Source organism: Bubalus kerabau, unplaced genomic scaffold (assembly GCF_029407905.1).
Source record: "Bubalus kerabau isolate K-KA32 ecotype Philippines breed swamp buffalo unplaced genomic scaffold, PCC_UOA_SB_1v2 scaffold_76, whole genome shotgun sequence".
Lineage (NCBI taxonomy): Eukaryota > Metazoa > Chordata > Mammalia > Artiodactyla > Bovidae > Bubalus > Bubalus kerabau.
In genome coordinates this window covers 625,324-753,908 of record NW_026577930.1, presented here as the reverse complement: position 1 = coordinate 753,908, position 128,585 = coordinate 625,324, and the positions used below count along the sequence as shown (strand labels likewise).

Here is a 128,585-nt window from a genome sequence, read left to right as displayed (position 1 = left end):
TAAGTACCAACAAAAAAACCTAGAACTTGCCTAGAATTTGCCCAATTACACACAAGATAAAATAATCGAATACCTTCTTAATGGAGAGGTCTCAGGCTCCCTCAACCCAGGGTAAAGGTCACCAGTCCGGGAGACTTTGAACTCTCTGAGGCCCTCCATCTGAGGATCTGGCCGAGCTCACCACTCCCACTGTCTCTCTAGCCCATGGCTACTTCACTTAAAATGACCTCTCACTGATGGCTTTGCATTTTTCTAAGGCTCCAAACCTAGACAGTGTATTAAAAACAGAGACATCACTTTGCCAACAAAGGTCACTATAGTCAAAGGTATGGTTTTTCCAGTAGTCATGTACGGATTTGAGAGTTGGACCATAAAGAAGGCTGAGTGCCAAGTAATTGATGCTTTCTAACTGTGGTCTAAAAAGCCTCTTGATGAAAGTGAAAGAGGAGAGTGAAAAAGTTGGCTTAAAGCTCAACATTCAGAAAACCAAGATCATAGCATCTGGTCCCATCACTTCATGGGAAATAGATGGGGAAACAGTGGAAACAGTGTCAAACTTTATTTTGGGGGGGCTCCAAAATCACTGCAGATGGTGATTGCAGCCATGAAATTAAAAGACACTTACTCCTTGGAAGGAAAGTTATGACCAACCTAGATAGCATATTCAAAACAGAGACATTACTTTGCCAACAAATGTCCGTCTAGTCAAGACTATGGTTTTTCCAGTAGTCATGTATGGATGTGAGAGGTGGACTGTGAAGAAAGCTGAGCACCAAAGAATTGATGCTTTTGAACAGTGGTGTTGGAGAAGACTCTTGAGAGTCCCTTGGACTGCAAGGAGATCCAACATTCTGAAGGAGATCAGCCCTGGGTGTCCTTTGGAAGGAATGATGCTAAAGCTGAAATTCCAGTACTTTGGCCACCTCATGTGAAGAGTTGACTCATTGGAAGAGACTCTGATGTTGGGAGGGATTGGGGGCAGGAGAAGAAGGGGACGACAGACGATGAGATGGCTAGATGGCATCACCGACTCGATGGACGTGAGTTGGAGTGAACTCTGGGAGTTGGTGATGGACAGGGAGGCCTGGCTTGCTGCAATTCATGGGTCGCAAAGAGTCGGACACGACTGAGAGACTTAATTGAACTGAAGTGTGGTCTTGCAGAAGACTTGAGAGTCTCTTGGACAGCAAGGAGATCAAGCCAGTCCATCCTAAAGGAAATCAACCCCGAATATTAATTTAAAGGACTGATGCTGAAGCTGAAGACCCAATACTTTGACCACTTGATGCAAAGAGCTGACTCATTGGAAAACACCCTGATGCTAGGAAGGAAAGATTGAGGGCAGGAGAAGAAGGGAGTGTAGAGTTTGAGAGAACTCTTGGATATAGTGAAGGGCAGGGGGGGCCTGGTGAGCTGCAGTCCATGGGGTCACAAAGAGTGGGACATGACTTAATGACTGAACAACATCAAGGCTCCAAACTGCCTCACCACAGGCCATTTACACTTGCTTTCAAATCCAACTGTCTGCCTACCTTATCCCTGCTTTTGACTTGTTCTTTCAGCAGTCCCCAACCTTTTTGGCACCAGGGACTGGTTTCGTAGAAGACAATTTTTCCACAGACTGGGAGTGGGGGATAGTTTTGGGATAATTCAAACACATTACATTTATTATGAACTTTATTTCTAATCTAAATGCCCCTACTGCTGTCACAGGAGGTACTGGTCCAAAGCGTGGATGGTGGGAATCCCTGCTTGTGATCTATATTTACAATATATGCTTACAACATGTCCATTACCTCCAAAGTTTCCTTCTACCCTCATTATTTATTTACTCATTTATTTTTTTGGAGGTGGGGAGGAACAAGAACAATTAATGTAACATCCACCCTTTCAGAAAATCTTTAAGTATCCAATATAGAATTGTTAAATATAAGCTCTATGCTACACATTACATTTGTAGAAATTATTCATCTTATATTACTGAAAATCTGTGTCCTTTGGCAATCACTTCCTCATTACACCTCCTCCCAGGCCCTGGCAATCACCATCCTACCCTGCTTCTATCAGTTTGCCTGTTTTAGATTCCTCATTTAAGTGGTATCATGTATTTGTCATTCTGTGTCTGGCTTATTTCACTTAACATAATGTGATCTAGGCATCTCTATTACTGCAAATGACAAAGTTTCCTTCTTTTTAAGGCTGAATAATACTCCATTATGGGCTTCCCAGGTAGCTCAGTGGTAAATAATCCACCTGCCAATGCAGGACACACAGGAGACTTGGGTTTGATCCCTGGATTGGAAAGATCCCCTGGAGGAGGAAATGGCAACCCACTTGTAGGAGGTAATCCATTGGAGAAGGAAATGGCATCCTCCCGTGGAGCAGGAAACAGCAACCCCCTCTAGTATTCTTGCCTGGAGAATCCCATGGACAGAGGAGCTTGGATTCCATGGGGTCAGAAAAGAGTTGGACACAACTGAGCAACTGAGGACACACACTCTAACTACACAACACTCCATGATATGTATGCACCATATATTTATCCGTTGATTCATCAAAGGACATTTAGGCTGCTTCCCTGTCTTGATTATTGTGAATAATGCTGCAACAAATATGGGAATGCTGATATCTCTTGGAGAGTGTAATTTTAACTCCTTTGGATAGATACCCAGAAGTGGGTTTGATGAATCATATGGTAATTCAATTTTTAATTTTTTGAGGAACCTCAATACTGTTTCCAACAGTGGCTTCACCCACTGACATTCTCACTCTCTAACGGTATAAAAGAGTTTTCCTAATGCTTTCACTTACTCTCTATTGGAGAGAGAGCAAGACAATCAACTTTTCAAATTAGTGTGCGGTAAAAACACTTAACATCAGATCTACTCACTTAAATATTTAGGCACACAATACTGTAATGTTAAATATAGGCATAATGTTGCACAGCAGATCTCTGGAATTTATTCATCTTGCATAACTGAAACAATATACCAAGTGAAAAGCAATTGCCCATTTCTCCCTGCCCTGGGCCTTCTGTGTTTCTATGTGTTTAAAGACTTTAGATACCTCATATAAGTGGAACCATGCAGCATTTGTCCTTCTGTGACTGGCTTATTTCATGTAGAATAATGTCCCTGTGGTTTCTCCATGTTGCCTCATATAACAGGATTTCTTTCATTTTTAAGGTGAAATTATATCCCATTGTCTGTGTCTACCACATTTTTTTATCCATATTTCTGTTGGTAGAGATTTGGGTTGTTACCATATCTTGGCTATTGTAAATAATGGTGCAATGAACACAGGAGTGAAGATGTCTCTTTGAGATACTGACTTCACTTCCTTAGGATGTACAATTGACCCTTGAGCCATGTGGAGGGAGGTTAGAGGCACCAATCCCCCATGCAGTCAAAAATAACTGTATACTTTTCACTCTGCCCAAACTTAACTACTAATAACCTACTGTTGACTGGAAGCCGTACATATTTTGTGTGTATAAGTATTTTCTACTGTAATCTTACAATAAAGTAAGGTAGAGAAACTAAAATTTTCTTAAGAAAATCGTAAGAGAAAATATATTCACAGTACTGTATTTAGCAATACTGTAAGTTTACAGCATCCATTTATAATAATTGTCTGTCAGTACCTGCTGCTGCTGCTAAGTTGCTTCAGTCGTGTCCGACTCTGTGCGACCCCTTTTAGATGGCAGCCCACCAGGCTCCCCCGTCCCTGGGATTCTCCAGGCAAGAACACTGGAGTGGGTTGCCATTTCCTTCTCCAATGCATGAAAGTGAAAAGCGAAAGTGAAGTCGCTCAGTCATGTCCGACTCTTCGTGACCCCATGGACTGCAGCCTACCAGGCTCCTCCATCCATGGGATTTTCCAGGCAAGAGTACTGGAGTGGGGTGCCATTTCCTTCTCCAGGGAATCTTCCCAACTCAGGGATCGAACCTGGGTCTCCCACATTCCAGGCAGATGCTTTAACCTCTGAGCCACCCACAAAAGACTATAGATACAAAAAACTAAATATCAAAAATAAAAATATAATGTGAAAAGAAATTCATATTTAGTTACAGGTATAATGAATGATTCAAGCTTTGATAATGAAGCAGCAGCAATATGACTGCTCTATAGTAGCCTAGTGTAATCGATAGGATTGCTTCATGGTTGCCAAGCATATACAGTAATGAATGAATCACTAAAAATTTTTATAGCATTCACTATTATGGTAGTACTTATAATACAGTACTGAAAACATTGTTACTTTCAGAGAAAACACTTACCTGTGATGACAGGCTGATGTGAAGTTTATCCATTGACAAAAGAGAGGTAGGACACTGTGTAGTAATATAATTCTTTGAAAGTAAAGCTATAAAACAGTAAGAAAATGAATACATTATTAGTTTTATATTAAATATCTTCACCTTCTGCCTATGTAACGGTAGACTATGCACTTCAATACAAGTCTTGTACGTGATGTTCGACATGACAAATACTTAGCTGGTGGTGATGAGGAAGGTGATGACACAGAAACATCTCATACAGTCCTTGCCTACAGTTATTAGCTCTTAGCACAAAGAGACTCACATACTTACTCAAGAGATGTTTATTACCTGTATGGCATGACGATTATTTACTGCTCATTGAGTGGAAGTGGGTCATCGTGAAGGTCGTCATTCCCATCACCATCACACTGAGTAGGCTGAGGAGGAGGAGGATAAAGAGGAGAGGTTGAGCTTGATGAATGGCAGAGATGGAAGAGTGGAGGGGATGGAAGGGGAGGCAGAAGAAGCAGGCACACTCAGTGTACCTTTATGGAAATACATTGTAATTTCTGCTAAAAATGTTTCTGTGTTATCAGTCCTCCATCCACCATTTGCTTTCATTTCAGTGCCTTTATCATAGAAGGGTCCATGCCATACAAGAGTCAAAGCAGTCGTGAGTACTCTGAACACTTCTGCCAGATTGTCTAATGTCAATTTGTTTTCTGGCACTGCTTCTTCTATGTTTTATTCTTCATCATCCAGCTCTGGTTTGGAACCAATCATGTCCATCAAGTTGTATTCTGTTAATTTCTCTGCTGTAATGACTGTTAGCCCTTGGATTGTTCCAGGATCCATATTTTGAGACTCTTCACCCCCTCCCACCTTTTCATGCTATATCCACAGTCTCTTTCATGATTTCCTTGACTGACTCTGTCACAAACCCTGTGAAGGAATACACAACACCTGGACAGTTTTCTTTAGCAGGAATTTATTGTTTGGGCTTTCATGGGCTTTTGTGTGTGTGTGTGTGTGTGTGTGACAACAATCGCATCTTCAGTCGTGTAATCCTTCCAGACTTCATGATGTTCCATCAGGGTTCTCTTCCATAGCATTGACAATCATTTCCATAGAGTACCGTGTGTAATGACCCTTAAAGGTCCCTTTGACCCTCTGACCTATAGGCTGACTTAGAGATGTGTTTAGGGGAAAGGAGACACTGACACCTTCAGTGTTGGACTCATGGGGTTCTGGGTGGCCAAGGCATTGTCCAATATCAAAAGAATTTTAAAAGGCAATCAGTAACCAGCAAGGTACTTCCTGAATTCACGGATGAAGCACTGATGACACCAATCCCCCCAAAGGTTCCTGCTGTCTGGCTTTCTCGTTGTACAGCCAAAAGACTGACAGATGGTGTTTATCGTTTCCCTTGAAGGCTCAGGGTTAGTAGCTCTATAGGTTAGGGGAGTCCTGATCATTTGCACAAAAACCTGATGCCATTTGCACAAAATCATAGAACTAACCTATCTCATTCTGTCTCAAATCCTGGAGTTCACTTCCCTTTCTTACCAATGCATGTACTTTGTGGCATTTCCCCCAGAATAGGGCACTTTCATCTGCATTAAAACCTGTCCAGACAGATCTGTTTTCTCAGTGATTTTCTTTTTTAAAATTTTCTTGGAGTACAGTTGATTTACAATGTTGTGTTAGTTGCAGGTGTACTGCAAAGTGATTCAGTGATATATATACGTATATCCATTCTTTTAAAGAATCTTTTGTCATATAAATTATCATAGAATATTGAGTTTCCTGCTCTATACAGTAGATCCTTGTTGGTTATCTACCTTAAATACAGTAGTATGTATATGTTCATCCCAAGCTCTTGATTTATCCCTCACTACCATGTTTCCTCTTTGGTAACCATAAGTTAATTTTTGAGATCTGTTCAGTCTGTTTCTATTTTGTAAATAAGTTCCTTTGTATCAATTTTTTAAAATTATATTTCCACATATGAGTGATGTGATATCTGTCTTTGACTTCACTTAATATGAGAATCTCAAGGATGTGCATTGTCTCCACTTTTATTCAACGTGATTTCAGAAGTCCTAGCTGTGGCAATCAGAGAAGAGAAGAAATAAAAGGAATCCAAGTTGGAAAAGAAGTGAAACTGGCACTGTTTGCAGATGGCATGATACCAGACATAGAAAAGCCTAAAGATGCTACCAGCAAACTACTAGAGCTCATCAATGAATTGGTAAATTTGCAGGATACAAGATTAATACCCAGTGATTTTCTTAATGGCATCTGGGAATGCATCTGTTGCCTCTTGATTTCTCAAAAGCTGCTTCTACTATTATTTTGATATTTTAAGTCAAACCTCTTTCTAAAATTATCAGACCATCCTTTACTGGGATAAAATTCTCTAGCTTTAGATCCTTTACCACCCTTTTGCTTTAGGTTGTCATAATGACTTTGATTTTTCTTCAATCATATTAGAGTCTATAGATATGCCTTGCTTATAGCAATCCTGCACCCACATACAAGCTATATTTTCAATACAAGATAAAAAGGTATTTCACAAAAAGCACAAGGTTTTCACACCTGCTGGTGTAGCTGCAGTGATGGCTTCATAAATTTCCTTTTCTTTTTCTTACAGTGGTCCTTATGCTGGATTCATTCATCTTGAAATGGTGGCAACCATGACTGCAGACCCAAACTGTGGTACATAACAAGCAATTCAACTTTTTGTGTAAAGTCATGACTTCTCTCTGTTTCTTGTGAGCACTTCCAGCACCACTAGGGGCACTTCATTTGAGTCCTATGGTGTTATTCAAGGTTATGGTATTGTACTAAACACAATGAGAAATACCCATGGACCATCAGTGATCACTTTGAGATCACAGTTTACTATAGAAATTGCTCATCAGGGATGAACAGTGCTATTCATGTTCCATAAGTGTATGGGTACATAACTTTTGATAAATTTAATCCTTTTATATTTGTGTATATTTTATGGTAGTGATAAAATAGACTAGTATCTATATAAATTTTATGCATTCATGACACCTTTTTCTCAATTTTTTATATTTCTAGGCTATGCGAGTCCCCTGTGAGTTTTTTCAAGTCATCTCAAATCTCTGAATAGCTTTCCCATGTATTTATTGAAAAAAATTCATCTATAAGTGGACCTGCACAATTCAATCTTGTGTTGTTCAAGGGTCAACTGCATACTCAGACGTGGAAATGCTGAGTCGTAAGACAGTTACAGTTGTGATTTTCTGAGGAACCTCCACACTGTTTTCCATAGTGACTGTGCCAATTTATTTTCCCAGCAACTGTGTTCAAAGGTTCCCTTTTCTCAACACCCTTGCCAACACTTCTTATCACTTGGCTTTTTGATAATAGCTCTCCCAACAGGTATGAGGTGATCTCTTATTGTGGTGTGGATTATCATCTCCCTGATGAATAGTGATGCTGAGTCCTTTTTCACATAGCTGTTGCCATTTGTATGTCTTCTTTGGAAAATATTTAGGTTCTTTGCTCATTTTTAAGTTATTTTTAATTAATTATTCTGTTATTGAGTTGTATGACTTCATGATTTAGGCTTGAAAATATTTTCTCCTATTTCACCTTTTCATTTTGTTGATTGTATCCATTGCTATACAGAATCTTTTAACTTGATGTAATCCAACTTTTTTTTGTTTTTCTTCCTAGGGTTTCTGCTGTCAAATTAAAAACAAATGAACAACAACAACAAAAACAAAAACAAAAACAAAAAACCACCCAGAACTTTGCCAAGACCAATGACAAGGAGCTTTCCCCCATGTTTTCTTCTAAGAGTTTTATGGTTTCTGGTCTCATTTTTAAGTCTTGAATCCATTTTGCATTTTTAAAAAAATATGATGTAAGATAAGACTCCAGTTTTACTCTTTTCATGCAGATATCCACATTTCTCAGCACTCTTGGTTGAGGATGTATATTTTTTCCGTTATGTATTCTTAGTGCCTTTGTCAAGGATTACATGCCTATATATGCATATGTTTATTTCTAGGCTCTCTTCTGTTCCGTTGGTCTGTGTGTCTATGTTTATGCTGGTATCACACTGTCTTGTACTGTAGTTCAAGTCAAGACGTACCATGCTTCCATATTTGCTCCTCTTTGTCAAGATTACTTGGTCTATTCAAGGTCTTCTGTGGTTTCATATGAATTTTAGCATTTCTATTTCTCTGGAAAATTCCGCTGGAATTATGACACACATTACATTAAATCTGCAGATCACTTTGGGTAGTATGAATATTTTAACAGTGTGAATTTTTCTAGTCCATATACTTGGGACATCTTTTTATTTGTGTCTTTTCCACTTTCTTCCATCAATGTCTTGTTGCTTCTAGTGTATAGCTCTTTCACTTCCTTCGTTAAATTTATTTCTAAGTATTTTACTCTTTTTGACGTTTTTTGAAATAGAACTGTTTTCTTAATTTCTTTTTCAGATAGTTTGTTGTTAGTGTTTACAAACACAACTATTTTTGTGTGTTATTTTGTGTCCTGCAGCTTTCTTGAATTCATTTCTTAGTTCTAACATTTTCCTGGACACTCAAAACATTCACCCCACTCTCACTTTCCCCCACCAAGAAAGGTCACAATCTCTCTTGTTACTAAGCTCTGCCATCCTGAGACAGGGCCTGATGCCAATAATCAAATTGCTGTTCTTACCCATTTGAAGTGCAGCTGATCTAAGTTATATGCTTACCTGTGGTACTGCAATTTCTTAATTGCATTCTGGACCTTCTATAAAGGTATTTGGTTACTTGTACAATTTTAAAATCTGGGTTGCTGTAGGTAAAGGGGCTGGGAATTCCTGTTTCACTGTATTGCAGATGCCACTCAGTCAAGATCCTTTTATTTTCTGATGCCAACTATTTTACTCGGTGTTCTTTCACATTGGCAAGAAAATCCCAACTCTCTTGACATGTCTTGTTTTAACCACAAAAGGAGATCCAAGGATTTCTGATTCATTATACAAAATACCAAAACCTTTATACCTATACTGAAATACAGCAATAAATGGGATATACTTTGTTCATAAACACAGATATGGATGTCAAATAAACCTTCAATTATAAGGAATAGTATTTTAAGAGTATCAGAAAGAAAGCCCTAAACAGAAAAAGATACATCTCCCAGTTAATGAGGTCAAGCAAGAACAAAAAAAGACATAGAATGTGTTCCCTTCAGCTCCACCTTGGCACTCAGCTACTTGGAATACTTACTTCTCTTTTCAACCACAAGATGAAGGATCTTCCCTGCATGTCACTATGTGGGAGGAGCTGGAGGACTTGGTTCTGGAATGTGTTCTACCCATGGCAGTAGCACTCTGTCTTTCTCAGCTCTCAAGGCCTCTATCTTCCTCATCCTATGATGGAATTCAGGACCTCCAAGGGCTGATATCAGGAACTGGATGCTACAGAACCCCAGTGGTTCTGGGTGGCTATTTCTTTCACTTCCTTTCAAGGGGCTTCACATATACATCTGACAATTCCTTCTGTGACCTGAGATTGCCCTCCTTAGACCTAAGGTCTCAAACCCTGACAACTATACTGTGACAACACAGCAAGGAGATGTTCAGCTTGAGAGCTCTGCCTGAAGCCTCTTACACCTAGTATTCTGGGGTGTTGCATTCCTCGGTCCAGGTGCATGGTGTCCTCCTATAGGCCCTTGCCCCTTAGATTAGAGGCTTCTTGAGAAATGCCGCATCCCTGAAAAGCCCTGATCAGCTTCCCTACCCCAAACCTTGCAGGGGAGTCCCTGTCCTACGAGTGATGAGAGATGGGAAAATCCATGGCATAAGTAAGGGGGTCCAGATAGAGACCTGTGAGGGAAACAAAACGTGGTAACCTGTCCCTTCTCTCTTTCGGCCAGACTTCTCAGGGAACCTCTGTTCTAATAAACTTTATATTTTAGATCTAATAGATATGTCTTTATACAAAGAAATGGCTTGTGAGCTTATCTGAATCTTTAAAGCTTTCAGATCTTTTAAGCTTATCTGAGGCCTAATATGGGCTTCCCTGGTAGCTCAGATGGTAAAGCGTCTGCCTGCAATGCGGGAGAGGCCTAATATGTATGGATAGATGATCAGCGAATAATATCTCTTTTTTTCCTCTCTTCATATGTCACATATATTTTTCTTTTATTATTGCTCTGGCTATGTATTACAATATAAGAGTTGGACATGAGAGTCCCTCTTCTTATTGCTTCAGATACATTTCGCAGTAATGAGAATAAAAAGGGAATTAAGGGCATAAGGTCAGCTCAGGCTTGCAGGAGTGAGAGGGTGAGCTTTAGACTAACTCAAATCAAGGACCTATGACCATCACTGTCACTTACCAGCCATGGGAAGTTTGTCACGTTATTAAACTGAGAGTGCCTCAGCTTTTTAACTGTGAATTGACTGTGCTAAGCCTGGTCTGGAAGGACTGGTGGCCTTGGTGCTAACTGTAAATAAAGTATCTGCCACAGTGCCTAGCAGGCACCATATCCCTCCCTTTTCATGACGGGTGGCTGCACTTTCCAACAAAGATCTGACCTTCCTTATGCCTGATACAGGGCTTCCCTAGTGGCTCAATGGTAGAGTATCCACCCGTGGTACAGGAACGGCAGGAGACATAGATTTGATCCCTGGGTTGGGAAGATCCCCTGGGGGAGGAAATGGCAACCCACTTCAGAATTCTTCCCTGGAAAATCTCATGGACAGAGGGGCCTCGTGGGCTACAGTCCATGGTGTCACAAAAATGTCAGACATGACTTAGCAATTCAATAATAACAAAAAGGCGTGATATAAAGAAGTTAGGGAGAGTGCTGACAGCCATGCCCTAATCTTCTAGAACTGACTTCAAAGGGCAGGTCATGACTCTCTTTTGTCCCTTCTATTCAAGGATGGGTAGTCTCCACTCGGGCTCCACAATTTGAATTCTGGTGGGGCCTGGGGAATCCCCTCCTTCTTGACCTCCTCATAGTAAGACCAATACCTCCCTGTGAGCCTGAAAGAAATAAGGGTGGCCTTCACTAGCCATGCCTGCCAATAGTCTCACAAGGATGAAAGCTCTGGAAGCTGCTTGAGGACGACAGATGGTTCCCCTCCGGGTCCCATATTTGACTCTCAGCAAAGCCCAAGATTCCCTCTTGTTAACATGGGTCACCACCATCAGATCAAAACCCTAACTTTCCTGCTACTCCTCGGTCAGAACTGAAGGGCCCCTTGGCCTGATAACTCTGCCTGGGGCCTTGTAACTGACAGTAGGGAGGATTCTGTGTGGACATCCTGGTATGTGTGTTCCCACATTCTTTATCATCCTCAATTTGACTTGGAAATAACCTGGAAATATTCCCTGAATTGCCTTAACGCTTCTCCAATCAGGCCCACAATTCCCTGAGACTCTCAAGGTAGAAGTGCAATTTGCCTCATGGGCCACTCAGCCCATGGTCTACCAAGGCTAACAGGAGTAGAAGGAATATGTTCTGCCCCCACTGTTTTGAGGCAGGTAGTCTTTTCAGTCTTCAGGGTCCTTACCTTGACTTCTGGCACAACCTGGAAATCATCCTTCTACTGAGCTTCAGCTGCTCCCTTTGATCAGGATGAGGTTCCTTACCTCCATGTGATCCTCTGGGAGGAAGTGAGTAGTACTCACCATGTCAGCAGGCCTAAGTGGCATAGTCTCAGGCCTGACAACAGGGACAGTGCCCTCTGTAGCCCCCTTCTTTCTTCGAGGGATCCTTCGCTGTCGGTCAGCATCATCAGTTGACTCCTGTTAGGAACGGGGTACCCTTCCTCAGCTGATAGAGGCTCCCTCCATTAGCCCAAGGAGTTTAAGGCACTGAAGCCATTCATCTCCAGAAAATAAGGGATAAACCTAGTCTGAAAGCCCTAGCTGAAAAGCTTGTTCCCTCCCAGGGCCCATTATATTTGTAGGACTTTCTAAGAATTTATCTTTAATGGGGTAGTTGGCTGACACACTCCTCATACAGGACTGTGCAAATGTCATGCCTGGGATTTCCACTCTCTGATGAAGAGCCAGCCTATAAATCAACATCCACATCTCCTTGACACCCTCCAGGCAGAAGTCAGGGGGTCCTTGAGCTGGCCAGCACTTATGCCTCCCAGGGCTAACTGGAGAGTGGGGACTAAGTGTAGCCCGGTTGGCTGGGGATGAGGGGCTTCCATATCCACACCCTGGGTCTTCAATTTGCACTCTTCCTGGGGCTCTATTCTCCGCTGATCTGAGGCTGAGGACTCTGCTGATTCCCAATGTCCCCACCTTCCCGGGACCTGGACTGAAGGCATTAACCACAGCAGCCTGGATTTTTCTGGACTTTATGGGATTGCCAATGAGGACAGGTCTTTACAGGTTGCTACCGTTGTGGCTGGGTCTTTCTATCACCCTCATTCACGTTAATCACCATCAATTCTGAGAGATTGATCCTCACTCCTATCCAACCTCAGAACTCTGCCCCAACACCAAGTTGCTTAGGTCTCTGAGAAGCCTGAAGAATAAGAGAGGCTCTGCTTTGCCTAACAGTTCTGAGATCTTCTGTGTCTGAGTGCAGTCAGGAATGCTGTTCCAGTGAGCACTCCCTTCTTTTCTGGTGTGTTGCTCTCCTTAATCCTCCTACATGGGGTCCTCATCTTGCTTGCTGTGTCTTGGATTAAAGGCCTCTGGGGCAATTATACATCTCTGCAAACTCTTGAGCTGTGTTTGCTCTGCAGTGCTACAGAGAATGGGTCCCTGTCCTAGGAGTGATGGGAGATGGAGAAGCTATAGCCCAAGGCAGGAGTTCCAGGACAGGTGGTCACCCATCAGGGAAAAAAGTACATTAATCTATCTCCTCATCAGACAGGTGAAGATTCTCATGCTATTTCTGATAGATATACTTTCTACCCGGAGAAGGCAATGGCACCCCACTCCAGTACTCCTGCCTGGAAAATCCCATGGACGGAGGAGCCTGGTGGGCTGCAGTCCATGGGGTCGCTGAGGGTCGGACACGACTGAGCGACTTCACTTTCACTTTTCACTTTCATGCACTGGAGAGGGAAATGGCAACCCACTCCAGTGTTCTTGCCTGGAGAATCCCAGGGATGGGGGAGCCTGGTGGGCTGCCGTCTATGGGGTCACACAGAGTCGGACACAACTGAAGTGACTTAGCAGTAACAGCGGTATACTTTCTACCGCAAGAGACTGTAATCATGATATGGAGAACCCTTGGTCTTCAGAGGTTATCTAATATGGTCAATGTACATGCTTATGCTGGCACCAAACACTGTGTCATTAATCTGTGAATAATGAATAATGGGTATGTATTTTTTGTTAAATATATTTGGTATTCTTACTGCTCTGGCTACACATTCTGATCCGGTAGCTTGAGCACAAGGGCATTCCTTTTATCACCTAGAACAAATTTTGAAGTGCTGAGAAAAACCCTGAAATAAAAGATACAGGGTGGGGACTTTTCTGGTGGTCCAGGGGCTAGGACTCCAAGCTCCCAACGCAGGGGACCCAGGTTCAATCCCTGGTCAGGGAAGTAGACCCCATGTGCCATGCCACAACTAAGAGTCAGTACAGCCAAATAAATAAGAAAAAGGAAATGAAATATCAAATGTTAAAAGTACTTTTTTTAAAAAAAGACAAGGGTATGTCTTGGGGTCGGGGGTGAAAATAGTATGAGTGCTACAGTAGATTATAGAGCAAGAGTCTAGCCCCAGCTCTGTCATTTACCACCCTGAAGTATTTCAGCAAAAATCAAACACTGTCTCTATGCGCCTCGGGCTCTCCAGCATGAACTGTGTTTGATAGGCCCTGTCCTATTCGACTGGTGGAATATATGTTTTTACAGAAAGCATCTGTCATGGTGCTTGACTCTACTGAGACATTAGGGGCAATGGCAGTTATTACTATGATTATCTTGACCCCAGATAATCAGCTGGGACTACATCAGCTGGTATTCTTTTTTTTTTTTTTTTTTTTGCATCTAAGAGATATCAGTTACTATGCAGCATTCTAACTGAAGGGGGAAAAAAAAATATCCAACCTCCTGAATCTAGCAAAAATTCTGCCTAGCAATGAAAATGAAGTAATGTGCTGTTTCCAACCACACTTTACCCTTTTTTCTTTTTCTTCTTGAGGTAGAGAGCATCTCAGCCTCTTCCATAGAATGACAGCTTCTCTGAGAGACTATAATTGAATGGGAAGAGGCTGGGACATTTTTGACTAAATATCACCAGTATAAGAATGAAGACTTCTTAAGAGCAGATGCTCAATTAATGTTTGTGTAAAAGAAGAACCACGAATAAATCATTTGTGATAATTTATATTCTCAAACATTCTTGAAAAACATAAGCAGATTCAGATATATAACTTTTACCTTTAAAAAAGGGAGACTAAACAGAGAGGAAAGTAAACCAAAAACTGACTAGCTTTCAGCTATATCTCTATTTATGTATCAATGTTCTGAGCCTCTCTTAGTGTGGTGTCTTTCACATTTCTAAGCATATTCTTTTTTTTTTTTTTTTATCCAGGATTCAGAAAGCTGTAGTGGATCAGATGGGCAGTCTAAGCATATTCTTATCCTAAAGTGATGTTATTCTCATCCTGGATCACAAGTGGTTTAAGGATTTCCAATATGTATTTCAAAAAACAAAACTCTTACTCCTAAATCTAACAAACAGCAAACAATGTGTCCCCAGGTAAATAATATACTTCTATCATTAAACTAAATAAAGTTTCTGTTGAGAAAAGTAATACTGAAAATTTGGGGGGGAAGTCAACAAGTTATTGATGCATATTAGGAACACAGGTTCACAGGCTTTTCCAACCACAAAGTGAAGAACGGGCTTCAGACCACACTAGGGGCGAGATGACCGGCTGGATGGGGAATGGAGTGGGCACTGGCCGAGGCAGAAGTGCTAGCACTGGCTGAGACAGTAGGACCAGGCTAGGCCAAAGCAGAAATGCCACACTGGGCCATGGCTGACATGTCAGACCTGGCTGAGTTCAAACTGCCAACCCTTGCTGCAGCAGAAGTGCCAGGTCTGGCCAAGGTAGAAGAGTCAGCACTGACTGAGGCAGAAGGGCCAGTACTGGCCAAGGCTTAAATACAAGCCATAGCTGCAGCAGAAGTGCCAGGTCTGGCCAAGGCAGAAGGGCTGGCACTGGCGGAGGCAGAAGGTCTGGCACTGGCTGAGGCAGAAGGGCCGGCACTGGCTGAGGCAGAAGGGCCAGGCCTGGTCCATGCATACATGTCAGCCCTGGCTGGAGCAGAAGTGCCAGGTCTGGCCAAGGTAGAAGGGTCAGAACTGGCTGAGGCAGAAGGCCCAGTCCTGGCTGGAGCAGAAGTGCCAGGTCTGGCCAAGGCAGAAGGGCCAGCACTGGCCAAGGTAGAGGGGCCAGTACTGGCCGAGGCAGAAGGGCCAGAACTGGCCCTGGTAGACATGTCAGCCCTGGCTGGAACAGAAGAGCCAGGTCTGGCCAAGGTAGAAGGGTCACCACTGGCCAAGGCAGAAGTGCAAGCCGTCGCTGCAGCACAAGTGTCAGGTCGGGCCAAGGCAGAAGGGCCAGCACTGTCCAAGGCAGAAGGGTCAGCCCTGGCAGAGGCAAAAGGGCAAGCCCTCGCTGCAGCAGAAGTGCCAGGTCTGGCCAAGGCAGAAGGGCCAGCACTGTCCAAGGCAGAAGGGTCAGCCCTGGCAGAGGCAAAAGGGCAAGCCCTCGCTGCAGCAGAAGTGCCAGGTCTGGCCAAGGCAGAAGGGCCAGCACTGTCCAAGGCAGAAGGGTCAGCCCTGGAAGAGGCAAAAGGGCAAGCCCTCGCTGCAGCAGAAGTGCCAGGTCTGGCCAAGGCAGAAGGGCCAGCACTGGACGAGGCAAAAGGGCAAGCCCTAGCTGCAGCAGAAGTGCCAGGTCTGGCCGAGGCAGAAGGGCCAGCATGGGCTGAGGCAGAAGGGCCAGCACTGGCCGAGGCCTAATTGCAAGCCCTGGCTGCAGCAGAAGTGCCTGGTCTGGCTAAGGTAGAAGGGTCAGAACTGGCTGAGGCAGAAGGGCCAGCACTGGCCGAGGCCTAATTGCAAGCCCTGGCTGCAGCAGAAGTGCCTGGTCTGGCTAAGGTAGAAGGGTCAGAACTGGCCAAGGCATAAGGGCCAGCACTGGCCAATGCAGAAGGGCCAGTACTGGCCGAGGCAGAAGGGCCAGGTCTGGCCCTGGCAGACATGTCAGCCTGCGTCATCGCAGAAGGGCCGGCACTGGCTGAGGCAGAAGGGCCAGGCCTGGTTCTGGCATACATGTCAGCCCTGGTTGGAGCAGAAGTGCCAGGTCTGGCCAAGGTAGAAGGGTCAGCACTGGCAGAGGCAGAAGGACCAGCCCTGGCTGGAATAGTAGTGCCAGGTCTGACCAAGGCACAGGAGCCAGCATTGGCCGAGGCAGAAGAGCCAGCACTGGCTGCAACAGAAGTGCCAGTTCTGGCCAAGGCAGAGGGGCCAGCACTGGCCGAGGCACAAGGGCCAGTACTGGCTGAGGCAGAAGTGCCAGGCCTGGCCCTGGCAGACATGTTAGCCCTGGCTGGAGCAGAAGTGCCAGGTCTGGCCAAGGCAAAAGGGCCGGCACTGGCTGAGGCAGAAGGGCCAGGTCTGGCCCTGGCAGACATATCAGCCCTGGTCAAGGCAGAAGGGCTGGCACTGGCTGAGGCAGAAGGGCCAGGCCTGATCCTGGCATACATGTCAGCCCTGGCTGGAGCAGAAGTGCCAGGTCTGGCCAAGGCAGAAGAGCCAGCACTGGCTAAGGCAGAAGGGCCAGCAGTGGCTGAGGCAGAAGGGCGAAGCCTGGCCCTGGTAGACATGTTAGCCATGGCCAAGGCCGAAGTGCCAGCCCTGGCTGCAGCAGAAGTGCCAGGTCTGGCCAAGGCAGAAGGGCCAGCACTGGCCCTGGCAGACATGTCACCCTGGCTGGAACAGAAGAGCCAGGTCTGGCCAAGGCAGAAGGATCAGCACTGCAGAGGCAGAAGGGCCAGCCCAGGCTGCAGCAGAAGTGCCAGGTCTGGCTAAGGCAGAGGGGCCAGCACTGACCAAGGCAGAAGGGCCAGTACTGGCCGAAGCAGAAGGGTCAGAACTGGCTGAGGCAGAAGGGCCAGGCCTGGCCTTGGCAGACGTGTCAGCACTGGCTGAGGCCTAAGTGCCAGCCCTGGCTGCAGCAGAGTGCCAGCTCTGGCCAAGGCAGAGGGGCCAGCACAGGCTGATGCAGAAAGGCCATCACTGGCTGAGGCAGAAGGGCGAGGCCTGGCCCTGGCAGACATGTTAGCCCTGGTCGAGGCAGAAGGGACGGCACTGGCTGAGGCAGAAGGTCCAGGCCTGGCCCTGGCATACATGTCAGCCCTGGCTAGATCAGAAGTGCCAGGTCTGGCCAAGGCAGAAGAGCCAGCACTGACCTAGGCCGAACTGCCAGCCCAGGCTACAACAGAAGTGCCAGGCCTGGCCTTGGCAGACATGTCAGCACTGGCCGAGGCCAAAGTGCCAGCCCTGGCTGCAGCAGAAGGGCCAGGTCTGGCCAAGGCAGAAGGGCTAGCACTGGCCAAGGCAGAAGGGCCAGGTCTGGCCAAGGCAAAAAGGCCAGCAATGGCCAAGGCAGAAGGGCTGGCGCTGGCTGAGACAGAAGGGCCAAGCCTGGCCCTGGCAGACATGTCAGCCCTGGATGCAGCAGAAGTGCCAAGTCTGGCAAGGCAGAAGGGCCAGCACTGGCCGAGGCAAAAGGGCCAAGCCTGGCCCTGGCAGACATGTCAGCCCTGGCTGTGGCCGAAGTGCCAGCCCTGGCTGCAGCAGAAGTGGGAGGCCTGGCCTTGGCAGACATGTCAGCACTGGCCGAGGCCAAAGTGCCAGCCCTGGCTGCAGCAGAAGTGCCTGGTCTGGCCAAGGCAGAGGGGCCAGCACTGGCTGAGGCAGAAGGGCCAGGCGTTGCCATGGAAGACATGTCAGCCCTGGCTGCAGCAGAATTGCCATTCTGGCCGTGGCAGAAGGGCCAGCACTGGCTGAGGCAGAAGGGCCAGGCCTGGCCCTGGCAGACATGTCAGCACTGGCCGAGGCCAAAGTGCTAGCCCTGGCTGCACCATATGTACCAGGTCTGGCCAAGGCAGAAGGGCCAGCCCTGGCTGAGGCAAAAGTGCCAGGTCTGGCCAAGGCAGAAGGGCCAGCCATGTCTGCAGCAGAAGTGCCAAGTCTGGCCAAGGCCGAAGGGCCAGCACTGACCAAGGCAAAAGGGCCAGGCCTGGCCCTGGCAGACATGTCAGCCCTGGCCGAGGCCGAAGTGCCAGCCCTGGCTGTAGCATGAGTGCCAGGTCTGGCCAAGGCAGAAGGGCCAACACTGGCCGAGGCAAAAGTGCCAGGCCTGGCCTTGGCAGACATGTCAGCCCTGGCCGAGGCTGAAGTGCCAGCCCTGGCTGCAGCAGAAGTGCCATGTCTGGCCAAAGCAGAAGAGCCAGCCCTGGCTGGGCTGAAGTGCCAGCCCTGGCTGCAGCAGAAGTGCCAGGCCTGGCTTTGGCAGACATGTCAGCACTGGCCGAGGCCAAAGTGCCATCCCCGGTTGCAGCAGCAGTACCAGGTCTGGACAAGGCGGGGGCCATCACTGGCTGAGGAAGAAGGGCCAGGCCTGGCCCTGGCAGACATGTCAGCACTGGCCGAGACCAAAGTGCCAGCCCTGGCTGCACCAGAAGTGCCAGGTCTGGCCAAGGCAGAAGGTCCAGCACTGGCCGAGGCAGAAGGGCCAGAACTGGCCCTTGCAGACATGTCAGCCCTGGCCGAGGCTGATGTGCCAGGTCTGGCTGAGGCAGGATGGCCAGCACTGTCCTAGGTAGGAGGGCCGGGCCGGGCATGGCAGACATATCAGCCCTAGCTGCAGCAGAAGTGCCAGGTCTGGCCGAGTCAGAAAGTCCAGCACTGGCCAAGTGAGGGCCAGTGCTGACTGAGGCAGAAGGGCCAGTCCCGGCTGCAGCTTTGGCTCCAGAGCTCTCTACCTCCTCTCTCCAAGAGTCCTCATAATGTGGCAGTAAGGTGTCGGGGACTGAATCATTGACCTTCGTCAAAATCTGCAGGACTTTTGTCTTGCTGTTTTCTATGAGGGCTTTAGGACCCCACAGGAATTCATAGCGAGGGGGATCACTGCCAGGCACCTGGCGGTACTCCAGGTACTCTTCCAGCACCAGATCTTCTGTGATGAGCTTCCTGGGATCTCCAAAGATGAAGTGCCTTCTTCCATCATAGATGCTCAACAAATTCAGGAACTTCCAGATCTCCTCCTCAGAGGCGTGGTGACCATTCAGGTAGATGACACCCAGCAGGGGCATCAGAAGACCATTCTTTGGCAGCCCCCAGTCACCTCTCATAGACTCACTGTCGCTGAGATCTAGGTTGCTCACCAGGGTATAGCAGTGACTGTTGGGCCTGACTTCCTTCAGCACCAGGCCAAACACCAGCTCCATGTGCTCAGAGGCCCTGCTGAGGATCTCAGGGAATTGCTCCCTGTAACTTCTGTAGATAACCTTCAGCATGTCTGACCTCTTAATGAGCTCCCTCATCTTATACTTAAACAGCATGTACCGCACCAAACTCTCTGACTCCCTGGTCAGAAGATCTGTGTGACAGCTCTCAGCAGCAGCTGAGGCCTGGGAGGAATTTTCACCTTCCTGAACTTGGCCCTCAGCACCTACACCAGATCTTGAGCGTGCTGCACTACCTATACCATATCTTGAGTGTGCTGCGCCACCGACACCAGATCTTGAGCGTGCTGCGCCACCGACACCAGATCTCGAGCGTGCTGCGCCACCGACACCAGATCTTTTGCGTATAGCACCTGCAGCAGCACTGGTGGTGCTTTGGGCTCCCTGAGGCCCCTTCGGGGTGCCAGCAACAGACGAGCTTGAGGGAGCGCTCTCTGAATCAGGAGGGGAGGAGGAGGCGGTCTCTTCTCCCCGAGATGTGGTAGCCTGATCATGAAGACCCTGGGTCTTAGCCTGGTCCTGGTGACGTTTCTCACAAGCACAGTGCTTACTCTTCTGCCCACGAGGCATGATGGCTGTGGTCAGGGACCGCAGGCAGGGGTCTGGGCCAATAGACAGGAGATTGGGGCACCTGGAGGATGGAGAATGGGGTGACATGAGCACCTTAAAACAGGGAGATTCTACCTTGGCTTAATCAAAGGCCGCCTCTGCAGGTGTCCTTGAGGACACTGCCCTAGGAACCCACAAGCCTCCTGTTTTCCTGCTCAGCCTGTCCCCTGAGAATCCCAGAGGAAGAACAGAGGCCTTACTTTTCCTCTGCGTCCTCTCAGCCCTGCTTTGGATTTACTGAGGTGACAGCAGGGGCTGGCAGTGGGGTCCTCTCAGCTCATCTTCAGTATTATCACATCAAGTCCTAGTGGAGCCTGGGCACCCTTCTCTCTGCTACTCTGATGCAGACACTTCAGACCTCCACATGATCCAGAAGCAAGTGAAGGGATGCCTCAGTCTACCTCCCTCCCAGGAGATACCCAGTGCTGAGAGCTCAGTAAGGTCTTTTCTACCCTGAGTTCACTGGGATCATCATTCCTGGTCCTTACCTTGGCTCCTTAAAACGCTGGGCACTATTCTCCACTTGCTGATTGGTGGCTGCACCTTCAGACTAGACATTTCCCCTCCCCTAGACTTGGTATAAAACAGTAAAGCAGATGTTCAACCTCACAGCACATCCCTGAGATTTCCTGGGCTGAAATCCAAGGGTTGGGACGCATGCTCTGAGTCTTCACTCAGGTTCCTCAACTGAGCTCCTGGCAGAGAACCTCCTCTTTCTCCTGAACTGATACCTATGTGATAGTAAAAGCCAATCACCCTGTGTCCCAACAGGAGGAAGAGAAGATGGCCTCATCTTCCCAAACAGGGTCTCCTAAGAATGGAAGCTGTTGCAGGCAGCTTGATGTTCCTGTGGTCCCATCCAAGATCCCAATTCAAAGTTAAAATTTTTTTTGCTCCTCTTTTCTTCTATATGTCTTTTTTAAAACAAATTTATTTATTTTTAACGGAAGGATAATATCTTTACAATATTGTGTTATCTTCTGCCCCACATCAATATGAATCAGCCATAGGTATACTGTATATCCCCCCCCTCTCAAAACTCTCTCCCACCTCCCACCCCATCCCAACCCTCTTAAGCTGTCAGAGAACTGGCTTTGAGCTCCCTGAGTCACAAAACTAATTCCCACTGGTTATTTATTTTACATATGGTAATGTGTACATTTTCAATGTTACTCTCTCAATCTGCCCCTCCCACTCCTTCCCCCACTGTGTCCATGAGTGTGTTCTCTATGTCTGCATCTCCAGGCTGCCCTGCAAAGAGGTTCATCAGTATCATCTTTCTGGATTCAATATAAATGCATTAATATATGATATTGGCTTTCCTCTTTCTGACTTAATTCACTCTGCATAAAAAACTAGGAATAAAACTACCACATGAGCCAACAATCCCACTACTGGGCATATACCCCAAGGAAAGGGTAATGGAAAAAGACACTTGTACTCAAATGTTCACTGCAGCACTATTTACAATAGCCAGGGCATGGAAGTAACCAAGGTCTACATTTGACTCATGACAGGGTCTAAGAGTTCTCCCTCTGCTGAACACTCCCTTCGCTGACCACTCCTTAGCCCAAACTGGGGACCGAAAGGATGACGACAGGGAGGATTTGGTCCGAATGATGTGGTGTGGAACATCCCCATAGCCCCCGAGGTTCTCACCATGACCCTTCCAAATCTGAAAGCCTCCCTTGCCAACCTGAGGCTGCCTCCTTTGACCTGGTCGCTCACTTCCCTGAGATGTCCGGGCAAGGGTCATGTCAAAACGCCCAATTCTCCCAGGCCTGAAAACAGGGCTGGCATTTTATGCAGCCCCGTTTCTTATGGAAGTGGCAGCCATCCTTACTCAGCGTCACAACCATGAATCATGTTGGGGACTAGCTCCCTTTGTTGAACTGGTTTTATTCTGTTAGAGCAAGGCTGTCACTTCACTAAAACCACCTCCAGTGGACACCAGGGGGCACCACAGTTAGCCAGTTTACCCGAGGCCTCCTAGAGCCCAGTATAGGGGACTCGCTCAGTGTGGCCCCCTTGCAGTGTCGAACCCTGCTCCTCAGCCCTCAGGGCCATTATCTAGGTCCTAGACCACCTCCGGGGGTAGAATCTGGGCCTACCCCCACAGACCAACGCCTTAGCCTGAGACACTCTAGACCACATCCAGCCTATAGCTCAGAGGGGCCCACAAGAGCCATATCACAGGGGTGGGATGTGGATGGGTCACTTTTATTACTGGGAGGGTTGGGAAAGTCCCTTCAGCCACATTCAGGTCCTCACCTTGGTTCCAGAGGAGTCCTGGACCCTAAGTCTCTGCCATAGGGTCGCTGCAGCTACCGGTCGAGCTCCTTGCCTTCGAAGCGGAAGTGGAGGGAGCTGCGTACGGTCCTACGTGAGGTCGCCTGGGGTCGACGGCAAGGGCGGTGTGCCACGGGAACCCCGGTAGCTCAATATTCATCCATCCCTGGATTTTCTCTCAGGGTCCTCCGTGTGCAGTTTATCAGAGCCCCAAACGCCTCCATCTATGAACACAAGTCCTACAGCCCTCAAACAAAGCCCTTGCCTTCCCAAGTCTCTGCTACTGCTGCTGCTATGTCTCTTCAGTCATGTCCAACTCTGTACGACTCCATAGATGTAAGCCCACCAGGCTACCCCATCCCTGGGATTCTCCAGGCAAGAACACTGGAGTGGGTTGCCGTTTCCTTCTCCAACCTAAGTCCCTAGTGGAAGGTATCAGGGCACTGCTCTGAGAATCTCTGCTTGTCAGGAGGGGCACCACTCTGTAAGCCTCCCTCTCTGGGGAGAGATCCTCTCATTAGCACTGATCGTCCTCACTTTAAGTCCAGTTATGGTCAAGATGACATCCCTCTGCAGATCTGGGGCCCTATCCTGCTAGAGAAGGCCTTGCCCTCCCTGAGTTCACACAGGTGGAATGAGGGGACCACTCAGAAGTAGCTCTTCTTTCAGAGCTAAGAATTTACAGAATGCTGTTTGGCTCCCTCTCCAGGGGTCCCCCACATCATTGTCATCTGAGGTCCTGCTTGGGCTCAGATTCGTCCACCCACGAAACTAGGCTGATCCTATTAGACAGAGGCCTCACCTCACTGAGAATTTCCAGACTGAAATCAACCTGACATCTGTGCCCTGAGCTTCTCGGGGAGCACAGCGACAGAGATTTTCCAGGGCCTCCTTCGATGCAGTGTGTGCTACTGTGAGTGCACTTTCACATCCTCACATTGATACGTGATGAAACCTGTAAATCTACTCTCTGCTTTATGAAGCTGCTTGTCTTACATCAAGGTCCTAGTCTCTTCGAGAATTCCAAGTTGGAAGTCAGGGTGACCCTCATGTGATTGTAGTCCATAAGGGCCTCCTAAAATTGGCAGCGGGGATGCAACTTGAGTCCTTCTGTATTCCTCTTGCTCAGCATCCTCACTACATCCACCACAGCCTGGGACCGCTCCTTCTACTAATGTAAGATACCTCTTTGGGTGACCACTATAATCAGGAGTCATTGTCTCCACAGTCCTCTTTTATGGAGTTCTGATATCAGCTTCTGTCGCTTGATTAAAGGCTTCCTGCGAAATGCATATTCCTACAACACTTGAGCAGATACCCTCTAGCAAATCTTGGAGAAAACGAGTCTCAGTCCCAAAAGTGATGTAAGATTAGGAAAATGCAGCAGAAATCAAGGAACTCAGGACAGATGTTATGCTGTCAGAGAAAAAGAGCTGATATATTCCTTCTCTTCAGCCAGATTTTGGGTGTCTGCTTAGTTCCTCAGTCATGTCCTACTCTTTGCAACCCCATGGACTGTAGCCTGCCAGGCTCCTCTGTCCATGGGGATTCTCCAGGCAAGAATCCTGGAGTGAGTTGCTCTCCTCCAGGGGATGTACTAAACCCAGGAATCAAACCCAGGACTCCCACATTGCAGGTGGATCCTTACTTTCCGAGCCACCAGATTTAGGGTGGTTCTAAAATCTTTACTTTCAGGACCCTCCTGTTGGTCCAGTGGTTAAGACTCTGTACTCCCAATGCAGGGGGCCCAGGTTTGATCCCTGGTCAGGTAATTGGATCCCACATACCAGAACTAAGAGTTCATGTGCCACAACTAAAACTTTCACATGCCACAACTAAAGAGCCTGCATGTGGCAACAAAGATCTTGAGTGTCACAGCTAAGACTCAGAGCAGCCAAAAATAAATGTTTAATTAAAAAAATTAAGTATTTACTTTCTACATAGAAGCATATCACCTGATACTCTTGTAAGCCCTTGATGACTTGAGGGTGTCTGAATTTGCACATGCAGATAATCATATGGTTACTGAGCATTATCTCTTTCTCTCCGGTATCTCGCTTAATTATTTTGGTTATGTGCTATGTGGCAATATTGATGGTAGGAGAGTTTAGGGGAGAGTGGATACATGTATGTGTATGGGTGAGTCCCTTCACTGTTCATCTGAAACTGTCACAATATGGTTAATCAGCTATCCCAAAGCAAAAAATAAAAGTTCAAATTATGAAAAACAAAACTGTGCTTCCAGTGCAAGGGATATGAGTTCAAACCCTGGTTGTGGAATTAAGATCCCATGTTTCAAGGGGCGGTCCTAAGTTGGCAGAAGAATAGGATGGGGAGACCAATTTCTCCCCCACAAATTCATCGAAAGAAAATTTGAATGTTGAGAAAATTCCAAAAAAACACTTCTGAATGATGGCAGAGGACATCAGACACCTAGAAAGGCAGCCTATTGTCTTCGAAAGGAGGTAGGACAAAATATAAAAGATCAAAAGAGAAAAAAAAGAGGTAGGGATGGAGATCCGTCCCAGGAAGGGAGTCTTAAAAAAGAGAGAAGATTCCAAACACAAGGAAACACTCTCACTGGCAGGTCTGTTGCGAGCCTTGGAATCTCAGAGGGCAACATAACTGGGAGAAAAATTAAATAAATAAATACATAAATAATTAAACCCACAGATTACATGCATAATGGCAACTCCCAGCAGAACAGCAGCCCAGACACTCGCATCTGCCACTAGCAAGCGGGGGGCTGGACAGGGAGGGGTGGGCTGCATTGCTTAGGGTAAGGACCCCGGGCCTGAATACCCCAAGGGCAACTGAGGGAACTAAATTGAGACAGCAACCCAGACTGTGGGATAGCTATCCTGCAAAAAGCCATAACCTAAGACACTGCCAGTCCTGCTCACAGAGCAAAGGACTGAGCAGAGCAGTCCGGCTGTGGATTGGCCCATCCCCCACTGGAGACAGGCAGGCGAGGGCAGCCAGAGCCAGAAGGGGGCAATTGCAGCTCCAGAGAGGCATCCTCTACCAAACTGTAAGCAGGCTTCATTGCTAACCAAGACTTCTTGGGATTCTGGATGGTTGACATCCACCAGGAGGGTCACAGCCAGACATCAGCTCCCCAGAAGAGACACATGGCACACCTGAGAAGACGTGCCCATTGTACACCCAGAAAACTGAGCAGCTGGGACAGGGGAAGCGATATGATGCAGCCTCCAACTGGGGGCAACTGTGCTTGCCAGTACCTGGTCACCTGAGCTGCTCGGACCTGGGACGGGCACAAAACGCTGGCCCAACCAAGTCTGGGCCTTTGTCGAGTACCCGAGAACCTGAACCTGAGAGGCTTAGACCGGGGAAGTGCATGCAACCCAGGCCCCGCCTCAGATAGTTCCCGGCAGAGCAAACTAGAGCCTGAGCAGTGTAGACTGGGAAAGCACACACACCGCGAGCGTGGGCAAACCCAGTGTGGCTGAGACACTACGATCACTCCCCGCAAACATTTGCTTGCAGTGTTCCTCCCTCCCCACAGAACGACTGAACAAGGGAGCCTAAAAAAAGTGACCACCACCACCCCCTTGTGTCAGGGTGGAAATTAGACAGTGAAGAGACCAGCAAACAGAATAAGCTAAAATAAACAGAGGGAACTGCTCTGGAAGTGACAGGTGCAACAGATTAAAATCCTGTAGTTAGCGACGACTACATAGGAAGAGGTCTTTAGATCTTGAGAAGTATAAGCTGGATCAAGGAATTATCTGAAAATGAACTGAACCAACACTGTCCACAAAAGCTCCAGAGAAAGTCCTAGATATATTTTTACTATTATAATTTTTTAATTAAATTAAAAAAATTTTTAACTCCTCTATTCCTCCATTAATTTTCATTTTAATAACCTACTATTACCTTGCAAAAAAAAGACCCTCTTTTTAAAGCAAACTTCATATATATATATATATATATATTTATAATTTTTGTGACTTTGTTTTTTTAATATTGTATTTTTGAGACCCTAACCTCTACTCTAGATTTTTAATCTTTGGTTTTTGGTATTTGTTATCAATTTTGTACCTTTAAGAACCCAATCTTCAGTACCCATTTTTACTTGGGAGCGAGATTATTGGCTTGACTGCTCTCTCCCTGTTAGGACTCTCCTTTTTCTCCACCAGGTCGCCTCTATCTCCCCCCTCCCCCTTTTCTTCTCTACCCAACTAGGTGAATCTCTTTGTGTGTCCCAGGCTGTGGAGAACACTTAGGGAACTGATTACGGGCTGGATCTGTCTCTCTCCTTTTGATACCCCCTTTTATCCTCCTGGTCACCTCTGTCTCCATCGTCCCTCTTCTCTTCTCTGTGTAACTCCATGAACCTCTCTGAGTGTTGCAGACTTTGGAGAGCACATAGGGACATAATTACTGGCTAGCTTGCTCTTGCTGCTTTTGATTCCCCCTTTTCTCCTTGTGGTCACCTTCATATCACTCCTCCCTTTACTCTTTTCCATGTAACTCTGTGTATGTCTCCGGGTGCCCCTCACTGTGGAGAAACTTTTCATCATTAACCTAGATGTTTTATCATCAGTGCTATACAAATGGAGAACTCTTGAGGCTACTGTAAGAATAAGACTGAAAACCAGAGGCAGGAGGCTTAAATCCAAAACCTGAGAACACCAGAGAACTCCTGACTCCAGGGAACATTAATCGATAGGAGCTCATCAAAAGCCTCCATACCTACACTGAAGCCAAGCACCACCCAAAGGCCAACGAGTTCCAGAGCAAGACATACCATGCTAATTCTCTAGCAACACAGGAACATAGCCCTGAGCTTCAATAGACAGGCTGCCCAAAGTCATACTAAACCCATAGATATCTCAAAACTCACTACTAGACACTTCATTGCACTCCAGAGAGAAGAAATCCAGCTCCACCCACAAGAACACCAATACAAGCTTCCCTAACCAGGAAACCTTGACAAGCTACCCGTCCAACCCCACCTGCAGAGAGGAACCTCCACAATAAAGAGAAACCACAAACTGCCAGAATACAGAAAGGCCACCCCAAACACAGCAATATAAACAAGATGAAAAGGCAGAGAAATACTCAGCAGGTTAAGGAACAGGATGAATTCCCACCAAACCAAACCAAAGATGAAGAGATAAAGAATCTACCTGATAAAGAATTCTGAATAATGATAGTGAAAATGACCCAAAATCTTGAAAACAAAATGGAGTTTCAGATAAATAGCCTGGAGACAAGGATTGAGAAGATGCAAAAAAATGTTTAACAAGGACATAGAAGAAATAAAAAAGAGTCAATATATAATGAATAATGCAATAAATGAGACAAAAAACACTCTGGAGGGAACCAACAGTAGAATAACAGAGACAGAAGATAGGATAAGTGAGGTAGAGGATAGAATGGTAGAAATAAATGAAACAGAGAGGAAAAAAGAAAAAAGAATGAAAAGAAATGAGGACAACCTCAGAGACCTCTGGGACAATGTTAAACACCCCAACATTCGAATCATAGGCGTCCCACAAGAAGAAGACAAAAAGAAAGACCATGAGAAAATACTTGAGGAGAAAATAGCTGAAAACTTCCCTAAAATGGGGAAGGAAATAGTCACCCAAGTCCAAGAAACCCAGAGAGTCCCAAACAGGATAAACCCAAGGCAAAACACCCCAAGACATATTTATCACACTAACAAAGATCAAACGCAAAGAACAAATAATAAAAGCAGCAAGGGAAAAGCAACAAATAACACACAAGGGGATTCCCATAAGGATAACAGCTGATCTTTCAATAGAAACTCTTCAGGCCAGAAGGGAAAGGCAGGACATATTTAAAGTGATGAAAGTGAAAAACCTACAGCCCGGATTATTGTACCCAGCAAGGATCTCATTCAAATATGAAGGAGAAATCACAAGCTTTACAGACAAGCAAAAGCTGAGAAAATTCAGCACCACCAAACCAGCTCTCCAACAACTGCTAAAGGAGATTCTCTAGACAGGAAACACAGAACAGGTGTATAAACTTGAACCCAAAACAACAAAGTAAATGGCAATGGGATCATACTTATCAATGATTACCTTAAATATAAATGGGTTGAATGCCCCAACCAAAAGACAAAGATTGGCTGAATGGATACAAAAACAAGACCCCTATATATGTTGTCTACAAGAGGCCCACCTCGAAACAAGGGACACATACAAACTGAAAGAGAAGGGCTGGAAAAAGATATTCCACACAAATAGAGACCAAAAGAAAGCAGGAGTAGCAATACTCATATCAGATAAAATAGACTTTAAAATAAAGGCTGTGAAAAGAGACAAAGAAGGACACTACATAATGACCAAAGGATCAATCCAAGGAGAAGATATAACAATTATAAATATATATGCACCCAATGTAAGAGCACTGCAATATGTAAGACAAATGCTAACACGTATGAAAGGGGAAATTAACAATAACACAACAATAGTGGGAGACTTTAATACCTCACTAACACCTATGGATAGATCAACTAAACAGAAAATTAACAAGGAAACACAAACTTGAAATGATACAATAGACCAGTTAGACCTAATTGATATCTATAGGACATTTCACCCCAAAACAATGAATTTCACCTTTTTCTCAAGGGCACATGGAACCTTCTCCAGGATAGATCACATCCTGGGCCATAAATCTACCCTTGGTAAATTCAAAAAAACTGAAATCAGTCCAAGCATCTTTTCTGACCACAATGCAGTAAGATTAGATGTCAATCACAGGAGAAAAACTATTAAAACTTCCAACATATGGAGGCTGAACAACACGCTGCTGAGTAACCAAAAAATCACAGAAGAAATCAAAAAAGAAATCAAAATATGCATAGAAATGAATGAAAATGAAAACACAGCAATGCAAAACCTATGGGACACTGTAAAAGCAGTGCTAAGGGGAAGGTGCATAGCAATACAGGCTTACCTCAAGAAACAAGAAAAAAGTCAAATAACCTAACTCTACAACTAAAGCAACTAGAAAAGGAAGAAATGTAGAACCCCGGAGTTAATAGAAGGGAAGAAATCTTAAAAATTAGGGCAGAAATAAATGCAAAAGAAACCAAGAGACCATAACCAAAATCAACATAGCCAAAAGCTCGTTCTTTGAGAAGATAAATAAAAGTGACAAACCATTAGCCAGACTCATCAAGAAACAAAGGGAGAAGAATCAAATCAACAAAACTAGAAATGAAAATGGAGAGATCACAACAGACAACACAGAAATACAAAGGATCATAAGAGACGACTATCAGCAACTATATGCCAATAAAGTGGACAACTTGGAAGAAATGGACACATTCTTAGAAAAGTACAACTTTCCAAAACTGAACCAGGAAGAAATAGAAAATCTTAATAGACCCATCACAAGCCTGGAAATTGAAACTGTAATCAGAAATCTTCCAGCAAACAAAAGCCCAGGACCAGACGGCTTCACAGCTGAATTCTACCAAAAATTTATAGAAGAGTTAACACCTATACTACTCAAACTCTTCCAGAAAATTGCAGAGGAAGGTAAACTTCCAAACTCATTCTATGAGGCCACCATCACCCTAATACCAAAACCAGACAAAGATGCCACAAAATAAACGAAACTACAGGCCAATATCACTGATGAACATAGGTGCAAAAATCCTTAACAAAATTCTAGCAAACAGAATCCAACAACATATTAAAAAGATCATATATCATGACCAAGTGGGCTTTATCCCAGGGATGCAAGGATTCTTCAATATCGGCAAATCAATCAATGTAATATACCACTTTAACAAATTGAAAGATAAAAACCATATGATTATCTCAATAGATGCAGAGAAAGCCTTTGACAAAATTCAACATCCATTTATGATACAAAAAAAGGACTAGAAGGAACATACCTCAACATAATAAAAGCTATATATGACAAACCTACAGTAAACATTATCCTCAACGGTGAAAAATTGCAAGCATTTCCCCTAAAGTCATGAAGACAAGGGTGGCCACTCTCACCACTACTATTCAACATAGTTTTAGGAAGTTTTGGCCACAGAAATCAGAGCAAAGAAAGAAATAAAAGAAATCCAGATTGGAAAAGAAGAAGTAAAACTCTCACTGTCTGCAGATGACATGATCCTCTCCATAGATAACCCTAAAGATGCCACCAGAAAATTACTAGAGCTAATCAATGAATATAGTAAAGTTGCAGGATATAGAACTAACACATAGAAATCCCTTGCATTCCTAGACACTAACAATGAGAAAACAGAAAGAGAAATTAAGGGAACAATTCCATTCACCATTGCAATGAAAAGAATAAAATACTTAGGAGTATATCTACCCAAAGAAACAAAAGACCTATAGATGGAACACTATAAAATACTAGTGAAAGAAGTCAAACAGGACACGCACAGATGGAGAAATATACCATGTTCATGGATTGGAAGAATCAATATGGTGAAAATGATTATACTACCCAAAACAATCTATAGATTCAATGAAATCCCTATCAAGTTACCAACAGTATTTTCCCAAAACTAGAACAAAGAATTTCACAATTTGTATGGAAATACAAAAAACCTCGAATAGCCAAAGCGATCTTGAGAAAAAAGAATGGAACTGGAGGAATCAACCTGCCTGACTTCAGGCTCTACTACAAAGCCACAGTCATCAAGACAGTATGGTACTGGCACAAAGACAGAAATATAGATCAATGAAACAAAATAGGAAGCCCAGAGATAAATCCATGCACCTATGGACACCTTATCTTTGACAAAGGAGGCAAGAATATACAGTGGAGAAAAGGCAATCTCTTTAACAATTGGTGCTGGGAAAACTGCTCAACCACTTGTAAAAGAATGAAACTAGAACACTTTCTAACACCATACACAAAAATAAACTCAAAATGGATTAAAGATCTAAATGTAAGACCAGAAACTATAAAACTCCTAGAGGAAAACATAGGCAAAACACTCTCCAACATAAATCACAGCAGGATCCTCTATGACCCACCTCCCAGAGTATTGGAAATAAAAGCAAAAATAAACAAATGGGACCTAATTAAAACTTAAAAGCTTTTGCACAACAAAGGAAATTTTAAGCAAGGTCAAAAGACAGCCTTCACAATGGGAGAAAATAATAGCAAACGAAGCCACTGACAAAGAATTAATCTCAAAAATATACAAGCAACTCCTGCAGCAGCTCAATTCCAGAAAAACAAATGACCCAATCAAAAAATGGGCCAAAGAACTAAACAGACATTTCTCCAAAGAAGATATACAGATGGCTAACAAACACATGACAAGATGCTCAACATCCCTCATTATCAGAGAAATGCAAATCAAAACCCCAATGAGGTACCATGTCACACCAGTCAGAATGGCTGCTATCCAAAAGTCTACAAGCAGTAAATGTTGGAGAGGGTGTGGAGAAAAGGGAACCCTCTTACACTGTTCGTGAGAATGCAAACTAGTACAGCCACTATGGAAAACAGTGTGGAGATTCCTTAAAAAACTGGAAATAGAACTGCCATATGACCCAGCAATCCCACTGCTGTGCATACACATCGAGGAAACAAGAATTGAAAGAGACATGTGTACCGCAATGCTCATTGCAGCACTGTTTACAATAGCCAGGACATGGAAGCAACCTAGATGTCCATCAGCAGATGAATGGATAAGAAAGCTGTGGTACATATACACAATGGAATGTGACTCAGCCATTAAAAAGAATACATTTGAATCAGTTCTAATGAGGTGGATGAAACTGGAGCCTATTATACAGAGTGAAGTAAGCCAGAAAGAAATACACCAATACGGTATGCTGCTACTGCTGCTAAGTCGCTTCAGTCATGTCCGAATCTGTGCCACCCCATGGCAGCCCAGCAGGCTCCCCTGTCCCTGGGATTCTCCAGGCAAGAACACTGGAGTGGGTTGCCATTTCCTTCTCCAGTGCATGAAAGTGAAAAGTGAAAGTGAAGTCGAGTCCAACTCTTAGCGACCCCATGGACTGCAGCCTACTAGGCTCCTCCATCCATGGGATTTTCCAGGCAAGAGTACTGGAGTGGGGCGCCATTGCCTTCACCAATACAGTATACTAATGCATATATATGGAATTTAGAAAGATGGTAATGATAACCCTATATGTGGGACAGCAAATGAGACACAGATGTATAGAAGAGTCTTTTGGACCCTGTGGGAGAGGGCGAGGGTGGGATTATTTGGGAGAATGGAATTGAAACATGTATATTATCATATGTGAAACAGATCGCCAGTACAGGTTAGATGGATGGGACAGGGTGCTCAGGACTGGTGCACTGGGATGACCCAGAGGGATGGGATGGGGAGGGAGGTGAGAGGGGGTCTCAGGATGGGGAACACATGTATACCCGTGGCTTATTCATGTCAATGTATGGCAAAACCACTACAATATTGTAAAGTAATTAGCCTCCAATTAAAATAAATAAATTTATATTAAAAAATGTTTCACATAGCAATCAATCAATCAACAAAACACCATCATAGGAAACAGTGATGGGGATCCATGAAAAAAATAATTGATGAGCTAGATTTCACTCCCTTTAAACATCTGCTCTGTGAAAATATACCATTAAGAGAACAAGAAGATGAGCCATAGTCTGGGAGAAAATATTAGCAAAAGACATATCTGATGAAGACTCTAACCTAAAATATACAAAGAGCTCTTAAAATTAGTAAGAAGAAAACTAACACCTAATAAAATATGGACAAAAGATACGACTAGATACCTCCCCAAAGAAGATACACAGAAGACAACAAGCATATGAAAAGATGTTCCACATCATATACCATTAGTTCAGTTCAGTTCATTCACTCAGTTGTGTCCGACTATTTGCAACCCCATGAATCACAGCATGCCAGGCCTCCCTGTTCATCACCAACTCCTGGAGTTCACCCAGACTCACGTCCATTGAGTCAGTGATGCCATCCAGCCATCTCATCCTCTATCGTCCCCTTCTCCTCCTGCCCCCAATCCCTCCCAGCATCAGAGTCTTTTCCAGTGAGTCAACTCTTTGCATGAAGTGGCCAAAGTACTGGAGTTTCAGCTTTAGCATCATTCCTTCCAAAGAAATTCCAGGGCTGATCTCCTTCAGAATGGACTGGTTGGATCTCCTTGCAGTCCAAGGGACTCTCAAGGGTCTTCTCCAACACCACAGTTCAAAAGCTCAGCCTTCTTCACAGTCCAACTCTCACATCCATACATGACCACTGGAAAAACCATAGCCTTGACTAGACGAATCTTTGTTGGCAAAGTAATGTCTCTGCTTTTGAATATGCTATCTAGGTTGGTCATAACTTTCCTTCCAAGGAGTAAGCGTCTTTTAATTTCATGGCTGCAGTCACCATCTGTAGTGATTTTGGAGCCCTCCAAAAATAAAGTCTGACACTGTTTCCACTATTTCCCCATCTATTTCCCATGAAGTGATGGGACTGGATGCCATGATATTCGTTTTCTGAATGTTGAGCTTTAAGCCAACTTTTAGAAGCAGAAGATATTAAGAAGAGGTGGCAAGAATACACAGAAGAACTATACAAAAAAGATCTTCATATCCCAGATAATCATGATGGTGTGATAACTGACCTAGAGCCAGACATCCTGGAATGTGAAGTCAAGTGGGCCTTAGAAAGCATCACTACGAACAAAGCTAGTGGAGGTGATGAAATTCTAGTCGAGCTATTTCAAATCCTCAAAGATGATGTTGTGAAAGTGTTGCACTCAATATGCCAGCAAATTTGGAAAACTCAGCAGTGGCCACAGGACTGGAAAAGGTCAGTTTTCATTCCAATCCCAAAGAAAGGCAATGCCAAAGAATGCTCAAACTACTGCACAATTGCACTCATCTCACACTAGTAAAGTAATGCTTAAAATTCTCCAAGCCAAGCTTCAGCAATATGTGAACTGTGAACTTCCTGATGTTCAAACTGGTTTTAGAAAAAGCAGAGGAACCAGAGATCAAATTGCCAACATCCGCTGGATCATGGAAAAAACAAGAGAGTTCCAGAAAAACATCTATTTCTGCTTTATTGACTATGCCAAAGCCTTTGACTGTGTGGATCACAATAAACTGTGGAAAATTCTGAAAGAGATGGGAATACCAGACCACCTGATCTGCCTCTTGAGAAATTTGTATGCAGGTCAGGAAGTAACAGTTAGAACTGGACCTGGAACAACAGACTGGTTCCAAATAGGAAAAGCAGTACGTCAAGGCTGTATATTGTCACCCTGCTTATTTAACTTATATGCAGAGTACATCATGAGAAACGCTGGAGTGGGAGAAGCACAAGTTGGAATCAAGATTGCCAGGAGAAATATCAATAATCTCATATACCATTAGGGAACTGCAAATTAAAAAAAAAGAACAAAACAAGCGGATATCACAACATGCCTTTTAGAATGGCCAGCATTCAAAGGACTGACAACTCCAAATGCTGGTAAGGATATGAGTCAACAAGAATTCTCATTCCTTGGTGCTGGTGATGCAAAATGGTAACCACTTTGGAAGACAGTCTGCAAGTTTCTTAGTAAACTATACATATTCAACACTGCTGGTAGGAATGTAAATTGGTACACCCACTATGGAAAACAGCATTGAGGTTCCTCAAAAAATCAAAAATATCACATAATATTCTCTGCAATTCCACTACTATCCAAAGGAATTGAAATCAGAACACTGAAGAGAACTCTGCACTCCCATGTTCATTGCAGCATCCAGTTCATTCACATATTCACATATCACAATAGCCAAGAAAGGGAAGTAGCCTAAGTGTCCAGTGACAGATGAATAGATAAAGAAGATGTAAAATATACATACAATGGAATATCATTCAGCCTTAAAAAGAAGCTAACCTCTCCAGTTATGACAGCATGAATATAACTAGAGGACTTTATGCTACAGTGAAATAAGCCAGACACAGAAGGACAAATACTACATGACATTTATATGAGCAATCTAAATTGGTCAAAGTCAAAGAAGCAGAGAATAGAGTGGTGGTTGCTGGAGGCTATGGGAGGGTGGATGGGAAGGAACTGTAGACTTAAAAAAACATTCACAACCTAATAGTTGACAGTTATGTTCTATTTGGTAGAAACGTTTAGGACTTCTACCCAGGAGGCAGCATCTCGAGTAACCCTGAGAGTTCAAACTGCTCCGGCCAGGGCGGGAGGGGAGGAGCCAGGTCATATAGAAGTTTTGCAACAAAGGGTGGGTAGTCTGAATATCAAAAGATTATCATAAATGAAGGAAAACCAGATAACCCAAGTTAAGGACTTTAGTGCTTTTCCTTGTATGGGAAGATGCAAGAATCTGGGCTCACTGAAATCATTCCTTTGATATGCACATCACCTATCTGTATCCTGTAGTTTTACATCTTGTGTTCCCTCAAGGCTCACCATCTGTGGGGCTGCAACTGTTGATAACTGACAATGTTTATTCACTGATATGGCAGGCAGTATTCCAATTCTCAGTATTAATCAAAAGTCACAAAGTTTAATTATACAAAATGAATAAGTTCTAGGAAACTACTATATAATATAGAGCTTACAGTTAAGAATACTATATTGTATACTCTCTAAGAGGGCAAATACTATGGCAAGTGTTCTTATCACACACAGAAAACATAAAGGGTGACAAAGCAACTCTTAGAATGGCCATGATCAAAAAAGCTACAAACAATAAATGCTGGAGAGTGTGTACAGAAAAGGGAACATTCTTGTATTGTTGGTGGGAATGTAAATTGATACAGCCACTATGGAGAACAGTATAGAAATTCCTCAAAATTAGGAATAAAACTGCCACATGATCTAACAATCCCACTATTGGGCATATACCCTTAAGAAGCCATAACTGAATAAGACACATCTACTCAAAATAACTATAGATGGTGACAGCAGCCATGAAATTAAAAGACGCTTACTCCTTGAAAGAAAAGTTTTGACCAACCTAGATAGCATATTGAAAAGCAGAGACATTACTTTGCCAACAAAGGTCCATCTAGTCAAGGCTATGGTTTTTCCAGTGATCATGTATGGATGTGAGAGCTGGATTCTGAAGAAGGCTGAGCGCCAAAGAATTGATGCTTTTGAACTGTGGTGTTGGAGAAGACTCTTGAGAGTCCCTTGGACTGTAAGGAGATCCAACCAGTCCATTTTGAAGGTGATCAGCCCTGGGATTTCTTTGGAATGAATGATGCTAAAGCTGAAACTTCAGTACTTTGACCACCTCATGTGAAGAGTTGACTCATTGGAAAAGTCTGATGATGGGAGGGATTGAGGGCAGGAGGAGAAGGGGACGACAGAGGATGAGATGGCTGAATGGCATCACTGACTCGTTGGACGTGAGTCTAGGGGAACTCTGGGAGTTGGTGATGGACAGGGAGGCCTGGCGTGCTGTGATTCATTGGGTTGCAAAGTGTCGGAAACGACTCAGCAACTGAACTGAACTCCAATGTTAATTGCAGCACTATTTACAATAGGTAGAACATGGAAGCCACTTAGATGTCCATTGATAGACGAATGGATAAAGAAGCTGTGGTACATATATATATACAACAGAAAACTACTAAGCAATAAAAAGGAACACATTTGACTCAGTTCTAATGTGCTGGATGAACCTTGAGCCAATTGTACAGAGTGAAGTAAGTCAGAAGGAGAAATATAAATATGGTATACTGATGCATACATATGGAATCTTGAGATATGGTACTGATGAATGTATTTGCAGGTCAGGAATGGAGACGCAGATGTAGGGCTCAAACCACTGCTCTGTGATAACCAAGAGGGGTGGGAAGGAGTGGGAGGTGGGAGGGAGGTTCAAGAAGAAGGGGAAATATGAATACCTATGTTTGATTCATGTTCATGTATGGCAGAAACCAACACAATATTGTAAAGCAACTATACTCCAATTAAAAATAAACTTTAAAAAGAGTGAGAGGGAAATTTTGGAGGTAATGGATATGTTTATGGCATAAACTGCATTGGTAGTTTCACAGTAGACTTAACTCCAAACTCATCAATCTGTATACATTAAATATGTACAGGTTATTGTATGTCAATCATACCTTAATAAATTGCCTTTTTTTTTTTTAACAAACTGAACATATTCTTGGGCTTCCAAGGTGGCTCAATGGTAAAGAATCTATCTGCATTGCAGGAGACATGGGTTCAATCCCTGAGTTGGGAAGATTCCCTGGAAAAGGAAATGGTAACCCACTCCAGTATTCGTGCCTGGGAAATCCCATGGATAGAAGAGCCTGGTGGGCTATAGTCCATGAGGTTGCAAAGAGTTGGACATGACTGAGTGACTAAACAACAAACATACTCTTACCCTACGATCTAGTGGTCATGCTCCTTGGTGTTTAGTCAGACGAGCTGGAAACTTACATCCACACAAAACCTGTATGCAGTTCTTTATAGCAGCTTAACTCATATTTTCCAAAACTTAAAAAAAGCAACAATGGGGTCCTTTATCAGGTAACAGGATAAGTAATGGAATATTGTTCAGTGCGAAAAATGAGTAAGTTTCCAAACCCTGAAGAGACACGGAGGAAACTTAGATGTGTATTACTAAGTGAAAGAAACTAATGTGAAAAGGCTCCACACTGCATGATTCCAACTACATGACTCCTGGAAAAAAGCAGAACTATAGAAACAGTAAAAAGACCAATGGTTGCCTGGGACTGGGTGTGGATGGGCAGAGGGAGGGATGAACAAAGCACAGAGAGGTTTTACTGTTGTAAAACTGCTTTGTATGACCCTATAGGGGTGCATGCTGTTGTTTAGTCACTCAGTCATGTGCGCTTCTTTGCGACCTCACAGATTGTAGCCTGCCAGGCTCCTCTGTTTATGGGATTTCTCAGGCAAGAACACTGGGGTGAGTTGCCTCTGTCTTCTCCAGGATATCTTCCCATCCAGGGATTGAATCTGTGTCTCCTGCATGGGCAGGTGGATTCTTTACTGACTCACTAGGGAAGCCCATAAGGCTGGATACAAGTCATCATCCATTTGTCTATATTCACAGTGAGTACAATACTAAGAATGAAGGTAACGCAAGTAAGCAAGTAAGTGTGCTAGGTCAGGACTGTTTGCTAAAGTAGCTTCCTGCTGCTGCTGCTAAGTCACTTCAGTCGTGTCCGGCTCTGTGCGACCCCATAGACGGCAGCCTACCAGGCTCTCCCCTCCCTGGGATTCTCCAGGCAAGAACACTGGAGTGGGTTGCCATTTCCTTCTCCTACGCATGAAAGTGAAAAGTGAAAGTGAAGTCGCTCAGTCGTGTCCGACCCTCAGCAACCCCGTGGACTGCAGCCTACCAGGCTCCTCTGTCCATGGGATTTTCCAGGCAAGAGTACTGGAGTGGGGTGCCATTGCCTTCTCCGAAAGTAGCTTCCTAGATTGTAGCAAACAGCCCACTCTACTGGGGGACACTGACAGTGGGGGAGGCTGTACACGTGTCCAGGAAGAACACATATGGGAACTCTCTGTACTTTCTGCTCCATTTTGCTGTCAATCTAAAACTGCTTTAAAAAAGGAAACTTAAAAAAATCTTTGGGGCCTGGGGTGGTGGCTCAGTCCCACACCCTTCTCTCAGGATCTCAGTCTTGAGTGCAGGGCCAGGCCCTCTTACCCTTCTATCCAAAAGTGGGTGGGCCCCTCAATCCTCAGTTAGCTTGATTTGGATGCAGGCAGGACCTGAGGCTCCCCTCTTTGTGGATCTGAGAACATTTCTGCAGAGAAAGGCTCTCACTTCCTGAGATCCAAAAGGATGTGAGGGTGGCTTGCTTGACCACACCTGTCATGCCATGAGTGACAACTGCATCAGGCAGGTTGGGAACGCATATGATGGTGATCCCACTGGGGGTGCTGACTCCATACCCTAAATCTGACTCAGGTGAAGGCCTAAGAGTTCCCCCTCTGCTGACCTGAGACCTCTGCCTTAAATCAAGCTCATCACTTTTCTGTTACCCCTGAGAAGGATATAAGGCCATCTCCGTCTGACATTTACAAGGATCTGCCATGCCAACAGGGAGGATTCCGTGAGGTCTCTGCTGATATGGGCTTGGCAGGGCTGCTCTCCTTCCTCCTGGCACACCTTAGAAATATTTCTCTCTACTGACCTGAGCCGGCCAACCTCAGATAAAGGTCTGCTGACCTGGGCACCCTCCTAGGGTGGAGTCACAAGTCCCTGAGAACCCTGAACGTTAAGTGAGTGATTGTTCAGGCTGAGAACTTTGCCTGGGGCATGTTACCCTCCCCAGCCCACCTGTAAGGGCCTCTTCCTCCTGGCTCCTATTTCTTTATTAAAAGTCTTCCTGGGCAAGGACACATCATGGCAACCTTTTGATCCGTTTCCCTATTGAAAACCCTTCAGAGACCAGGTTCCCGTCCCAGGAGTGCTGCGAAATAGGGAAGTTGTAAGGCAAGGCAGGATGGATGTGTTGACAAAGGATAAAACACTTTCATCTACCCCTTCTCTTTAGGAGCCACACTTCACCTTTTGTGTAACTTCTCTTTGAACAGTTGTAACTTCCATATGCAAGGGGCTGTCCAGCATGATTTTCTGGGCCCCTGATCATTTGGGTTCTCTGACTTTGGATATATAGATGATTATATTGTTACTAAATATTACCTTTCTCTGCTTTATTCAGACTTCTCAGTTATTTTGATATGCTTATTGCTGTGGTTACATATTTCCATGCAGTGTTTTGAGCACAGAGTTTTTTTTATCACCTGACACACATGCTGGACCAGTCGATCAGAAGGAAGGCAAATGAAGGAACACAAAGTTGGCCTCAGGCGAGGAGGAATGGCTAAGTGTGGGCATCAGACTTATTTAGGCCAGGAGTCTACTTCCAACCCTGTCATTTAAGAACTGTGTAAAACTGAATACCTTACCAAACTCTGCGAGCCTCAATTTCTTCATCTGTGAAATGGGTTTCAGAAGGTCTGTCTTGGGGACTGAGAATAATGCCTGTAAAATGCCTGGCCTGTTGCCTGGCCTGTCTTGAGACTGTCAAGGATGCCAGTCCTTAGTGTGATCAATTTGTCCCCAGAGATTCAACCCAATACACTGTGATTCAATTTTCAACCCAGGAGATGTCAAAGAATAAGCAGGGGTCAAGGGCAAAGGACCCTCTATCAGAAAAATCCTGGTTAGCAAGGAAAACTAGCATATCCCAGTTAAGAGTATGCCACTGAAAGTCACTATGAGGTAGGTATCCTCAGTGGATGTAACACAAAGCTCCAAAATGTTTCAGGGGCCCCAAACTTACCTATCTCTAACTTGTCCTTTTTCAAAAACCACTCCTACTTTCATTCATTTAACCACCCACAAGTGTCTATTCCTTCCCTATTGTTTGCCAAATTACAGTCAAGATAACTTGATTTCAATTATCATTATTTTTTTTAGTGGTGGGGGTTCTGGCTCCCCAACCGAGGGCAGAGTGCACCAGTCCATCGGCTTCAAGGCATCATCCCACCTCAGGGGAGTGCCACCCTTATTTCTGGGAAACTCCATAGACAGAAGACAACATGAATAGAGCATCTAATCTCCACAGTGTTTCCCTGTACTGGAATAAGAGCACAGGACACATTCCATGGCAGCTTCACATGATTGCTCTCTGATTTACTCACAATCCCAAAGCACAGGCAGACTCAGAAAATACTGCAAGTTTGGTTTCCAACCCCCAAAGGAAAGTCAGTATCACAACTGAGTCACAAGAAATTTTTGGTTTCCCAGTGTTTTCATAAAATTTATGTTTATACTATACTATAGGTTATTAAGTGGGCATAGCATTATTCCTCAGAACAATATAGATGTCTTAATTAAAAACACCTGTTTGCTAAAAGAAAAATCCTAATCATTATCTGAGCCTTCAGTAAGTCCATCATTTTTGCTGCTGAGGGTGTGAACATTGCAAGAGGTATCAAAACGTGACACACAGACATGAAGTGAGCAAACGGTGATGGAAACATGGAGCCGAAAGACTTGCTGGAAGCAAGGTTGACTAACACAAACTTTCAATTTGTTGAAGAAAAAGAACAAAGAAAAGAAAAGCAGTACCTGTGAAATACAATAAAGCAAAGTACAACAGAGTGAAGTGTGCCTATATAACTGTTAAGGGCAGTTTCCCATCCCAGGCTTTGTCTTTAAACTATGCAGCCCACCATGTGAGAACCTGGTCCCTGGTCCGATTACCATAGCCTCATCCAGCCCGCCATGCACTCAACTTATAATTACTTCCCACTGAAGGACTTATATTTTCCCAAGTCCCACCACTACCTTGCATCAGGGAATTCACATTTGACTGCTGTCATGTCACCATTTCCTTTACATGACAGCTGCTTCTCGACTCTATAATTTTATGGTCAGTGCCTAGATCTTTTTCTCAGCTCTCCAAGTACTAGCATGGAGCCTACTATGAGCAGAGGCTCAGTTCATGTTTGGGGAATAAATGAGCCTGTGAGCATGAGGTTGAAATTATTAGAATTTATTTCAACATTTTGAATTAACCAGGCATATACTGTTGCTTATAATTTTGTAAAACACAGAGTACAAGGGATGAGGGAACCAAATACTGACTATCTTCCTTTTCCTCTATTTCTTGATCCCACATATTTTACTGTTTTGTATTTTCAAGGAAATAACATATTGCAATGCCATGTTATCTTTCACTGGCTTACTAAATAAGATGAAGCTTCCCCTTTTGCTTTTACACAACAGAAAAACTCTTATCCTTAGGACCAACAAAAAATGGTTAAGTGTGACTGATTAATTTGTACACATATATGCTAGATAAGCTTTCATTTAGGAGCAACATTTGAAAAGTACCAAGAACATAAAAACACAGGTTTATCTATCAATTCCCCATACAGAACAGGAACACCAAGGTATTTTACACTAAGAACCCTTGGTGAGGTCCAGTCCTATACTACTTGGAACACTGACTACTCTCTTGAGCCTCAAAGTGCAGAATTTGCCTCAGCTTCACTAGATGTGGAAGGAACTGCTGGGGGAACACTGGGACATCCGCTAGCTTGGGCCCTCTCTTCCTCATCTTTCAAAGCCTCTTCATACCAAAAGTGGAAGGCACTGGGATCCAAACGGTTAATCCTGGCCAGGAACTCCAGGACTCTCATCTTGCTTGTTTCAGCATGCGCTCTGGGACCCCACAGGAGCTCATAGCATGCTGGATCACTGCCAGGCACTTGCCGATATTCCAAATACTTCAGCTGCACCAAATCTTGGGTGATGAGCTTCTTGGGCTCCCCAAATAAGAAATGCCTCTTCCCAGCATAGATCTTCATCTTACCCAGGAAATCCCAGATGTCTTCCTCTGTGGCACAGTTGCCCTTCATGAAGATCACACCCAGGAGATTCATCAGGAGACCGGTCTTGGGAAAACCCCTGCCACGGTGCACAATCCCATTGCGGGGGAGATTCATCTTGCTGACAAGGACATAAGAATGCTTGGCAGTGTTGTCTTTCTTCACGTCAACACCAAATACCACCTCCATGCTGTCAGAAGCTCTTTTGAGGATCCTGAGGAATCGATTGTGGTACTTTTTATCGATAATCTTCAGCATATTCGCTTTCCTAATGGGCTTTTTTGTCTTATACATGCATAACAGGAACTGCACCAACAGATTTGTCGGCCTGGTTAGTGAGTGTTTTCCAGACCGCACATTGGAGAGAGGGGCCTGAGAGGAATTATGTGTTTTCCCAAATTTCCCAAGGGCTCTTTTGGATGATCTTGTGGGAGAAACACCTGCAGGCACAGTGGTGGTGGCCAGGGCCCCCCGAGGACGCTTGAGATGGTTACCAGACCTAGCACCGGACTTTCCCTTAGCATCAACCCCAGGACCAGGATTGGAAGAAGATGAGAGTGCTTCCATCGTGGTGGCAGTGACCTGAGTGCCCCTCAGATCCTGGGTGCCATGCTGAGCCTGGCGGCGTTTCTCACAGGTGTGGAGCTTAGCCTTCTTACCCCGAGGCATGGTGACTGTGGTCAGGACAACAGGCAGGAGTGCAGGTAGAACAGCACGTGATCTGGGCAGAGAAGAGAGAGGATGAGAGGGTGTGAGTGCCCGTGGCAGGGAGGCACCACTCGGCTTTTAAGAAGGCTCACTCTGCAGGTTGCCACACGGGCACTGCTCTGCGAACCCAAAGGACTCCCGTTCTGATCGCTCTGTCCTCTGAAAACTCTGTCAAAATAATTAAGGTGAGTCTCAGGCTGCAGCCTGCCAGCCCTGCCAGCTGCTTCCTGAGGCTGAGGAACAGTGGGCCAGTCTAGTCCTTCTGGACACCCCCCTCCATTCTGGAGGGTGGGGGTCCTCTCGGTTCATATTCAGGACAATCGTATCAACTTTTGGCAGGTGCAGGGCCCCCTCCTCTGTGTGACTCTAAGCTTATACCCCAAAGCCTGGTCCTCATCTTCCTGTGATACCTGAAGAAATGAAGAGGTACCTCAGCCCAGTGTCCCTGGCAGGGGGCACCCACAGCATTCAGCTCTAGGGAACTCTGTCCTGGGCTCACTGAGGTTTTCTTTCCTCTTTCAGGGTCTTTTCTTGGCTCTAGGTAGAGCCTGGGACACCTGTGTCTGCTGCCCTGGTGTACCTCCTGTCAGACAAAGGCTCTCACCAAATCCCATACCATCAGAAAGAAAGGAGGGTTCACATACACCTGACTTCCATGCATGGGCTTCTCAGTGCTATGTGGCAGGTGAGGGTGGTATAGAGGGTACTCTTTAGTGATTCCCCTGTTGGTGGGTGAGTGCAATCATCAGTTCTTTCAGGGTCCTCACCCTGACTCCTCTGAAGCCCTGGGACTCCTACCTTGGCATAATTGAGGTCATTCACTTAGTCCACCATCCTCACTTCTCTGAACTCTCCAGACAGAAGTGAGAAGACCGCTCATCTTCACAGATACTCTAGGTTTCTACATAGAAAAGGGCCAGAATTTATGAGAACTTAAGTTTAGAGTCAGTGTCCTCCTTAGTCCTTGCTCAGGTGTGGGTAGAACTCAGGACTCCTCCCACCAATAACCTGGGTAGTTCAGCCTCAGAGCAAAGTCCTGAATACCATGAGTACCTGGAGGGGCAAAGTCAGGGTACCACATACATGAATACTCCCTCGCCGGAGCCTCCCAGATACATAGGCACTCTGCTTCGTGATACCACCCCTAAATGGGGAGGGGCCCCCAATCAGTACATACAGCATTCACTTCACTGCAGTCAGGACCGAGATATTCTCCATCTGCAAGCAGGGGCTACTCCTGAGACCAAAGCCCTCCCATCCCTGAGACTTCCAGGGCCGAATTCAATTTAATGGCTCTGCTGGGGCTTCCCAGGGCTTACAGCAGCAGTGAGACTTGGTGCGGCCCTCTTTGTTATGGGCTGAGTGGCCCCTGCCTCAGTCCGAGTTCAGCCTTAACCTAGACTCTGGACCAGTGCTGGGAATCCACCCTCCACCCGCCATAGGCCAGGCCCTCAAACTTAAGTCCTTACTTCCTGGAAACTGTAGATCAGAAGTGAGGATGACTCATATCCGGCCATGATGCTCAGGGTCTCAGATAGCTGATAGCAGGGGAGGTGTGTAAAGGCCGAGGGGTGGGGGTGGGGAGGTGTGTTTCTATGGTCCTCATTCAGAGTCCCCTTCTTCATCTATCAGACCTGACACTCCTCTTTTACCTAAACTGTGTCCATAAGCCTCCAAACAAAGCTTCACCTCCTAGAGTTTGACAGGGGAGAAGTCCAGGAATTGAGCACATCAGTAGCGCTTTGTGTCACCATCTTAACTACCCAGTGCCCTGTTAGTACCTGGGGCTCTCCCAGTGACTGGAGTTAGGGCCTAGGTTTCTTTCATTTCCAGAATCAAGTAATCTCTTAAATCTTAAAGAATCTCTTAGATCAAAATTTACCAAAGAAGTAAGCCTAACAGCATTGTAGGAACTGTCCCCTGCTGACCACAGAGGCGAGACTTTGTGGGTTTTGCTTTGTTACAGGAGGGGCAATGGTCCCTTGACTCCACATTCAGGTCCTCACTTTGCCTTCAGGTCAGTCCTGGGAATCCACTCTCGTCCAAATGAATGCCCTGAACAGTAGTCCGAGCTCCCCACCACCAGCACGGATTGTGGGGGGAGCCACTTCCAGCTCAGGCTGCCCTGTGCAGGATCTCTAAGGGATGATGGCAGGGGCAGGGCTCTGTGGGGACACCATCGTTCAGTGTTCAGCTGTCTGTGGGTCATCCCTTAGGGTCCTCCCTGTACCATCAATCAGAGCCCAGGAACCCTTGCTCTATGGACTTGAGTCCTCCTGCCCCCAAAGCCCTAGTCTCCCCAAATCCCTAGTGGGGAGTCAGGGTGCGTCTCTGAGCATCTCTCCCTGACAGGAGGGGAGCCACTCTGTGAGCCTTCCTCCTTGGTGGGAGAGACCCTCTCATTAGCACCGATGGTCCTCACCTTCACTGTGATGATGGACAAGATGCCCCCCTCTGCAGAACTGGAGTTTGATCCTGACAGACAAGCCCTTCCCTCCCTGAGACCAGACAGAAATGAAGAGGCTTCCCATCCCTATAACTCTGCCTGGAGCCTCTGGGGTCAGAAATAGGGGCAGGGGTCTGTAAAGCCTCCTCATTTGTGGGTCTAGTGATACTTCTTTCTTCACTCAGGGACCTCACCATGGTCCTGGCCAGTCCTGGGACCTGACCCTCCAACCTGAGATTCTCCCTCTACTGAACTGAGGCCATTCTTCTTAGACTGAGACTTGGACCTCACAGAGAACTACAAGGCTTATAAGAGGGAATGTCCTGTCTGGGCAATCTAGGCCTGAGAGCAAGTTTGGGCAGGTCTCTGAATGACCTGTATTTTAGGGTTGTTGTCTCTCCAGTCCTCACTCATGGAGGCCCTCATTTTGTCTATCTCTTGGATTAAATAATTCTTGGGGAACACCACATTCCGGCAAACTCTTGAGCAGTGTCCCTAATGCAAACTTTACAGTTTCATGTCCCAGACTTGACCTGAGATGGGGAAAATAACACAGGAGGCAGGGGGCAGAATGGGGTGTGTTCCCAGAGAAAAATGCTGCTCCATCCTTTTCAAAAGCCAGAGTCAGTCTCTTTTGTGACTTCTTTTAATTGATTTACAGGCATACCTTTAAAACACTGTACTTCACTTAATCATGCTTCATGGTATTGTGCTTCATTACAAACTTAAAATTTGCATAACCCTGCACTGAACATATCTGTGGCACCATTTTTCCAAAACCGAGTGTTCACTTGGGGTCCCTGTTCCACATATTGTTAATTCTTTAAATATTTTAAACTCTTTCCTTATTTTATTTCTTATGGTGCTCTGATAACTTTTCTTTCTTACTAAGTAACTCCCTTATATATGTAAATTAAGCTATGTACATTTTTTAGAGATTTTCTAGTAAGTGTATACAATAGGATTAACAACGTTTATAAGCATGGGAATCCCCCAAATTCCTGTGACTTACTTTATGGCAATATTCACTTTATTGCAGTGATCTATAACCCAACCCACCATATCTGGGATATGCACACACTTTTAAAGGAAAGGAGCCGTCCAAGATGGCTTTGTGCTCTTCTAATTGAGGTTATCTGACACTGCATAGAGATACAATCTGATTGTCACTATCATCTGTTTCTCCTCCTCATTGCTGTCATTTACTGAGGTAGCCTTCAAGGCTTTCTGCCTAAAGAAGTGTATTGGAATATATTCAGAGTCCTTACTTTTATCCCAAGATACATTTGAATGTTAAGGAACACAAGCTCTGCTTTAGGTCAAGAGGAGTCTAACAGTGTGGAATCTAGAGGAATTCAGAGAGGAGTCTAATTCCAGGCCTATTAGTTACTAGTGTTCCCCAGCAAGGGCTCGCTGGTGATGCACATAGACGCCAATACTATGGAACAGGCTTTTGAGAGAAAAATTTTATTCCAAGGTGGAGTGGCAAGAAGACAACGAGGCAGGGCTCTCAAATCTGTCTCCTCAATCCAGAGTTTGAGGTAAAATGAAAGGGTTTAGGGGAACTGCAAACCTGGAAGCTAATTGGCTAGTCTTGAATTAGTTCATGTAAGCTATTCATGCTGCTAGAAGCCAGATTTTCCATATTGAAGGACTTCATACAGTTCTCCCATGGCAACATTCCTACTCTGAGAGTTCCACAGGCTGAACCCTCTTGGTTCGGGGGTCATCCTGGAAACAGGGGCTCCTTTTTGCACATGCATGGTGCTGTCTCTAAAAATAACTCAAGGTTTCATTAACCAACAACCTGTTTTAAGGAAGCAAAACAAGTTTAAATTGGTCGATGTTTTATGTTTCAATCCCCCCCATCTCTCTTTGTACATTCTTCAATCTTGTGGGAAATCATCCTCAATTTGGTTAATGATTCTCAAATTTTGTACAAAATGATAATCCCAGGTCTCAAATCTTTGTACCAACCAGACTGGAGTGTTATATAAGCATTGGCAAGGTTGGACTAATTGGTATTTAAGAAAGGTAAGTATGAGAGATTTAACTTCCTTCACATGTCTCTTTATATGCTATTAAGTTTGGAGTTTGGGTGCCTGGATGGACTTTTATTACCATTGGGTTAGCTGTCCTGGCTCTTCCTGGCCACTCATTAGCCCAAACTGAACTCTGCAGTTGAATGACCAATTTCTTCCAATGTTCAGTTCAGTTCAGTTCAGTCACTCAGTTATGTTCGACTCTTTGGAACCCCATGGACTGCACTTCCACTGTAGTGCTCAAAATAGTTTCCCTTTTGGCCAGAAAACAGAGCCTGGACCAATTGCCTTTAACCAATGCTTGCTGCCTCTTCCCAGCCTTCATGGATTGCAGTCGACATCAACCAGCACTCTTATCAAGAACTTGAGGTCTCTGGATGAGGCAGAAATGCTGGCTTCTTCCTGGAAAACCCCTGCATTCATGGGAGCTGTAAGAAAGCTTTCAGGGCTTGTCTATCTGTGGCTCAGAGCACTTTGTTCCTTTCTAGGAAGAAAATGGGCAAACTAGAGGCATCACCCCTTAATTTAGGACCCAATTCCATCTCCTAGTTTGGTTTCTTGGAAGAGCTGGCTGTATGAATTCCTTGGAGAAACCACTGAGAAGAATGGACAGTCTCAAGGTGACCAGCTTGGATCTGAGGGTTCACTTAAAAAACCCCGAAAAGTTTTCCATTATTATATGTGGTTATCAAACTGTAGCTTGAAAGGCACGTGTGCTACCCAGCTTCCAAGGAATCTATCCCACCAGTTCCAAGATGAGCCCATTTGGTCAGAGGCTCCTAATATTTCCACCCTGCCAAGTGCTGAGGGCATGCTTGTCTACTGAAGAGGGCCATATAGAAGCTTAGACTCTGTCTCACTCTCTACCTTGAAAAACTTACCTAGTGAGGCAGAGGGTGAATGAGTGATTGCATCATGTTGAAGAAAGTGAAAGAGGAAGCTGTCTTAAACTCAGCCAGAGCTGAGATTGAGAGAACAATTCAGGAGCACACATGTTTAAACACTGATTTCCTCACTTTCTTCTGAGCATGCTGGGATTTAATCTTTCTGGTAGATGACCAAAACATTTTACCACTCCAGCAGAGATCACACACAAACAAGCAAATCTACATGTCTGGGCAATTTCCAGGGGAAATACATTCAACCCAAGGCATCTATGTAGTCCATTACCTTTAAGACCACAACCAATGGTTATTTCTCCTGGTAAAATTTCATTTTTAACATCACGCACACACATTTATAAGCAGTTCAATGCTACCTCCCTGCTATTCTGGCTCATACAGAAGAGGACTAGACTTTTTAGTAAGGAAATGCAAGAATGTGTCCAATTGTATGAAATTCCTTTAACCAGGGCTCAGGGTACCTTCTTATGGCAGGGGGGCCAGATTTTCCTGCTTTACACTCCCTCATTTTACCTCTATGCTCTCACCACACCAAGGTAATCAGGGTTGATTTCATTAGGAATGCACTCATGTGAAATTCAAAGGATCATAAGAGACTACTACAGACAACTATATGCAAATAAAATGGATAACCTAGAAGAAATAGACAGATTCTTAGAGAGGTACAACCTTCCAAGACTGAACAAGGAAGAAATACAGAATGTAAGTAGACCAATCACAATAACTGAAATTGAAACAGTGATTAAACGATTTCCAATATCCAAAAGCCCAGGACCAGATGGTTTCACATGTGAATTCTATCAAACAGAGAAGAGTTATTACCTATCAATCTCAAACTCGTCCAAAAAATTGCAGAGGAAGGAACACTCCCAAGCTTGTTCTATGAGGCCACCATCACCCAGATAGCAAAATCAGACAAAGATTCACTAAAAAAGGAAATTACAGGCCAATGTCACTGAAGAACATAGATGTAAAAATCCTGAACAGAATACTCGCAAACCAAAAATAACAGTCTCTTCAGAAAGTGCTGCTGTGAAAATTGGACAGCTACATGGAAAATAATGAAGGGTAGTTCATTCAGTGTAGTTTTCCATTCCAGGCTTAAGTCTCTCAACTTTGAGACCCCGCCATCTGAGGGTCTGACCCCTATTCAGTGTTTCCACAGCCTCCCTGGTGGGCTCGCCCTGTAGCCTAACTTAAAACTACCTTCCGCTGCCAGACTTTTATTGTCCTAAAGTCTCCAAGTGCCTTGCCTCAGTGTATTTACACTAGACTCCTCATGAGGAAGCCCTCAATCCCCTCACCTCCTTACACCTCATTTTTATTGGGCCCCTAAATCTCAGTTCACCAGCTACTTTATATGAATGCTGCTCTTAGACTCTAGAATTCTATAAGAAGGGGTTGAGTTTATTTTTCTTAGCATCCCCAAAACCACCCAGAAGCCTTCCAAAGAGCAGATGCTAAATTGATATTTGAACAACTATAGTGCAAGTGTACAAGAAAGCAATGTTACTGGGATTTCACTTCTCCCACATTCTTAAATAAGCGAAGCCAATCCAGGTAATAAACTTCAATTTTACAAAGAAAGACTAAAACAAAACAAACGAAGAAGTGAATACCTCTTAAGATTTTTTTCTGTATCTGATAATCACACAGACTTCACTGTGGAAAAATTTCCATTTTCACAAAAAAATCCATATTCCAATATCATGTTATCTTGTTCTGAATGTCAAGAAATGATTCAAGGATTTCAGTCTGTTTTATGTAATATGAAAATTCTTATTTTTCAACTTGATAATCTGCAGTACATGTGGGAGCTGTGCCATTAGTATACTTGGACTCTGAAGCTAAACACATCTTTAATTAAAAGGAACAACAGTTAAAAACAGAAAAAAGAAAAACCTCCAATTTGTGCATATTGTATAGGAACACAAATATGTTATATGCTGAATTTCCATGAGCCCCACCGTGGCCCTCTGCTAGAGATTGTCTGCTTTCTTGAAAAGCAATGTGAAGTATCTGCTCAGACTTCACTAGGGGTAAGAGGAAATTTGGACATGCTCCGGAAAGTGCACTGGCCTTGGCACCATAGGAGCCCTGGCTACAGCTCTCACTCTGGCTCTCTCTTCTTCAGCTCTCAAAGCCTCTTCATACCAGAACGGGAAGGCACTGGACTTGGTATCATCGACATTAGCCCCAAACTCCCACATTCGTTTATATATCTATATCTATCACGGAAGCACTCCATATTAGTTTACAAAATTGTACTCATTCCTTTTTATAGCTTCGTAGTACTCCACTCTGTGGATATATCATGTTCCCTCAATTAACATGGGCATAGGAATTTACATATTTTCATATGGTTGTGGATGTCTCTTCAGTGTTTATTTCTGAAAACACTGAATTACTGGCTCAAATGTAAAACCACATTTAATTTTCTGACATTACCAAATTGTATTTACGCTCTAATCTCATTCTTTGACATGTAGCTCTCAAAGAATGAGATCAGTATAGTCTCTAACACAATATACAAAAGTAAACTGAAAAGGGATTAAAGACCTAGCTATAAGAGTGGAAACCATAAAACTCTTAGAAGATTATATGAGCAGAACACTCTTTGACATAAATCATAACAATAGTTTTTTGGATCTGTCTCCTAAAGCTAGGGAAATAAAAGCAAAAAAAAAAAATGTGTTGTAACTAAAGTTAAAAGCTTTTGCACAGCAAAGGAAACCATCAACAATATGAAAAGCCAACCTACTATATGGGAGAAAATATTTGCCAATGATATAACCAATAAGTGGTTAATATCCAAAATATAGAAACAGTTTATATAACAGTTTAAAAAAAACAATCAAGAAAAAGATGGGCAGAAGACTTAAATACACATTTTTCCAAGGAAGACATACAGCTGGCTAAGAGGCACATGAAAAGATGTTCAACATCATTAATCATCATATGAATGCAAGTTAAACCCACAATGAGGTATTATCAGAAGGGCTATCATCCAAAAGGAACAGAAGTAACAAATGCTGGTGAGCATGTGGACAAGATCTGTACACTGTTGGTGGGAATGTCATTTGGTGCAGCCACCATGGATAACAGTAAGGAGGGTCCTCAAAATCTAAAAAGAGAACTACCAAATGACCCAGCAATCCCACTCCCGGGTGTATATCTGAAAAAAAAAAATAAAAAAATAACCCACTAATTTGGATGGTCTCCATCAGGTACTCGATGCTTGTCTGAGTCTAAGGGTTTCCACTGCTCGTCTCCCCTTCCCCTCCAGCCTCATCTATTCTCTGCCAGTGACCCCACCCCAGTCCAACCTCCCTGTTTATTAAGAAGGCACCTGTGTCTGCAGAGCCAGCGTGAGATGAAGAGATAGTCCTTCCCAGCCACCAGATAATCAAGAGTTTTGGCCAGACCTTTGAGCACACACTGAGACAGTGAGGAGTCAGACAAAAAGCACAGACTGTGGCACTGAAATGGATTAATAAGGAACCTAGTGATGTGGCCAGTGACCCTCCATCACAATATTCTGCAGGTACAGTTGGGGATGATACATTTCATTGGCAAACCACAATTATGAAAAAGAACAGCAGCCCATATTGAGGCAGTGTATTCTCTCTGACAATTCATTTCCCTAAAAACTACCCATTCACACTACCTAAGGGTGCATTTGCAACAGAATTTCTCCTCCAGACATGAACACTAATGGCAGCACTCGGTTCGCTACTCTAAGATCACTGTAGTCTCTTGCTTTCATGATTTCTACATTTCCGGTATCCATTTGTTCACTGCTATGTGATCAGAACCCAGATGATAGCCTCCCCAGTGCCAGAGGTTGCACAAATCTATAAAATAGAAATAAGTACAAAAGAGTTTTTCAGGAATGTACTCAGAAGTATGCCATGTGATGCTACCTTAAAGTCAGAATAACCTGCATTAAAGCTTGAATAAACTTTCAGTTCATTTCAGTTCACTCAGTCGTGTCCGACTGTTTGCAACCCCATGAATCACAGCACGCCAGGCCTCCCTGTCCATCACCAACTCCCGCAGTTCACTCACGTCCATCGAGTCGATGATGCCATCCAGCCATCTCATCCTCTGTCATCCCCTTCTCCTCCTGCCCCTAATCCCTCCCAGCATCAGAGTCTTTTCCAATGAGTCAACTCTTCACATGAGGTGGTCAAAGTACTGGAGTTTCAGCTTTAGCATCACTCCTTCCAAAGAAATCCCAGGACTGATCTCCTTTAGAATGGACTGGTTGGATCTCCTTGCAGTCAAAGGGACTCTCAAGAGTCTTCTCCAACACCACAGTTCAAAAGCATTAATTCTTTGGCGCTCAACTTAAATTATTGCTAAAAATGAAAAAAAAAAAACCAACCACTAATTCTAAAAGATACACACACACAATGGAATATTACTCAATCATAAAAAAGAATGAACTTTTGCCATTTTCAAGAACATGGATTGGTTGGAAGGTATTATGTTAACTAAAATATGTGAGAGAGAGGAAGACAAATGCTGTATAATACCATTTATATGGAGAAATTTTTTATTTTATTTTATTTTTAAACTTTACAAATTGTATTAGTTTTGCCAAATATCAAAATGAATCCGCCACAGGTATACATGTGTTCCCCATCCTGAACCCTCCTCCGTCCCCATAAAACTCCTAGAGAAGAACATAGGCAAAACACTCTCTGACATACATCACAGCAGGATCCTCTATGACCCACCATCCAGAATATTGGAAATAAAAGCAAAAATTGTTAAACAAATGGGACCTAATTAAACTTAAAAGCTTCTGCACATCAAAGGAAACTATTAGCAAGGTGAAAAGGCAGCCTTCACAATGGGAGAAAATAATAGCAAATGAAGCAATTGACAAACAACTAATCTCAAAAATATACAAGCAACTCCTACAGCTCAATTCCAGAAAAATAAATGACCCAATCAAAAAATGGGCCAAAGAACTAAATAGACATTTCTCCAAAGAAGACATACAGATGGTTAATAAACACATGAAAAGATGCTCAACATCACTCATTATCAGAGAAATGCAAATCAAAACCACTACGAGGTACCATTTCACACCAGTCAGAATGGCTGCTATCCAAAAGTCTACAAGCAATAAATGCTGGAGAGGGTGTGGAGAAAAGGGAACCCTCTTACACTGTTGGTGGGAATGCAAACTAGTACAGCCACTATGGAGAACAGTGTGGAGATTCCTTAAAAAACTGGAAATAGAACTGCCTTATGATCCAACAATCCCACTGCTGGGCATACACACTGGAGAAACCAGAAGGGAAAGAGACACGTATACACCAAAGGTCATCGCAGCACTGTTTATAATAGCCAGGACATGGAAGCAACCTAGATGTCCATCAGCAGATGAATGGATAAGAAAGCTATGGTACATATACACAATGGAGTATTACTCAGCCATTAAAAAGAATACATTTGAATCAGTCTAATGAGGTGGATGAAACTGGAGCCTATTATACAGAGTGAAGTAAGCCACAAAGAAAAACACCAATATAGTATACTAACGCATATATATGGAATTTAGAAAGATGGTAACAATAACCCTGTGTACAAGACAGCAAAAGAGACACTGATGTATAGAACAGTCTTATGGACTCTGTTGCAGAGGGAAAGGGTGGGAAGATTTGGGAGAATGGCATTGAAACATGTATAATATCAGGTATGAAACGAGTTGCCAGTCCAGGTTCGATGCAGGATATATGGAGAATTAATCAATAAAACAGACTAGGGAGATGAAGCAGACTCACAGATAGAGAGAACAAGCTAGAGGTGGTTACCAATGGAGAGCAGCAAGGGGGAGGGTAAGGGCAGGGATAGAAGATTAAGCGGTGCAAACTCATATGTATAAAATAAGTAAGCTACAAGAATATACTGCAAAACAAAGGGGATATACCGATATTTTATAATAACTATAAATGGAACATAACATTTACAAACTGTGAATCACTTTGTTGTGTCCCTGAAACATAAAATATTGTACATCAACTATGAAAATGAAGTGAAAGTGTTGGTTTCTCAGTCTTGTGCAACTCTTTTTGACCCTAAGGACGGTAGCCCGCCAGACTCCTCTATCGATGGAATTCTCCAAGTAAGAATTACCCACTGGAGTGGGTAACCATTCCCTTCGACAGGGGATCTTTCTGACTAAGTGATCAAACCCAGGTCTCCTACATTGCAGGCAGATTCTTTGCCATCTGAGCCACCAGGGAAGCCCACAACAACTATAGCTCGCTTTAAAAATATATATATTCTCTTAGGAACTTTCACATATACAATACAGTATTATTAACTATGGGCTTCCCTGGTGGCTCAGTGGTAAAGAATCTGCCTGTTGATGCAGGAGATGTGGGTTCAATTCCTGGGTCGGGAAGATGCCCTGGAGGAGGACACGGCAACCCAATCCAGTACTCTTGCATGGAAAATTCCAAAGACAGAGGAGGCTGGCAAGCTACAATCCATGGGGTTGCAGAGAGTAGGAAACCCCTTGGCGACTTAACAACAACGATTAACTACAGTCACCATGCTGTACATTATATCCCTGCTGCTGCTGCTACATCGCTTCAGTCGTGTCGGACTCTGTGCGACCCCATAGACGGCAGCCCCACCAGGCTCCCCTGTCCCAGGGATTCTCCAGGCAAGAACACTAGGGCTTCTTTATTTTGTAAGTGAAAGTTGTGAATGTTTATGCCATTTGGACACTTACACCCATTTCATCCATCCTCCAACCCCCTCTTGCGGCAACCGCCAATCTGCAACAGGATGGACCTAGAGATCATCATACTGACTGAAGTGAGTCAGACAGAGAAGGAGAAATATTATATGACATATCTTAGATGTATAATTTAAGAAGAGATGATACAAATGAATTTAACTACAAAATAGAAAGACTTACAGTCTCAGAGAACAAATTTATGGTTGCCGCTGGGGAAGGATGTGGGACAGGGATAGTTAGGGGATTTGGGATTGACATGTACACACTGCTATATTTAAAATGGATAAGCAACAAGGATGTACTGTATAACACAGAGAACTCTGCTTAATATTATGTGGCAGTACTGATGGAGGTTTGGGGGAGAGTGGATACATGTATATGTACGGCTGAGTCCCTTCACTGTTCACCTGAAAACTGTCACAATATTGTTAATTTGCTATACCCCAACACAAAATAAAAAAGCTGCTGCTGCTGCTGCTAAGTCACATTAGTCATGTCCAACTCTGTGCGACCCCATAGACGGAAGCCCACCAGGCTCCGCCGTCCCTGTGGTTCTCCAAGTAAGAATACTGGAGTGGGTTGCCATTTCCTTCTCCAATGCAGGAAAGTCAAAAGTGAAAGTGAAGTCGTGCAGTCGTGTCTAACTCTTAGCAACCCCATGGACTGTAGCCTACCAGGCTCCTCCATCCATGGGATTTCCCAGGCAAGAGTGCTGGAGTGGGATGCCATTGCCTTCTCCAATAAAAAAAGCTAAAATTTTACAAAAACTGTGCCTCCAGTGCAAGGGGTGAGAGTTCAAACCCTGGTTGGGGACTTAAGATCTCATGTGCCACATAGAAAACCAATCAACAAAATATCATCACAGAAAAAAGTGATGGGGATCCATGAAAGAAATAATTGATAAGTTACATTTCATTCCCCTTAAACTTCTGCTCCATTAAAATACACCAAGAGAACAAGAAGATGAGCCATAGTCTGGGAGAAAATATTTGCAAAAGACATATCTGATGAAGGCTCTAATCTAAAATATACAAAGAACTCTTAATATTAATAAGAAGAAAACTAACATCTAATAAAAAATGGACAAAAGATAGGAATAGATACCTCCCCAAGGAAGATACACAGATGGCAACAAGCATATGGAAAGATGCTCCACATCATATACCATTAGGGAACTGCAAATTAAAAAGCAAGCAGATACCACGACATGCCTTTCAGAATGGCCAGCATTCAAAGGACTGACAACACCAAATGCTGGTAAGGATGTGAATCAACAAGAACTCTCATTCCTCGGTGGTGGTGATACAAAATGGTAGAGCCACTATGGAAGACAGTTTGCAAGTTTCTTAGTAAACTATACATATTCAACACTGCTGGTAGGAATATAAATTGGTACAGCCAATTTACAGGGAAAACAGTGTAGCAGTTCCTCAAAAAATCAAAAATAACACATAATACTTTCTGCAATTCCACTACTATCCAAAGGAACTGAAATCAGGACCTCGAGGAGAGCTCTGCACTCCCATGTTCATTGCAGCACTACTCACAATGGCCAAGAAAGGGAAGCAGCCTAGGTGTGCAGTGACAGATGAATGGATAAAGAAGATGCAAAATACACATATAATGGAGCACCATTCAGCCTTAAAAAGAAGCTAACCCCTCCAGTTATGACAGCGTGGATAAACCCAGAGGACCTTCTGCTACAGTGAAATAAGCCAGACACAGAAGGACAAATACTGCATGCCATTTAGATGAAGAATCTAAAATGGTCAAAGTCAAAAAAACAGAGAGCAGAGTGGTGGTTACCATGGTCTATGGGAGGGTGAATGAGAAGGAATTGTAGACTTAAAAAACATTCACAGTCTATGCATGAGACAGGGTGCTCAGGGCTGGTGCACTGGGATGACCCTGAGAGATGGGATGGGGAGGCAGGTGGGAGGGGGGGTCAGGAAAGAGAACAATGTACACCCATGGCTGATTCATGTCAATGTATGGCAAAAGCCACTACAATACTGTAAAGTAATTAGCCACCAATTAAAATAAATAAATTAAAAGAAAAACAAAACAAAACAAAACAAATCATTCACAGCCTAAAAGCGGACAGTTATGTTCTCTTTGGTACAAACGTTTAGGACTTCAACCCAGGAGGCAGCGTCTCGAGTAACCCTGGGAGAACTGCTCCAAAGAAGGGAGGGGAGGAGCCAGGTTACATAGAAGTTTTGCAACAAAGGGCAGGTAGTCTGAATATCAAAAGATTATGATAAATGAAGGAAAACCAGATAACCCTGGTTAAGGAATTTAGCCCTTTTCCATATATGGAAAGATGCAAGAATCGGGGCTCACTGAAATCATTCCTTTGATATGAACTTCACATATCTGGGGCCCGTATCCTGTATTTTTACATCCTGTGTTCCCTCAGGGTTCACCATCCGTGGTGGCTGCAACTGTCGATAACTGACAGTGTTTATTCACTGATACAGCAGGCAGTATTCCAATTCTCAGTATTAATCAAAAGTTACAAAGTTTAATTATACAAAATGAATAAGTTCTAGGGATCTACTCTATAACATAGAGCTTATAGATAAAATACTATATTGTACACTCTCTAAGAGGTCAAATCTTACGGTAAGTGTTCTTATCACAAATACAAAACATAAAGGGTGAGAAGGCATCTGTCAAAATGGCCATCATCAAAAAGTCTATAAACAATAAATGCTGGAGAGGGTGTGGAGAAAAGGGAACTCTCTTGCATTGTTGGTGGGAATGTAAATTGATACAGCCTCTATGGGCTTCCCTGGTGGCTCAGAGGGTGAAGCATCTGCCTGCAACGCAGGAGACCTTGGTTCGATCCCTGTGTCAGGATGATCCCCTGAAGAAGGAAATGGAAACCCACTCCAGTACTCTTGCCTGGAAAATCCCATTGACAAAGAAGCCTGGTAGACTACAGTCTATGGGATCGCAAAGAGTCGGACACGACTGAACGAGTTCACTGTCTTTCTATGGAGAAGAGCATGAAGTTTCTTTAAAAATTAGGAATAAAACTACCACATGACCCAACCATCCCACTATTGGGCATAAACCCTTAGGAAACCATAAATGAATAAGACACATGTACTCCAATGTTCATTGCAGCACTATTTACAACATATAGGACACAGAAGCAACCTAGATGTCCATCGACGAATGGATAAAGCAGCTTTGGTACATGTATACAATGAAATACTACTCAGACATAAAAAAGACCATATTTGAGTGAGTTTCAATGTAGTGGGTGAACCTAGGGCCTATTATACAGAGTGAAGAAAGTCAGAAAGAGAAATTTAAACATCATATCCTGACACATAACACACTGAATCCTGGAGACAGCACTGATGTATGTATTTGCAGGGCAGGATGGAGACGCAGACATAGAGGACAGACTTGGTGACACAGGGGTAGAGGAGAGGAAGGGACAAGCCAAGAGTAATACTGAAATATACACATTACCATATGGAACATCGACAGCCAATGAGGATTTGCTGTGTGATGCAGGGAGCTCAAACTGGTGCTCTGTGATAACCTAGACAGGTGGGAAGGAGTGGGAGTGGAGGGATGTTCAAGGGGGAGGGGACATATGTATACCTATGGCCGATTCATGTTGATGTATGGCAGAAACCAACACAATATTGTAAAGCAACTAAACTCCGATTAAAAATAAACTTAAAAAAGGAAGAGGGGGAAATTTTGGAGGTAATGGATATGCTTATGGCATAAACTGTGGTGGTCATTTCACAGTAGACTTATCTCCAAATTCATCAATAAATTAAGTATGTATAGGTTTTTGTATGTCAATCATACATCAATAAATTGTCTTTTTTTAAAAACCAACTAAATAGATGAGGAAGCAATGGAAACAGTGACAGACTTCATTTTGGGGGGCTCCAAAATCACTGCAGATGGTGACCACAGTCACAAAATTAAAAGACGCTTGCTCCTTGGAAGAAAAGTTACGATCAACCTAGACAGCATATTAAAAAGCAGAGACATTACTTTGCCAACAAAGGTCTGCTAGCCAAAGCTATGGTTTTTCCAGTAGTCATGTACGGATGTGAGAGTTGGAATATAAAGAAAGCTGAGCACCAAAGAATTGATGCTTTTGAACTGTCATGACAGAGAAGACTCTTGAGAGTTCCTTGGACTGCAAGGAGATCCAACCAGTCCATTCTAAAGGAGATCAGTCCTGGGTGTTCTTTGGAAGGAATGATGCTAAAGCTGAAACTCCAGTACTTTGGCCACCTCATGTGAAGAGTTGACTCATTGGAAAAGACTCTGATGCTGGGAGGGACTGGGGGCTGGAGGAGAAGGGGAGGACAGAGGATGAGATGGCTGGATGGCATCACCGACTCGATGGATGTGAGTTTGAGTGAACTCCGGGAGTTGGTGATGGATAGGGAGGCCTGGCGTGCTGCAGTCTATGGGGTTGCAAAGAGTTGGACATGACTGAGCGACTGAACTGAACTGAAACATACTCTTGGGCTAGTGGTGAAGAATCCAACTACAATGCAGGAGACTCATGGGTTTGATCCTTGAGTTGGGAAGACTCCCTGGAAGAGGAAATGGTAACCCACTCCAGAATTTTGTCTGGGAAATTCCATGGACAGAGGAGCCTGGTGGGCTGTATTCCATGAGGTGGCAAAGAGTAAGAGACAACTGAGTGACTAAACAGTAAATATACTCTTACCCTATGATCTAGGGGTCATGCTCTTTGGTGTTTAGCCAGATGAGCTGGAAACTTACATCAACACAAAAACCTGCATGCAGTTGTTTATAGCAGCTTAATTCATATTTTCCAAAACTTAAAAAGCAACCATCAGTGTCCTTCAGCAGGTAATGGGATAAGTAACAGAATACTGTTCAATGCTAAACATGAATAAGTTTTCAAACTGTGAAAAGACATGGAGGAACCTTAGATGTGTATTACTAAAAAAAAATTATTCTCAAAAAGCTACACACTGCATGATTCCAACTACATGACTCTTAGAAAAAAGCAGAAATATAGAAACAGTAAAAAGACCAATGGTTGCCAAGGTTTGGGGGGCAGGGAGGGAGGGATGAACAGAGCACAGAGAGCTTTTTACTGTTGTGAAACTTCTCTGTATGAACATAAAGGGGTGGGTGCTGTCGTTATTTAGTTACTCAGTCGTGCCCAACTCTTGGCGACCTAATGGACTGTACCCCGCCAGACTCCTCTGTTTATGGGATTTCTCAGGCAAGAATACTCGGTGAGTTGCCTTTGTCTTCTCCAGGGGATCTTCCCATCCAGGGATTGAACCCACGTCTCTTGCATGGGCAGATGGATTCTTTACCACTGACCCACCTGGGAAGCCCATAAGGCTGGATACAAGTCATCATCCATTTGTCTATATTCACAGAGAGTACAATACCGAGAAAAGAAGCTAATATAAGTAAATGTGCTAGTCCAGGACTTTGTGTGCTAATGATATATCAATGTAGCTTCCTAGATTGTAGCAAATGGCCTACTCTGCTGGGGGACATTGACAGTAGGGGAGGCTGTGCATGTGTCCAAGAAGAAGATATATGGGAACTCTCCATATTTTCTGCTCCATTTTGCTGTCAATCTAAGGCTGCTTAAAAAAGTAAACTTAAAAAATAGGGCTGGGTGGCTCAGCCCCATACCCTTCCCTGGGGATTGAAGTCTTGAGTGCAGGGCCAGGCCCTCTTAACCCTCTATTCAAAAGTGGGTGGGCCCCTCAATCCTCATTCAGTTTGCTTGATTTGGACACTGGCAGGGCCTGAGGCTCCCCTCTTTTTAGATCTGAGAACATTTCCTGAGATCCAAAATGATGTGAGGGTGGCATCGCTTGACCACACCTGCCATGCCATGAGTGACAACTGCATCAGGCAGGTTGGGAACACATATGATGGTGATCCCACTGGGGGTGCTGACTCCATACCCTAAATCTGACTCAGGTGAAGGCCTAAGTGTTCCCCCTCTGCTGACCTGAGACCTCCGTCTCAATTCAAGCTCATCACTTTTGTGTTACCCCTGAGAAGGATATGAGGCCATCTCTTTCTGACGTTTACAAGGATCTGCCGTGGCAACAGGGAGGATTCCGTGAGGTCTCTGCTGATATGGGCTTGGCAGGGCTGCTCTTCCTCCTGGCACACCTTAGAAATATTTCTCTCTACTGACCTGAGCCGGCCAACTTCAGATAAAGGTCTGCTGACCTGGGCACCCTCCTAGGCGGGAGTCACAAATCCCCGAGAACCCTGAACATTAAGTGAGCGATTGCTCAGGCTGAGAACTTTGCCTGGGGCATGTTACCCTCCCCAGCCCACCTGTAAGGGCCTCTTCCTCCTTCTTGGTCAGAAGATCTGTGTGAAAGCTCTCAGCAGCAGCTGAGGCCTGGGAGGAATTTTCACCTTCCTGAACTTGGCCCTCGGCACCTACACCAGATCTCAAGCGTGCTGCGCCACCGACACCAGATCTTTTTGCATATAGCACCTGCAGCAGCACTGGTGGTGCCTTGGGCTCCCTGAGGCCCCTTGGAGGTGCCAGCAGCAGACAAGCTTGAGGGAGTGCTCTCTGAATCAGGAGGGGAGGAGGAGGTGGTCTCTTCTCCCCCAGATGTGGTGGCCTGATCATGAAGACCCTGGGTCTCAGCCCAGGCCTGGGGATGTTTCTCATGAGCACGGTGCTTACTCTTCTGCCCACGAGGCATGACCTCGTGGTCAGGGACCGCAGGCAGGGGTCTGGGCCAATAGACAAGAGATTGGGGCACCTGGAGGATGGAGAATGAGGTGACATGAGCACCTTAAAACAGGGAGATTCTACCTTGGCTTAATCAAAGGCCGCCTCTGCAGGTGTCCTTGAGGACACTGCCCTAGGAACCCACAAGCCTCCTGTTTTCCGGGTCAGCCTGTCCCCTGAGAATCCCAGAGGAAGAACAGAAGCCTTACTTTTCCTCCACGCCCTCTCAGCCCTGCTTTAGATTTACTGAGGTGACAGCAGGTGCTGGCAGTGGGGTCCTCTCAGCTCATCTTCAGTATTATCACATCAAGTCCTAGTGGAGCCAGGGCACCCTTCTCTCTGCTACTCTGATGCGGACACTTTAGATCTCCACATGATCCAGAAGCAAGTGAAGGTCTAAAGTGTCTGAGTGCCTCAGTCCACCTCCCTCCCAGGGGATACCCAGTGCTGAGAGCTCAGTAAGGTCTTTTCTACCCTGAGTTCACTGGGATCATCATTCATGGTCCTTACCTTGGCTCCTTAAAACGTTGGGCACTATTCTCAATTTGCTAACTGGTGGCTGCACCTTCAGACTAGACATTTCCCCTCCCCTAGACTTGGTAAAAAATAGTAAAGCAGATATTCAACCTCACAGCCCATCCCTGAGATTTCCTGGGCGGAAATCCAAGGGTTGGGATGTACGCTCTGAGTCCTCAACTCAGGTTCCTCAACTGAGCTCCTGGCAAAGAATCTCCACTTTCTCCTGAACTGATACCTGTCGGATAGTAAAAACCAACCACCCATTGTCCCAATAGGAAGAAGTGAAGATGACCTCATCTTCCCAAACATGGTCTCCTAAGAACGGAAGCTGTTGCAGGCAGGTTGCTGTCCCTGTGGTCCCATCCAAGATCCCAATTCAAAGTTAATTTTTTTTTTTTTTGCTTCTCTTTTCTTCTATATGTCCTTTTAAAAACAAATTTATCTATTTTTAACGGAAGGATAATATCTTTACAATATTGTGTTATCTTCTGCCCCACATCAATATGAATCAGCCATAGGTATACTGTATGTCCCCTCCCTCTCCAAACTCTCTCCCACCTCCCACCCCATCCCACCCCTCTTAAGCTGTTAGAGCACTGGCTTTGAGCTCCCTGAGTCACAAGCTAATTCCCACTGGTTATTTATTTTACATATGGTAATACGTACGTTTTCAATGTTACTCTCTCAATCTGCCCCTCCCTCTCCTTCTCCCACTGTGTCCACGAGTGTGTTCTCTATGTCTGCATCTCCAGGCTGCCCTGCAAAGAGGTTTATCAGTACCATCTTTCTGGATTCCATATATATGCATTAATATATGATATTGGCTTTCCTCTTTCTGACTTAATTCACTCTGCATTAAAAAAAAAAAAAAAAGAGGAATAAAACTACCACATGAGCCAACAGTACCATTATGGAGGATATATCATGAGGAAACTAACTGAAAACGACACTTGTACTCAAATGTTCACTGCAGCACTATTTAAAATAGCCAGGACATAGAAGCAACCAAGGTCTACATTTGACTCATGACAGGGTCTAAGAGTTCTCCCTCTGCTGACCACTCCCTTGGCTGACCACTCCTTAGCCCAAAGTGGGGACCGACATGTATTCTTGAGGTCTGCCAGGGATGACGACAGGAAGGATCTGGTCTGAATGATGTGGTGTGGAACATACCCACAGCCCCCGAGGTTCTCACCATGACCCCTCCAAAACCGAAACCCTCCCCTGCCAACCTGAGGCTGCCCCCTTTGACCTGGTCACTCGCTTCCCGAAGATGTCCCAGGAAGTATCATGTCAAAACGCCAGATTCTCACAGGCCTGAAAACAGGGCTGGGGCTTTATGTGGACCCGTTTCTTAAGGAAGTGGCCCTCATCCTCACTCAGCGTCACAACCATGAATCATGTTCGGAACTAGCTCCCTTTGTTGAACTGGTTTTACTGTGTTACAGCAAGGCTCTCACTTCCCCAAAACCACCTCCAGTGGACACCAGGGGGCACCACAGTTGGCCAGCTCTACCCAGGGCCTCCTAGAGCCCAGTATAGGGGGGCAGCTCAGTGTGGCGCCATTGCGGTATCGAAGTCTGCTCATCAGCCCTCAGGGCCGTTATCTAGGTCCTAGACATCCTCCGGGGGTAGAATTCGGGCCTACCCCCACAGACCAATGCCTTGGCCTGAGACACTCTAGACCACATTCAGCCGATAGCTCTGAGGGGCCCACAAAAGCCGTATCACAGGGGTGGGTTATGGATGGGTCACTTTTATTACTGGAAGGGTTGGGAAAGTCCCTTCAGCTACATTCAGGTCCTCACCTTGGTTCCGGACGAGTCCTGGACCCTAAGTCTCCACCAAACGGTTGCTGCGGCTACTGGTCGAGCTCCTCGCCTTCGAAGCGGAAGTGGAGGAGAGCTGCGCACCGTCCTACGTGAGGTCGCCCGAGGTCGGCGGCAAGGGCGGCGTACTACGGGAACCCCAGTAGCTCAATATTCATCCGTTCCTGGATTCTCTCTCAGGGTCCTCCGTGTGCAGTTTAACAGAGCACCGAACGCCTCCATCTATGAAGCCAAGTCCTACAGCCCCCAAACAAAGCCTTTGCCTCCCCAAGTCCCTGCTACTGCTGCTGCTATGTCGCTTCAGTCATGTCCGACTCTGTGTGACCCCATAGATGGCAGCCCACCAGGCTCCCCCATCCCTGGGATTCTCCAGGCAAGAACACTGGAGTGGGTTGCCATTTCCTTCTCCAACCCAAGTCCCTAGTGGAAGGTATCAGGGCACTGCTCTGAGAATCTCTGCTTGTCAGGAGGGGCACCACTCTGTAAGCCTCCCTCTTTGGGGAGAGATCCTCTCATTAGCACTTATCGTCCTCACCTTAAGTCCGGTTATGGTCAGGATGACACCCCTCTGCAGATCTGGGGCCCTATCCTGTGAGAGAAGGCCTTGCCCTCCCTGAGTTCACACAGGTGGAATGAGGGGACCACTCAGAAGTAGCTCTTCTGGGTCTCTCAGAGCTAAGAATTTACAGAATGCTGTTTGGCTCCCTCTCCAGGGGTCCCCGCTAACACTCAGCATTGTCACCTGAGGTCCTGCTTGGGCTCAGATTCGTCCACCCACGAAACTAGGCTGATCCTATTAGACAGAGGCCTCACCTCACTGAGAATTTCCAGACTGAAATTAACCTGACATCTGTGCCCTGAGCTTCCTGGGGAGCACAGCGACAGAGATTTTCCAGGGCCTCCTTTGATGCAGTGTGTGCTACTGTGAGTGCACTTTCACGTCCTCACATTGAAACGGGACGAACCCTGTAACTCCACTCTCTGTTTTATGAAGCTGCTTGTCTTACATCAAGGTCCTAGTCTCCTTGAGAATTCCAAGTTGGAAGTCAGGGTGACCCTCATGTGATCGTAGTCCATAAGGGCCTCTAAAAACAGGCAGTGGGGATGCAACTCGAGTCCTTCTGTATTCCTCTTGCTCAGCAGCCTCACTACATCTACCACAGCCTAGGACTGCTCCTTGTACTGATCTAAGATACTTCTCTGGGTGACCACTATAATCAGGAGTCACTGTCTCCACAGTCCTCTTTCATGTCTTGATTAAAGGCTTCCTGGTAAATGCATATTCCTACAAACACTTGAGCAGATACCCTCTAGCAAATCTTGGAGAAAACGGGTCTCAGTCCCAAAAGTGATGTAAGATTAGGAAAATGCAGCAGAAATCAAGGAACTCAGAACAGATGTTACGCTGTCAGAGAAAAAGAGCTGATATATTCCTTCTCTTCAGCCAGATTTTGGTTGTCTGCTTAGTTCCTCAGTCATTTCCTACTCTTTGCAACCCCATGGACTGTAGCCTTCCAGGCTCCTCTGTCCATGGGGATTCTCCAGGCAAGAATCCTGGAGTGAGTTGCTCTCCTTCAGGGGATGTACCAAACCCAGGAATCAAACCCAGGACTCCCACATTGCAGGTGGATTCTTTACTTTCTGAGCCACCAGATTTAGGGTGGTTCTAAAATCTTTACTTTCAGGACCCTCCTGTTGGTCCACTGGTTAAGACTCTGTACTCCCAATGCAGGGGGCCCAGGTTCGATCCCTGGTCAGGTAATTGGATCCCACATACCAGAACTAAGAGTTCATGTGCCACAACTAAAACTTTCACATGCCACAACTAAAGAGCCTGCCTGTGGCAACAAAGATCCTGAGTGTTACAGCTAAGACTCAGAGCAGCCAAAAATAAATAAAAATAAATATTTTTAATTAAAAAAATTATTTACTTTCTACATAGAAGGATAGCACCTGATAATCTTGTCAGCCCTTCATGACTTGAGGGTGTCTGAATTTGCACATGCAGATAATCATAAGGTTACTGAGCATTATCTTTTTCTCTCATTTCTCTCTCTTATTTTGGTTATGTGCTATGTGGCAATATTGATGGTAAGAGAGTTTTGGTGGAGAGTGGATACATGTATATGTATGGGTGAGTCCCTTCACTGTTCATCTGAAACTGTCACAATATTGTTAATTGGCTATCCCCAAGCAAAAAATAAATGTTCAAATTATAAAAAACAAAACTGTGCTTCCAGTGCAAGGGGTATGAGTTTAAACCCTGGTTGTGGAATTAGGATCCCATGTTTCAAGGGGCGGTCCTAAGATGGTGGAGGAATAGGATGGGGAGACCACTTTTTCCCCCACAAATTCACTGAAAGAACATTTGAATGCTGAGCAAATTCTAAAAAACAACTTCTGAATGATGGCAGAGGACATCAGACACCTAGAAAGGCAGCCTATTGTCTTCAAAAGGAGGTAGGACAAAATATAAAAGATAAACATAGAGACAAAAGAGGTAGGGATGGAGAACCATCCTGGGAAGGGAGTCTTAAAAAAGAGAGAAGTTTCTGAACACCAGGAAACACTCTCACTGGCGGGTCTGTGGCAAGCCTATGAATCTCAGAGGGCAACATAACTGGGAGGAAAAATAAACAAATAGGTACATAAATAATTAAAACCCACAGATTACATGCCTAACGGCAATTCCCAGCGGAGCAGCAGCCCAGACACTCACATCTGCCACTAGAAAGTGGGGGCTGGACAGGGAGGCGTGGGCTGCATTTCTTAGGGTAAGGACCCAAGGCCTGAATGCCCTGAGGGCAACTGAGGGTACTAACTTGAGATAGCAACCCAGACTGTGGGATAGCTATCCCGTGAAAAGCCCTAACCTAAGACACTGCCAGGCCTGCTCACAGAGCAAAGGACTGAGCAGAGCTAGCAGGCTGTGGACTGGCCCATCCCCCACTGGAGACAGGCAGCCAAGGGCAGCCAGAGCCAGAAGGGGGCAACTGCAGCTCCAGAGAGGCATCCTCTACCAAACTGCAAGCAGGCTTCATTGCTAACCAAGACTTGTTGGGATTCTGGATGGTTGACATCCGCCGGGAAGGTTGCAGCCAGAGATCAGCTCCCCAGAAGAGACACATGGCAAACCTGAGAAGACGTGCCTGTTGTACACCCAGAAAACCGAGAGGCTGGGACAGGGGAGGTGATAAGACGCAGCCTCCAAACTGGGGCGACTGCGCTCACCAAGCTCATGGTCACCTGAGCTGTTCAGACCTGGGACAGGCACAAAACGCATGCCCAACCAAGTCTGCACCTTTGTCAAGTACCCGAGATCCTGAACCTGAGAGGCTTAGACCGGGGAAGTGCACGCAACCCAGGCCCCACCTCAGACAGTCCCCAGCAGAGCAACCTAGAGCCTGAGCAGTGTAGACTGGGAAAGCACACACTCAGTGAGCAGGGGCAAACCCAGTGTGGCCGAGACACTGAAAGCATTCCCCACACACACCAGTGATATTTGTTTGCAGTGTTCCTCCCTCCCCACAGAACGACTGAACAAGGGAGCCTAAAAAAAGTAACCACCACCACCCCCTTGTGTCAGGGTGGAAATTAGACACTGAAGAGACCAGCAAACAGAAGAAGCTAAAATAAACAGAGGGAACCACTTTGGAAATGACAGGTGCAACAGATTAAAACCCTGTAGTTGGCACTGACTACATAGGAAGGGGCCTTTAGATCTTGAGAATTATAAGCCAGATAAAGGAACTGTCTGAAAATGAACTGACCCCACACTGTCCACAACAGCTCCAGAGAAAGTCCTAGATATATTTTTACTATTATAATTTCTAATTAAAAATTAAAAAAAAATTTAAGTCCTCAGTTACTCCTTTAATTTTCATTTTTATAACCTACTATTACCTTGCAAAAAAAGACACTCTTTTTAAATCAAACTTCATATATATATTTTATAATTTTTGTGACTTTGTTTTTTTAATATTGTATTTTTGAGACTCTAACCTCTACTCTAGATTTTTAATCTTTGGTTTTTGGTATTTGTTATTGATTATGTACCTTTAAGAACCCAATCTTCAGTACCCATTTTTACTTGGGCGTGAGATTACTGGCTTGACTGCTCTCTCCCTCTTAGGACTCTCCTTTTTCTCCACCAGGTCACCTCTATATCCCCTCTCCCCCTTTTCTTCTCTACCCAACTAGGTGAATCTCTTTGTGTGTCCAGGGCCGTGGAGAACACTTAGCAAACTGATTACTGGCTGGATCTGTTGTCTCCTTTTGGTTCCCCCTATTATCCTCCTGGCCACCTCTGTCTCCTTCCTCCCTCTTCTCTTTTCTGTGTAACTCCACGAAACTCTCTGAGTGTTGCAGACTGTGGAGAGCACATAGGGAAGTGATTACTAGCTATTTTGCTCTCTCCCCTTTCTCTTCTCCTCCTAGTCATCTCTATCTCCCTCCTCCCTCCTGTCATTTCCATGTAACTCTGTGTACCTCTCTGGGTATCCCTCACTGTGGAGAAACTTTTCATCATTAACCTAGATGTTTTATCATCAGTGCCGAATAGATGGAGAAGTCTTGAGGCTACTATAAGAATAAGACTGAAAACTTGAGGCAGGAGGCTTAAATCCAAGACCTGAGAACACCAGAGAACTCCTGACTCCAGGGAACATTAAAGGATAGGAGCTCATCAAAAGCCTCCATACCTACACTGAAGCCAAGCACCACCCAAAGGCCAACAAGTTCCAGAGCAAGACATACCACGCTAATTCTCCAGCAACACAGGAACATAGCCCTGAGTTTCAATATACAGGCTGCTCAAAGTCACACTAAACCCATAGATATCTCAAAACTCACTACTGGACACTTCATTGCACTCCAGAGAGAAGAAATCCAGCCCCACCCACCAGAACACCAACACAAGCTTCCCTAACCAGGAAACCTTGACAAGCCACCCGTCCAACTCTACCCACAGAGAAGAACCTCCACAATAAAGAGGAACCACAAACTTCCAGAATACATAAAGGCCACCCCAAACACAGCAATATAAACAAGATGAAAAGGCAGAGAAATACTCAGCAGGTAAAGGAACAGAATGAATGCCCACCACACCAAACAAAAGATGAAGTGATAGGGAATCTACCTGATAACGAATTCTGAATAAAGATAGTGAAAATGACCCAAAATCTTGAAAACAAAATGGAGTTACAGATAAATAGCCTGGAGACAAGGATTGAGAAGATGCAAAAAATGTTTAACAAGGACATCAAAGAAATAAAAAAGAGTCAATATATAATGAATAATGCAATAAATGAGATAAAAAACACTCTGGATGGAACCAACACTAGAATAATGGAGACTGAGGATAGGATAAGTGAGGTAGAGGATAGAATGGTAGAAATAAATGAAACAGAGAAGAAAAAAGAAAAAAGAAATGAGGACAACCTCAGAGACCTCTGGGACAATGTTAAACGCCCCAACATTAGAATCATAGGCATCCCACAAGAAGAAGACAAAAAGAAAGACCATGAGAAAATACTTGAGGAGCAAATAGCTGAAAACTTCCCTAAAATGGGGAAGGAAATAGTCACCCAAGTCCAAGAAACCCAGAGAGTCCCACACAGGATAAACCCAAGGCGAAACACCCCAAGACACATATTAATCACATTAACAAAGATCAAACACAAAAAAACAAATATTAAAAGCAGCAAGGGAAAAACAACAAATAACACACAAGGGGATTCCCATAAGGATAACAGCTGATCTTTCAATAGAAACTCTTCAGGCCAGAAGGGAATGGCAGGATATATTTAAAGTGATGAAAGTGAAAAACCTACAGCCCAGATTACTGTATTCAGCAAGGATATCATTCAAATATGAAGGAGAAATCACAAGCTTTACAGACAAGCAAAAGCCGAGAGAATTCAGCACCACCAAACTAGCTCTCCAACAACTGCTAAAGTATCTTCTCTAGGCAGGAAACACAGAATGGGTGTATAAACTCGAACCCAAAACAACAAAGTAAATGGCAACGGGATCATACTTGTCAATAATTACCTTAAATGTAAATGGACTGAATACCCCAACCAAAAGACAAAGACTGGCTGAATGGATACAAAAACAAGACCCCTACATATGTTGTCTACAAGAGGCCCACCTCGAAACAAGGGACACATACAGACTGAAAGAGAAGGGCTGGAAAAAGATATTCCACACAAATAGAGACCAAAAGAAAGCAGGAGTAGCAATACTCATATCAGATAAAATAGACTTTAAAGGCTGTGAAAAGAGACAAAGAAGGACACTACATAATGATCAAAGGATCAGTCCAAGAAGAAGATATAACAATTATAAATATATATGCACCCAACATAGGAGCACTGCAACATGAAAGACAAATACTCTTACCAATACTATTCAACATAGTTTTGGAAGTTTTGGCCACAGCAATCAGAGCAGAAAAAGAACTAAAAGGAATACAGATTGGAAAAGAAGAAGTAAAACTCTAACTGTTTGCAGATGACATGATCCTCTACATAGGAAACCATAAAGACTTCACCAGAAAATTACTAGAGCTAATCAATGAATATAGTAAAGTTGCAGGATATAGAATTAACACACAGAAATCCCTTGAATTCCTATACACTAACAATGAGAATCAGCGAACTGAAATGGACTGGAATGGGTGAATTTAACTCAGATGACCATGATATCTACTACTGCGGGCAGGAATCCCTCAGAAGAAATGGAGTAGCCATCATGGTCAACAAAAGAGTCCGAAATGCAGTACTTGGATGCAATCTCAAAAACGACAGCATGATCTCTGTTCATTTTCAAGGCAAACCATTCAATATCATAGTAATCCAAGTCTATGCCCCAACCAGTAACGCTGAAGAAGCTGAAGTTGAACAGTTCTATGAAGACCTACAAGACCTTTTAGAACTAACACCCAAAAAAGATGTCCTTTTCATTATAGGGGACTGGAATGCAAAAGTAGGAAGTCAAGAAACACCTGGAGTAACAGGCTAATTTGGCCTTAGAATACGGAATGAAGCAGGGCAAAGACTAATAGAGTTTTGCCAAGAAAATGCACTGGTCATAACAAACACCCTCTTCCAACAACACAAGAGAAGACTCTATACATGGACATCACCAGATGGTCAACACTGAAATCAGATTGATTATATTCTTTGCAGCCAAAGATGCAGAAGCTCTATACAGTCAGCAAAAACAAGACCAGGAGCTGACTGTGGCTCAGACCATGAACTTATTATTGCCAAATTCAGACTTAAATTGAAGAAAGTAGGGAAAACCACTAGACCATTCAGGTATGACCTAAATCAAATCCCTTATGATTATACAGTGGAAGTGAGAAATAGATTTAAGGGCCTAGATCTGATAGATAGAGTGCCTGATGAACTATGGAATGGGGTTCGTGACATTGTACAGGAGACAGGGATCAAGACCATCCCCATGGAAAAGAAATGCAAAAAAAGCAAAATGGCTGTCTGGGGAGGCCTTACAAATAGCTGTGAAAAGAAGAAAAGTGAAAAGCAAAGGAGAAAAGGAAAGATATAAGCATCTGAATGCAGAGTTCCAAACAATAGCAAGAAGAGATAAGAAAGCCTTCTTCAGTAAGCAATGCAAAGAAATAGAGGAAAACAACAGAATGGGAAAGACTAGAGATCTCTTCAAGAAAATCAGAGATACCAAAGGTACATTTCATGCAAAGATGGGCTCGATAAAGGACAGAAATGGTATGGACCTAACAGAAGCAGAAGATATTAAGAAGAGATGGCAAGAATACACAGAAGAACTGTACAAAAAAGATCTTCATGTCCCAGATAATCACGATGGTGTGATCACTGACCTAGAGCCAGACATCCTGGAATGTGAAGTCAAGTGGGCCTTAGAAAGCATCACTACGAACAGAGCTAGTGGAGGCAATGGAATTCCAGTTGAGCTATTCCAAATCCTGAAAGATGATGCTGTGAAAGTGCTGCACTCACTATGCCAGCAAATTTGGAAAACTCAGCAGCGGCCACAGGACTGGAAAAGGTCAGTTTTCATTCCAATCCCAAAGAAAGGCAATGCCAAAGAATGCTCAAACTACCACACAACTGCACTCATCTCACATGCTAGTAAAGTAATGCTCAAAATTCTCCAGGCCAGGCTTCAGCAATACATGAACTGTGAACTTCCTGATGTTCAAGCTGGTTTTAGAAAAGGCAGAGGAACCTGGGATCAAATTGCCAACATCTGCTGGATCATGGAACAAGCAAGAGAGTTCCAGAAAAACATCTATTTCTGCTTTATTGACTATGCCAAAGCCTTTGACTGTGTGGATCACAATAAACTGTGGAAAATTCTTCAAGAGATGGGAATACCAGACCACCTGACCTGCCTCTTGAGAAATTTGTATGCACGTCAGGAAGCAATAGTTAGAACTGGACATGAAACAACAGACTGGTTCCAAAAAGGAAAAGGAGTACGTCAAGGCTGTATATTGTCACCCTGTTACTTAACATATATGCAGAGTACATCATGAGAAACGCTGGACTGGAAGAAACACAAGCTGGAATCAAGATTGCCAGGAGAAATATCAATAACCTCAGATATGCAGATGACACCAACCTTATGGCAGAAAGTGAAGAGGAACTAAAAAGCCTCTTGATGAAGGTGAAAAAGGAGAGTGAAAAAGTTGGCTTAAAGCTCAACATTCAGAAAATGAAGATCATGGCATCCGGTCCCATCACTTCACAGGAAATAGATGGGGAAACAGTGGAAACAGTGTCAGACTTTATTTTTCTGGGCTCCAAAATCACTGCAGATGGTGACTGCAACCATGAAATTAAAAGACGCTTATTCCTTGGAAGAAAAGTTATGACCAACCTAGATAGCATATTCAAAAGCAGAGACATTACTTTGCCAACAAAGGTCCGTCTAGTCAAGGCTATGGTTTTTCCTGTGGTCATGTATGGATGTGAGAGTTGGATTGTGAAGAAGGCTGAGTGCCAAAGAATTGATGCTTTTGAACTGTGGTGTTGGAGAAGACTCTTGAGAGTCCCTTGTACTGCAAGGAGATTCAACCAGTCCATTCTAAAGGAGATCAGCCCTGGGATTTCTTTGGAAGGAATGATTCCAAAGCTGAAACTCCAGTACTTTGTCCACCTCATGCGAAGAGTTGACTCATTGGAAAATACTCTGATGCTGGGAGGGATTGGGGGCAGAAGGAGAAGGGGTCGACAGAGGATGAGATGGCTGCATGGCATCACTGACTCGATGGACATGAGTCTGAGTGAACTCCGGGAGTTGGTGATGGACAGGGAGACCTGGCGTGCTGTGATTCAGGGGGTCACGAAGAGTCAGACATGACTGAGCGACTGATCTGATCTGATCTGATCTTAACAATGAGAAAACAGAAAGAGAAATTAAGGGAATACTTCCTTTTACCATTGCAATGAAAAGAATAAAACACTTAGGAATATATTTACCTAAAGAAATAAAAGACCTATAGATAGAATACTATAAAACACTGGTGAAAGAAATCAGACGGGACACGCACAGATGGAGAAATATACCATGTTCGTGGTTTGGAAGAATCAATATAGTGAAAATGATTATACTACCCAAAACAATTTATAGATTCAATGCAATCCCTATCAAGCTACCAACAGTATTTTCCCAAAACTAGAACAAAGAATTTCACAATTTGTATGGAAATACAAAAAACCTCGAATAGCCAAAGCAATCTTGAGAAAAAAAAAATGGAACTGGAGGAATCAACCTGCCTGACTTCAGGCTCTACTGCAAAGCCAGTCATCCAGACAGTATGGTAGTGGCACAAAGACAGAAATATAGATCAATGGATCAAAATAGGAAGCCCAGAGATAAATCCATGCACCTATGGACACCTTATATTTGACAAAGGAGGCAAGAATATACAATGGAGAAAAGACAATCTCTTTAATAAAAAGTGGTGCTGGGAAAACTGCCCAACCACTTGTAAAAGAATGAAACTAACACACTTTCTAACACCATACACAAAAATAAACTCAAAATGGATTAAAAATCTAAATGTAAGACCAGAAACTGTAAAACTCTTAGAGGAAAACATAGTCAAAACACTCTGCGACATAAATCACAGCAGGATACTCTATGACCCACCTCCCAGAGTACTGGAAATAAAAGCAAAAATAAACAAATGGGACCTAATTAAAACTTAAAAGCTTTTGCACAACAAAGGAAATTTTAAGCAAGGTCAAAAGACAGCCTTCACAATGGGAGAAAATAATAGTAAACGAAGCCACTGACAAAGAATTAATCTCAAAAATATACAAGCAACTCCTGCAGCAGTTCAATTCCAGAAAAATAAAGGACCCAATCAAAAAATGGGCCAAAGAACTAAACAGACATTTCTCCAAAGAAGACATACAGATGGCTAACAAACACATGACAAGATGCTCAACATCCCTCATTATCAGAGAAATGCAAATCAACACCCCAATGAGGTACCATGTCACGCCAGTCAGAATGGCTGCTATCCAAAAGTCTACAAGCAATAAATGCTGGAGAGGGTGTGGAGAAAAGGGAACCCTCTTACACTGTTGGTGGGAATGCAAACTAGTACAGCCACTATGGAGAACAGTGTGGAGATTCCTTAAAAAACTGGAAATAGAACTGCCATATGACCCAGCAATCCCACTGCTGCGCATACACATCAAGGAAACAAGAATTGAAAGAGACATGTGTACTGCAATGCTCATTGCAGCACTGTTTACAATAGCCAGGACATGGAAGCAACCTAGATGTCCATCAGCAGATGAATGGATAAGAAAGCTGTGGTACATATACACAATGAAATGTGACTCACCCATTAAAAAGAATACATTTGAATCAGTTCTAATGAGGTGGATGAAACTGGAGCCTATTATACAGAGTAAAGTAAGCCAGAAAGAAATACACCAATACAGTATGCAGCTACTGCTGCTAAGTCGCTTCAGTAGTGTCCGAATCTGTGCCACCCCATGGCAGCCCAGCAGGCTCCCCCGTCCCTGGGATTCTCCAGGCAAGAACACTGGAGTGGGTTGCCATTTCCTTCTCCAGTGCATGAAAGTGAAAAGTGAAAGTGAAGTCCTGTCCAACTCTTAGCGACCCCATGGACTGCAGCCTACCACTCTCCTCCGTCCATGGGATTTTCCAGGCAAGAGTACTGGAGTGGGTTGCCATTGCCTTCACCAATACAGTATACTAATGCATATATATGGAATTTAGAAAGATGGTAATGATAACCCTATATGTGAGACAGCAAATGAGACACAGATGTACAGAACAGTCTTTTGGACTCTGTGGGAGAGGGCGAAGGTGGGATGATTTGGGAGAATGGCATTGAAACATGTATATTATCATATGTGAAACAGATCGCCGGTACAGGTTCGATGGATGGGACAGGGTGCTCAGGACTGGTGCACTGGGATGACCCAGAGGGATGGGATGGGGAGGGAGGTGGGAGGGGGGCTCAGGATGGCCAACACATGTATACCCATGGCTTATCATGTCAATGTATGGCAAAACCACTACGATATTGTAAAGTAATTAGCCTCCAATTAAAATAAATAAATTTATATTAAAAAAAATATGTTTCACATAGCAATCAATCAATCAACAAAACACCATCATAGGAAAGAGTGATGGGGATCCATGAAAGAAATAATTGATGAGCTAGATTTCATTCCCTTTAAACGTCTGCTCTGTGAAAATATACCATCAAGAGATCAAGTGATGAGCCATAGTCTGGGAGAAAATATTAGCAAAAGACATATCTGATGAAGACTCTAACCTAAAATATACAAAGAACTCTTAAAATTAATAAGAAGAAAACTAACATCTAATAAAATATGTACAAAAGATATGAATAGATCCTCCCCAAGGAAGATACACAGATGGCAACAAGCATATGAAAAGATGCTCCACATCATATACCATTAGGGAACTGCAAATTAAAAAAAAAAAAAAAAAGAAAAAAACAAGCAGATATCACAACATGTCATTTGGAATGGCCAGCATTCAAAGGACTGACAACACCAAATGGTGGTAAGGATATGAATCAACAAGAATTCTCATTACTTGGTGGTGGTGATGGAAAATGGTAGAACTGCTTTGAAGACGGTCTGCAAGTTTCTTAGTAAAATATACATATTCAACACTGCTGGTAGGAATGTAAATTGGTACACCCACTATGGAAAACAGTATTGAGGTTCCTCAAAAAATAAAATAACACATAATATTCTCTGCAATTCCACTACTATCCAAAGGAATTGAAATCAGGACCTTGAAGAGAACTCTGCACTCCCATGTTCACTGCAGCACTACTCACAATATCCAAGAAAGGGAAGTAGCCTAAGTGTCAAGGGACAGATGAATGGATAAAGAAGATATAAAATATACATACAATGGAATATCATTCAGCCTTAAAAAGAAGCTAACCTCTCCAGTTATGACAGCATGAATATAACTAGAGGACTTTATGCTACAGTGAAATAAGCCAGACACAGAAGGACAAATACTACATGACATTTATATGAGCAATCTAAATTGGTCAAAGTCAAAGAAGCAGAGAATAGAGTGGTGGTTGCCGGAGGCTATGGGAGGGTGGATGGGAAGGAACTGTAGACTTAAAAAACATTCACAACCTAAAAGTTGACAGTTATGTTCTATTTGGTAGAAACGTTTAGGACTTCTACCCAGGAGGCAGTATCTCGAGTAACCCTGAGAGTTCAAACTGCTCCAGCCAGGGCGGGAGAGGAGGAGCCAGGTCATATAGAAGTTTTGCAACAAAGGGCGGGTAGTCTGAATATCAAAAGATTATCATAAATGAAGGAAAACCAGATAACCCAAGTTAAGGACTTTAGTGCTTTTCCTTGTATGGGAAGATGCAAGAATCTGGGCTCACTGAAATCATTCCTCTGATATACACCTCACCTATCTGTATCCCATAGTTTTACATCTTGTGTTCCCTCAAGGCTCACCATCTGTGGGGCTGCAACTGTTGATAACTGACAATGTTTATTCACTGATATGGCAGACAGTATTCCAATTCTCAGTATTAATCAAAAGTTACAAAGTTTAATTATACAAAATGAATATGTTCTAGGAAACGACTATATAATATAGAGCTTATAGTTAAGAATACTATATTGTACACTCTCTAAGAGGGCAAATACTATGGCAAGTGTTCTTATCACACACAGAAAACATAAAGGGTGAGAAGGCAACTCTTAGAATGGCCATGATCAAAAAAGCTACAAACAATAAATGCTGGAGAGTGTGTACAGAAAAGAGAACATTCTTGCATTGTTGGTGGGAATGTAAATTGATACAGCCACTATGGAGAACAGTATAGAAATTCCTTAAAAATTAGGAATAAAATTACCATATGATCTTACCATGCCACTATTGGGCATATACCCTTAAGAAGCCATAACTGAATAAGATACATGTACAATAGCTAGGACATGGAAGCCACTTAGATGTCCATTGATAGATGAATAGATAAAGAAGCTGTGGTACATATATATACAACAGAAAACTACTAACCAATAAAAAGGAACACATTTGACTCAGTTCTAATGTGCTGGATGAACCTAGAGCCAATTGTACAGAGTGAAGTAAGTCAGAAAGAGAAATATAAATATCGTATGCTGATATAAACATATGGAATCTTGAGATATGGTACTGATGAATGTATTTGCAGGTCAGGAATGGAGACACAGATGTAGGGCTCAAACCACTGCTCTGTGATAACCAAGAGGGGTGGGAAGGAGTGGGAGGTGGGAGGGAGGTTCAAGTGGAAGGGGAAATATGAATACCTATGGCTGATTCGTGTTGATGTATGACAGAAACCAACACAATATTGTAAAGCAATTATACTCCAATTAAAAATAAACTTTAAAAAGAGTGAGAGGGAAATTTTGGAGGTAATGGATATGTTTATGGCATAAACTGCGTTGGTAGTTTCACAGTAGACTTAACTCCAAACTCATCAATCTGTATACATTAAATATGTACAGGTTATTATATGTCAATCATACCTTAATAAATTTCTTTTTTTTTTTAACAAACTGAACATATTCTTCGGCTTCCAAAGTGGCTCAATGGTAAAGAATCCATCTGCATTGCAGGAGACATGGGTTCAATCCCTGAGTTGGGAAGATTCCCTGGAAAAGGAAATGGTAACCCACTCCAGTATTCGTGCCTGGGAAATCCCATGGATAGAGGAGCCTGGTGGGCTATAGTCCATGAGGTTACAAAGAGTCGGACATGACTGAGTGACTAAACAACAAACATACTCTTACCCTACGATCTAGTGGTCATGCTCCTTGGTGTTTAGCCAGACGAGCTGGAAACTTACATCCACACAAAACCTGCATGCAGTACTTTATAGCAGCTTAGCTCATATTTTCCAAAACTTAAAAAAAGCAACAATGGGGTCCTTTAGCAGCTAACAGGATAAGTAATGGAATACTGTTCAGTGCGAAAAATGAATAAGTTTCCAAACCCTGAAGAGACATGGAGGAAACTTAGATGTGTATTACTAAGTGAAAGAAACTAATGTGAAAAGGCTCCACACTGCATGATTCCAACTATATGACTCCTGGAAAAAGCAGAACTATAGAAACAGTAAAAAGACCAATGGTTGCCTAGAACGCAGTGGGGATGGGCAGAGGGAGGGATGAACAGAGCACAGAGAGGTTTTACTGTTGTGAAACTGCTTTGTATGACCCTATAGGAGTGGATGCTGTTATTTAGTTGCTCAGTCATGTCCGATTCTTTGCGACCTCACAGATTGTAGCCTGCCAGGCTCCTCTGTTTATGTGATTTCTCAGGCAAGAACACTGGGGTGAGTTGCCTCTTTCTTCTCCAGGGGATCTTCCCATCTAGGGATTGAACCCGTGTCTCCTGCATGGGCAGGTGGATTCTTTACCGCTGACTCACGAGGGAAGCCCATAAGGCTGGATACAAGTCATCATCCATTTATCTATATTCACAGTGGGTACAATACCAAGAATGAAGATAATTCAAGTAAGCAAGTAAGTGTGCTAGGTCAGGACTGTTTGCTAAAGTAGCTTCCTAGATTGTAGCAAACAGCCCACTCTACTGGGGGACACTGATAGTGCGGGAGGCTGTACACGTGTCCAGGAAGAACACATATGGGAACTCTCTGTACTTTCTGCTCCATTTTGCTGTCAATCTAAAACTGCTTTAAAAAAGTAAACTTAAAAAAATCTTTGGGGCCTGGGGTGGTGGCTCAGTCCCACAACCTTCTCTCAGGATCTCAGTCTTGAGTGCAGGGCCAGGCCCTCTTACCCCTCTATCCAAAAGTATATGAGCCCCTCAATCCTCAGTTAGCTTGATTTGGATGCAGGCAGGACCCGAGGCTCCCCTCTTTGTGGATCTGAGAACATTTCTGCAGAGAAAGGCTCTCACTTCCTGAGATCCAAAAGGATGTGAGGGTGGCTTGCTTGACCACACCTGTCATGCCATGAGTGACAACTGCATCAGGCAGGTTGAGAATGCATATGATGGTGATCCCACTGGGGGTGCTGACTCCATACCCTAAATCTGACTCAGGTGAAGGCCTCAGAGTTCCCTCTCTGCTGACCTGAGACCTCCATCTCAAATCAAGCTCATCACTTTTCTGTTACCCCTGAGAAGGATATGAGGACATCTCTTTCTGACCTTTACAAGGATCTGCCATGGCAACTGCAGAAGGCAATGGCACCCCACTCCAGTACTTTTGCCTGGGAAATCCCAAGGATGGAGGAGCCTGGTAGGTTGTGGTCCATCGGGTCGCTAGAGCCGGACACTACTGAGCAACTACACTTTCACTTTTCACTTTCATGAATTGGAGGAGGAAATGGCAACCCACTCCAGTGTTCTTGCCTGGAGAATCCCAGGAACGTGGAAGCCTGGTGGGCTGCCATCTATGGGGTGGCACAGAGTCAGACACGACTGAAGCAACAGCAGCAGCAGCAGGGCAGAGAACCCTCTATCATAAAAATCCTGGTTAGCAAGGAAAACTAGCATATCCCAGTTAAGAGTATAACACTGAAGGTCACCATGAGGTAGATATCCTCAGTGGATGTTACACAAAGCTCCCAAATATTTCAAGGGCCCCAAACTTACCTATCTCTCACTTGCCCTTTTTTATAAACCACTCCCTCTTTCATTCATTTAACCACCTACAAGTGTCTATTCCTTCCCTATTGTTCGCCACATTACAGTCAAGATAACTTGATTTCAATTATTATTATTTTTTTAGTGGTGTGGGCTCTGGCTCCCCCACCCGAAGGGCAGAGTGTGCCAGTCCAGTGGCTTCAAAGCATCATCCCACCTCATGGGAGTGCCACCCTGATTTCTGGGAAACTCCATAGACAGAAGACAACATAAATAAACCATCTAATCTCCACAGGGTTTCCCTGTACTGGAATAAGAGCACAGGACACATTCCATGGCAGCTTCACATGATTTCTCTCTGATTTACTCACAATCCCAAAGCACAGGGAGATTCAGAAAATACTGCAGGTTTGGGTCTCAACCCCGAAAGGAAAGTCCACATCACAATTGAGTCATACGAATTTTTTGGTTTCCCAGTGCTTTCATAAAATTTATGTTTATACTGTACTATAGGTTATTAAGTGGGCAATAGCATTATGCCTAAGGACAATATAGATATCTTAAATAAAAACACCTATTTGCTAAAAGAAAAAAGATGCTAACCATTATGTGAGCCTTCACTGAGTCCATCATTTTTGCTCCTGAGGGTGTGAACACTGCAAGAGTTATCAAAACATGACACACAGACATGAAGTCAGCAAAGGTGATGGAAACATGGAGCCGAAAGACTTGCTGGAAGCAAGGTTGACTAACACAAACTTTTAATTTGGTAAAGAAAAGAACAAAGAAAAGAAAAGCAGTACCTGTGAAATACAATAAAGCAACGTGCAACAGAGTGAAGTGTGCCTGTAACTGTTAAGGGCAGTTTCCCATCCCAGGCTTTGTCTTTAAACTATGCAGCTCACCGTGTGAGAACCTGGTCCCTGGTCACGATTGCCACAGCCTCATCCAGCCCACCATGCACTCAACTTATAATTACATCCCACCAGAAGACTTTTACTTTCCCGAGGCCCACCACTACCTTGCATCAGGGAATTCACATTTGACTGCTGTCATGTCACCATTTCCTTCACATGACAGCTGCTTCTCAACTCTGTAATTTTACGGTCAGTGGCTAGATCTTTTTCTCAGCTCTCCAATTACTAGCATGGAGTCTTCTATGAGCAGAGGCTCAATTACTGTTTAGGGAACAAATGAGCCTGTGAGCATGAGGATGAATTTCTTAGAATTTAATTTTACATTTTTGAATTAACAAAGCATACACTGTCATTTATAATTTTGTAAAACACAGACTACAAAAGATGAGGAAACCAAATCCCGTCCATCTTACTTTCTCTCTATTTCTTGATCCCACATATTGCACTGCTTAGTGTTTTCATATTGTCAAGGAAATAACATATTGTAATGCCACGTTATCTTGCACAAGCTTACTAAATAAGATGGAAACTTTCCCACTTCTTTTACACAACAGAAAAATTCTTATCCTCAAGACTGATAAACAACAGTAAGTGTGACTGACGTCATCCGTAAACTTAGATTATAAGCTTTCATTAAGGAGCAACCTTTGAAAAGTAGCAAGAACATAAAAACACAGATTTATCTCTAAATTCCTCATACAGAACACAAACCCCAAGAAATTATACACTGTGCACCCTCTGGGATGCCCCGTTCTATACTACTTATAGAACACTGAATGCTATCTTCAACCACAAAGTACAGAATTTGGCTCAGCTTCATTAGGTGTGGGAAGAATTGCTGGAGGAACACTGGGACATCCACTAGCTTGGGCCCTCTCTTCCTCACCTCTCAAAGCTGTGATACCCAGGATCTCCGATAGTTGACAGAAGAGGTGGGGTTGTGGCGGGTGGGGGGAAGCCTGGCAGGGTGTTCTACAGTCCTCATTCAGAGTCCCCATCTTCGTATCTCTCAGAGTCTGACACTCCTCCCTTTACCGAACTGTGTCCACATGCCTCCAAACAAAGTTTCACCTCTTAGAGTTCGGCAGGGGAGAAGTCCGGGAATTGAGTGCATGGGTGCCGCTTTGTATCGCCATCTTTACTGCCCCATGCCTTGTTCGCACTCAGTGCTCTCCCGGTGACTGGAGTTAGGGACTACGTTTCCTTCATTTACAGAATCAAGTAATCGCTTATCTTACAGAATGTCTTAGATCAAGATATACCGAAGAAATCAGCCTAAGAGAGTTGTAGGAACCGTCCCCTGCCGATCACAGAGATGAGACTTTGGGCGTTATCTTTGTTACAGGATGGGGGAATGGTTCCTTGAGTCCACATTCAGGTCCTCACCTTGCCTTCAGATCAGTCCTGGGAATCCACTCTTAGCCACACAAACGCGCTGAACATGAGTCCAAGCTCTTCGCCACCAGCACGGAAGTTTTGCAGAGACACTTCCGGCTATGGCTGCCCTGTGCACGATCTCTGAGGGATGATGGAAGGGGCGGGGCTCTGTGGGGACCCCGCCGTTCAGTGTTCAGCAATCCCTGGGTCATCCCTTAGGGTCCTCACCATGCCATCTGTCAGAGCCCAGGACCCTTCCCACTGAGGACTTGAGTCCTCCTGCCCCCAAACGAAGCCCTCACCTCTCCGAGTCCCTAGTGGGGAATCAGGGCACTTCTCTGTGCATCTCTCCTTGACAGGGGCAGTGCCACTCTGTGAGCCTTCCTCCTTGGTGGGAGAGACCCTCTCATCAGCACTGATGGTCCTCATCTTCCCGGTGGTGATGGCCAAGATGCCACCCTCCTAAGAACTGGGGTTCCATCCATTCCCTCGCTGAGACCAGACAGAAATGAAGAGGCTTCCCATCCCCATTAACTCTGCCTGGAGCCACTGGGGTTAGGAATAGGGGCAGGGGTCTGTAAAGCCTCCTCATTTGTGGGTCTAGTGATACTTCTTTCTTCACTCAGGGACCTCACCATGGTCCTTGCCAGTCCTGGGACGTGACCCTCCAACCTGAGATTCTCCCTCTACTGAACTGAGGCCATTCTTCTTAGAATGAGACTTTGACCTCAAAGAGAACTACAAGGCTTATAAGAGGGAATGTCCTGTCTGGGCATTCTAGGCCTGAGAGCAAGTTTGGGCAGGTCTCTCAATGACCTGTATTTTATGGTACTTGTCTCTCCAGTCCTCACCTATGGGGGCCCAAATTTTGTCTATCTCTTGGATTAAAAAATTCCTGGGGAGCACCACATTCTGGCAAACTCTTGAGCAGTGTCCCTAATGCAAACCTTACAGTTTCATGTCCCAGACTTGACCTGAGATGGGGAAAATAATACAGAAGGCAGGGGGCAGAATGGGGTATGTTCCCAGAGAAAAATGCTGCTTCATCATTTTCAAAAGCCAGAGTCAGTCTCTTTTCATGACTTGTTTTAATTGATTGACAGGCATACTTTTCAAACATTGTACTGCATGTAGTCATGCGTCACAAATACTGTGTTTCATTACAAACTGAAAGTTTATGGTAACCATGCATTGAACGTGTCTATTGCATCATTTTCCCAACATTATGTATTCACTTGGGGTCCCTGTTTCACATATTGTTAGTTCTTTAAACATTTTAAACTCTTTCCTTATTTTATTTCTTATGGTGCTCTGATCAGTTGTCTTTGTTACTATTGTAACTGTCTTACATTTGTAAATTAAGCTATGTGCATATTTTAGACATCTTCTAGTAAGTGTACAATAGGATTCACAACTTTTATAAGCACTGGGAATCCCCCAAATTCCTAATGATTTACTCTATGGCAATTTTCACTTTATTGCAGTGATCTAGAACCCAAGTCACCGTATCTGAGATATGAGTACAATTCTAAAGGAAAAAAGCCATCCAAGATGGTTTTGTGCTATTCTGATTGAGGTTATCAGACACTGCACAGAGAGACGATCTTACTGTCCCTATCATCTGTTTCTCTTCTTTATTCCTGTCATTTATTGATGTAGCCTTCATGGTTTTGTGCCTAAAGAAGTGTATTGGAATATATCCAGAGTCCTTACTTTTATCCCAAGACACATTTGAATGTTAGGGAACACAAGCTCTGCTTTAGGGCAAGAGGAGTATAACAGTGTCGGATCTAGAGGAATTCAGAGAGGAATCTAATTCCAGGCCTATCAGTCACTAGTGTTCCCCAGCAAGGGCTCACTGCCTGATGCACATAGACGCCAATACTATGGAACGGGCTTTTGAGAGAAAAACTTTAATCCAAGGTGGAGTAGCAAGAAGACAGGAAGTAGGGCTCTCAAATCTGTTTCCTCAATCCAGAGGTTGAGGTAAAATGAAAGGGTTTAGGGGAACTGCAACCTAGGAAACTAATTGGCTAGTCTTGAATTAGTTCATGTAAGCTATTCATGCTGCTAGAAGCCAGATTTTCCGTATTGAAGGACTTCATACAGTTCTCCCATGGCAACACTCCTACTCTGAGAGTTCCACAGACTGGACCCTCTTGGTTCTGCAGTCATCCTGGAAACATAAGCTCCTTTTTGGCACATACATAGTGCTGCCTCTAAAAATAACTCAAGGTTTGATTAATCAACAACCTGTTTTAAGGAGGCAAAACCACTTTAAACTGGTCAATGCTTTATGCTTCAATCCCCCCATTTCTCTCTGTACATTCTTCAAGCTTGTGGGAAATCATCCTCACAAATTGAGGATGAGTCTCAATTTCTGTAGAAAATGATAATCCCAGGTCCCAGATTTTTGTACCAACAGGACTGGAGTGTTATATAAGGATTGACAAGGTTGGATTAATTGGTATTTAAGAAAGGTAGTTATCAGAGGCTTTGTTTCCTTCACATGGCTCTTTACAGGCTATTGCTTTAAAGTGGGCGTTTTGGTGCCTGGATGGAATTTATTACTATTGGGTCAGCTGTCTTGGCTCTTCCTGGCCACTCCTAAGACCAAACTGAGCTCTGCAGTTGACTGACCAATTTCTTCCACTGTAGTGCTCAAAAATTACAGAGGAAGGAACACTCCCAAGCTCATTCTATGAGGCCACCATCACCCTGAGAGCAAAACCAGACAGAGAAGCACACAGGGAAAAAAAAAAAAAAACAAAAAACGAAAAGAAAAGAAAACGACAGGCGAATATCACTGAAGAACACAGATGGAAAAATCCTGAACAAAATACTAGCGAACCAAAAAAGACAGTATCTTCAATAAGTGGTGCCTTGAAAACTGGACAGTTACATGTACAATAATGAATTTAGAACATGCTCTAACAGCATAAAAATAAACTCAAAATGGATCAAAGACTGAAATATAAAGCTAGACACTATAAAACTCTCAGAGAAAAACCTAGGCAGAACACTGTTTGACATAAGTTGCAGCAGTATTTTTTTCTTTTAGTAAAAGGGCTTTTGATCCACCTCCTGGAGTAATGAAAATAAAAAGAAAAACAAACAGGTGACCTTTAATTGAAGTCAAAAGCTTCCACACAGCAAAAGAAACCAAAAACAAAAAGACAACTCACAGAATGAGAGGAAATATTTGCAAACAAAGCAAACAAAAGCGGAATAATCTCCAAAATATATAAATAGCTCATGCACCTCTGTGTCAAATAAACAATCCCATAAAAAAAATACCTGTGGTGGATTCATTTTGATATTTGGCAAAACTAATACAGTTATGTAAAGTTTAAAAATAAAATAAAATTTAAAAAAAAAGATAGAAAAAAAAAAGAAAAAAGAAAAAAAAAATAAAACCAAAAAAAAAAAAAAAAAGGCAGAGTGTATAAACAAACATTCCTTCAAAGAAGACATACAGATGACCAAAAACATATGAAAAGATGCTCAACATCACTAAGTATCAGAGAAATGCAAATGATAAGTACAATGAGGTATCACCTCACACCAGCCAGAATGGTCATCATCCCCAAATCTGCAAACAACAAATGATAGAGTGTGGAAAAAAGGGAACACTCGTGCACTCTCAGTGGGAATGCAAATTGACACAGTCACTATGGAGAACGTTATGGAAGTTCCATGAAAAAACTAAAAATAGAGTTACCATATGATCCAGCAATCCCACTCCTGGCACATATCCAGAGAAAGCTATGATTCATAAATACACATGCACCCAATCTTCATTATAACACTATTTACATTAGCCAAGACATGGAAGTAACTTAAATGTCCATCTACAGAGAATGAATAATGCAGATGTGGTACAATGGAATATTACTCAGCCATAAAAAGAAATAATGCAATGTTCAGCAACATGGATGGACCTAGGGAATGTCATACTAAGTAAGACACAGAAACACAAATATCATATGACAACACTCATATGTGGAATCCAATTTTTAAAAATGACACAAATGAACTTATTTACAACATAGAAAGAGACTTTTGGATACCCATTGGAGAAATGTTGAGGGAGGGATACATTAGGAGCTTGAGATAAACATATACAACTGTCGTGTTGGACTCTTTGTGACTCCATGGACTGTAGTCCAACAGGCTCCTCTGTCCATGGAATTTCCAGGCCAGAATACTGGAGTGAGTTTCCATTTCCTACTCTAGGGGATCTTCCCGATCAGGGGACCGAACGTGCTTCTCTTGTGTCTCCTCCATTGGCAGGTGGATTCTTTACCATTGCACCACCCGGGAAGTCCACATACACAACAATATATACTAGAGATATCCAAAAAGGACCTACTGTATAGCAGAGAGAACTCTACTCAATATTCTGTAATAAACTGTATGAGAAAAGAATCTGAAAATGAAGGAATACATGTGTATGTATAACTGAGTCACTTTGTTATACACCTGAAACTAACACAACACTGTAAATCACTTATACTCCAGGAAAATAAGACAAAAAAATAATACCACCATAATATTCAGCAATCCCACTCCCGGGAATATATCCAGAGAAAATCATAATTCGAAACAGGTACAGCACCCAATGTTCATTGCAGCATTATTTACAATACCTATGACATGGAAGCAACCTAAATGTCCATCAACAGAGGAGTAGATAAAGACGTGGTCTGTAAATACAAAGGAGTATTACTCAGCCATAACAAAGAATGAAAGAATGCCATCTGCAGCAACATGGGTGTACCTAGGGATTATAACACTAAGCGAATTAAGTCAGACAAAGACAAATATATCCCTCATATGTGCAATCTAATTTTAAAAAATGATAAAATGAACTTATTTACAAAACAGAAAGACAGATGATGAAAACAAACTTATGGTTACTAAAGGGGAAACGCAGTGAGGGAGGGAGAAATCAGCAGCTTGGGATGAACATACACACACCATTATATATGAAATAGATAACCAACAAGGACCTCCTACATAGCACAGGAAACTCTAATCAATATTCTGTGATAACCTATATGAAAAAAGAAACTGAAAATTAATGAATGTACATATAGGTATAACTGAATCACGTTGCCATATACCTGAAATTAACACAATATTGTAAATCAACTGTACTCCAATAACATTTGAAAAATAGACTACCTGGGCATATATCTGAAGAAAACCATAATTCGAGTAGGTACAAGCACACCCATGGTCACTGCAGCACTGTTTACAATAGCCAAGACATGGAAACTACCTACAGGTCCATGAATAAAAATGTGATACGTAAATACAATGGAATCATACTCAGCCATAAAAAAGAATGAAATAATGTCATTTGCAGCACCGGATGGACTTAAGAGATTTTCATAATGAATGAAGTAAGTCAGACAAAGACAAATACCATATTATATCACTCAAAGGTACTACCTAATTTTAAAAAATGACACAAATGTACTTATTTAAAATACAGAAACAGACTCTCACATTCTGAAAACAGACTTATGATTACTAAAGGGGAAACATGGGGGATGGATACATTAGAAATTGGGATGAATATACACAAACCAGCAATATATAAAATAGATAGCTGAAAAGGACCTCCTATATAGCATAGGCAACTCTACTCAATATTCTATAATAACCTGTAGGGAAAGAATCTGGAAAAGATTGAATATATATGTAACTGAATCACTTTGTTGTGCACCTGAAACACAAGATTGTAAATCAATAAATCTCCAGTAAAAGTATTCTTTTAAAAAAGGATATCCATCTGTAACAATACCTACAGGCAATCACCTTCAGTTCAGTTCAGTCACTCAGTCGTGTCCGACTCTTTGCGATCCCATGAACTGCAGTACACCAGGCCTCCCTGTCCATCACCAACTGCCGGAGTCCACCCAAACCCATGTCCTTTGAGTCGGTGATGCCATCCAATCATCTCATCCTCTGTCCCCTTCTCCTCCTGCCCTCTATCTTTCCCAGCATCAGGGTCTTTTCAAATGAGTCAGCTCTTCGCATCAGGTGGCCAAAAGCATGAGTAAAAAACTCCATCACCTCCATAAAGCAAGGTTTCCAGTCCAGGAGCAAGGCGTTTATCTCCCGATTCAGAGGACCCTCATTAATAACAGGTTTAATAAAATTTTGTCACAGTCATCCAATAGCCAACTTCCTATTAGCCAATCCCAACACATATAACAGTCAGACATAGTTAAACATAGGCAAATAAATCCAAAGACCTGGGACCTTAACATAGTGTTCGGGGCTCTAACCCAATTGTTGAATACCTCAGCAGCTCTAACCTCTTGCATTGTCCCCTCAGGAGGGTCCCTAACCAACCCCTCATCCTAGCCTCTGGATTTTATCCAGATGGAAGAAACTCCACTAGGCGGGACCCTAACCCACAGTGTTGTTGTCATTGTTCAGTTGCTCAGGTGTGTCTGACTCTTTGCCACCCCATAGACTATAACATGCCAGGCTTCCCTGTCCTTCACTATCTCCTGGTGTTTGCTCAAACTCATTTCCATTGAGTCGGTGATGCCATCCAACAGTCCAGTCCTCTCTAACCTATAGTCCTGATGAGATTATTAGACTACAGGCACATTCTAACTACATATAGCACATTTAGCTATAGGAACATTATAATGAGGTTACTCACCCCAAAGATACATGATCCAGGAGCTATTCCTTTTCTTAAAAGTGAAAGGAGCCAAAAAAGCCCAGGGAGCCCAGAGTGCCATGGTAGGAAACAGGAACCTGAGAGCCTACTTTCTAGACAAACTCAGTCGAGGTGGCTACCCAGGGTTGGTGTTGAGAACCAACAGGGGCTAAGTGCATCAAGCAGATGGTCACAAGTCCTAAATTTCAACTAGGCTGCCCAAACTCACTGAACATGGGCTCACTGACAGATGTGCACAGAAGCCAATACTTATGGCAAGAGCTTTTGAGAAAAGAGCTTTACTGCAAGGCCGACCAAAGCAGGAGGCAAGGTATCAAATCTCTCTTCAATCCAGCAGCCTGGGTGAAATCTAAGGGGTCACGGGAATTTCTAACTTGGAAGCTAATTGGCTAGTTTTAAATTAGTCCATCAGCTACTCAGGTTACAGGAAGCCAGGCTTTCCTTATTGAAGGACTTCTCATTTTGCAATGGCCCTTGGGGCAACATTTGTATTCTCTGAGTTCCCCAGATTGACGATCTTGGCTCCGGGGTCATCCTGAGGTCATGGGTTCCTTCTTGGACACTTATAGTTCTTTCTTTGTAAAATGACTCAAGGTGTGATTAATCAACAATCTCTTTGAGGAGGCAAAAGCAGTTTAAGCTGGTCAATTGTTTCACATGCGGTTTCATAGCCTCCTGAACTCCAGCACATTAACCAAACTCCAAGACAAAGAAAATAACAGTGAATTAAAATGTTGCCTAGCGAGGACAATCTTGTAACAGTCACACCAGAGGATGTAACATAGAATGTGCTTGAGGTTGAATCTTTCCCAGTTGGGAACAACTCAAAGTTCTTAGAATTTTTGTCATTGACCGGTATCTTCCCTCCTAGCTACCCTTTCATCTAAATAACCAATATTTCCACGTATTTAAGTACCAGCAAAAAAATCTAGAACTTGCCTAGAATTTGCCCAATTACACACAAGATAAAAATAATTGAGTACCTTCTTAATGGAAACGTCTCTGGCTCCCTCAACCCAGGGTAAATGTCACCAGTGCAGGAGTGTCTGGACTCTCTGAGGCCCTCCATCTGAGAATCTGGCCATGCCCACCACACCCACTGTCTCTCTAGCCCACGAGACAACTTCACTTAATATGACTTCTCACTGAAGGCTCCGCATTTTCCTAAGGCTCCAAACCTAGACATTGTATTAAAAACCAGAGACATCATTTTGCCGACAAAGGTACCTATATCTATGGTTTTTCCAGTAGTCATGTACAAATGTGAGAGTTGGCCTATAAAGAAAGCTGCATCGAAGAATTGATGCTTTCTGACTGTGGTCTTGGAGAAGACTCTTGAGAGTCCCTTGGACAGCAAGGAGATCAAGCCAGTCCATCCTCAAGGAATCAACCCTGAATATTCATTGGAAGGACTGATGCTGAAGTCGAAGCTCCAATACTTTGGCCACCTGATGCAAAGAGCCAACTCATTGGAAAAGACCCTGATGCTAGGAAAGAAAGATTTGGGGTAGGAGGAGAAGGGGGCAGCAGAGGACAAGATGGTTCAACGGCATCACTGACAATGCACTTGAGTTTCAGAAAACTCTGGGAGATAGTGAAGGGCAGGGAGGCCTGGTGAGCTGCAGTCCATGGGGTCACAAAGAGTGGGACATGACTTAATGACTGAACAACAACAAGGCTCCAAACTGCCTCACCGCAGGCCATTTACACTTGCTTTCAACTCCAACTGCCTGCCCTCCTTACCCCTGCTTTTGATTTGGTCTTTCAGCATTCCCCACCTTTTTGGCACCAGGGACTGGTTTTGTAGAAGACAGTTTTTCCACAGACTTGGAATGGGGGATGGTTTTGGGATACTTCAAGCACATTACATTTATTGTGAATTTTATTTCTAATCTAAATGCTGCTGCTGATCTCACAGGATGTGCTGGTTGGAGGCCTGAAGTTTTGAGAACCCTGCTTTTAGTCATAGAGAGTATCTCACCATCTTTTCATATAATAGTACCTACTAGACTCTAAAATTCAATTGACAGGGGCTAGATCTTGTTTTGGAGGTTGCTGTTGTTCCAGTTTTTTAAAAAGCATCCACAGTACTAGTAAGCCTACCAAAAAGCTCATTCTCAGAACTTCCCTGTTGGTCCAGTGTTTAAGACTCCCTGCTCCCAATTCAGGGGGCATGGGTGGGTTCGATCCCTGGTTGGGGATGGTCCAGCATGCTTCACAGCCAAAAGAAAAAAAAAAGAGCTCCTTCTCAAATAATAGTTGGGAAATCAACAAGAGAATAAGCATGCGGCCTCATCCATTAGAATTTATCTTACATTCCTAAATAATATAAGCAAATACAAGCATATAACTTTAATTTTTAGAAGAAAAAGCACAAGAAGGAGTTAGGTAAACCAAAAATTAACAATCTTTTCCTTATTTATACTCTTTATTTCAGCCTTTATTGATTAAATATAAAGTGCCTACTGTACACTTTGCATTATGCTCAGACTGCTGCTGCTGCTGCTAAGTCGCTTCAGTCGTGTCTGACTCTGTGCGACCCCATAAACGGCAGCCTACCAGGCTCCGCCATCCCTGGGATTCTCCAGGCAAGAACACTGGAGTGGGTTGCTATTTCCTTCTCCAATGCATAAAAGTGAAAAGTGAAAGTGAAGTTGCTCAGTCATGTCCGACTCTTAGCGACCCCATGGACTGCAGCCTACCAGGCTCCTCCACCCATGGGATTTTCCAGGCAAGAGTACTGGAGTGGGGTGCCATTGCGTTCTCCGATGCGCAGACTACAACCCCAAATAAGACCAAATATCTGCTCTTTTTTTAAAAAAGACACTTTATTGAGATATGATTATCATATACAAAAGCTGTACTCATTTAATGAATACAACTCGATGTTTGGAAATAAATATACACTTCTGAACCACCGCTACAATCTATGCCATAAACATGTCCATTACCTCCAAAAGTTTCCTCCTATACTCTTTATTGATTTACTCATTTATTTTTGTGGCGGTAAGGAGGAGCAAGGACAATTAACAATCCTTTTAGCAAAACTTTAAGTATCCAATATGGAATTGTTAAGTATAGGCTCTATGCTACACATTACATTTCTAGAAATTATTCATCTTGTATAACTGAAAATCTGTGTCCTTTGACAATCACTTCCACATTACGCCTCCTCCAAGGCCCTGGCAATCACCATCCTACCCTGCTTCTATCAGTTTGCCTGTTTTAGATTCCTCATTTAAGTGGTATCATGTATTTGTCATTCTGTGTCTGGCTTATTTCACTTAGCACAATGTCTTCTAGGTCATCTCTGTTATTGCAAATGAAAAAGTTTCCTTCTTTTTAAGGTTGAATAATACTCCATTATGGGCTTCCCAGTTAGCTCAGTGGTAAATAATCCACCTGCCAATGCAGGACACACAGGAGACTCAGGTTCGATCCCTGGATTGGGAAGATCCCCTGGAGGAGGAAATAGCAACCCACTCTAGTATTCTTGCCTGGAAAATCCCATGGTCAGAGGAACTTGGCAGGCTACATACCATGGGGTCGAAAAAGAGTCAGACACAACTGAATGACTGAGGACACACACACACAACACTCCATTATATATATATATATATATATATATATATATATATATATATATATCTCATATATTTATCCATTCATTCATCAAAGGACATTTAGGCTGTTTCCCTGTATTGGTTATTGTGAATAATGTTGCAACAAATATGGGAATGCTGATATCTCTTGGAGAGTCTAATTTTAACTCCTTTGGATAGATACCCAGAAGTGGATTTGCTGAATCATATCATAATTCGATTTTTAATTTTTTGAGAAACCTCAATACTGTTTTCCACAGTGGTTTCATCCATTGACATTCTCATTAACAGCATAAAAGAGTTCTGTTTTCTAAATGGTTGCACTTACTCAGCTTACTCTCTACTGGAGAGAGAGCAAAACAATCAACTTGTCAAATTATTGTTGTGGCAAAAACATTTAACATCAAATCTACTCTCAAAATTTTAGGCACACAATACAGTACTGTTAAATACAGGCACAATGGTGCACAGCAGATTTCTGGAATTTATTCAATGAATAACTGAAACATTATATCAAGTGAAAAGCAACTGCCCATTTCTCCCTCCCGTGGCCCCTCTGTGTTTCAATGTGTTTAAAAACTTTAGATACCTCATATAAGTGAAACCATGCAGCATTTGTCCTTCTGAGACTGGCTTATTTCATTTAGAATAATGTCCCTGTGGTTTCTCCATGTTGTCCCATATAACAACATTTCTTTCCTTTTTAAGGTGAAATTATATCCCATTGTCTGCATCTACCACATGTTCTTTATCCATTTATCTGTTGGTAGATTTTGGGGCGTTACCAAATCTTGGCTATTGTAAATAATGGTGCAAAGAACACAGGAGTGAAGATGTCTCTTTGAGATACTGACTTCACTTCCTTTGGATGTACAATTGACCCTTGAACCATGTGGAGTTTAGAAGTACCAGCACCCAGGCAGTCAAAATCCCTGTATAATTTTGACTCTGCCCAAACTTAACTAATAATAACCTACTGTTGACTGGAAGCCTTAATGATAAGCAGTCAATGCATATTTTGTATGCTATAAGTATTTTCTACTGTATTCTTATGATAAAGTAAGCTAGAGAAAAAATGTTATTAAGAAAATTATAAGAGAAAATATATTCACAGTACTGTATTTATCAACATTGTAAATTTACAGCATCCATTTATAAGAAAAATTGGCTGTAAGTACTGACATCTATAGTGTCTTGTATGACACAAAAGACTATACATATGAGACACTAAATATCAAACATGAAAAAAATAATATGAAAAGAAATTCATATTTATTTACAGGTATAATGATTCAAGCTTTGATAATGAAGCAGCAATATGACTGCTTTATAGTAGCCTAGTGTAATTGATAGGATTGCTTCATGGTAGCGGAGCATATACCGTAATGAATGAATAGCTAAAAATTTTTATAGCATACACTATTTTGGTAATACTTATAATACAGTACTGAAAACATTGTTACTTTAAGAGAAAATACTTACCTGTGATGACAGGCTGATAGGCAGTTTATCCATTGACAAGAGAGAGGTGGGACAGTGTGCAATAATACAATTCTTTGAAACTAAAGTTATAAAACAATAATAAAGTGAAACATTATTAATTTTATATTAAATATCACTCACCTTCTGCCTATGCAATGGTAGGCTATCCATTTCAATACAAGTCTTGCACGCAAATTCTTCATGATGAATACTTAGCTGGTGGTGATGATGAAGATGATGACACAGAAACATCTCATACAGTCCTTGCCTACAGTTATGAGCTCTTAGCAAAAGACAGTCACACACATACTCAACAGATAAGATTATTATCGGTATGGCACAATGATTATTTACTACTCATTGACTGGAAGTGGATAATCACGAAGGTCTTCATTCCTGACACCTTCTTGCTGAGTAGGCTGAAGAGCAGGAGGAAGAGGAGGGGTTGACCTTGATGAGTGGCAGAGATGGAAGAGCGGAGGAGGTGGAAGGGGAGGCAGAGGAAGCAGGCACACTCAGTGTACCTTTATGGAAATACATTGTAATTTCTGTCTGAAGATTTTGCTTTTTCATTTCTCTAAAAACGTTTCTGTGTGTTATCAGTCCTCCTTCCACCATTTGCTTTCATTTCAGTGCCTTTATCATAGAAGGGTCCATGCCATACAAGAGTCAAAGCAGTCTTGAGTACTCAGAATGCTTCTGCCAGATTGTCTAATGTCAATTTGTTTTCTGGCACTGCTTCTTCTACATCTTGTTCCTCATCATCCAGATCTGGTTCGGAACCATTCATCTCCATCCAGTCGTATTTTGTTAATTCCACTGCTGTAGTGTCTGTTAGCTCTTGGGTTTTTCCAAGATCTGTATTTTGGGACTCTGCACCCTCTCCCACCCTTTCATGTCATGTCCACAGTCTCTTTCATGATTTCCTTAACTGACTCTGTCACAAATCCTGTGAAGGTATGCAAAACACCTGGACAGTTTTCTTCAGCAGGAATTTATTGTTTGGGCTTTCATGGGCTTTTGTGTGTGTGTGCGTGCATGTGACAACAATTGCATCTTCAGTTGTGTAATCCTTCCAGACTTCATGATGTTCTATCAGGGTTCTCTTCCATAGTATTGGCAATCATTTTCATAGAGTACCGTGTGTAATGACCCTTAATGGTCCCTTTGACCCTCTGATCTATAGGCTGACTTAGAGATGTTGTGTTTTGGGGAAAGGAGACACTTTGATGCCTTCAGTGTTGAACTCATGGGGTTCTGGGTGGCCAAAGCATTGTCCAGTATCAAAAGAATTTTAAAAGGCAGTCAATAACCCCCAAGGTACTTCCTGAATTCAGGGATGAAGCACTGATGACACCAATCCCCACAAAAGTTCCTGCTGTCCGGCCTTCTTGTTGTACAACCAGAAGACTGACAGATGGTGTTTATCGTTTTCCTTGAAGGCTCAGGGTTAGCAGCCCTAAAGTTTAGGGGAGTCCTGATGATTTGCACAAAAACCTTACAGCATTTGCACAAAATCATAGAATTAGCCTCTTTCTGTCTCAAATCTTGGAGTTCACTTCCCTTCCTTACCAAGGCATGTACTTTGTGGCAAATCCCCCAGAATAGGGCACGTTCATCTGCATTAAAACCTGTCCTGACATATCTGTTTTCTCCTCAGTGATTTTCTTTTTAAATTTCTTGGAGTACAGTTGACTTACAATGTTGTATAAATTTCAGGTGTACTACAAAGTGATTCAGTTATACCTATATATATATATCCATTATTTTAAAGAATCATTTGTCATATAAGTTACCACAGAATATTGCGTTTCCTGCTCTATAGAATAGATACTTCTTGGCCATCTACCTTATATACAGTATGTGTATATGTTCATCTCAAGCTTCTGATTTATTGCTCCCTGCCCCATTTGCTCTTTGGTAACCATAAGTTCATTTTTTATACCTGTTCAATCTGTTTCTATTTTTTAAATAAGTTCCTTTGTATCATTTTTAAAAATTATATTCCACATATGAGTGATATTTGTCTTTGTCTGACTTCACTTAATATGAAAATCTCAAGGATGTCCATTGTCTCTACTTTTACTCAACATGATTTTAGAAGCCCTACCTGTGGCAATCAGAGTAGAGAAGATATAAAAGGAATCCAAGTTGAAAAAGAAGTAAAACGCACTGTTTGCAGATGACATGATACTATCACATCATGACAAATAGATGGGGAAGCGATGGAAACAGTGAGAGACTTTATTTTTTTTTTGGCCTCCAAAATCACTGAAGATGGTGACTGCAGCCATGAAATTAAAAGATACTTGCTCCGTGGAAGAAAAGCTTTGATCAACCTAGACAGCCACAGGACTGAAAAGGTCAGTTTTCATTCCAAATCCCAAAGAAGGCAATGCCAAAGAATGCTCAAACGACTGCACAACTGCACTCATCTCACATGCTAGTAAAGTAATGCTCAAAATTCTCCAAGCCAGGCTTCAACAATACAGGAACCATGAACTTCCAGATGTTCAATCTGGTTTTAGAAAAGGCAGAGGAATCAGAGATCAAATTGCCAACATCCATTGGATTATCAAAAAAGCAAGAGAGTTCCAGAAAAACATCTATTTCTGCTTTATTGACTATGCCAAAGCCTTTGACTGTGTGAATCACCACAAACTGTGGAAAATTCTTAAAGAGATGAGAATACCAGACCACCTGACCTGCCTCTTAAGAAATCTGTATGCAGGTCAGGAAGCAACAGTTAGAACTGGACATGGAACAACAGACTGGTTCCAAATAGGGAAAGGAGTATGTCATCTTGGAATGGTGGCAACCATGACTGCAGACCCAAAGTGTGGTACACAACAAGTAATTCAACTTTTTTATATAATGTCATGACTTCTGTTTCTTGAGAGCACTTCCAGCACCACTAGCAGCACTTCATATGAGTTCAACGGTGTTATTCAGGGTTACGGTCTGGTACTAAACACAATGGGAAATACCTGAGAACCACTGGTGATCACTTTTTTTGAGATCACAGTTTACTACAGAAACTGCTCATCAGAGATGAATAGTGCTATTCATGGTCCATAAGTGTGTGTGTGTGTCTGTGTTTGTGTGCACAACTTTTGATAAATTTAACCTTTTCATATTTGTGTAAATTTTATGGAATGTGTATGGCTTTTTGATAATAGCTCTCCCAACAGGTATGAGGTGATATGTTATTGTGGTCTGGATTACCATCTCACTGATGATTAGTGATGCTGAGCCCCTGTTCACATAGCTGTTGGCCATTTCTATGTCTTCCTTAGAAAATATTTAGGTTCTTTGCTCGTTTTTTAGTTATTTTTAATTAATTAGTCTGTAATTGAGTTGTATGAGTTCCTTCTATAATTTAGATATTAACATCAGATATATGACTTGCAAAGTTTTTCTATTTCACTATTTCAATTTTTGATTGTTTCCATTGCTCTACAGAATCTTTTTAATTTGATGTAGCCCCACTGATTTTTCTTTTTCTTGTCTGTGTTTCTGTTGTCAAATTAAAAACAAAACAAAACATTGCCATGACCAATGACAAGGAGCTTTCCCCTATGTTTTCTTCTAAGAATTTTATGATTTCTGGCCTCATTTTAAAGTCTTGAATCCATTTTTTTGAGTATGATGTAAGATAAGACTCTAGTTTTACTCTTTGCAGGCAGATTTTCCATTTTTTCAACACTATTTGTTGATTGAGGATACTTTTTTTTCCCTTGTATTCTTAGTGCCTTTGTTAAGGATTACTTGCCTATATATGCGTGGGTTTATACATGGCTCTATTCTGTTCCGTTGATCTGTGTCTATGTTTATGCTGGTATCACACTGTCTTGTACTATGGTTCAAAATCAAGAAGCACCATATTTACACCTTTGCTCCTCTTTGTCAAGATTACTTTATCTATTCAAGGTCTTTTGAGGTGTCATATGAATTTTAGCCTATTACTCTGGAAAATTCCACTGGAATTATGACACACATTACATTAAATCTGTAGATCACTTTGGGTAGTATGAATATTTTAACAATGTGAATTCTTCCAATCTGTATACTTGGGACATCATTTTATTTGTGTCTTTTCCACTTTCTTCAATTAATGTCTCCTTGTTTTCAGTGTATAGATCTTTTACTTCCTTGGTTAAATTTATTTCTAAGTATTTTATTCTTTTAGACATTTTTGAAATAGAACTGTTTTCTTAATTTTTTTTCAGATAGTTTGTTTTTAATGTTTACAAACACAACTCATTTTTGTGTGTTATTTTGTGTCCTGCAGCTTTCTTGAATTCATTTCTTAGTTCTAACATTTTCCTGGACACTCAGAACATTCACACCACTCTCACTTTCCCCCACCAAGGAAGGTCACAATCTCTCTTGGTACTGAACTGTGCCAGCCTGAGACAAGGGCTGATGCCAATAAAGTCGAATTGCTGTTCTTACCCATTTCAAGTATAGCTGATCTAAGCTATATGCTTACCTGTGGTAATGCAATTTCTTAATTGCATTCTGGACCTTCTATAAAGGTATTTTGTTACTTATAAAATATTAAAATCTGGGCTGCTGAGGGGATACAGGGGCTGGGAATTCCCATTCCACTGTATTACAGATGCCACTCAGTCAGGACCGTTTTCTTTATTTCCTGATACCAACAATTTTCTGTGTTCATTCACATTGGCAAGCAAATGCCAGTTCTCTTGACATGTTATCTTGTTCTGAACCACAAAGGGAGATTCAAGGATTTGATTCATTATACAGAATACCAAAACCTTTATACTTACACTGAAATACAGCAACAAATGGGATATACTTTGTTCATAAACAGAGATATGGAAGTCAAATAAACTTTCAATTACAAGGAAGAGTATTTTAAGAATACCAAAAAAGAAAAAGAAAGCCCTAAACAGAAAAAGATACATCTCCCAGTTACTGAGGTCAAGCAAGAACAAAAGAAGACATGAAATATGTTCCTTTCAGCTCCATCTTGGCACTCAAATACTTGGAATACTTCTCTTTTCAATCACAAGATGAAGGATCTGCCCTGGATGTCACTATGTGGGAGGAGCTGGAGGACTTGGTTCTGGAACGTGCCCTGCCCATGGCAGTAGTGCTCTGTCTTTCTCAGCTCTCAAGGCCTCTCTCTTCCTCATCCTATGATGGAATTCAGGACCTCCCAGGGCTGCTATCAGTAAATGGACACTACAGAACCCCAGTGGTTCTGGGTGGCTATTTCTTTGACTTCTTTTGAAGGGGCTTTACATATATGTCTGACAATTCCTTCTCTGAACTGAGATCGCCCTCCTTAGACCAAAGGTCTCAAGCCCCTGACAACTGTACTGTGAGCGAGATGTTCAGCTTGAGAGCTCTGCCTGGAGCCTTCTTATACCTAATATTCTGGGGGTGTTGCTTTCCTCAGTCCAGATGCATGGCTATCTTCCTATAGGCCCTTGCCCCTTTGATTAATGGCTTCTTGGGAAATGTCACATCCCTGAAAAGCCCCAAGCAGTTTCCCTACTGCAAGTGTTGCAGAGAAGGAGTCCCTGTCTTAGGAGTGAGGAGAGATGGGAAATCCATGGCATAAGTAAGGGGGCCCAGGTGGAGACCTGTGAGAGAAACAAACATGGTAACCTGTGTTGGGAGCCGCATTAGGCATTACTGACAAAATGGAGGTATGGCCCCAACCCCCTCTCCTCATCCCGCAGGCATGGTCCCGGGATGAAGGGGTTAGGTTTTTGTGATTCTGACTTGTTCTTTCCTTTCTTTGGTTGAGTTGGCTGGAAAGAATGTTAAGGTGCTTATTGTTTTTCAGAGAATTATGAGAAAGCACAAAGCCTTCTGCAGTTGTGCCAGAAAATAATCTATAAAGTAACCATTGACATTTGTTCAAGGATTTTTACAAAGAATGTCCCAGGGTGAGCACATAGGCTGCAGCTTGAGGCCATGGGAAGGATTGTTATCTGAGACCTGTTTGTGAGGGAAATGTTGATGGCAAAGGAAGTTTGCTGAGTTTAGGGTTTAGGAATTATTAAGAATAGCTAGAAGCCTTTTTAGGAGATAGTGAGCTTAGGATACTAGGGGAAGCAGGATTTCGAAAGATAAGAAATAAACTGAGGGATGTGGTATGCAGCCCAGACATAAGCATGAGTTACAATGTAATCACAAGTAAACACCATTCTGAGAGAATCACTGAAACAGGAACTCTGTTTAAAGGGCAAAAATAGACAATAAATCTGGGTGAGGAGGAACTGAAAAATGTCAAAACTCTCACCTAATGCTTTTGTCAAACTCGAAAAGAAGACCTGATGCTTGAAATAAACATGTAGTCCTGTACCTGGAGTCAGAGGCTACATCATTCTTCGCCGGCACTGCTCATCCCTTCAGGCTGATTCCCTAGCTGCTGGAGCTGAACTCTGGGAAACCTGTCCCTTCTCTCCTTCAGCCAGACTTCACAGGGAACTTGTGTTCGAATACATAAACTTTATATTTTATGTCTAATAGATATTTCTTTATACAAAGAAATGGCTCTGAGATAACTTGTTTTTGAATCCTGATCTTTGGAGCTTATGTGTAACTCTAAAGCTTTCAGATCTTTAAAGCTTATCCGAGACCTCATATATATGGACAGATGATCCGATTGTCAGAAAACGTCATTGCTTTGTTTCTTCTCTTCATATGTCACATTTATTTTAGTTTTATTATTATTGCTCTAGCTATGTATTACAATACAATAGTTTGACCTGAGAGTCCTTCTTCTTATTGCTTCTGATACATTTCACAGTAATGAAAATAAAAAGGGAATTAAGGGCACAAGGTCAGCTCAGGCTTGCAGGAGTGAGAGGGTGAGCTTTAGACTAACTCAACTCAAGGGCCTACGACCATCCTTGCCACTTGCCAGCCATGGGAAGTTTGTCAGGTCATTAAACTCTCTGAGAGCGCCTCAGGCTCTTTATCTGTGAAGTGAGTTTGAGAAGCCCTGTCTGGAAAGACTGGTAGCATGTGGTGGTAATTGTAAAGCATCTACCACAGTGCCTAGAAGGCACCATATGCCTCCTTTCTCATGACTGGTGGCTGCACTTTCCAGCAAAGATCTGACCTCCCTTAGGCCTGAAATAGGGCCACTCTAGTGGCTCAGCAGTAAAGTATCTGCCTGTGGTACATACAGGAGCTTCAGGAGACCTAAATCAGTCCCTGGGTTGGGAAGATTCCCTGGAGGAGGAAATGACAACCCACTCCAGTTTTTCCCTTTAGAATCCCATGGACAGAGGAGGCTGGGGGGCCACAGTCCATGAATCAAAAAAGAGTCGGCATGACTTAGTGATTCAACAATGACAAAAAGAAGGCCTGATATAAAGAAGTGAGGGAAAGCCTTGCCTGACAGCCCTCCCCGGAGCTTTCTAGAACTGATATCAATGGGTATGGCATGACACTCTTTGTCTCTATTCAAGGATGGGTACACCCCTCAGTCTGCACTCAGGCTCCAAAATTTGACTTCTGGTGGGGCCTGGGGAATCCCCTCCTTCTGGACCTGAGGCTTATCTCCTCATAGTAAGACCCATACCTCCCTGTGAGCCTGGAGGAGGAAATAACGGTGGCCTTACCTAGCTACCCCTGCCCACAGTCTTACAAGGATGAAAGCTCTAGAAGCTGATTGAGGATAAAAGACAGTTCCTCTCAGAGTCCCAAATCAGGGTTCCAAATCAGGGTCCCAAATTTGACTCTCAGCCAAGCCCAAGATCTCCCCCTCTGTTGACATGGGACCACCACCATCAGACCAAAACCCTAACTTTCCTGCTACTCCTCAGTCATAAGTGAAGGGTCCCTTGGGCTGACAACTCTGCCTGGGGCCTTCTAGCCCGATAGTAGGGAGGATTCTATCTGGTCATCCTGGTATGTGGGTTCCCACATTCTTTACCATCCTCACCCTGACTTAGAAATAACCTTGAAATACTTACAACCTGGAAATATTCACTGACTTACCTTAAGGCTTCTCCCCTCAAGCCCCCAATTCCCTGAGACCCGCAAGGAAGAGGTGGAATTTGCCTCATTGGGCCACCACAGCCTGTGGTCTTCCGAGGCTAACAGTAGTGGAGGGAATAAGTTCTGCTCCATTGTTTTGAGGTGGGTGGTCTTTTCAGTCATCAGGGTCCTTACCTTGGCTTCTGGCACAATCTGGAAATCATACTTCTATGAGTTGTGGCTGCTCCCTTTGAACAGGATGATGTTCCTTACCTCCATGAGATGTTCTGGAAGGAAGTGAGTAGGACTCACCATGTCACCAGGCCTAAGTGGCACAGTCTAAGGCCTAACAGGAACAGTGCCCTCTGTAGCCCCCTTCTTTCTGGGAGGGATCCTTCACTGTCAGTCAGTGCCATCAGTTGATTCCTGTTAGAACTGGGTACCCTTCCTCGGCTGATAGAGGTTTCCTCCATTAGTCCAAGGACTTTAATACCCTGACGCCATTCTCCTTTAGGAAAAAAGGGATACACTTACTCTGAAAGCCCTGCCTCTTCCCTCCCAGGGCCCATTACATTTGCAGGACTTTCTAAGAATTTATCTGTAATGGGGTAGATGGCTGACACACTCCTCATACAGGACTGTGCAAATGTCATGCCTGGGATTTCCACTCTCTGATGAAGAGCCAGCCTATAAACCAAGGTCCACATCTCCTTGACCCTCCAGTCCGAAGTCAGGGGGCCCTTGAGCTGGCTAGCACTTACCTATGCTTCCCAGGGCTAACTGGAGAGGAGGGACTAAGTGTAGCCCTGTCGGCTGGGGTTGAGGGGCTTCCATATCCACACCCTGGGTCTTCAATTTGACTCTGCATCCTTCCTGGGGCTCTATTCTCTGCTGATCTGAGGCTGAGGACTCTGCTGATTCCCAATGTCCCCACCTTCCCAGGACCTGAGTTGAAAATGTTAACCACAGCAGCCTGGATTGTTCTGGACTTCATGGGATTGCCAATGAGGACGGGTCTTTACAGGTTGCTACTGTTGTGGCTGAGTCTTTCTATCACCCTCATTCAGGTTTATCACCATCATTTCTGAGAGACTGACCCTCTCTCCTATCCAACCTCAGAACTCCGCCCCAAGACCAAGTTTCTGAGAAGCCTGAAAAATAAGCAAGGCATGCTTAGCCTAACAGTTGAGAGATCCTGTGTCTGAGAACAGACGGGAGTTCTATCCCAGTGACCCCCACCCCATATTCTGGGGTGTTGCTCTCCTCAGTCCTCCTACATGGGGTCCTCATCTTGCAGTGTCTTGGATTAAAGGCTTCTGGGGAAATTCCACATCTCTGCAAACTCTTGAGCCGTGTTTGCTCTGCAGTGCTACAGAGAATGAATGGGTCCCTGTCCCAGGAGTGATGGGAGATGGACAAGCTATAGCCCAAGGAGTCCCAGGAGAGGTGATAGCCCATCAGGGAAAAAAAAAGTACATCTATCTATCTCATCAGCCAGGTGAAGGTTCTCATGGCATTTCTGTCCTGATAGATTTACTTTCTTCAGGCAAGAGACTGTAAGCATGATATGGAGAGCCCTTGGTCTTCAGAGGTTATCTAACACGGCCAATGTACATGCTTATACTGGCACAGAATATTGTCTCTTTCATTCATCTGTGAGTAATGAATAAGGTATATGTAGTTTTTGTTAAATATATTTGGTATTCTTACTGCTCTGGCTACACATTCCAATCCAGTAGCTTGAGCACAAAGGCATTCTTTTTTATCACCTAGGACAAATTTTGAAGTGCTGAGAAAAACACTGAAATAAAAGATACAGGGTGGGGACTTTCCTGGTGGTCCAGTGGCTAGCACCCCAGGCTCCCAATGCAGGGGGCCCAGGTTCAATCCCTGGTCAGGGAAGTAAATCCCATGTGCTGCAAATAAGATTCAGCACAGCCAAATAAATAAATAAATAAAAAGTAAATAAATAAGGAAAAGGAAATGTCAAAAGAACTTGTTTAAAAAAAAAACAAGGGTATGTCTCAGGGTGGGGATAGAAGAATAGTATGAGTGCTAAAGTTAGTTTAGGGCAGGAGTCTAGTCCCAGCTCTGTCAATTACCAGCCTTAAGTATTTCGGCACAAAACCAAACTCTAACTCTATAAGCCTCAGGCTCTCCACTGTGAAGTGAGTTTGATAAGCTCTGTCTGGTAGGACTGGTGAAATATATGTATTTATGGAAAGTATCGGACACGGCACCTGTATCTATTGAGACATTAGGGGCAATGGCAGTTATTACTATGATTATCTTGACCTCAGATGTTACATCATCAGCTGGGTGGTGGTGGTTGTTTTTTTTTTGTTTGTTTGTTTTTTTGTTTTGGCATCTAAGAGATGTCAGGGACTATGCAGTGTTTTAACTGATAAAAAATAAAAAAAGATCCAACCTCCCCAATCAGCCAAACTTCTGCTTAGCAATGAAACCAAAGTAATATGTTCTTGCTACCCCCTCTTTACCTTGCTTCTTTCTTGTTCTTTGTGATTTAGAGAGTAACTCAGCCTCTTCCAAATAATGACAGCTTCTCTGAGAAATTATAACTGCATGGGCAGAGGCATGCACTGCCTTTTTTTTTTTTTTTTTTTTTTTGACTAAACATTGCCAGTACAAGCATGGAGTTTTCTTAGAGCAGATGTTCAATTAATGTTTGTGTAAAAGAAGAACCACGTATAAATCATTTGCTATAATTTATATTCTCAAACATTCCTGAAAAATATAATCCGATCAAAGTATATATCTTTTACATTTACATAAAGGGAAACTAAACAGAGTAAAGCAAACCAAAAATTGACAAACTTTCAGCTATCTCTCTATGCATCTATGTTCTAAGCCTCTCTTAGTGTGGTGTCTTGCACATTTCTATGGATATTCTTATCCTAAAGTGTAGTTATTCTCATCTTGGATCACAAAAGTGATTTGAGGATTTCCAATATGTATTTCAAAAAACAAAACTCTTAATCCTAAATTTGACAAACAACAAACAGCATGAGACCCATTTAATTTGAATACTTCTATCATGAACCTAAAATAAACTTTGTTGTAAAAAGTAACAATTGAAAATTGAGGAATAAAAAGTCAACAAGTTATTGATGCATATTAGGAACATAGGTTGACAGGCTTTTCCAACCACAAAGTGAAGAATGGGCTTCAGACCACACTAGGGGCCAGATGAAAGGCTGGATGTGGCCCTGGAGTGGGCACAGGTTGAGACAGAAGTGCCATCCCTGGCCGAGGCAGAAGGGCCAGCCCTGGCCGAGGCAGACATATCAGGCCTGGCAGAGGCTGAAGTGACAGCCCTGGCTGCAGCAGAAGTGCCAGGTCTGGCCAAGGCAGAAGGGCCAGCACTGGCCGAGGCAGAAGGTCCTGCACCGGCTGAGGAAGAAGGGCCGGTCCCGGTTGCAGCTCTGGCTCTGGAGCTCTCTACCTCCTCTCTCAAAGCCTCCTCATAATATGGCAGTAAGGCGTCAGGGACCAAATCGTTGACCTTGGTCAAAAATTGCAGGACTTTCATCTTGCTCTTTTCTGTGAGTGCTTTAGGACCCCACAGGAACTCATAGCGAGGGGGATTGCTGCCAGGCACCTGGTTGTATTCCAGGTACTCTTCCTGCACCAGATCTTCTGTGATGAGCTTTCTGGTGTCTCCAAAGATGAAGTGCATTCTTCCATCATAGATGCCCAGGATATTCAGGAACTTCCAGACCTCCTCCTCAGAGGCACGATGGCCATTCAGGTAGATGACACCCAGAAGAGGCATCAGAAGACCATTCTTCAGCAGCCCCTGGTCACTTCTCATAGACTCACTGTCGCTGAGATCTAGGTTGCTCACCAGGGTATAGCAGTGACTGTTGGGCCTGACTTCCTTCAGCACCATGCCAAACACCATCTCCATCTGCTCAGAGGCCCTGCTGAGGATTTCAGGGAATTGCTCCCTGTACCTTCTGTGGATAACCATCACCATTTCTGAACTCTTAATTAGCTCCCTCATCTTATACTGAAACAGCATGTACTGCACCAAATTCTCTGACTCCATGGTCAGAAGATCTGTGTGAGAGCTCTCAGCAGCAGCTGAGGCCCGGGAGGAATTTTCACTTTCCTGAACTTGGCCCTCGGCACCTACACCAGATCTCGAGTGTGCTGTGCCACCTACTCCAGATCTCGAGCGTGCTGCGCCACCGACACCAGATCTTTTGGGTATAGCACCTGCAGCAGCACTGGTGGTGCCTTGGGCTCCCTGAGGCCCCATGGCAGTGCCAGCAGCAGACGAGCTTGAGGGAGCACTCTCTGAATCAGGAGGGGAGGAGGTGGTCTCTTCTCCCCGAGATGTGGTAGCCTGATCATGAACACCCTGGGTCTCAGTTTGGGCCTGGCGACGTTTCTCACGAGCACAGTGCTTACTCTTCTGCCCACGAGGCATGGCAGCTGTGGTCAGGGACCGCAGGCAGGAGTCTGGGCCAACAGACAGGAGATTGCGGCACCTGGAGGATGGAGAATGAGGTGACATGAGCACCTTAAAACAGGGAGATTCTACCTTGGCCTAATCAAAGGCTGCCTCCGCAGGTGTCCTTGAGGACACTGCCCTAGGAACCCACAAGCCTCCTGTTTTCCTGCTCAGCCTGTCCCCTGAGAATCCCGGAGGAAGAACAGAGGCCTTCCTATTCCTCTGCATCCTCTAAGCCCTGCTTTGGATTTACTGAGGTGACAGCAGGTGCTGGCAGTGGGGTCCTCTCAGCTCATCTCCAGTATTATTACATCAAGTCCTGGTGGAACCTGGGCACCTTTCCGTCTGCTACTCTGATGCAGACACTGCAGACTTCCACATGATCCAGAAGCAAGTGAAAGAATGCCTCAGTCCACCTCCCTCTCAGGGGATACCCAGTGCTGAGAGCTCAGTAGGGTATTTTCTATCCTGAGTTCACTGGGGTCATCATTCATGGCCCTTACCTTGGCTCCTTAAAATGTTGGGCACTATTCTCCATTTCCTGACTGATGGCTGCACCTTCAGACTAGACATTTCCCCACCCCTAGACTTGCTATAAAGCAGTGAAGCAGATGTTCAACCTCACAGCCCATCCCTGAGATTTCCTGGGCTGAAATCCAAGGGTTCAGATGTACGCTCTGATTCCTCACTCAGGTTCCTCAATTGGGCTCCTGGTAGAGAAACTCTACTTTCTCCTGAACTGATGCCCGTCTGATAGTAAAAGCCAACCACCCTGTGTTCCAACAGGAGGAAGTGAAGATGACCTCATCTTACCAAACATGGTCCTCTAAGAATGGAAGCTGTTGCAGGCAGGTTGATGTCCCTGTGGTCCCACCCAAGATCCCAATTCAAAGTCTAAAATATTTTTTTTTTTTGCTTCTCTTTTCTTCTATATGTCTTTTTAAAAATAAATTTATTTATTTTTAACTGGAGGATAATACCTTTACAATATTGTATTATTTTCTGCCCCACATCAATATGAATCAGCCATAAGTATACTGTATGTCCCCTCCCTCTCCAAACTCTCTCCCACCTCCCACCCCATCCCATCCCTCTTAAGCTGTCAGAGCACTGGCTTTGAGCTCCCTGAGTCATAAAACTAATTCCCACTGGTTATTTATTTTACATATGATAATGCGTACATTTTCAATGTTACTCTCTCAATCTGCCCCTCCCTCTCCTTCCCCCACTGTGTCCACGAGTGTGTTCTCTATGTTGGCTTCTCGAGGCTGCCCTGCAAATAGGTTCATCAGTACCATCTTTCTGGATTCCATATAAATGCATTAATATATGATATTGCCTTTCCTCTTTCTGACTTAATTCACTTTGCATAAAAAACTAGGAATAAAAGTACCACATGAGCCAACAATCCCACTACTGGGCATATATCCTGAGGAAATGGTAATGGAAAAAGACACTTGTACTCATGTTCACTGCAGCACTATTTACAATAGCCAGGACATAGAAGCAACCAAGGTCTGCATTTGACTCATGACAGGGTCTAAGGTTTCTCTCTCTCCTGACCACTGCCCTCAGACCAAGACCCTTACTTCCCCATTAGCCTGCAGTGGGAACCGACATGTATCCTTGAGGTCTGCCAGAAATGACAACATGGAGGATGTGTCCGAATGACGTGGTGTGGAACATCCCCACAGCCCCGGAGGTTCTCACCATAATCCCTCGCAAATCTGAAACCCTCGCTTGCCAACCTGAGGCTGCCCCCTTTGACCTGGTCTGTTACTTCCCTGAAATGACCTAGGAAGTGTCTTGTCAAAACGCCTGATTCTCCCAGGCCATGTGGCCCCGTTTCTTATGGGAGGCGCCCCCATCCTCACTTAGTGTCACAACCATGAATCTTGTTGGGGACTAGGTCCCTTTGTTAAACTGGTTTTATTGTTAGAGCAAGGCTCTCACTTCCCCCAAACCACCTGCAGGGGGCACCACAATCGGCCAGCTCTACCCAGGGCGTCCTAGAGCCCAGTATAGGGAAGTCACTCAGTGTGGCCCCCTTGCAGTGTCGAACTCTGCTCCTCAGCCCTCAGGGCCCTCATCTAGGACCTAGACCTCCTCCAGGGGTAGAATCCCGGCCTACCCCCACAGACCAATGCCTTAGCCTGAGACACTCTAGACCACATTCAGACGATAGCTTTGAGGGGCCCACAAGAGCCATAACACAGGGGTGGGATGTGGATGGGTCACTTTTATTACTGGGAGGGTTGGGAAAGTCCCTTCAGCCACATTCAGGTCCTCACCTTGGTTCCAGACGACTCCTGGACACTAAGTCTCCGCCAAACTGTCGCTGCGGCTACCGGTGGAGCTTCTCGCCTTCGAAGCGGAAGTGGAGGGGAGCTGCGTACGGCCCTACGTGAGGTCGCCCGGGGTCAACGGCAAGGGCGGCGTGCTACGGGAACCCCGGTAGCTCAATATTCATCCGTCCCTGGATTCTCTCTCAGGGTCTTCCGTGTGCAGTGTATCAGATACTGGGACTCTTCCATCTATGAACCTGAGTCCTCCAGCCCCCAAACAAAGCCCTCGCCTCCCTGAGTCCCTAGTGGGGGGGGAGTCAGGACACTGCTCTGAGCATCTCTGCTTGTCAGGAGGGGCGCCACTCTGTGAGCCTCCCTCTTTGGGGGAGAGATCCTCTCATTAGTACTGATGGTCCTCACCTTAAGGCCTGTTATGGTCAACATTACCCACTGTGCAGAACTGGGGTCTGATCTTGCTAGAGGAGGCCTTGCCCTCTCTGAGATCACACTGGTGGAATGAGGGGACCACTCACAAGTAGTGCTTCTGGATCTGTCAGGGCTAAGAATTTACTGAATTCTATTTGTCTCCCTCTGGTTTTGGAGGTCTCCTGTTAATACTTTTTTGGACTCTTGTTAAGGCCTGGGTTTTCTCTCTGCAGATCTGTGGCTGTCCCACCAGTCCAGGGTCCTCATCTTCATAAGACTGACTAGGGAGGCTGAGGGGGTACCTCTACCTCAAACACCTGTCCTGGGCATCTCAGGGCTGACAGCATTGGGGAATTCATGGGGCTTCTCTGTTGTGGGGTGAGTGCTTCCATTATTCTTGTTCAGATTCTGGCCAGATACCTGACCAGGCAAGGGACTCTACTCTCTGCTAACTTGAAGCTGCTCCCATTAAATCAAGATACTCCCCTTCTGGGGCCCTCCAACTGGAAGCCAGGATTAGCCACATCAAGCCAGCACTGTTTTGGACTTCTAAGGGTTGATGGCCTGAGCAAGACTTCACAGAAACCCCACTGTTCTGACTAGGTCCTTCCATCATTCCTCATTCAGGGTCCCCACAGTCATATCTATCAAAGACTGACACTCTCTAGTTACCTCTTTCTGTTGTTTTTAGGCCAAGACTGTTAAGTCCCTGAGAAACCTGAAGAATACGTGAGGGTGTGCTCAGCCTGCCATCTCTCTCTGGGGCTAAGTCCGATAGCAGATGGAAAACTGTCTAGGTGTGACTCCCCTGTATTCTGGGGTCTTGGTCTTCCACGCCCTCTAACAGTTAGACCCTCCTCTTGGCTCTTTCCTTTTGGGTTAAAGGCTTCCTGAGAAATGCCTCATTCCTGCAAACACGGAGCAGTGTCCTTACCACAAACCTTGGTCCCTGTCTTAGGAGTGATGTGAGATGGAGAAGCTGAAGCATAAGGCAGGAATTCCATACAGGTGGTATTCTGTCATGTGGGGAAAATACACTCATATTTTCCTTCTCTTCACCAACCAGACTTAGATTCTGATGTAAATTCTGTTCTGAGAGATTTATATTTTATGGGGAAGGGACTGTCCAGCATGATTTTCTGAGCCTCTGATCTTTTGAGTTAGCTGACATTGCATATGTAGATGATCATTTTGTCACTGAGTACTAGCTTTCTTTTCTTTATTCATCCCTGTCATTTATTTTGGTACTCACATTGCTCTGGGAAAGTATTCCAATCCAGTAGTATAAGCACAGATTTTTTTTTAATTGCCTGAGTTGCATTTTTAGGAAGAAAAGAAAACTGAATATAAGAAACACAAGGTGGGCCTCAGACTGGAAGAACTGGGGTAATGTGGGCTCTTGACTGGGCCCTTGACTAATCCCGACCTGGATCAAGTTTCAAATCTGTCCCTTAACAGCCACATGACAACTCCGTGAGCACCAGGCTCTGCATCTGTGAAGTGAGTTTGATAAAAGCTCTGTCTTATAGAACTGGTGGGATGTAGTTAAAATGTGTTAAGTATCTGGCACATTGACTGGCCTGTGTTGAGACTTCAACATGGCATGCATTACTGTGATTAATTTGGACCCTGATGATATAATTCAGTCTGGTTTTTTTTTTTTTTTTTTAACTCCAGCAGAAGCCAGAAAATATGTAGCATCCTAGAACCAAGAAAATCCAGGGGCTTCCCTGGTAGTCCAGTGACGAAGACTCCATGCTCCCAATGCAGGGGACCTGGGTTCAAACCCTGGTCAGGGAACTAGATTCCGCATGCCACAGCTAAGAGTTTGCATGCTAAAACTAAAGATACTGCATGGTGCAACGAAGATTGAAGATCCCACATGCCACAAGTAAGATCTGGCACAGACAAATAAATAAATAATAAATGAATGTTTTTAAAAATAAATAAAATCCAATCACTCAAAATGCTGAATAACAAGAAACACTACATAATATTTCCCTATCACATGATAAATTATTTAATATGGGTATAAGATACACATCCCCAGATAGATGCAACACAAATCCCCTAAATCTGTGTTGCTGCTGCTGCTGCTGCTGCTAAGTCGCTTCAGTCGTGTCCCACTCTGTGCGACCCCATGGACTGCAGACCACCAGGCTCCTCTGTCCTTGGGATTCTCCAGGCAAGAACAATGGAGTGGGTTGCCATTTCCTCCTCCAATGCATGAAAGTGAAAAGTCAAAGTGAAGCCGCTCAGTCGTGTCTGACTCTTAGCGACCCCATGGACTGCCGCCTACCAGGCTCCTCCGTCCATGGGATTTTCCAGGCAAGAGTACTGGAGTGGGGTGCCATTGCCTTCTCCAAAATCTGTGTTAAGGATCAACAACTTCCCTCCCTATGAAAAGTCCTTCCATCTAATCTACCCTTGTCTTCAATAATTTAATCATCACCTAAAACCTAGAACATACAGGGTTTGGCAAATTATCACTTCAGTTCAGTTCAGTTCAGTCGCTCAGTCGTGTCTGACTCTTTGCGACCCCATGAATCACAGCACGCCAGGCCTCCCTGTCCATCACCAACTCTCAGAGTTCACTCAGACTCACGTCCATCAAGTCAGTGATGCCATCCAGCCATCTCATCCTCTGTCGTCCCCTTCTCCTTCTGCCCCCAATCCCTCCCAGCATCAGAGTCTTTTCCAATGAGTCAACTCTTCGCATGAGGTGGCCAAAGTACTGGAGTTTCAGCTTCAGCATCATTCCTTCCAAAGAACACCCAGGGCTGATCTCCTTCAAAATGGACTGGTTGGATATCCTTGCAGTCCAGAGGACTCTCAAGAGTCTTCTCCAATACCACAGTTCAAAAGCATCAATTCTTCAGCACTCAGCCTTCTTCACAGTCCAACTCTCACATCCATACATGACCACAGGAAAAACCATAGCCTTGACTAGCCGGACCTTTGTTGGCAAAGTAATGTCTCTGCTTTTGAATATGCTATCTAGGTTGGACATAAGTTTCCTTCCAAGGAGTAAGCGTCTTTTAATTTCATGGCTGCAGTCACCATCTGCAGTGATTTTGGAGCCCAGAAAAATAAAGTCTGACACTGTTTCCACTGTTTCTCCATCTATTTCCCATGAAGTGATGGGACTGGATGCCATGATCTTCGTTTTCTGAATGTTGAGCTTTAAGCCAACTTTTTCAGTCTCCTCTTTCACTTTCATCAAGAGGCTTTTTAGTTCCTCTTCACTTTCTGCCATAAGGGTGGTGTCATCTGAGTATCTGAGGTTACTGATATTTCTCCCGGCAATCTTGATTCCAGCTTGTGTTTCTTCCAGCCCAGCATTTCTCATGATGTACTCTGGATATAAATTAAATAAGCAGTGTGACAATATACAGCCTTGATGTACTCCTTTTCCTATTTGGAACCAGTCTGTTGTTCCATGTCCAGTTCTAACTGTTGCTTCCTGACTTGCATACAGATTTCTCAAGAGGCAGGTCAGGTGGTCTGGTATTCCCATCTCTTGAAGAATTTTCCACAGTTTATTGTGATCCACACAGTCAAAGGCTTTGGCATGGTCAATAAAGCAGAAATAGATGTTTTTCTGGAACTCTCTTGCTTGTTCCATGATCCAGCGGATGTTGGCAATTTGATCTCTGGTTCCTCTGCCTTTTCTAAAACCAGCTTGAACATCAGGAAGTTCACGGTTCACGTATTGCTGAAGCCTGGCCTGGAGAATTTTGAGCATTACTTTACTAGCATGTGAGATGAGTGCAATTGTGTGGTAGTTTGAGCATTCTTTGGCATTGCCTTTCTTTGGGACTGGAATGAAAACTGACCTTTTCCAGTCCTGTGGCCGCTGCTGAGTTTTCCAAATTTGCTGGCATGTTGAGTGCAGCACTTTCACAGCATCATCTTTCAGGATTTGAAATAGCTCAACTGGAATTCCATCGCCTCTACTAGCTTTGTTCGTAGTGATGCTTTCTAAGGCCCACTTGACTTCACATTCCAGGATGTCTGGCTCTAGGTCAGTGATCACACCATCGTGATTATCTGGGACATGAAGATCTTTTTTGTACAGTTCTTCTGTGTGTTCTTGCCATCTCTTCTTGATATTTTCTATTTCCGTTAGGTCCATACCTTTTCTGTCGTTTATCGAGCCCATCTTTGCATGAAATGTCCCCTTGGTATCTCTAATTTTCTTGAAGAGATCTCTAGTCTTTCCCATTCTGATGTTTTCCTCTATTTCTTTGCATTGATCACTGAAGAAGGCTTTCTTATCTCTTCTTGCTATTCTTTGGAACTCTGCATTCAGATGCTTTTATCTTTCCTTTTCTCCTTTGCTTTTCGCTTCTCTTCTTTTCACAGCTATTTGTAAGGCCTCCCCAGACAGCCATTTTGCATTTTTGCATTTCTTTTCCATGGGGATGGTCTTGATCCCTGTCTCCTGTACAATGGCAAATTATACACAATAACTAATTTAAAAGCCAGTCTGATATTGAGGTCTCTGACCCTCCCCGCCTAGTGCAAAGGTGCCCAGTGGCTTCTTACCATCCTGCCTCGAAGGAGAATCACACTTATTTCTCAGAAACTCCCTGGAAACGATGTGAATGAAACATATAATTTGCATACTGTGTTCACCTGCTCTGGGACAAGAGCACAGGACACGTCCCATCCCTCCCACTGTGATACACTTGAATATTAGGTGCAGAACAGTCACCAGGGGGTTGATCTTATGCATGCATGCCCTTTACATAACTCAGCCTCACATCTTAGGTGAGGTCCAGTTTTTTGAGAAGGACATAGGAGTTGCCCACTCCCTTCACACCCACCCCAAAGACCAGCTCTATATGCTCAGAGACTCTCCTAGGGATCCCAGGAAGTGAAGTGCTCATCATTTTTTCTGACATTCACCATGTCTGAATTTGTGAGGGCCTCTTTCATTTGATAACTGAACCCCAGTAAAATCACCAACAAAACCACTTTCTAATCTAAAGTGTGTTTGGGTAACTTCTTAGTGTCTGGCAAAGCTGCGTGGTTCTCTGACTACATGGTTCTCTGACTTTGTTCCTCTGCTTGACCACTGGAATCTTCAGCTGATATGCTTGATGAGGTGCCTATGAACACTCCTGATGCTGAGTCTTTGGGTCTCCTTGTGGTCCTGAAAGCACTGTTCATATGTGCTGCACCACTGGTTCTCATACTGAGGCATGGTGGCTCTTGTTGGTACCAGTAAGCAAGAGTGTGGGTAGGAGGCATGGCAATGGGACCTCACAGGCTAAGGAAGAGGGGGAAGTTGGAAGTGGTGCCAGCTGGTAAACTCAACTTTGCGTGCTCTGATGAAGGCCAACTCCACCAGACTTTTTCTAAGTGTAGTGTTCTAGGGCCTCATGGGTCTCCTGGCCTGTTTGTCCCATAAGCACTTGAAGAAACTGAGAAGGCATTTCAGAGCTCCACCAGCCAACCCAACTGGAGACTTCTCAGGGCTCAGAGTGGGCTTCCCTGATGGCTCAGATGGTAAAGAATCTGTCTGCAGTGAAGGAGACCCGGGTTTAATCCCTGGGTTGGGAAGATGCCCTGGAGAAGGGAATGGCAGCCCACTCCAGTATTCTTGCCTGGAGAATTCCATGGACAGAGGAGCCTGATGGGCTACAGTCTATGGGGGCACAAAAAATTGGACACGACTGAGCGACTAACTCTTTCTTTCACTTTCAGGGCTCACAGCAGGGTAGGCAGAATTGGGCTCTGTTAAGTGAACCTGTATTAAGTGGGTGGTCCCCTCAGTCCTCACTCAGTGTCCTCCCTGTGACTCCTAGCAGTTACTGGGTTACTCACTGTACTGACCTGAGGCCATCTCCCTTCAGACCAAGGCTTTTATCTTTCTGAAACTCCAAAAAGGAAGTGAGGGAGGCACCTCATATGGTCACCTCCATCTGGGTCCTCCCAAGGCCTAGACTCTGGGGGAACACCCTCTCTTTGGGGGTAGGCAATGGCACCCCACTCCAATACTTTTGCCTGGAAAATCCCATGGATGGAGGAGCCTGGTAGGCTGCAGTCCATGGGGTTGTGAAGAGTCGGACATGACTGAGTGACTTCGCTTTCACTTTTCACTTTCATGCATTGGAGAAGGAAATGGCAACCCACTCCAGTGTTCTTGCCTGGAGAATCCCAGGGACTGTGGAGCCTGGTGGGCTGCCATCTGAGGGGTTGCACAGAGTCAGACACAACTGAAGCAACTTAGCAGCAGCAGCAGCAGTCCCTTCACTGCTCATGCTGGTTGCTCACCCTGACTCCTGACAGAGTATGGAATTCCTCTCTTTGCCTAACAGGGTCATCCCCTTCAGACCTCACTTCCTTGAGTTGTCTGAGGAGAAAATAACACGGGACAAAGAAATATAGGACCTGGTTTTTCATTAACAGGATGTCTGGCAAATCGACCTGTTGGGGAAGTGAGGGTCCTTAGCTTGAAACTCTGTCTGGGCCTCCCAGGTCTCACAGCAGGGATGGAGCAGGCCTCTGAAGTTCCTCCCTTCTGGAGCTATATTATTCTCAGTTGATATGGGAGGTATTTGGAGAAATCATGGTACATGGTAAAAAGCAGGTTTGAAGATGTACCAGGGACCTATTAGGGAGGGAATGACAGCAATGACAGGTGGAACATCATACTGTACCAGCCTGTCTTGCTGAGACATTGTTACAGGGAATCAAATGTACCCCATAAACAGTGCTGGAGTGGTACTGACATCAGTATTTTCAAAAACAGGGCCTGTGAAATAGTATTAGGTGCTATTCATAAAACAGGCAAATCATTTAAACAAAGTTAAGTTCTAGTTTTGTTTTCACTGCAAGACTTCCCAAATCACTCAATATGCCAATACGTACTGAGAAACCAAGAAGGATAACATAGCGTGATGCGTTTTCTTAACATATTTGACTATCAAAACATGTCCTCCTGCCATTTTTTTTTTCACACTGATTCTCAGGACTTTGGCACTGAACATTTTGGAGGTGCTGTCTGCAATATTCCTGGCAGATCTTCAGCTTATGTTTTTCTGCTATTTTCAGTGACAATGTAGTGGCCCTTGGATGGGGCAAGAAATACAGGCCAGGGACATTTTCAAAACAAAATAGCTGTTTTAGTGCCAATAAAGATGATATCTAAGACACAAGGAGCTTAATAAGTGACTTGAAATATTAACTCTTTATATTTTCCAGAATTTCAAACCACATCCAAAACTTGCTTGACATATTTGATCACTGAGAGACATACTCTAAGGGTCATATGTTAACTATGCTCAGTTGTTCAGTTGTGTCCAACTCTTCACAACCCCATGGATTATAGCCCACCAGGCTCTGTCCATGGGATTTCCCAGGCAAGAATACTGGAGTGGGTTGCCATTTCCTCCTCCAGGGGATCTTCCTGACCCAGAAATCAAACCTTTGTCTCTTGTACTGGCAAGCAGACCACTGAACCACCTGGGAAGCCCATGTTAACTATAGGTCATCCCAAATTCACCAAAGAATGATACTATATTATGGCTACTCAAAGGAGAGTAGATGTATATTTTGTAAGAACCCAAAGCTCTAAGGGGGATAATATGCTTGAGTCAGCCCAGTTGTAGGGGACCTAATCAAAAAAGGTGTGAATCCAGGGTAGGCGCTCAGGCTCAGTGGATAACAGGAATGTTTGGAAACCACAAGAGAGAAATTCCATGTTAGGAACCAGTTTTGCATAGTGGAAGTGGAATGTGGCAATGGATGTTACATGAATGCCTGTGATTCATCCAAGTGGTACAGTGTACTGTGTCCTTCAAAAGACCTGATTCTGGACTTCTCCAGATGTTAGGGTTGAAGTTACTGGTATCCTCTCTGCTATTCTTACAATGACCAGTTAACTCCAAGTTCCTGCAGAAGACACACATTGTAGATCTGGGAAAGGCAAAGGCAGAGAGTAGAGACAGGGTTTCAGAGCCATGACCCAGAGATGCCTGTAGAAGTGTAGAGTACAGCTGAAAGCGCATATCCACTTTCCTCTTTACAGTTCCAATAAATTTAAAAACGAAAATAGTTTCCCAGGCAAAGCTATAACACAAACCCAGTCTTTATCTTGTGATCTGGACTTAGGCTAGCCAGGTAGTTAGAAATGCATTGATTTGATCAAGTTACTTTCTTAAATGCTGCATTTCAAAGGATTTCAAACAAAAGAGAAACAAGGTAGGGGTTCAAGATAGCTGACATTAAAAAAAAAAAACAGCATATGAGTAACGTATTTAGAGCTATATTAATGCATCTTCTGAGTAATTTTAGTATTCATTAGTGTCTTCTTTCAGTGGAACAAAACTCACGCCTGTCGTTAATATATTGTTTTAGTCATGTACTAGCTAATTAATAAAGATATTAAATAGAACCATTTCTGAAATCTGTGCCTCTGGCATATATTTTAGCAAACCCTCTTCAATAGGATTTTAGTATTTTAATATTTCCCTCTATGACATTTGGATATATATATATATATGATTTTATAATATTATAAAATCATTCATCAATGAACTGAAACAAGGCTTTGTGACTTTACTAAAGTTCTCTTCATTTAAAAAAAAATCTTTAGGTATCCACTGATACTGGGAGACAGCTTCAAGTTTTATAATTATGTGCTACCATATACCAGTCTTTCCTTATAGAGCAAGCAACCCAGATCAAAATAAAAACATCTCCATCAATGTTTAAGTGGATTATCAGTTTTTCAAAATCCCAGTTTAGTTTTAGAAAAATCATTCTTACATTTCTGCTGATTTTTCCATCTCGTTATAAAAATCTATCCCAGAATATTAATGTTTCAATTGATCATTAATAGAGAGGGAGGGAAATAGGAACAGCACAAAGAAAAACAACAGTATAATCTCCACTACTCAGAGGCATCAGCTGTCATCAAACTATTCTTTCTATTTGTTATCAGGCAGTTTTGAAAGACTCTGAAAAAATCTCAGCTTGGCATACACAAGCCACCTAGTGAACAATGGCGGAATGCTACCACCTAGTTAGTTCCTTTCAGTTTGCAGATGGCTAAAGAAACTCAGCCCCTGGAAAAAGATTGCTGCACTTCAAATTATTCCTCCCTATTTTTCGTCATGCACTTCAAATTATTCCTCCCTATTTTTCGTCATCCAATGACTATGACTGCTTTGATTATGGCAGGGTTTTCCTTAAGCCATTGACAATGATTTTTCTTTGAAAAGAAGAATCCTACAAAGACAATAGCTTGAAAATTGCATATGCTATTCAGAGAGCAACAATAAAGGGAAACAAAAATCCAGTATCAGGATTTGAACTTCAGGCTTTGTTAGTGATGGATGTGAGGAATGTAATATAGAATGCAGAATGCAATTTTTCTTCAGACTTTAATATCTACTAAACACTCAATGACCAAGGGGCCTATATTTGTTAGATTTAATGAGTTGGATTGAATGTGACATTTGTGACTGAAAGCAAGAGGTCTAGATGAGATGTCTGTAAGTTCTGGATTTTATCAAATGTGCATTCAAGTCAAAATTGATAGAACCAAGACTTCCCTGGCTTTCAGCTTTTTGCTGAAGATGAACACGTAGGTAAGCTATTTAAAGAACAAAATGGAGTCCACATGAAGAGTAATGACAAAAAACACTAAGTAGTCAATATCCAGAACAATATCAAATGATCAATGAAGGATACAAAGATATTGTTGTTTTAGTCGCTCAGTTGTGTCCAATTCTTTTGTGACCTTACGGACTGTAACCCTGCCAGGCTCCTCTGTCCATGGGATTCTCCAGGCAAGAATACTGGAGCAGGTTGCCATTTCCTCCTCCAGGGTATCTTCCTTACCCAGGGATCAAACCCACGTCTCCTGCATCTCCTGCATTGGCAGGTGGATTCTTTACTGTTGAGCCACCAATATAAATAAATAGGTGTTGAAATTAAAGCAGCACTGTTTTAATTAGGGCTCTGTTTAAAGGAAGTTTTGTTGAATTCAGAGTCTATTCACATGTCTAGAATGCACAGTCATGCTGCAGAGACTCACACAAATGATGTAGGGAAAGCAGAGTTTGTGTGTTGGAGCGAGTGGGATGGGAAGTGGGAACATTGGAAGTAAATAAAACAACCAGACACTGGGGGAGTGGTGAGTTCTTTCCAGTCTCTCAGCATTAGTTGAGGAAAAGCAGTGGGCAACAGAAATTGCGAGTTCTTAAAAAGAATGGGCTCCATTTCTGCCTTAATCAAAATCACTTGGGAAGTTGATTCAGAATACACATTTCCAGGCTGAATCAGGAGCAACCTTGGAATCTGGATTTTAAAATAAGTCTCAAGTGAATCTGAGGAGAAGCCACACTGTTAGCCACTTTGATGTCTTGTTAGCGCTTCATTTATTTTTTATTTTTGTTTGTTTATTTTAATTTTAATTGGAGGCTAATTACTTTACAATACTGTGGTGGGTTTTGCCATACAGTCACATGAATCAGCCATGGGTGTACATGTCCCACTTCCCTCCCCATCGCATCCCTCAGGGTCATCCCGGTGCACCAGCCCTGAGCACCCTGCCTCATGCACTGAACCTGGACTGGCGATCTATTTCACATATGATAATATACATGTTTCAATGAAGTTTTAAACTTTTAGAGGTTAAGGCTTTCCCAGAAGATAAGGTATTTTTCAGTTAAATTCAAACATAATAATTGGAAGTCCATAGCTATCCTGGAACTTCTATGAACATTTTTGGTGATCATTTTCAACTGCTGAGTTTTCCTTCAGTAATGAATATTTTCTGGCTAGCTGTGGACATTTATTAAAATACAAGCCTCACACTGTCCAAATTGTGACAGGATGAATAAAACGAGAATGGCTCAAAATGTTACTTGAAACCCTCCTAGGGCACTATTAATATTTAGAATTTTTGGTAGGTAAGAATAAAAACAGGTTTTAGGTCACACAAAATATTCTTTTTCCATTCCTTTTTAAGACTTCTCCATATATTTATTTATGCAACCCTCAATGGACATGAGTTTGAGCAAGCTCTGGGAGATAGTGAAGGACAGGGAGGCCTGGTGTGCTGCAGTCCTCGGGCTCACAAAAAGTTGGGCACAACTTAGCAACTGAACAACAAAAAAAAATATTTATTAACCTCTTTTTACTTTTATCTTTATAATTTTCTTTATATCCTCACATAGCTGAAAGTAGTGTCTGTAGTTTATGTGTATAGGTTACATTTCATAGGTTACATTTCAGTTGTTATTTAATTGTTCATGCATTTTTCCCTCAAATAAATTTCCGGGAGGAGGAACATAAATCTACTTTTTTTTTTTTAATTTTTTTTAAATTTTATTTTATTTTTAAACTTTACATAATTGTATTAGTTTTTTTAATATCCAAAATATTTAAAGTTAATATTTTAAGTGTGGTACACTCTCAAAATGACTTACCCAATGAGTTTTTTTTAAACACTGAATTTTCTCAGTTGAGAAAAGTATATATACATGTGCTATTCAATATATTAACCATTAGTCACATGTGACTATTTAAATTTAAATGAATGAAAATTAAATAAAATTTTAAATTCAGTTCTTTAGCTGCATTATCTGTGTTTGAAGTATTCAGTAGTTACAAGTGAAAGTCACCCAGTCATGTTTCTTTGCAAACCCATGGACTATACAGTCCACGGAATTCTCCAGGCCAGAATACTGGAGCAGGTATCCTTTCCCTTCTCCAGGGGATCTTCCCAACCCAGGGATCGAACCCAGATCTCCTGCATTTCAAGAGGATTCTTTACCAGCTGAGCCAAAAGGGAAGCCCAAGAATACTGGAGTGAGTAGCCAATCCCTTCTCCAGGGGCAGTAGTTATATAGGGCTCTCATATTGGACAGCACAGATATAAAACATGTCCATTTATGTAGAAAATGCTGACCTGCATGAATTGTTTCCCCTTTCCCCTCCCCACTTCCCTCCTCTCGCCCTCTCATTCCTCTGTCTCTGATACAGAAGCATTTCATTGCTCTAAAAAATTCCCTATGCTCCAACTATTCATCCTTTTCCCCTTCTTCAACACCAGGTAACCACTGATCTATCTATTGTTTCCATAGTTTTGTCTTCTCCAGAATGTCATATAGTTGTAATTACATAGTATGTAGCCTTTTCAGATTGGTTTCTTCTTTTTTAATTAAAAACAATTTTGTTTTTGCCCCACCACACAGCATGTGGGATCTTAGTTCCCTGACCAAGGATCAAACCCAGGCCACATGCAGTGGAAGTACAGAGTCTTAACCACTGGACTACTGGGGAATTCTTTCAGATTGGCTTCTTTCAGGTGACACTATGCTTGTAAGTTTCCACCATGTTTTTTCATGGCTTCATATCTCATTTCTTGTTATCACAGAATAATATTCTATTGCGTGACTGCATCACAATTTGTTTTTCCACTCACCTACTGAAAAACATATTGGTTGCCTCCAATTTTGACATTTATAAGTAAATCTTCCATAAATACTCCTGTGCAGGTTTTTATGTGAACATAATTAACAATGCATTTGGATATGTCCCAAAGAGCATGAATGCTAAAATACAGCAAGACTATGTTTAGCTTTGTGAGAAATTTCCAAACTGTCTTCCAAAATGGCTATACCATTTTACATCTCCACCAGCAATGAAGGAGAATTCCTGTTGCTCCATATCCTCACCAGCCTTAGATGTCATTAGGGGTTTGGATGTTGGCCATGATAGTAGGTATGTAGTAATATATCACTGATATTTAAATTTATAATTCTCTAATAACATATGATGTGGAGCATCTTTTCATATGTGCCATATTTGCCATCTATATATTTACTTTGATAAACTGTCCACCAGCTTTTAAATTGGGTTGTCCATTTGTTGTTGTTGTTGTTGTTGAGGTTTAAGGGTTCTGTATATGTTGTGGATACAGGTCCTTCATCAGATGTGCTTTTGCAAATATTTTCTCCCTGGGTATGGCTTGTCTTTGCATTATCTTAACAGAGTATCTTTTGCAGAGTAAGTTTTTCATTTTAATGACATCCAATCTAGCTATTTTTTCTTTCATGGAGCATGCTTTTAGCATTGTATCTAAAGACTCATTGCCAAACTCAGGGTTACCTAGATTTTCTCTTCTATCATCTCCTAGAAGTTTTATATTTTTGCATTTTATATTTTGGCCTATGATTCATTTTGAGTCAATTTTCATAAAAGATGCAAGGTCAGTGTCTAGATTCATTTTCCTGAATGTGAATCTGCAGCTATTAAGCCCCATTTGTTGAAAAGACTATTCTTTTCCACTGGATTGCTTTTGCTCCTTTGTCAACAATTAGTTGCTTATATTTGTATGGGTCTATTTCTGGGCTCTTTGGTCCATTAAATTGATTTGTCTATTCTTTTAACAATACCACACTGTCATGATTACTGTGGCTTTAGAGTAAGTCTTGATTTAGAGGATTTTCAGTCTCCCAGCTGTGTTCTTTTAGAGTGTTGAATTGGTTATTCTGGATCTTTTGCCTTTCCATATAAACTTTATGACCAGTTTGTTGATATCCACAAAGTAAATTGCTGGGATTTTTATTGGAATTGAGTTGAATCTATAGATTACATTAAGGATAACTAACACCTTAACAGTATCAAGTCATCCTGTAGAAGAACATGGAATATCTCTCCATTTATTTAAGACTTTTGATTTCTTTCATCAGTTTTCCTTACATAGACCTTATAAAATTTTATTATATTTATACCTAAGTATTTTAATTTTTTGCTGCTAACATAAATGATATTATGCTTTTTATTGTTAAATTCCAAAAGTGTACTGCTGACATATAGGAAAGTAACAGACTTGGCGCCCTTGCAACAATTGCTTATTAGTTCCAGAAGGGGTTTTGGTTAATTTTTTTGACATTTGTATATGGACAATAATATCACCTGCAAACAAAGAGAGTTTATTCCCTTCTTCTCAATCTGTACACATTTTCCTTAATTTTTTATCTTTTTTATTACATTAGATAGGACTTACAGTATAATTTGGATAAAGAGTAGTGAGAGGGCACATACCTGCTTTGTTGCCCATCTTAGGGGGGAAAGCATCTATTTATAATTTCTCATCAATAATAATGATGTTAATTGTAGCCATTTTGCAGATTTTTTTTTATCAAGTTGAAGAAATTTCCCCTCTTTCTGGTTTACTTAGAGTTTACCATGAAAGGGTATAGTATCTTGCTGAATGCTTTTATTGCATCTATTACTGTGATCATATGATTTTTCTTCTTTACCTGTTAATGTAATGGATTACATTAATTGACTTTAAAATTTTGAACTTCCCCTTGGATATCTAGAACACACACTGAGTTTTGGGGTATAATACTTTTTATATATTGCTGGATTTGATTTCCTAATATTTTGCTGAGGATTTTTAAATCTATGCTTATGAGAGATATCCATTGGTGGTTTTCTTGTCTTGTAATGTCTGTGCCTGGTTTTGGTATTAGATAATGCTGACCCTCATAGAATGCATTAGGAGGTGTTCACTCTGCATCTATTTTTTGGAGCAGACTTTAGAGAATTGGTATCATTTGCTTCTTAAATGTTTGGTGATATTCAATAGTGAAGCCATTTGGTATGGAGACACAAAAGACCCCAAATAGCCAAAGCAATCCTGAAAAAGAAAAACAGAGCTAGAGGAATCAGGTTCCCTGACTTCAGACTATGCTACAAAGCTACAATCATCAAAACAGTATGATACTGGCACAAGAATAGAGATATAGATCAATGGAACAGGATAGAAAACCCAGAAATAAGCCCATGCACTTATGGTCAATTAATTTATGACAAAGGAGTCAGGGCTACACAATGTTGGAAAAACAGTTTCTTTGATGGATGGTGCTGGGAAAACTGGACAGTCACATGTAGAAGAATGAAATTAGATCATTCTTTAACTCCATACACAGAAATGGGCTCAAAATAGATTAAAGACCTAAATGTTAGACCGGATACTGTAAAACTCTTGGGGGAAAACATAGGCAGAACACTCTCTGATATAAATCACAGCAACATCTTTTTTAATCCATCTCCCCGAATAATGGAAATAAAAGCAAAAATAAACAAATGGGAGCTACTTAAACTCAAAAGTTTTTGCACAGCAAAGGAAACAATAAACAAAACAAAAAGACAACCCACAGACTGGGTGAAAATATTTGTAAATGATGTGACTGATAAGGGATTAGTCTCCAAAATTTATAAACAGCTTATGATATTCAATAGCATCAAAACAAACAACCCACTAAAAAAATGGGCAGACACCTGAATAGACATTTCTCTAAAGAGGACATACAGATGGCCAATAGGCACATGAAAAGATGTTCAACATTGCTAGCTATTGCTGCTGCTGCTAAGTCACTTCAGTCGTGTCCGACTCTGTGCGACCCCACAGATGGCAGCCCACCAGGCTCCCCCGTCCCTGGGATTCTCCAGGCAAGAACACTGGAGTGGGTTGCCATTTCCTTCTCCAATGCATGAAAGTGAAAAGTGAAAGTGAAGTCGCTCAGTCGTGTTCGACCCTCAGCGACCCCATGGACTGCAGCCTACCAGGCTCCTCCGTCCATGGGATTTTCCAGGCAAGAGTACTGGAGTGGGGTGCCATTGCCTTCTCTGTTGCTAGCTATTAGAAGAATGCAAATCAAAACCACAATGAGATATCACCTCACACCAGTCAGAATGGCTATCATCAAAAAATCCACAAATAACAAATGCTGGAGAGGGTGTGGAGAAAAGGGAACCCACCTGCACTGTTGGTGGGAATGTAAATTGGTACAGCCACTATGGAGAACAATATGGAGGCTCCTTAAAACAAGTTAGAACTACCATATGACCCTACAATCCCATTCCTGGGCATATATACAGAGAAAAACATGGCCCCAAAAGATACATGCACCCCAATGCTCATTGCAGCACTGTTTACAATGGCCAAGATATGGAAACAACCTAAATGTTCATGGACAGAGGAATGGATAAAGAAGATGTGGTACATACATACAATGGAATATATCACAGCCATTAAAAAGAATGAAATAAGGCCATTTGCAGCAACATGGATGAACCTAGAGAGTGTCAGACCAAGCGAAGTAAGTTAGACAGAGAAGGAGAAACATCATATGACATCCCTTATACGTGGAATCTAAAAAGAAATGATACAACTGAACTTACTTAAAAAATAGAAAGAGACTCACAGACTTTGAAAACAAATTCATAGTGGCAGGGGGGAAGGGATAGTGAAGGACTTTGGGAAGGTCATGTACACACTGCTATATTTAAAATGGATAACCAACAAAAAACTATTGTATAGCACATGGAACTCTGCCCAATATTAAATGCCAGTCTGGATGGCAGGGGGGTTAGGGGGAGGATGGATAAATGTATATGTATGGCTGAGTCCCTTCACTGTTCACCTGAAACTATCACAACGTTGTTAATTGGCTATACCTCAATACAAAATGTTTTTGGTGTTAAATTTTTTTTATTAAAAAAATAGTGAAACCATTTGGGCCTGGTGTTTTATGTTTTGGAATGTTATTAATTACTGATTTCAATTTCTTTAATGGTTATAGATTTACTCAGATTATCTATTACCGCTTGTGTGAGTTTTGGCCGATTTTGTCTTTCAAAGAATTGGTCCATTTCATCTTTTATCAAATTAGCGGTTGTAAAGTTGTTCAAAATATAGTTGACCCTTGAGCAACATGGGGGTTAGGGATAGTGATTCATTGTGCAATAAGAAATTCATGCACAACTTTATAGTTAGCTCTCCACATTCATGGTACTGCATCCAAGATTCAATCAACTGTAGATCATGTAGTGCTGTTGTATTTATTGGAAAAAATTTTGCATGGTTCAAACCAGTGTCATTAAAGGGTCAACTGTATTTTTAAATTATCTGTTTACTGTCCATGGGATCAGTAGTGCTGGTTTTGCTTTCATTTCTGACACCAGTAATTTGTGTCTGCTCTCTTAATTTTCATTGATTTATTTATTTTTACCCTAACCAGCCTTGATTTTAATGGAAGAGCCCCGGTACCTGGAAGCACCTCGCCTAGCCTCTCAGTGGAGTGGGAAGGGGCAGGGAATTGGAACTCAGAGGCTCACATCTTAGACAAGGGCTGATGGTAAGCCTAGGGAGAGGCTACATGGCCGTGGAGAGTCCCTTAGTGCAGGTTTTCAGCCATGAACATGCCCCTGGCCCTGCACAGGATGGAGACATTGGCAGCATCACAGAGGTACTCCTTGGATGGGATCTCCAGTATGGCTGGAATGCAGTGCCAGAGGGCATCAAGTGCGTGCCTGCACCATCTCTGCAATGTACTGGTTGATAAGGATGCTGCTGATGTCATCCTGGTTTAGAAACTGCCGGAATGTGTCTTCAGTTTAACTGATGATAGTATCTTTCTCCATCACCAGGAAATTTGGGTGGTGGTTCTTGTTAAGCACCCCTATGCCACCCAGCAGGAAGCCAGTCATGGTGTCCTCGTCTCCCATCACTGCCATTAGCTTCCCCCTCACCGCCATCTTCACAGTCAGCAATACTTTAAACATTTTACCTTATTCTCTTTTTGTTTGGATGGTTTCTGAAGGTAACCCCAGTTGAATTGTTCTTATTCCTCTATAGGTAAGGCATTATTTTCTCTGGCTTCTTTCAAGATTTTCTTTTTATCTTTGATTTTTTGCAGTTTGAATATGATATGCTTACATATTGATTTTGGGGGGTATTTATCCTGTTTGTTGTGCTCTGAGCTTCCTGGATCTGTGGATTGGTGTCTGTCTTTTATTTTTTGAAAATTCTCAGCCTTTAAAACTTCAAATATTTCTTCTGTTCCTTTCTCTCTTTCTGCTCCTTTCAGTATTGATATTACACACATGTACCCTTTTTGTAACTGTCCCACAGTCCTTGAACATTCTGCTCAGTCTTTTTCATTCCTTTCTGTTTGTTTCTCAGTTTTGAAAGTTTCTATTGATATATCCTTAAGTTAACTTATTCTTTTCTTTATGAATCCATCAAACACATTCATCATTTCTGTTACAGTGTTTTTGATTTCTAGCATTTTCTTTTGATTCTTTCTTAAAGTTCCATCTCTCTTACCTTCCCTATCTTTTCTTGCATTTGTCTACTGTTC

General features: G+C 43.2%; 3 protein-coding genes and 1 pseudogene across 4 annotated transcripts; all 4 read right to left on the bottom strand.

Annotated features, from left to right (window-relative positions):
- Positions 1-18,831: 18,831 nt before the first annotated feature.
- On the bottom strand, positions 18,832-20,348 carry LOC129641124 (melanoma-associated antigen B2-like). Its single transcript, XM_055565915.1, has 2 exons — positions 19,067-20,348; positions 18,832-18,983 (listed from the first exon to the last, which is right to left on the bottom strand). The coding sequence occupies exons 1-2, from the start codon at positions 20,346-20,348 to the stop codon at positions 18,832-18,834; spliced, it is 1,434 nt and encodes a 477-aa protein (XP_055421890.1).
- Positions 20,349-42,182: 21,834 nt separating this feature from the next.
- LOC129641118 (melanoma-associated antigen B3-like) lies at positions 42,183-90,530 on the bottom strand. Of its 2 annotated transcripts, XM_055565906.1 has the most exons (3): positions 90,146-90,530; positions 44,543-44,645; positions 42,183-43,757 (listed from the first exon to the last, which is right to left on the bottom strand). In XM_055565906.1, the coding sequence occupies exons 2-3, from the start codon at positions 44,560-44,562 to the stop codon at positions 42,671-42,673; spliced, it is 1,107 nt and encodes a 368-aa protein (XP_055421881.1). In that variant the 5' UTR covers positions 44,563-44,645; positions 90,146-90,530; the 3' UTR covers positions 42,183-42,670. The 2 variants fall into 2 exon arrangements, with proteins under 2 accessions (XP_055421881.1, XP_055421882.1); XM_055565907.1 differs by lacking the exon at positions 44,543-44,645.
- LOC129641123 (melanoma-associated antigen B2-like) lies at positions 65,029-110,424 on the bottom strand. Its single transcript, XM_055565914.1, has 4 exons — positions 110,401-110,424; positions 110,044-110,135; positions 106,682-107,732; positions 65,029-65,124 (listed from the first exon to the last, which is right to left on the bottom strand). The coding sequence occupies exons 1-4, from the start codon at positions 110,422-110,424 to the stop codon at positions 65,029-65,031; spliced, it is 1,263 nt and encodes a 420-aa protein (XP_055421889.1).
- Positions 110,425-127,619: 17,195 nt separating this feature from the next.
- On the bottom strand, positions 127,620-127,980 carry LOC129641122 (V-type proton ATPase subunit F-like; annotated as a pseudogene).
- Positions 127,981-128,585: the final 605 nt, after the last annotated feature.

Excerpts from the sequence above, each read along its gene's own strand:
- LOC129641124 (XM_055565915.1), bottom strand. The coding sequence starts at position 20,348 with ATGCCTCGTGGGCAGAAGAGTAAGCACTGTGCTTGTGAGAAACGTCAC. Across the intron at positions 18,984-19,066 it reads GCCTCGGCCAGGGCTGACAT|CCAGGGCTGGCACTTTGGTC; the intron begins GTCTGCAAGGGC and ends CTTCTGGTGCAG.
- LOC129641118 (XM_055565906.1), bottom strand. The coding sequence starts at position 44,562 with ATGACCTCAATTATGCCAAG. Across the intron at positions 43,758-44,542 it reads ATGACCTCAATTATGCCAAG|ATCACGTGCTGTTCTACCTG; the intron begins GTAGGAGTCCCA and ends TTCTCTGCCCAG.
- LOC129641123 (XM_055565914.1), bottom strand. The coding sequence starts at position 110,424 with ATGTTGACCATAACAGGCCTTAAG. Across the intron at positions 110,136-110,400 it reads TGACCATAACAGGCCTTAAG|CACGCCGCCCTTGCCGTTGA; the intron begins GTGAGGACCATC and ends GGGTTCCCGTAG. Across the intron at positions 107,733-110,043 it reads GAAGGCGAGAAGCTCCACCG|GTGCCGCAATCTCCTGTCTG; the intron begins GTAGCCGCAGCG and ends TCCATCCTCCAG.